We start from the raw sequence: 113,192 nt of genomic DNA on the forward strand, positions 1-113,192 counted from the left end.
ATTTTCCTGAAACATTTAATTAATTCAGTAAATATTTTTAAAGGATCAATTTTTGTGTACAGTAATATTACTTTCAATTTAATCCTTGTGGCATTAAAAATTTACAAATTACGGATAGTTCAGATTTTTTAATGCTAGCATAAAAGAATCAATAGGGGGAAAAAATTAGGGAGCTGAAATTTTCAGCAGATGATTAAAACATGTCAAATTCCAAAATACCACGATTCTGACATTTCTATGTGATGGCATCTGGACGTGCGCGATTTTGTGTACAAAAATAATCATTGTCCAAATTTTGGACCATATAAAACCATTCTTAAGACAATTTTTTGTATGCATTTTAATAGGATTTCTGACATTGATTTTCCTGCAAATTTTTGCAACATTCCGTCGAGTGGCTGTCAAACTATGTCAGCAAACAGAAAATTCTTTGTTGACTAGCGTTTCACCTCAAGACAGTAGGGGGCAGTAGAGACCAGTTAATAGCTATTTCTTAGCGTGTCATCATCGTGTCACAGGCTACAAAGACAGACCATACCATTTAAAAAATTTTTTTGTGGGTTTTAATAAATGTAACCTACATATGTATGGATAGTTTACATGTACTTGCTTGCTATCATATCGTCCCCGAAGGGAAGTTTTAGCTCCAAAATGGCCGGCGACAAAAAAGACTTTGACACCCCTGTGCTCGAAAACCTTGTCGTAGAAAAAGAAAAGAGTCTGAAGCTTCAGTTTAGTAGTGGACAAGTCAAAAACATGTGGGATGCAGATGTGGAGCAGAGGGGAGCACATCTGCTGAGAGATAGATCACTGCACACACACAAACGCACACACACGCACGCACACACACACACAACGAGCAAGTCTCTTGTCTTGCAAAACTCTCAATTTCCAAAGCCGTCTCATTCCTGCTTGTTGTCTTGCAGTTTTATTGCAATTGCTACATCGGCAAGTCATGAAAGAATTCCAAAGCTTCCTTTCCGCATTCTTTTCCCAAAGAACTTCCGCCCGGTGCCAAAATGTGAAGGCCGAGGGATATTTGTTTTGATGCTGTTCGTACCGTTACCAGAAAAAAAAAAAAAAAAAAATCACAAACGGCGAGAATTATGACGCATGAGACGGGACAGAAAAAAGCAGGTCAGATGATTATTAAATCTGTAATGATTTATTGTTGATGAATTAAAACAAGACTAAGGCGCACCTGATTATACAAGCACTAAAATAGAATTTCAAGCATTTGAACTCATTCGGTACCATGGATGAGAATTCTCCTCTATTAAAATAGTAATAACGATAATAAATCATACAATTCTGGTCCAAAACTCTTTTTATGGAGGGCAGCTGACACCCTTGCTTCCCTAATATAAACCAATTGAGCACTGTAGTGCAAACTGTGACCGTTTGATGGCAGTGTTTCCACACTGCTGTGACCTACATCAATTCTAACTGAAGAATGGAAGTCAATCTTTCATATGGCAGCACCCGCATTTACATAGACATAGCACACATTATTCTGGTGGCCTTAAAAGTTGAATGAAAATGCTAAATATACTAACACTCTGGAGGTTTCCTTTCCGATAAGGCTCGGCACTGAAAGAGTTACAGTAAGTGTGCCTTATAGTCCGAGAGATGCGGGAATTCGTAGGGTAGCTGACACCCTTGACTAATGCTTAACTCAAATAAGCCAATTGCGCACTGTAGTGCAAACTGTGACCGTTGGATGGCAGTGTTTCCACACTGCTCTTACCTCCATCAATTCTAACTGAAGAATGGAAGTCAATCTTTCATATGGCAGCACCCGCATTTACATAGACATAGCACACAATTTTCTGTTGGCCTTAAAAGTTGAATGAAAATGCTAAATATACTGACACTCTGGAGGTTTCCTTTTCCGATAAGGCTCGACACTGAAAGAGTTAAGCGCGCCTTATATTCCGAGACATACGGTAATTCGAACTTTTTCCGCAATCGTGACATCACGCGCGGCAAGCAGCATTGCGTTACGCTCGTACCTTGGCTTAAGTTTGTCCGTCGGCATCCGGTGCCATTAATAGCCTTTAATGAGCTCGGGCCATGTGTTTATGAACGCTTCGGGGGGGCTGACGCAAAACGGGATCCAGTAGCCCCCTTTTCCCACAGCTGTGTGAACAGTCGGGAATACAGCAGGACATTTAAACGCAGCGTCACGCGCGCTGAGTCAGTCCGGGCCGCCTGCCCGATGTCAACAGTCACTAAATCAGCCGCCGGACGCGCCGGACCACACCGGCTTCACCTTTGGATCCTTCCGCCGTACCACCCCGGAGTGTCCCGGGGCGCAGGGCGGGACTAAGCCCAGCCACCCAAGGACTGACTGCCTGGCGCGCTGGCATGAGCTGTTTGGGCCTCAGTACGTACGGCGCAAAGGCGGAAAACGGAGCTTCGGGGGTGGAGCGGGGAGGAGGGCGGCGGCGGCGGAGACCCCTGGGAAACGGCCGCCCGGCCAAGTTTCCGCCAAGCTTGGCTTGCCGTTCTACGGTGAGATCGGCCGTTGCGGCTGTGGCAGTTTTCCCAGTGGAAGGCTTCGACACGCACGCCGCCGTCGAGGCCAGGAGCGTGCTCAGTTCCTTCGGGTTATCCGGGCCAAAGGGTTAGGCGTCCGCACTTTTACCGGCGCACGTGTCCAAAACCCACGCCTCGTCTGGTCACTTCTTTAGTTGGCTCAAATATTTGTTCTTTAATCCAATTTAGTGAGTGCATTAGCTCGCGTCATTACTTTTACAGTTAAGATGTTTGTTTGGGATCTTAACATATTAGCGTGCCCCTTACTTAGCTCGTTAGTAGCGTGCCACTATGTTGCTTAGCTTGCTTTTTTCGTACGATTAATAGCTCCATTGTTAATTGATTGATTGATTGATTGATTCGTCCGTTCATTTGGTTAGTTAGTTGACACAATGGTTAGCTATTTTTATTCGTGTGATTACAATATTTCTGTTAGTTAGTTAGTTAGTTAGTTAGTTAGTTAGTTAGTTAGCTACTATACTACTAGTTAGTGTTCAGGTTTAAGAGTTAGTTAGTTAGTTAGTTAGTTAACTACAGACAATGAGCCCATCAGTCAGTAGCTAGATACAGTACTATGCTATTAGTTAGTGTTAGTTCTGGTTTAATTGTTAGTTTGATAGTTAGTTGACTGATTTGGTTAATGAGCTGACATGATGGTTAGCCATTTCTATTTGTGTTATTATAGAACATCTCTTAGTTAGTTAGTTAGTTAGTTAGTTAGTTAGTTAGTTAGTTAGTATGCCGTTTGTTTCGCGTTTGTTGGGAAGATTAACATCTTCCAATGTTCATTGATTGATTTGTTGATTGATTTGGTTAATTAGTTGACATGATGATCAGTTATTTCTATGCGTGTTATTATAGAACATCTCTTAGTTAGTGGCTAGCTATTATGCTTTTTAGCTTGTATTTTGTTATAATTGACATGTCCCTAATTGATTGACTGACTGACTGATTGAATTATTGACTTAGTTGACATGCAGGTTAAGTTGTTTTTTTTTAATTGATATTATAGCAAATCCCTTAGTTAGGTCGGATCTTTTGTCATTTTGTCCGTGTACTTTTATCATCATTTCATCATATTTTTTCATCTCGTTATTTCAAGAGTTGGTTATTGATTCATATGTGTTTTGTCTGCACGTTGGGCTATTTCGTGAGTGTATTTCTAGTCTATCCTGTCATATTGTACTAATTGTTTGGCGGCCTTAATCATTATATCCCCCGTTTTCCATCGCTGGTTATTATCCCATCGCACACGTCTTTCCGGCCCAAAGCAAGAAAAGACATCAAGCAGCGAGCGTCATTGACCACTTGGGCCCTGTCGCTTGTGGCTAAGGGCCTTAGTAGTGGGTTTGAAAAGAAGGAGATGGGTGGCCACTTCCTCCCCAGCCGCAACCTTATAATAGAATTTTTTTACTGGCACGTGAGAAGTTACTGCACAGCCCATTGGCGGCTCTCGCTGGCCACTTGACGGTAAACGCTTCTGTCGTGTTCTATCGGTCCAGAAGTAGCGCCATTCGGCCGCCGTGCTCAAATTTCCCACCCGTTTCTGAAAATCGATGGGGGTCGTGTCTCCGATTGTCCGAATGAAAAGTCCACCCAAGCGCCATAACTTCTTTGTTCAATCTGTTCCACCTTGTGCTCTCCGGGGCGAGCCATCATGTATCCTGACAGAGGAGGAGGAAGAGGAGGAAGAGGAGGAAGAGGAGGAGGCCGGATCAAATTCCAGGACATCTCGGATAGGTTGAGCTTTTTCCAACAGAGAGCGCCAACTCTGCGATTCCAATTCCGTTTGGGTTGTGTTGTTTTGTCAAATCTGAGAACATCGTGCTGATAAGCCTTGGTGCTTCTTTTACAAGAGAAAGCGGTGTTAGCTCAGGGATTCGTCCACTTACAAAATACAGGTCAACTGTTGTTTTCCTCTTTAAGACAGTAGCAAGACTTTAAAACGTTGTTTTGTGTCTACAGTGCTCAATTGTCTTATATCAGGTAAGCATTAGTCAAGTGTGACAGCTCCCATCCATAAAAAAGCGTATTTGACCAGAATTTTATGATTTATTATTAATATTGCCATTTTAGGAGACGGGAATTCTCGTCCATGGCACTGAATGAGTTAATTACGCCCATATTGTAGAATACAGGGCCTGTTGGCAGCGATTAGCAGTGGCTGCGATGTAAGCAGCTAGCAGACGCAAGTAGTGCTAAATGCTGGCAGAGTTAGCAGCTAGCAGCTCTCACCTGCTCTACATAGGCTGGCGAGAGGAATACTCTTCAAAGTCGTCAAAGATGTCACGACTCAATTGGAGGTCACTGTTCCTACTGATCACTTTTTAATGAACTGGGCTTTCTCAAATTTCTGTTTTAGGAAAATAAATCAATCTTTTCTTGAACCCAATGGAGGAGAAATCCATCGAGACATCCATCCAATTATTTTCTACAGCCGCTTCTACTCAGGCAGGTCGAAGGCTTGCTGGTGCCTATCCCAGTTGTCTACGGGCAGTAGGCGAGGGACACCCTGAACTGGTCGCAGTTGTTTTAAATCATAGGTGTGGAACTCCAGTCCTGGAGGGCCGGCATCCTGCATGTTTTCCGGTTTTCTTTCCCCAACACACCTGATTCAAATAATTAGCTCATTAGCAAGCTCTGCGGAAGCTTCTAAATGATCCCAATCATTTGAATCAGGTGTTTTTGAGGGAAAAGGTTTGAAAACATGTAGGATACCGGCCCTCCAGGACTGGAGTTCCACACCTGTGTTTTAAATGAACAATGCATTTTTCAATAACCGTCAAAAATATGTGGATTTTTGCTAATTGCGGGGCGTGCGGTAAGGCTAGAGGTGACTCTGGGTTTCCCAAACTTTGGTGTGTAAAGTTGGGGGGTGAAAAAAAATTCAGGAAAAGGACGCGTTCAGATGAATGAATCCCCTCGTATTTCTTTGAGGCCAAAGGAAAGCGATTTTCCTTCCCCGACTGGAAGACTCCAAGGTGGTCCCGGGATGGCGTTTGTCGGGGATGATTGGTCTGAAGCCTCGTCCCCGCACGACTCCCTTCCCTCATCGGACCCCGTCTGATTTTCCTGACTTTGCGGTCGCACGTCAAAAACCAGGTGACGCCGCCCCCGCACCGATATCGTCTTACCCCCCAAATTTTCATAGCGCGGCTTCGGGGGTCAGCGCGGAAAGTGGATTTGATGGAAGCTTTGACGCGACATCCGAACAACGTGCCAAATTCGCTACCGCCGCCCCCCACCCCCGACCGCCGCTTCTCGCTTCCTTTCTAGTCTGACGTCAACGCCGTTCATGATTTATGGTCAGCTCTCACCGTTATTGTTACGATTATTCACCGTGTATCCACTGACGCTCGACGGGCTTACGCATAATGCGCCTTAATGCCTCCTTCAGGAGGTAAGGTTCTCATTAGGACCAGGAGGACAGGAGGGAGGGGGGGGCCATTCTGAAGGTGGTCTCCCCGTTGAGGTCGGAGTTAGTTTTTGAGCATGTGCGCAGGTTACCGGGAGGTTATCGGTTCAAGCTGGAGTTCAATTGCGCACTAACCCACAATCGGTCGCCCCTTCAAACCGCACGTGTTGCGGCCGAAGGAAAGGAAATACGATGACTGTTTTTCGCAATTATTTTTGTTGCTTTGTTTTTAGGGGGAATTCCGTATCTTTCTGGAGAATTCTGTGGTCAAGCGGGTCATTTTCGGCATTTTTTAAAATGGCTTGTTTGTATTGTTCGGGAAAAAGTACAAGTAATACTGTAAAAAACTGAAAATGGGTTGGAGCTGTTTATATTTCTGTACGAAATAATGAATTTGAACTGAAAACAAGAAAATTGGTTAAAGACCTTATCCGCGATGTCTTTGGTAAAAGAAATGAACTGAAAAACGATGACACAAAAAGAGTAAAACGGGGGAGAATTTAAACAATTAAATACAATCATTATCAAAGGATTTATGTATTTTCTCTTGAGACATGCGCAAAAGGATTTTTGAATGTGTTGTTTTGCCTTGGCAAGACAATTCATTTTAAAAACAAAGCCCCCAAAATATATTAAAAATTATATAAGTAATATTTAAACATTTTTTGCTGTAATCATTTAAAAATAAAGTACAAAAAATATGCAAACATTACAAATGATTTGTTAACATTATTTGTAAATGGCATACTTTGTGTAATTAATTCAAACTAATCCGAATTCTAATTAATTCAGACAGAATATTCAAGTTTCCGTGATTTAAAAAAAAATAATGACTAGGTAACAACCGACCATTTTTTTCGACTCTAAGCCTCAAATTGTGACTTGAACATTTTGAAGTTAATTTCATGTTTTCCAGAGTTGGGTAGTTTATCGTTTACGTTGATGACGGACTGACGTTTTGCCGAAAGAGCGCCGAATAAGGAAAACAATTTAGTCTCGTTCGTATAAGAAAAAGAAAAATTAAAAGGTGAGTTACAAAAAATACGCTAAAGCTGAAGTGTCCCTTTTAAGAATCCGTGTGAAACGATCCAAAGTTTTGCTCCCTCGCTGATATGAATAGCATTTGACTTCATCAACTGGATTCCGGGGGACAAACCCCGCGGCCTTTAAACGGGTCACTGCACGATATGACAGCAAGTGTCGTCGCCCTCGCCGCAATCAAACAAAACAGTCACAGCAGCTGCGAAATCACCACTTATAAACGTGGGAAAATATCACGCCGATGGGAAACCATACACTGGGACAGGGCTTCTGGTTTATCGGAGCTAATTGTGAGCTTGCAGAACAGGACCTTCCTGTAGATGCGCTGCACTACATTCCACACGCTGATAGCAGAGTGGGACCACCAAGGATTGGAAAACCAAGCCTGTGCTGGATGTACAAAGACTCCGATAAAATGTTTCCCGCTGAGGATATTCCGTCCTATGTCAAAAAGGCCTTGATGTCAAGTTATCCGAATTTGATTTTTATAAAGAACCCAGTCAAGGTGCGCTCACTCTCACGCAAAGGCATCTCCCCGTCAAATAATGACAAAAAAATCACTGCTTTCTCGTCTATAGAGTTGAGCCGCATCATTACAAAACCAACCTACAGCTGTCGCCTTGTCTAGGTGTAAAAAGTAGGATTACACAAGGTGACATTCAATGCCATTTTTTTTTCAAACAAAAAACTACATAGAGCACTTTGTTTCCATGTTCCTACCCACCTACTGTATATCTATCTACCTACCTACGTACCTGCCCACCTATCTACCCAACTATCTATCTACCTACCTACGTACCTACCCACCTATCTATCCAACCATTTATCTGTCTATCTACGTACCTATAGTACCTACCTATCTATCCAACCATTTATCTATCTATCTACGTACCTACAGTACCTACCTAGCTACCTACGTACCTACCCACCTATTTACCCAACTGTCTGTCTGTCTATCTATCTATCTATCTATCTATCTATCTATCTATCTATCTATCTATCTATCTATCTATCTGTCTGTCTGTCTGTCTGTCTGTCTGTCTGTCTGTCTGTCTGTCTGTCTGTCTGTCTGTCTGTCTGTCTATCTATCTATCTATCTATCTATCTATCTATCTATCTATCTGTCTGTCTGTCTGTCTGTCTGTCTGTCTGTCTGTCTGTCTGTCTGTCTGTCTGTCTATCTATCTATCTATCTATCTATCTATCTATCTATTTACCTACCTACCTACCTACCTATCTATGTACCTACCTACCGACCTACCCAACCTATCTACGTACCCACCTACCTACCAACCTACCTATCTACCCATCTATGTACCTACCTATCGACCTACCCACCCACCCACCCGCCCACCTATCTACGTACCTACCTACCTACCTATCTACCTACCTACCTACCCACCCACCCAACTACTATCTACCTACCTACGTACCTACCCACCTATCTACCCAACTATTTATCGATCGATCTACGTACCTACCTACCTACCTACCTACGTACCTACCTACCCACCCACCCACCTTCCTACCTACCTACCTACCTACCTACCTACCTACCTATCTATCTATCTATCTATCTATCTATCTATCTATCTATCTATCTATCTATCTATCTATCTATCTATATCTACCTACCTACCTACCTACCTACCTACCTTCCCACCCACCGACCCACCTACCTACCTACCCACCCACCCACCCATCAATCCATCCATCCATCTATCATCTTTGCCATCCCACCATCCATTCTTGCATAATATATACTATACTATGGAAGGTGGCTGGATAATAGTAAACGGCATTTTTATCATTTGTTCATCTCAAGCACCCCGTCTATCCGATTGTTTTTATATGTTCATCTTTGTTGTTGACTAGATAAGCGTGTTTTTATAGAACTTGATAAGAATTGGAGAGCCAATGGGCCTTTCTGAATGTGCTCGCGAGCTTCAGTGGTGGTCCTCAGTGAAGAGGCGTGACACAGTTTGGACGTGCGGTCGGCTAATACGTTGTAAAACGCGCACGCTTGACTCAGACTTTTGGCAGACAAAGTAGAAAAAAAGGAAGCGGAGTGGAATCAATCAGTGTTGCTCGGACGCCGCGTCTTTGATGAATACGGCTTGTCAGGGCTTTAGAGGCCGAGGCGGCGTGTGTGTTATTGCAGCAAGACGCAATAAAGTCCTGACCACCAGCGGTGTCAACTTGACTACGAAAGCCCAGGAATGATTGGCAGGTCGCATTATTCATCCCTGCGTGTTGATTTAGCGTTTTCTTTGACTTATTTTGGTATTTGGTCAAAAAGAAAAGATGACAGCAGACTCCTTTATGTGTTGCTGGTTGAAAATTTTTGAAAAAAATGGCTAACCAATTGAAGTTTGAATTAAGCAGTAAAATGCACTGTAAATACGCTTTTGTAACCACTCGCGATAGAACAAAGCGTTACCATTCCGCCATTTTGAAACGAGTGAGGCCGACCAATAGCAAACCACCATCTCCGTCATGTGACGGCAACAGAAAATAAGTGCAATTACCTAAAAACGCCTGCAGATGGAGACAAAACAACACAAATACAGCCAACCCCCTAAGGTCATGACAGTTGTTTTTGTCGCAAAGCGGGGAAAATACCGCAAAGAGGAGACAAAAAAACTCCGTATTCCACTTCTTATCGTGAAAAAAACGTAAATTAGGGACGCCGTAACTCGGGGGTCCACTGTACTTGCCCATCCCTACGTGTCATCAAACCTAACAACGGAAAATAGAAAAAAGCTTTCGCAACAGATGCCAGTCTAAAATGAATCTGTAACTTGACTCTTATTATGAAGTGGCTAAGGTCGTTCTACACATGCATGAAAATGTTACATTTGTTGAATTTTGATTTTTAGTCTTTCACAACCTTGACTGCTTCAAGTGGTACGATTGCGCCAAGAAGTTTTACCCGCCAAATATTTGCTCGAGCGTGCGGACGGCCAGCGGCACGGAGTCGAGTCCGTTGCGGTTTTGCGTTCTGTCACGCCGCGACTTTGATTGTGCCAGCGCTCCCCACGTTCCCGACGCGGGACATTAATAATGAGGCGAAACACAAGGAATACGCTGCACCTGTCGGTTCGCGTAAGGTTGCGGAGATTATGACATTTCTTCAGCTACAACGTGAAAAATGAAAATTTTCAGACAAATCATAAAGGTGTTTGTGCCGGCAAACTTCCATTAGCAATAGTTTGTCCGCCATGTTTTCCGCTTGTAAAGAAATTCCGGAAGATACGCGTCGCGGAAAGTATGGACCGTGGAGGGGCGTGGTTGCCAAAATAACGTCATTTGATATTTAAAGCAGTAAAGTTGAGAGATGGATGAAGTGAAGCGAAATATATGATGCAAGAAATTGATGGAAGTATGAAAACGGACGTTTATTGTAGATTTGGCAATTTCTTTTTTTCAGTTTTGGACGTTTTTGTTTTTGCCACGTTTTTTATGTTTACGTCCGAGACATAGATTCGCTGTTGTGAAAAGTTCCTTGTTGTGAAAAATTTCTGGCTGCAAACACGATTTTGTTGTAGAGAATTTCTACTGTATTTCGAGCTTGGGACAAATTAGGCGATTTACCAGTAAAATTGAATTCACTAAAAGAATGATTCAGGATACAAACTGCAAAATTTGTAACTAGAGGTTCTAATGCGTATATATAAATAGATACCTGTCAGCGAATTTGTGAACTTAAAAAAAACGTTTTTGGGAACGAAGGAGTTAAAGGCAAATCCGATCAAGTTTCCGAAAGCCGATTCAGAACCGCGTGGACTTTGAGGCCAACATTCTACCTTGACAAGCGGCGACTACATCGTGTATACAGATTATGCCAATGTTTAGCAGGTTGTTTGGACTGGCTGGTAAATATTTATTGGGGGTAGCCATGTCGGGAGGCATGCCGGTGTCTCTGCTTCGGGCCCGACGAGGGGGCGGGAAAACCGGGTGAAGTCATTGCCACCGTCTATGACGCTCACTCCTGACCCTTTTACCATTTAGGGGGCCCTGGCCTGATACCAGTGTTATTGACCCAGAGGCCACGTGTGGCATGTTTGGGGTCTGCGGAATATATCCCCAGCTTGAACCTATACAAGGCAGGCAATTATAGCCTCCAAAGGCCAAACAATACAATCCATCAGCGGCCTTTCTCGGGTAAACAGGAACGGGCGGCCCATGTCGGGGTGTAAACTCGCCATCCCGGAGAAGCTAAGGGTCATCGGAGCTTGTTTGATTGTCTAATTGGGAAGATAGCAAGAAAAGCAGACGTGTGCGCCGGCGTGTTTGCGTGCGTGTGTTCATCGCGGCCTAACGGAGACACCTAATGAATGTGTGTTTGCGCCCGGGACCCCACACACCTCTGTTTATTTGAACGCCGTCTAGTGTTCCTGGGCCGCCCCCCCCCGACCCCACCCCGCCCAGAACCGCTAACTCGTTTTCATTTCTGCTACTTAACGCATTCACCGCCGGCGTCATTATACACGCACGCAAACAATAATGACGAGAAAACAAACGCTATGTTCTATCGCCGCCGCGATCCAAACAGGCGGTGGCAAAAAGAAGCCACGGGCCTGGCGGAAGATCGGTGGCGGGTTTAACGTCGTTTGGCGGCGCGGCGCTTCTCCGTCGTTTGGGTCACTGAGCGGTGGCTAAGAGCCCGGCCGGACCACCGGGAAGGAGGCCCTCGTCCCACCGCACCCCCACACCGACCCATCAATCACTCACATGCACATAAGCAAAGATGGATACAAGTAAACACAGCCTCATCCCGCCAACTTCATATTACTGTAGCGACGCCTCATAAAGCATCTAACGTTTTGTTTTTCCAGCCCTGACTCATTTTGATTCGCGCAAGAACATGAGCTGTTTGCAAAAGTCATAAATCACAGCCGAGATTTTAGGACACCCGATAATGCTAACGCCGAATAATTAGCCGAACTGAAATGAGGTTAGAGGACAGGAGTGACAAATTCATTCTAGCTCGGGGGGCACATGAAGATAAATCTATTCTCAGGTGGGCCGGAATGGTAAATTTATGACATATAACTACAAAACAATTATTAATTACAATTACAATTAGTATCAATAATCTCATGAAACATATATAAAGATAAAAACACACAAAAACCTTCCTTTTCAGGCCAATGTATATATTAATATAGCATTTCCTTAACCCTTGTGCACATACTTTGCAAACGATACACATGTGACATGATGACGCTTCAAGACATAGCCATTAATTGGTCTCTACCGCCACCTACTGTCTTGAGGTGAAATACAAGTCAACAAAGAATTTTCTGTTCACTGACATAGTTTGACCACCGCTCCAAAAAATGTTGCAAAAATCGCAGGAAAATCAATGTCAAAAATGCTATTAAAATGCATCTCAAAATTTGTAATCAAAATGGTTTTATATGGTCCAAAAGTTGGACAATGATTATTTGAGTACACAAAATCTCACATGTCCAGCTGCAGTCACATAGAAATGTCAGAAACACTGCATTTTGAAATTTTCCAAGTTTTAATCATCTGCTGGAAATTTCAGCTCCCTAGTGTTGTTTTCTAGTGATTCTTTTATTATATCATATAATATTCTTTTATTAAATAAAAGAACTTTCCATAATTTGCAACATAATGTCACAAGGGTTAAATTGCATGAAATGTATGGACATTTTCTTTCATCCCTTTTCTATAAACAATTAAATACATGAGTAAATAAATAAATGAATGAATTAATTAATAGAATGAAACAATGAAAACGCCCCAATCAAATTATGTTGTTGCACAACTACTTTTTCAAGGAGTAGGGCGAAGTGTCAGAAGAACTTCAAGTTAATACGACATCAAGTTTTCTTATCTGAATCAATCTGCAACGATTTTGTCCAAAACACCAAACGTAACCCACACCCCCGCGTCCCCGCAACGATATGACTCCTGACTTTTGATCCGGATCGAGTCCCCGCGACTCGAAAAGCGCCTCACAAAGAGCGTCAATCAAAAGTAGAGCATTTTTATTGTTACCGTTGATTTTATGTTATTGTTGATTTTATGGCGAAAACCAAATCTTTCCAGACAACATCCCCGCACACGTACACGCGCAAACACACACAGTGGCAGAAGGCTTTTGAATTCGTGGCAACACTTGCCAATTCTTCGCTGGTGGTGGTGCGATAGTGTTTGCTGAGAATCGTTCCTCCTGAGTCTTTCACTTGTCTCAAACGCTTCAATGCGAGGCCTTATTGCCCACCCAACGTGGTTATAGGGATTCTCTCTCTCCCCTAACTGGGTGGTCCTGCAGGGTATGGCTGAGGCACAGGTGGAGCATTGTAGGGGTGCTCACAAAAATACCCCCACCCCACTCCGACACCGCCGCACACTTTGTAACAAGCTTCTTCATCTTTGCGCTGCCGGGAAAGGTGGACTCGAGTTTTACAGAACGGTTACGCCTGGAAAACACCGAACATGTTGACGTACACAAACGGACTTCGTGCTCCCCCACTTCATTTCACAGTTCCACCCCCCCCCCCTCTCCCCACCCTTATTAAAAACACTCCTGCGCTCCGCTACAGTAAATAATTACAGTTCCGCTCCGTGTGTGTTTTCTAAAGTTTACACGGAAGGTTCAGTGCACCCTATCAGTTGTTTGGAGTCCTGCAAAACCACCACGTGGACATGTGCGCAGCACCAGGCGAGGCGAACTGGGGTGTGTGTGTGTGTGTGTGTGTGTGGGGGGGGGGGGGGGGGGGGGATCATAATAAACAGCAGCATAAAGAGGGATCTGTGGGGTGGACCCCCACCCAATAGTCCTATTATCTCTTGGCCTCCGGGTGAAGATGCTAAGCTCTGGTGCGAGGGTCTCCACCTGTTTAACAGAGTGATTTCTTGTAACAAGTCCTCATAACAACACAATGACCGGGCTGTGTTCTGCATACACCTGCGGGGGAGATGCCCCCAACATCTGATTGTGAACAAGGTGGCGCTCACTCACAGATACTTGAGGGCCGACAGTAGGACTCTTGTTTTTTTTTTTTTAACCGCATATGGCAGGGTGTCCCATGAACTGATTATTTTGAAGAGCTACACTCTTCTGAAATAAAGAAATTGTTCGGATTACAGTATTTTCCAAACCATAAGGTGCAAACAAGTCTGATTTCCTTCAAAATGACTTATTGCGACTTTGGTATAAGTCAGGGGCTCCAGATAAATAATGCTCGGTTCGGATCAACTACATGGACGGTGTAACGAAGAGTACACATTTTTTAAGTTAGGTGCTGTAGACCTAATCATTAAAATCCAAAGCACTTGAAGTAGTCTTAACATAAAAATAAATGTCATCTTAATGGCCCAGCGTGTGAACAAGGATGGAGTCAAACGTTCGGTCAGTCTGCTGGTTGAAATCAAAAAGGTAACAACCTTGGTAACCGCGAACGGCGCTCAAAGCAATATGACAAACGGACAATGTAAACAGGAAACGTAGAGCAGCCTTCCAGATTAAAAGGAGATATTTCAAAATACTACAACACAAGTAAGTCAACGATACAAACTGGAACGCTTGAAGAATTCTCAACACGGAAACAATCTCATCTTAATGCCCCTGTTTGTGATGGATTCAGACATTGGTTCGGTGCGCTTGCTTCTTTTCATGAAAATGCTTCTTTTCATGAAAATCTTATATAATATTTATAATGTTTAGGGTGAGAAATCAACATGGCAGTATGGTTAAAAACTTCCAAACGTCTTTTTTCACGATAGGATCCCCTTTAAATTTGCCGTCTCGAAAACAAACAAGAGCGGGCGCAAACCAAGAGGCCGGATCTCAGGGGAGGGTCGTTCGAAACGGTCCTCCTTGGGGTGCATTCATTCGGTAGTCCGCCCTTGAAAGCGCCGTACAGGTGGGGACGGTCATTTTGAGGGGAGGTAGAAAATAAACCCCAAGCAGCTGATGTAAAATAAAGCAAACATTTGCTAGTAACATCAGTTTCCTGAGCGTCGTCGGGGCGCGCTTCCCGCTCCGTCTGGACCGAGCTGGCCAGACTGATCCCTCAGACGAGCGGCGACTTACGCCAGGGAGGAAGCGCGCTGCCGTCTAAGGATTGCGCACTGTCTGGGGAACACTTAACCAGGACCGGCTGAGAATGTGCGCACGCGTGTACATGTGTGCGCGTTTGCTGGATACACCAATTAATGCGATAAATGACTCGAGCAGACCGGCGGTAAAAACGTCAGTCATGTTTTTTAAAGTAGCTCGTGAGCGTTGAGAGCAGTAACGGGATAAATGTTTAGACACACGTCGGGCATAACGTCAGGAACACCTGCTCCAACTGCGGTGTGATGTTTGTCCTGTAGTCACGGGGCGTCGGTCTACTTTTCATGCGGAAGTCGGAGTAAAATCAAAATAAAAACGGCAACAGAGGACTATGCTAATTGTTAGCGCATCCGCCAATGGTGTTTCTCATTGTATGTTAGCATGAAGCTAGCGAAGGCTATTTCCTGCAGAGTTGAGTCAAGTCTCAGGTTTTTACTCCAGTAGTCCAAGTCCAGTCAAACTTTTTAGGTTCCAAGTCTTTTTTTTCATTTCAAGGAATTCCCTTTCCGCATTTTCTTGTTTATACATAAATTCGATTTCAATTCAGTTATTTATGACTGATCGTACTCAATTTTCCCCTTTGTTTTGTCTAGTTTGGGTCAATACTTTTTCTAAATCAAATTTAGTAACGTTTTGATGTATATCATATTTTCCTGACTATAAGGCGCACTGGCGTAAAAGCCGCAGCGTCATTGTAATGTTAGCTTTCCTTCTTTTCTCCCCGTGGCTCCTGCGCTTGCTTTTCTCCTCATTTTGGTTTTTCTCCACATTCTGAGCCCCCATCCTCCGGTTTGAAAACCCTCATGTACAATAATAATGCTCGGTTTACATTTGAGCTGCACTGCGCCTGGATTCCAAATTAGCCACACTGTCAGCTGCATTTGTGTCCCTCAAGCTCCATTATCTACACTCATAGCGCTCATGATGGGATTCCTCGAGCTAACTGTACATTCTTCAGTCCCCCAAAAAAGTACAGCATGTTCTTAGGTCCAAAGAATTTAGTGTACACAAGCACATGCTTTGAGGATAGCCCGTAAGCCAACAAAAAGGTCATATAATGGAGGCTTTTTTTTTTTTTTTTTTTGCACGGTAGTACAGTGGGCCCCCGGTTTACGAGATTAATCTGTTCCGCGGTTGGGATCGTAACGAGAATTCGCCGTATGGCGGGCAACCCATATTTATTCGCTAATGCGTGTAAAACCCCAGGTAACAAGATGTAAATTGTATATACATATTAATAAATGGTATCAAAATAGTATAGTAAGTGCTACGTATATGTTATGTACATGTATACAATTAAAAAAACATCGTAAATGAAAAATATAGAAAGAATTTACTTACCTTTATGTGACAAGCTTGTTATGGCCATATTCCTAGTGAGGGTTTCTTTCGTGTTTCTTGATTATCTCCAGCTTCGTTTCCATAAAATCATTTTCTTACTTCTCTCTTTAGCAATCTTGGGACTCATGGATAACCAATAAAAGTTTGAATTAAGCACGAATATGCATAATGAATAAGAATTTGAAAGCACTCTCACGCGAGATCAAGTCTATAGGCAGCCATCTTTGGGACCCCATGCGCCGACCAGTAGCAGACAAGTATCTTAGCGAGTCGTGACGCAGACCAATAGCAGACCAGCATCTGAGTGACGCGTTGCGGCGCAGGCAGTTTGATGGGACCAGAAAATAAGAGCAATTCCCTAAAAACGCCTGAAGATGTAGACAAAACAACACAAATTCAGCCAACCCCTAGTATCATGACAGTTGTTTTTGTCGTAAAGCGGGAAAAATACCGTAAAGGGGGACGAAAAACGTCGCGCATCACGTCGTAAACTGAAAATGACGTAAGGCGGGGATGTCGTACCCCGGGGGTCCACTGTATTGATAACAAGACTGACCTACAGGTTTCCTATTAGCGATAGAGTATGATTATTGTACAGGTTATTTGAACTCTTGTGCAGTCTTTTGTCCAATCCTTTGATCATTGCATCCAAGGCATTTCACATCAAATGGAGCAGTGAAATAAGACACCGGGGAGCTGAAATTTTGCCCAGACGTTGATAAAATGTCAAAGTTCAAAATGGCACGACCGCTTAGTTTTAGTACGTTTTGCCCATTCATCGGATATTGGGTCGTTTCAGCAAGACTTCCCTCACCCCAACCACTTCAGCTTCTCCGGAGGAGATCCCCATGTGTCCCCAAGCTCGCCGAGAGACAAAATCTCTCCATTGTGTCCTAACTCCCTACTCGTTGGGACGTGCCCGGAACACCTCGCCAGAGAGGTGTCCAGCGGGCATCCTAACCAGATCCCCGAGCCACCTCAACTACGAGTCCCTCCTGAAAAAGCAAGCTTCTCACCCTGTTGAACAAGTCCCTACGTCCCAAAGTTATTCTCCATCTTACCTAAGAGCACCTTCATTTTTTTTCCCCGGCATGTTTCTGAGTACGAAATGGTTGCTTGACTCTGAAGTCGTATGTTCCAGGAGTTTTTGGTACGAGTCCGAACCGTAAGATTCCAGTGGCGTTTTAGCTACGCCGACCTACAGATCAGAAGTCTCCATCTCACGGAGGAAATATCACATCGATAGGAATGTGTCCAACATCCGGCCGACTTGATGTCTATTATCATCATCCCGATCGTCGTCTGATGTCTCGCATAACTTCCCGCTCTGATCTTAGCGAGGGCCAGATGCCTTCATTAGCCACTCAGGAATGGCGAGCGTCCCCGGAACGACACTTTTACAACGTGCAATGATGGTGGAGATAGAGCCAAATACTCCACAAAGCCAAGGGCCTTTCTTAGATAAGCGCTAAACGCCGTTCCTTGGCCAATTTGCTGTCATCAAAGTTTAGGCTAATGAACGCCATTTTGAAAACATTGCGGAACCTTAAAAGAGATTTCTTTTTTCCAAGGGGCGATCCAATCAGCATTTGTTTCACATTCGCATTTCACTGTGGGCTCATCATCGTCCCCAACTGGATGACTGATACCATCTCCAGGTAATGGCAACCCTTAGCGCCACCGGTGTGGTCACATGGGCAGGGGGACGGAGGCAAAGTTCACACGCCAATATGGGGCCGCCCGGGGGGGGGGGGGGGGGTCAATAGATGCCGCCGCCTCTGTTAAGGGGGTAGTGTGTAAGATTTGGACCATTTTTCACAACGGTGCTGCATTTACCATTGTTCGGAGCTATAACAAACATGGCCGCCTCCGGAGAAGTTCCAACCCCCCCATGTAATATAATTTCATGATAACGAGGCCTATGATTATATTTAAATCACACTGTTGGTCATTAAGAAGACGTTCATTTGCAACTTTTTGAAATTTACAATCATTTATTTCTTCCTTTATAAAGAAAATCGCTCTAAATCTTACACACTGTCCCTTTAACGGTAAGACGATGGTGTTTCGCCGAGAAGAGTAGATTTTCTAGGTCAACACTATCGATTATTTGGAGAGGAAGTGATTGGGTAGGTTCGATTACCCGATATCAAGTAGATCGATACTCATTTTCCGAATGCATTCAATTTTGAATCACGAGTTTAAATGGAATATTTTTCAATTCAATTCAGTCCAATATCAACTAGTACGCATTCATTTATGGAAGATTCGATTTTAAATATCGGGGATGATTAAAAACAAACATTGCATTTTAAATCAAACAATACTGCTTTCGATTCTAAAACACAGGTGTCAAATTTTGAAATATTATTATCGGCGAGGATCATTTAATTAATCCTGGCAGCCAATATCGCCATTAAAATTCGATGAATTGCGCTGCCCTAGTGATGAGTCTCGCATCATTTCACACTTTCTCTTCTGCTAGCGCCATCTGGTGGATCTGCACGTTTTTTTTTGTTTTTTTTTCTGGGAAGCGTCGGGCAACTTATAACGAGGGTCCGGGGCGGGGGCCGAGCGCGCGCGCGTGTGCGAGCGGGCTGCCATCGTCGTCTTCTTCTTGTGTGGTCCACCCGGCGAACTTTATGATTTATTCAGCTAAAGGCAGAGGAGCACGACCCCCAGTGACCACAGAGGGAGAGCTGCACGTGGGTTTAATGATTTCACCACAAAAATGTCTGCTATGGCTGCACACCTCCCCACCAATGCTAAGGAAGGGGCGGGAAAGGGGGGGGGGGGGGGGGGGGGGGATCACTATTACTTGGAAGCATTTTTCCTGTCCCCCTCTGAAATTTTGCGTCCTTTGTCACGCATTCTTGCGTCCGCTCCGTCTTTCTCCATCCTCGCAGGCGCTGGGAGATTTCAGAGGCGTTATTGAAACACGGAGGGATGATGTAACCGAGCTTTTAGGAACAGGCATAGGGGTTAGGAATAATAGAGGAGGGTGGGTGTGCAGGGGGTGTGAAATAGTAGGAGGGGGGCAGGAGGGGGATTTGGCATATTTGTCTCCTGCTTGTGTCCAGTTTTTCTGGCTCGAGTAGAGCGAGTGCCGCTGAGGGCTTGGATGGGCCGGCGGTGATGTCATTCGCGCCCATTTGCGAGCGTTCTTGACAAGGAGTCAAGATCGCGGCGTGGGCCTAATCACGTTGTGCAAGAGAGCGACACCCCCCCCCCCCATCCTACGCCACCCCCGCGCCTTACTCACGACCGGCGTAGCGCTTTTTTCGCTCGGCGCTTTTGATATCACGCATACATATAATAACCGAGCCCGGACGTAAGGAGCAAAAATCCGTCAGTACTTATTACCCCCCTAAAGTTAGAGTTAGGGCTTGACATGCTAGAGTAGAGGTTAACCCTAACCCACCTTGAGGGGTCCAGGGACCCCTTAAGGGAAAGAAATGTCTCCAAGAACTACAATTACGTATCCCGTAATCATCGCATACCCATAAGTGCCATAAGAATTCAAAAGTTGTCTATAAATATTCTGGAGTGATCATGAAGTTTGCAGTTTAGGCCTATCACACTTCATGACCCAGAAATTGCAAAGGAAAAGACCTGGACTGGTTGTTGGTTAACTTATTTATTCCCAAATACTTTTTTTTTTTAAAGAGTGCAGGCATGCAATTGCAGGTATATTTTTGTTTTTTTTTTTCTTTTTTCAAGTATTTGGCTCAAGGAGGGTTTATAAATAAATGGCTGGTCCTAAATCGTATAAGCACCAAAGTCATAAATTCCTTTTGGTAATAAAGTACAAATTAAACAAGCACTTCAGGTAAATACACTTGAAAATCGGTGGGGTTCAAAAGAAACCCAATGATGGGTTGGACCCAACTTTTTGGGTTTATTATGCACAAAAAAAGACAAAGTATTAGGATAGGATATAAAGGATTAGTTTTTGTCATATCAGGTCTAATTACAATGAAATAGGAATTTTCATCATTTATTTATTTTTTGTTTCAGGCACTTTAATGCACTTGGGTTATTTTTTTCAGTTTTAGACTAAGCTGTAACCCATAACATAAAAGGGATACAGGTTTGGGTATGTTTATACCATTTTTATTGATAAAAATCTTATTTTTAGTCAGCACCTTGTGTGTGTGTGTGTGTGTGTGTGTGTGTGTGTGTGTGTGGGGGGGGGGGGGGGGGGGGGGGCTTGAGAAGCACTGTTTTTAGCCAAGGGACGGCACACTCCTGGTAGTGTGATAACAAAGTCGTCGTGCCATCTTGAACTATGACTTTGCCCTCGCCTTGGTGAAATTTCAGCTCCCTAGTGTCTCCCTTCAAAGCTTTCGCTTTGATTGGACAAAGTCGCTACTTTTTGTGACTTGCCGAGACGGATTCACCAGACACCCGTTTATGTTTCAGATACGATTCTAGATATTCTTAGTGGACCTGGAGGTGGATTTGACTTGAATCCCTGGTCCGGTACTTATGCGTCACACTTGAGACTTGGCTTGGACCTGACCTTAAAGATCTGCGTCTTGAAAAGCACGCGTAGCATTTGGGAGCATTTTTTTCACGAAGCCACCTGGTAGAACCTCCAACCCAGAGGCTTAAGGAGAGATGCCTGTCTGGTATAAATCCCCCCCTTCCCGCCCCACCCCGCTTTGTACGGCTGACTCAAACTCATATATTCTGTTTGATCCCAGACAATCCCAGCAACCTCCGCCCAACCCTGCAAAGACATACATATGTTTCATGTCAGACTTACTCATGGCATCTTCCCGGTAGCGTCCCGCATACAAACAGGAATGTCGGCAGATTAATGGACGCTCAAGGCAACGGGGTAGGGGGCGGCGGCGGCGGCGCGAGAGGGACTGCGCTCGAGCTCCCGATTTGGCCCCCGCCTAGCCGACGCGGGTCAGAGGCGGAACGCGAAGAAAACCGGGACAATCTCCCATTTTCCTCCAGGAATAATTGGAAAATTGTGAGCCACGGCTCTCGGAGTTCTGACGCGTCCGTCCCCCTCGACCCGCCGCCCGCCCCAGCGTACGTCATGGGATTGGGTCATTCCCTCGAGGTCCAAGTGTGACCTATCCTGGCCCGTTTTTGTTTTGCCTCGTCTGCCAGCCGCGGCGAAAGCGTCTCTCGCTAATTACCCGTGAGTCACCGCCGCTGCCGCAGAGAGACACAGGGGCGTTCTCAGATATCTGACGTCGCCGTCTGATCCGCGGACCTCCTCTTGAGATGAAACAGGCACTTTTTCTTTACCTCTGTCAACGCTCGCGTTATTTGAGGGTCTCTCCGCAGGTCCTCCTGGAGAGTTAGGACAGAAGAAACTTCTGTAATGATTCCGATTTAGAGGGTAACCTAAGCGCAGTCAGCGCCAAAGTCCATTCACCGTGGTTACCGTGACGTTTCGAAGCTTGATTGAAAGCACGGCGACCCGATTCGGTTTTTTGTCACTCATGGCTGTACCCAGGTATTCTGGGAACGAGTCGGGATAGAAATGTGGAGATGGACTAATGCATTGGTGTCAAACTCATTTTTATTGAGGGCCACATTACAGTTACAGTTTCTGTCAGCGGGCCGGTATGACTTTGATCAAATAAATCTTACTAGCTAACTAGTTTTGAAATCAGAGAGCGATAGAGGGCAAACAAATGCTTGTTTTTTTCCCGTAATAATTTTAAAAGCTGCAGTCAACTGACAAATGTGCTATTTTAACCAGAAACTTGAATTCGAATCAGCATTTCGCGGGCCACATCAAATGATGTGGCGGGCCGGATCTGGCCCCCGGGCCTTGAGTTTGACACCTGTGGACTAATGGATGGAGCACCTGGAGCAAATTCAAACTCAAGCAAATACTAATCTCGTATTTTCATACATTTCGATTGCAATTTGGCTACTGGGAAATGAAAGTCAAGAACTTAAGGAGGTTCTCTTTGTAGAAACCCCAAAATCAACATCTGCATCAAAGATTTTTGTCAACAACTCTACACCGATCGCAATAGGACTTCGGTTTTGTGAAAACAATATTCCACATACAAGAACAATAGCAATAGTCCTCATAGTCTCTTGGTACGCGGTTGTCAATAGCGCGTTGCTAAACAACCCGTTTTATAACAAGTAGCTCGATCGGCTGCCACCGCCTGCAGCCACAAAAAAAGCGCCAGTACACCACGCTGACTATGACAACACACCCAAAAAGACCGCACGATGCATGTAGCAGCTAGTATTTACACCCGGGTGGCTCACAATATTTTTACTCTGCCCCCCCCACAAAAAAAAGAAAAAAGTAATTAGCACGCTGATCATCAGACCGTATTTATTCCTACGTGGTCAACCGCACGTAAAGTGTTTGCAGAGCCAAAACAAAACGCTAAACGCTTCCAGATATTTTCAGGGTGCTTTTAAAAAAAAAAGGAAAAATGAGTGCAAATTATGGCAAGCTGACATAGAGAGGCTGTACATAATTGTGCTATAAATAGGGTGCACAGTTGTTTTTGTGTGCATATTTTATATTGTGGAAGCAAGTGTGCTATATATATATATATATATATATATATATATATATATATATATATATATATATATATATATATATATGGATACAATGATAATATAGAGTAGTCAAGGAATTTTAGAAATGCATTTATATATATATATATATATATATATATATATATATATATATATATATATATATATATATATATATATATATATAATATACTGTATATAATAATGATAATATAGAGTAAATACATGTTTAGAAATGCATATATATATCTATATATATATATATATATATATATATATATATATATATATATATATATATATATATATCCATATAAATCCACTGTATACGTATAATAATGATATAATAATAATAAATTAATGTTTAGAAATGCATAAATTAATGTTTAGAAATATATATATATATATATATATATATATATATATATATATATATATACTGTATATATATATATATATATATATATATATCGTATTTTCATACATTTTGATATATATTTGTGTGTGTGGGGGTGTTCCAGGTGTTCCTAAAGTTGCGACCTAGCCAGCGAGTGCATCTTTCCTTTGTTTCGTAAAAGGCAAAGAGCATCGAAGCGGATTTAGTTGGTAGGTGTCAAACGGTATCCATTGTCGCGGCGCCGAAGTGTGACGCGGCCTGTTCAGCGGTGCGTAACGCGAGGCGTTGGAGAAGCGTTGCGGCCGCACCTTCCGTTCGGGGACACAGGTCAGCAGGTCAGCGGAGGGTGCTCGCAAACCCAGGTGGTCCCGAGCAAAACCGTGCGCCTACAGCTGTGCGCCCTCAGGAACATGAGGTCGTTTGATGTGTATAGTGTTCTTCATCATGCAGCCCCCTCTAGTGGAAGAATCTCTCAGTGGAGTTCAGTTGTGTTTCACATTAAAGGGACAGTGTGTAAGATTTAGATTTCATTACGGACAGCAGCAGGTGTTGCAGGTGCTGCATTTACCATGGTCCCTAGCTATAACAAACATGGCCGCCTCCGTAGAAGTCCCACCCACCATGTAATACCATTTAATGCTAACTAACCCTATGATTGTATTTAAAACCTACCGATGGTCGTTTACATTCATTTGCAACTTTTTGAAATGTCCGACCGTTTATTCCTTTTTCATGAAAAACGGTCTCAATCTTACACACTGCCCCTTTAATAAACAATGCATTTGTTTAATCCTTGTACATTGCAAAGTATACACATTGCATTTTCTTTCCTAATTTTGTACATGCTTTAAAGGCGTAATTCTTAAAGTTCTTTATGATTTTTTTTTTTCCAAATTGTTCAGTGGCCTCGGTTCAATCCATAGGTTAGATATATTAACACCCGCAAAAAATTGAAAAAACGCTATGGTCTGTCCGGAGCGAAATTGCAGCTGACAACATTATTTTGAGCAAATAGTAGCAAAAGTTTGGTACAAGCGGCTGGGTAGAGCGTCTCGGTAGTCAGCGTGTGTAATGATGGCTTGTCATTTTTCATTAGCGTTCCCCATCCAGCACGAGCCAGAGCCCACCGCGCCCAAATGCATCACTTGCCGCTCGCCGGAGATGACGGCCAAAACGCATGAGCAGAAGACTATGCGGGAGAAGGTGGCCGAGTCCACCCTCACAACCTCAACCCTAACCCCCCCACATATCAGCCCCCACTTAAATGAGACCTAAACAAAGGCAGCTTGGCATTTTGGACGGAAAGTAGCCACAAAGCTCATCTTCAGATGGCTTGACCAGTCTCCAGGAATCCGGGTCCACACAAAAATCCACGATTTCCAAACGACCGTCCGGTCCGAGACGGAAACGTCGCAAGTCTTCGATGCGAAGATCTCACAATCGGACCTTTCCTCACTTTGGCCACAAACAGAGAATCAATCAGGCTCCGAATCGTTCCAGCAGTTTGGATGCTTACATAGAAACTCACGTTGTAAACCGTCTCACTTCCTGACAGCAGCATGCCCCTTTCTTACCTCATAAAACCTGTTTATCTCAAATACACGCACCGAACACTAAAAATCGTTTTTTTTTTTTTACGGAAAGAATCCCAAGCCTTTTGATCCCCTTTCAACAAGTGCCATGCCGAGGGCAAAGTGTCAAGGCGTTACACTAAATCACCACCAACAATTTACAGAGCAATACCACTGGAGGGGGGTAGGGGGGGGTGAAAAAAGAGGAAAAAGGGGGTGTCCAGCAATGCGTCACTGATCCGGGAGCGCTTTCATCTCCGTCCGATAAGTGCCATACCTAATCAGGTTAAAGCAGCGCATGCCGTGGAAAAGGGGAGAGGAAATTCCGGCCAAAACGGTAACGTATCTGTTCCGCTCTCATGCGCCGCATTCCTCCGGCTAATTAGGAGTAAATATCTGACCCCGGAGAAAGAAAACGTCCACATTAGTCCAAAGTGAGGCAGTCGGTGTGGTCCATCTGCGCTCCCCCCTCCCGCCGGCGTCGCCCCCCCCCCCTCCCTCACGCTAATTTGGTGCGCAGATGACAAAAAACACTGCGCGGTTCTCATCGGGTTGTTCTCATTTTTTCCATTAGGCCTCATCATCACTGACAGAGCGTTCTCATGCCGGATTATCCGCAGCAGGTCACGGCGCCACTTTCATGCGTATCCGGGGGCTTTTTCCAGCTCTTTTGACCCTCAATCAGTGATACAATGGAGGGGCATTTGCCTTACAGCTGAGGCTGCATCCATTAACTCGTTCAATCCCAGAGACATATTTCCACATATTGGTTGGTCCCTGTATATAAACAGTGGAACCCCTGGTTACAGCGTCCGGAGTTTACGTTTTTTTCACGTTACCAAGTGGAATATTACGTTTTTTCGGCCCCTTTTACAGCATTTTTCCCGCCTTATGGCATCGACAAGAATTGCAAAATTCTAACTTGGCGCTCGATGTGCGTGCGAACGGCACCATGCTCATTTGTCAGACAAACAAGCATGCAAAAGTCCTTGGAATTCATGAATATTAATTTTTTTTCGGCCCCTTTTTACAGCATTTTTCCCGCCTTATGGCGTCAACAAGAATGACAAAATTCTAACTTGGCGCTCAATGTGCGTGCGTATGACTGTGCGAGCGGCGCCATGATCATTTGTCAGACAAGCATGCAAAAGTCCTTTGAATTCATGAATTGTTTCAGGAAAATATAAGTTCATTAAAGAAATTTTACGATCAGTCGGTTATTCAATTTCATTATTTTTAAAACCCAAATTCTCCCCATACTATAACGGTGGGACTCAACTTGTCACATGCCACCTCTCGTTACCTGTCAAGTTAATTATTTTTGTGAACAAATATTGACTGTAATCCCAAAACATGACGCTTTAAGTTGAATAATTTCCAGTAGACAAATATTTATTCATAATTATTTCTTTTTGAGAACATGTCTGACACTTTATGTCGATTATTTTTGGTGGACAAATATTTATTAATAATTAAGTTCATGATTTATTTTTGTGAACAGATCTCTACTGTAACAACAAAACAGGACACTTTATATCTGAAAATTTTCTGTGGAAAAAAACAGGACACTTTATATCTGAAAATTTTCTGTGGAAAAAATATGTCTTTGTTTTTTTTGTGGAAAAATAATGAGTAATAATTAAGTGATTTCTTCTATGATCCAAAAGCGGACACTTAAGGTTGATTTTTTTTTTTGTAGACCAGTACAAATTATGTTTGAAAAGGTCTAAAGTTTGAGACTGATGGGATGTTTTAAGACTTTTTTTTTTTTATACCCCAAAACACTGCACTGGTTTAGGGATACTTGGCTGAAAAGATATCTCATAGAGGGTACATCACTGAAAAAAGGTAGAGAACCACTGAACTAGAGGGTGGATGTTAGCAGCCAGTGCCTGTTGCAGATAACAGCAACCTGTGTTAGCTGAGATTCTTATGTCATTATTACCAATAAAAGAAGCGAGCAGACCGAACCACCGTCCGAGTCCGTCCTTGCTCTCACACACAGGAATATGAAAAAAAACGGAGAGGATGGTGTAAACACGATCATGTATTCCATTCGAATTTTGGTCAAGGTTATCATACCGTCAGAATCCGATACCGATCACGAGAGTTGAATGATTGATAGTTATTGATTTTTATGGAGTGTATGGAGTCCACAAAGTTTCAAAATATTCAACAAAACTGTGAAAAAAAACAAGGGTCACGAGACAAGCCGCATTTTTTAAGAAAGTTCAAGCATCTGCTCCTTGAAAGACCTTCGGCACGCATCGGCCGTTGGCCATTCAATTTAGAGCGGACATTCATGGTTGACTTTTACGGAGCCTCCAGCTTCACTTGACGTTTACGGTCCTCACTTCATTGTTCTGCCAGTATTTATGCTCCGTGACTTGTCTCTTCGAGCGCCTGGAGCCTTTAATTTTATCACCTAACTTGTTTGGTATTTTCAGCTCACAGATTTTCTGAGAATGCGTAAAACCTTCTTTATTGTATTCAGTTCGAGTTGAATTTGAAGAAGCTGTAAAACAAAAACTAGAGTAGTGCGACTCTCTCTTGGCTGAACCAATAGCAAACGTGATTGGTCTGCGATCAAATATATATATATATATATATATATATATATATATATATATATATATATATATATATATATATATATATATATATATATATGTATATATATATATATATATATATATATATATATATATATATATATATATATATATATATATATATATATAGCTTCGTTTCCATGCTAATCTTCTTCTTACTTCACCCTTTAACATCACTAGTAATCGTTGGACCAACTTAAGTTTGAATTAAGCACTAAAATGCACAAAAAACACAATATTGTAAGCGCTCACACAAGTCTTTAGCACGTCGGCATTTTAGTGATACCGTGACGCTGGCCAATAACAGACCAGCATCTTAGTGATGTGTTGCAGCGCAGGCAGTTTGACGCAAACAGAAAATAAGACAAATTCCCTAAATACGCCTGAAGAGGGAGGCAAAACAACATAAACACAGCCAACCCCACAGTTCATGACAGTTTTTGATTCCATAAAGCGGGAAAAATGCCATAAAGAGGGGATGAAAAAACTCAGTTTTCCACTTCGTAACGTGGAAAAAACGTAAACCAGGGACGCCGTAACCCGTGGGTTCACTGTACAGCAACACGCGCACATGTTATTGCTGCCGTAAAACTTGATATCCTTCTGGTGAAAAATGACAAAAATGATGCTAACCCACAGTTGTAATTTATGCTTCATTTGAGATTATGCTAATACATTTGCAGTCCCATAAAAAGAATATACACAAAGCTACAGTATGTTAATGGAGGGGCCTGCTATCAAGTTCCAGTGCTTGGCATTCACTGACTAAAGTATGCACGCGCAGGGAGGTCCGAAAACGTGTAAGGTAAGGTGGTCTTCTCATTGCGCTTCCCACTTTTGTCTCGCAACGCAAACAAAATCAATCACCAGCTGTCAAGTGGGACCCTAACGATTATCAACATCCATATCATGAATATTCCAATATACAATCTGTCCTACCCTCAGGATAATATCAGATTCCGCTGGTGGTGCTTTGTGCCATATGAGAGCTACACGTTTGAGTGTTGCACATCTGTGAACCTTCTGGGTTTTTTCAACGTGTGTGTGTGTGGATGCGCAGGACACACACAAGTGTGTACATCGACGTTCCTCTGGGGGTGCAAAATTAATCGAGTTTTATCGCGATCGCGATATTGGCTGCCACGATTAATTAAACTGATCCATGGCGATATTGACATTTAAAAAAATCAAGTTTTTTTTTTTATTACAAGGCAAATCGAGCACTACCACCAGAGGGCAATGTTTCCCACATATTTGCATGACAAAAGACTCAGCTTTTCTCACCCTGATATATTATTTACCAGTGTGAAATGGCATTGAGTTTCTCACCTGATATACCTAACCCTACTCACCTCATCTATATCGTTCTATCTGTCAAATGAGAACTAAAATTGGAATATGACAGGAAATGGCATTTGACTGCTAATTGATTCAAATTTGCTTAAACATAAACAATGGTTCAAATAGGTTGTTTTTTTTTTCCATCGGTTTGCACGCAACATGTAAGTTAGCTGTGCTGCCTAATGCCAAGTGCCAGGTTTTTGCCATTATTATTCACTTTATTTATTTCAGTTTATTATCAATATTTGTAAGTATCAAGCCTTGAAACCTTGTTTACACACTGCTCGTTTAAAAATAAAGTCAATAAATAGACGTTTGACCAAACATGATGAAAAATCGTGATTTCAATATTGATAAAAGAATCGTGATTATTATTTTGGCCATAATCGTGCAGCCATTCGGTCCTGGATAATACGTTGATACTGTGTGTGGTAATGTGTTTTACAGTAAATAAAAAATGAGGTAATTGCCTCTAATTTAGCAAGCTTCTGTTAGTGAAACCCACAAAAGTGGTCCACAAAAAAGTAATCAACATAAAGTGCCCTTTTTTGAACCATAGAGTAGATCTGTTATCAAAAAGAAACTTCATTATTAATAAATATTTGTCTGCAGAAAAATAATCAATTTAAAGTGTCAGACCTGTTTTCAAAAAGAAATAATTATAAATACATATTTGTCCAAAGAAAAATATTCAAGCGTTCTCTCTATTCAAGGGTTACAGTAGACATCTACACACGAAAATCATTAACTTAATTATTGATAAATATTTGCCCACAAAAAAGAATCAACATGAAATGCACGGAACTGTTCTCAAAAGAAATAATATCAATAAATATTTTTCCACAGAAAAAATTTTCAACTTAAAAGTGTCCTCTTTTGAGATCATTGTCGAGATGTGTTTGCAAAAAAAAAAAAAAAAAAAAAAAAATCATTAACTTGACAGGTAACGAGAGGTGACAAGTTGGGTCGAACCATTCTAGTATTTTACAGAAAATAAAAATTGTTCCATGAACTTATATTTCCCTTAAACAATGAACTTTTTTGCATGTTTGTTTTATTTAAAATCTCAAGTAGCACCTGGAGTTCTTACAAGTACCCCAGGGGTACCCGTACCCCCATTTAAGAACCGCAGCTCTAGAGTAAGTCCAAAAGGTCCCCACAAAGGCAGTACTACCCTGGATTCGATGAAGGGCACACAAACACATGCAGACGCATTCTTTTAAGGTCTGCATTTGCTCACTAGTTACAGAAACAGGCCTAGAGGTTTTTTAAAGCGAAAAAAAAAAAAAAAGTCTCCTGATTGACCCGATGAGGACCAAAGACTCCAATCACTGAATAGACGTCTGCGACCACACACATGCAACTTTTGACGTCTCTCTATCATTTGCACGTTAGGCTCTTGAAAGAAGTCCAGATATGATCGAAAGCCAAAAATAAAGTCTCGACCTTCGCTTCACCTTCTAGCACCTCCCCGCCCCCCCGCCCCCGCCCCCTTGCAACCGAGAAGACCTACATCAATAGTGTTTACGTGTATGCGGCTGTGTGTGTGTGTGTTGTGTCCATTTTGACTTACCAAATAAGGTCCATTGCCCCGCAAAGCGACAAACACTTCGGGTCGAGAGCTCACTGAAATGAAAAGAGTCCGCATTAAAGCATTAAAGTACTCGGTGATGCTCTTGTGTGGCTTTTATGACGGGCCCGTCAAATATTCTTATTTGAGAAAAGAAAAGTCGTATTTTCCACACTATAAGGCGCACCGGATTATAAGGCGCACCCCCAATTATTGACATATCCGAAAAACTTTTTCCATATATAAGGCGCACCGGATTATAAGGCGCACCCTCAATTATTGACATTTCCGAAAACCTTTTTCCATGTATAAGGCGCACCGGATTATAAGGCGCACCCTCAATTCATGATATATTTGAAAATGTTTTCAATCACAATATAATAATACTCAAAGTAAGAACAATAATAACTCAAATAACAATGCTAAACTTTCAATAGCATAATAAGTCAATGTCAATACGGCCAACCTTGTTCAATAATAATAGTAATACTCAAAATAATAACAATAATAACTCAATAACTTTCAGTAGCATGATAACTCAACGTTGTTCAAGTGTAAACACACAAAAGAAAGAGTAAAGCTTACTTTATCACTTCATTCCCCATCTTTGAATCCCAATCTCAATTTTGATCCATATATAAGGCGCACCTGATTATGAGGCGCACCATCAGCTTTTTAAAAAAATGAAGGTTTTTAGGTGCGCCTTATAGTGCGGAAAATACGGTAATCGAATTTGAATCGTGATCACGATATCGGCTGACACGAGGAATTAAGATGATCTTCGGCAAGATTGATGGATTTTCACTTTTTTTTTTCATAACACGAAGCTATTACTGTGTAAGGGTACAACTTTTTGATTTTTCAACAACATTACATATTTTTACCAGATATAAGGCGCACCTGATTATAAGGCGCACCATCAGCTTTTTAAAAAAATGAAGGTTTTTAGGTGCGCCTTATAGTGCGGAAAATACGGTAATCGAATTTGAATCGCGATCACGATGTCGGCTGACACGAGGAATTAAGATGATCTTCGGCAAGATTGATGGATTTTCACTTTTTTTTCACAACACGAAGCTATTACTGTGTAAGAGTACAACTTTTTGATTTTTCAACGACGACATTACATATTTTTTCTCTTCTAAACTCGCTTTGACTTTTTCGTAATTATTTGTAAGATTGTAACTGAATTAGGATTAGGATATTTTTTTCCCTTTAAAAAATAAAAAAATATTCTTATCAATTTTTTTTAACTCATAAATTTTAGTTACCTTGTTTACTTATTGTAAATGATGAATCAACATCATTTTTTTGTAGAATTCGTACTTTGTTCTCATTATTTTTTCTCTCCCAATTTTAATTTATTTTTCACCTTTTTCACAAAATATTCCATCTTTATTCTAAATGCTGTAAATAAAAAATAATGAAATTACCGTATGTTATGTGCTGTAAGACCAAACTAAAAGCCTTGGATTTTCTCAAAAATCTGACAGTGCGCCTTTTTCAGCCCGTAAACCGGAAATTTTCATTTTGTGGTGGGGATGAAAATAATTAATTTACTCGCCATGTAATTCTTCAATTTTTACCTCTGTATTTTTTCTAAGCAAAATCAGTTTTTGTAGAAGAAAACCCGGCTTTATAAATTAAATTCAGGAACTGTTTTTAAACCAACAAAACAATCCATTTGAAGCTTTTTTGATGCAACTCGATGCGAAAATGACTTTTTTTTTTTTTTCAAATCATTCACAAACTTTTGACCATCATTTTAGTTTTTGCGGATCTTCGCGTTGCCTTCGGGTATCTTTCTCCAAACGAGCGTCCGCCTTTGCAGCCTCTTTTTTCCCACGGCTACATTTGGCAAGGTCTCACTTGCCCATCAAAGACGCACAATACCAGCAAGCGCTCCGTCCGCCAAGTACGCCGGTGATAAATCTCGCCGATAGTGCGTGCGTGCGTGCGTGCGTGGGTGGTTCGTATCCTGCCATTTCCTTGGGTGGTCAATTTTGGAGAGGGTCCAAAGGTGTGTAATTTAAGAGGGCATTTTCATCCAGCCTATAAAATGTACTCATAGAGGGAACGCTGCCAGATATATTACAAGATTTTATATAGCAACCACCTGGAAGGTGAGCCCAAAAAAGTTGGAAATTATACGATGGTAAAGAACATTTCCAGCTTGGATTGTTGGATTGTGGATAGCAGGTACGGTGTAGTACTGTGATCCCTCCTACTTTGCGGTCTCGGATATCGCGGTCTCAGTACTTTTCCAGGAAAAATTAAAAATATTTCAAAATTTAAAAATTATTTAAAAAATGTGCAAAAATTAAAAAAAAAAGAAAAAAAGTACATTATACAGTACTGTATTATTCAAATAACTAAGTAATATTGGTTAATAACTATGTTAAAAATTATTCAAGCGTTAGAGTTCGTGACGTTTGTTATCTTATTTTGAAATGCATGCTTTTAATTTGTCGGGTCGCGTTGCATTTCCGTTTCCTGTTTTACGTTCTCTGTGCGTCATTCGGTGACGTAGTGAATGACAACGTAAGCTCATATTTATAGTTTATTATCATTTATGTTGATAACGCACGCTACTGCCTATGTTTAGTAAGCGATGAGTGGTTATTCGGTTTATGCGTTCGTTTGTGTAGAGCTTGCACTTTATAGTTAGTAGTTGTTGCTAACCCGCTAATGTCGGCTAAAAATACAGTCAATTCATAGATTACGTTTTTATATGTTCGTTGACTGACTTTAAGATTGTTGTTGATTTATTATTCAACAGATACTACACGATACACCATACATGAGCCAAAATAAACGTGAAGTTCAACGTGATGACTTGCGTAATCTTTCACCGGAGTCTTGATGCAGATAAGCAGTCCTGAGAACAAACTCTCAACAAACTAAGTCATATTAGTTATTTCATGAATATACAATAATGTTAATAAGGATAGTGTAATGTTAAATAATAGGAGAAAGGAAATAAAATACGCAAAAAATACAAAAAAATAATTGTTTATGGTTACTGCGGCTATATTGGGGCGTACATAGAAATCTAGGAACTGATACCCTAATTCGCGCATTTCAGACTTGACACCCCCCATTAACGGCGAAGTAGGGGGGATCACTGCATATTTAAAGGTTACTGAATAGAAATAATGAGTAAATTGGAAGTACTGTAGGTTTCAGACTAAAAGACACAATTTTTTTTCTCATGATTTGAGCCCTGATGCTTATAGTCTAGTGAGGTGTATCTGCATTTTTTTAATTTATTTTTTTTTTATGGTGAAACACAAGCCAACAAAGAATTTTCTGCTGGCTGACACAGTTTGACCGCCGCTCAGCTGAATGTTGCAAAAATCACAGGAAAATCAATGTAGTAATCCTATTAAAACACATTTCAAAAATTGTAATTATAATGGTTTTATATGGTCCAAAGGACAGTGATTATTTTTTGTCCACAAAATCTGGCACGTCCAGCTGCAATCACATAAAAATGTCAGAATCATTGCATTTTGAAATTTGTTTCACATATTTTAATCATTTCCTTGAAATTTCAGCTCCTTGGTGTTTTTTCCGTATTGATTCTTTTATGACGTCATAAAAAAAAAGAATTTCCATCATTTGCAGCATAATGCCACAAGGGTTAAACACGCAAGTGTGCGTGCATGCTACCACATGTTTTAGGCTAGCGTCTAATTGTACGGCGCATGTTATGTGTGTAATAAATACTGAAAAATCCATAACTGAGACAGCATCTGAAAATACATGAAAATACAGTACATAAAAATCATTTTAAGCTGGTCAGACAATTGATTATTTTGTATAGTTATTAATTACTGAATTAACTGATTATTTAGGTACTGAAGTACCAAACTATTCGATTACTGTAGATACTAAAGTCACCGATTAGGTCATTTCCTAAGGTACTCCATTACTTGAGTACTCGATTCTTTTAATACAAGCAATTTTAGACCTTCCTTTGGCCAAACGCTTGAAAATTTGGGGGAAAAAGCATGAGCACATGGGACTGAATACCTTAAAAAAAATCAAAATACACCTTTGGGATTGAATGAGTAAAGTACGACAGAATCGTTGCATTAGGCGTATTCTTGACGCAATTTCCCTCCAACTGGCAACTTCTAAAATTTGGTCCAAGTTAATTACAAGAGATGGTCGGAAAATAGCGAGGTATGCAAGTAATGTAAAACTATGTGAGTGGAGGGTGGAGGGGGGGCGCTTGAGGGTGTAGGGGGGCGCTTGCCAGTGGAGTAAGTGGGCAAGGGGTCAGGGATGGCCTGGTGGGGTTCTGGAGCCGGTGGGCCCTCCACATTGTCCACACTATTGATGCCTGAGGTGTTGCCTTCACTTATACTAAGTAGGGGGTTAGCAATACGTGTGTGTGTGTGGGGGGGGGGGGGACCCCACAGGGGGCGGGTGAGGAAATGTCATTCGAAATGATCTAAAGCCAAAAGGGAGGAAATTGATTAAAGGGAATGAGTGACCAGGAAGTATGTCAAGGGTCTTTGTTTCGCCTTCGATTAAAATGAAATGTCTCAGTGGTATCGCAGCAAATAGTGCAAATATGTGTGTGGGGGAGGGGGGGTGCGCTCACCATAGTGGAACATATTCGTCATAGGCCGACATTATGTCATTGCAGAATGCAGGAAGTTCCTTCGAAAAAATCAAATCAAATAAAAATGTAAGCCTTAAAAAGTGTTGCGGTCAACATGAAGAATTCTTAACATAAAATAAACGTCATCGACTCAAACGTCTGCTAGTTCGACAAAAATAAACTGGAAATACGGCGTGGCCTTCCAGATTAAAAGCCGCTATTTCAAAATAATATAACACAGGAAAGTAAACCATACAGACTGGAACGCATGAAGAATTCTTAACGGAATAAATCCCATCATAATGCCGCTGTTTGTGAACATGAATGGATTCAGACGTTGGTTCGGTATGCTTGCTTCTTATAATGAAAATAACGTGGTGCAACTGCTAACACCCAACTGGCTCCATTCGCTTCTACTCAAGAGTCGAGTACTATCGAACATCTCTATTGTTCCCAATATTTGTTTTAGACAAATTGTGTTGTAATGAGTCCTTTTTTGTTTGTTTTTAAGCGTTATTTGAAGCTGTCCTGCATATGAGATGGAAATCAAATGTATCTACTTCTCAGTCGATGGTTCTTGAACTACCTTTGGCCAAGTGTCGGCATTGGTACGGTATCTCCTTTTACGGTATCGGCACTGTCGATACGTTGCGCCACTTATCAGAAGACTATCCACTCAAATCAACCGTCATTTATCCGCGGTATAAAACGTGAGAATTTAGTCGGGAAAGAGGGGTACAGTAAGAGGTTGAAGAGCAAACCGGGACCTCTCTCCACAAGTGCTCGGCGAGCGACGCGATTCAGACGTCTTTTGTGCGCCCGAGGAGGAGAAACGCGGCCCGCTGTTTGGCGCGCCTCCTCCTCCCGCGCGGAAACAATCGGGGAGGCTCTCGCCCGGAGCCGGGTCAACAGAATGGGCTATGAATCCTGTGCCTCTCAATCTGCCGGGTGGGTGGTCCGCCTCGCTGGCTCACACACATAGAAACGCTCTACTCCTCCTCTCTCCGCGATAAGCTCGTCCGCTGGGCTACGGCTCAGCGTGCCAGATCTGGGTGCCCGAGCCCGCCTGCCTGCCTGCCTGCCCGCCCGTGGATGGAAACCTTTCCCCGCCTTACCTTACGTATAATATATATACATATAATATATATACACATATATATACACATATATCTATATCTATCTATCTATCTACATATATATATATATATATATATATATATATATATATATATATATATATATATATATATATATATATATAGACACACAAATATATATATATATATATATATTTTATATATTTATATATATATACATATATATAAATATATATATATTTGTGTGTCTATATATATATATATATATATATATATATATATATATATATATATATATATATAGACACACAAATATATATATATTTATATATATATGTATATATATATAAATATATAAAATATATATATATATATATATATATATATATATATATATATTTATATATATATAGATAGATATATAATAGATATATAATAGATAAATATATATAATAGTGTGTATACACAAGTGTTTCTTTTTGTTAAATGTTGCATATTTAAATGAATCTTGGCACATAATAAATATAAAAAATAATATCTCAATTGAAATAATGATAAAGCAATCAGATAAAATAAAAAAAATATATACAATAAAACTCTTTTAATGATTTTCAAATGTTACCTGATTATTTTGAGGTAAATGTGTTGATAAAAGTCGAGATGTAAGTATAGCAAGTAGCAAGATGGAGTATTATTTAAATTATTTTTGAAAAATGTATGTTCAAAAAATTGCTTACAAAAAGTCTACTTGGTATGTTGAAAATGTATGCGTGCAAAAATAACTTCATCTGGAAAAAGAAACCAAAGAAAATTGAACAACATACAGTCCGAATGTATGTATATTATATATATTTTTCATTTTGTATCGTTGAAAACATGCATTATTACATAAAGATCATCAAAATCACCAATAAAACTGAACTATATACCGGTTTGAAAATACCTACTGCTATTGTTTGTCAAATTTGAAATGTTTTAGGAAAACAAAAGACCTGATGAATAACGTTTGGGAAATGGTTCAAATGCATACAATTCTGAAATACTTTGACTAGAATGAAAACGTGGGTGCACACTTTTTTTTTGTGTGTGTCCAACATCAGCGGGTTGTCCTTACCTTAAACTATAGTGACACCTAGTGAGCAATCGAGCAATGTCTCTTCAGAGCCGCAAATACATCCGCTAATTTGACCTTAGAATCTCACCCTGTGCTCAAATGAAAACGGCGAGTCCCGAATTGGACACTTGCGAGTTTGAGGTTGTCAAAAGACGCAATGTGCAAAGTCATACCGGAAATACCGTAAGCGTCACACGCGTTCGTGAAAAAGTGAGGAAATAAACGCGGAGTCGCGTATTAGCTCAACGCTTCCTGTGGCTTGCAGCATTTCAAGTAAGCATCCTGCCGCGGTCTGCGGCCTTCATCCTCTTTTTGACTTCCGTCTGCTCCGCACTTGCAGATCCAAACTCAACCGTACACTTGCTCTAGATGTTTGTTTTTTTTTAAATCCTTCAAACTGTTTATCCCGGGTACCATGATATTGTTTGCGGCGTTCGTGCTCACGTTGGGTAAGTTTATATGCGTTTGAAACTGGCTTGGAATTTTTGAACAGTAATGATTTGTGATGTTCTACAGGTTGCTTGTAGTACTAATGCGACTAGTAAAGTACTTTTACTACGGTGGAACCCCGCCATAGGAAATTAATCCGTTGGGGAGTTGGGATCGTAAAGGGGACAATAGAAACCTATGAAACCTAATTAGCTAATGCGTATTAAATCCCAGGTGAAAACATCAAAATTATATATATATATATATATATATATATATATATATATATATATATATATATATATATATATACTTTCTTAAAAGGATAATCCACTTATTTAGCCATTTTAAGCAGTAACTCTATAACTAAGTTATTTTTCGTGTACACGTACGGTAATTTCCGCACTAAAGGCGCACCGAAAAGCTTTAATTTTTTTTTAAAAACTGATAGGTGCGCCTTATAATCAGTCGCGCCTTATATATGGATCAATATTGAGATTGGATTTGTAGATGTGATAAAGTAAGCTTGACCTGTTTCTTTTGTGTGTTTACAGTTGAACAAGGTTGCTAATATTGACATTGACGACTTATGCTATTGAAAGTTTAGCGTTGTTATTTGAGTTATTATTGTTCTTACTTTGAGTATTATTGTATTGTGATTGAAAAAGTTTTAAAATATGTCATTAATTGAGGGTGCGCCTTATAATCCGGTGCGCCTTATAGTGCGGAAAATACGGAAACTGATTAAATCCCAAAGACGTTTTTACAGAGTGCAGACATTCAATCCCAGGTACTTATTTAGAATATTTATTTATTTTATCACCTGTGCTCAATGACTCAACGACCAATCATGGAATTAGTATTAAAATCCCTAGTAGTTGTAAGAAGTAAATAGCTGCAGTGGTAGCAGTAAATACTCTTATTTTATTTTTTTTGTAGTTATTGATTTGCCTTAACTATGAATGTCGACTGCCTTCCTGCAGGCGTGGCGTTGGCCTCGTCGGCGGAGTCACAAACATTTCCCATTTCGACAACGGAATGGGAACTTTTAAACTTCCCTATGGCTGAAAATGGTACCGACACCGAAACGATGGAAAACAGCAACAGCACCATCGCGGCTAGCACCATGAGCTACGCTAACGCCAGTGTTGCTGTTACGCCTTGGTCGGATCAAAAAGGTATGTGAAAATATTCATTGTCGCCACGAAAATGACACGAAAACACAGGGGACGACAAAGCTTGGGGACTCCGCCCCCTGAGGCCCCGCCCCCCTGAAGCACCCGCTTTGCATGCCGCTGTAAAAATACCAAATGCGATTTGGCAAGCATACAGTTGTATCATTAAAAAACAAACCAAATAAAGATTAAAAGTCACATTCTTCTATCCTACTTGACCCAGGTAACAAAACCGAAGGCACTTCCGATGAAAACACGCCTTCGCCCATGCCCACTTCCTCCATCTTCCCCACCAAAATGACGGAAAATCCGAAGAAGCAAAGTAAGTGACTTTCCTTGCTAATGGGCCAGAACTCAAGTGGGCGTATATGCGTGATGACAAAGAATTTTATATATATATATATATATATATATATATATATATATATATATATATATATATATATATATATATATATATATATATATAAAATATTTTCAGTGATGTAACGTTAAAAAAACGTAAGCTAGGGACGTCGTAAACCAGGGGTCCTCTGTGCTTATCACTTAAATCTGAGTTTTGAGATAAAATGTTGTAATAGTTGATCTCTTCTGGGACAAAAAAAAAATCGATTTAAATTAATAAACAACTTTAAAAAAGTTTCATCTTTCTTCTTCCCTTGTATGATTTTTCTCAAACAGTTATCACCACAGCGAAGCCATACGTGAGGAAAGGCTATGACACGACTGGTGAGTGGTTGTCCAGCATACTTTTGTATAAAATATATCAATTTTGAGTGTCGTCGTTATTGTTTATGCACCATTCTGTCCCTCCAAGGTATCATCATCCTCATTTTGATCATTGTGGTAGCCATTGGATTCCTGATTGCTTGCTACATCTCCAAGAGGCGAGGAAAGGTACACACCCCTTGAAAAATGGATCATGAAAAATCATACAAGGAAAGAAGAAAGATGAAACTTTTTTAAAGTTGTTTATTAATTTAAATCGATTTTTTTTTTGTCCCAGAAGAGATCAACTATTACAACATTTTATCTCAAAACTCAGATTTAAGTGATAAGCACAGAGGACCCCTGGTTTACGACGTCCCTAGCTTACGTTTTTTTAACGTTACAAAGTACATTTTTCCCACCTTACGGCATCAACGCCAATTACAAGTTAGAAGTAAGAAGATGAAGATGCGCTGGACTATAAGTCACAGGGCTCAAATCATGAAAAAAAAGTTACGGCTTATAGTCCAAAAACTACAATACTTTTATTCTATTTTTTTTTTTAAGAAAAATCTTGTTTAATACAACTTAGCATATGTTTTTCAGCGCTACAACGTCGACCTCTCGAGAGCAGATGAGGCTGCGGTCCCTCTGAGCCCCGTGGAGCCCATGTTAGCCAATGACAGCGCACCACACAACGGTCAGCGTAAAACTAGGAGTATACGCAGTCAGCGAGATTATATATATATATATATATATATAGGGTTAGGGTCATATTTTAGGCCTGCACAAGCGGATTTTAATCGTGGTCACGATATTGGCTGCCACGAATAAATGAGCTGATGGCAACATTAACATTTAAAAATTCAGACTTTTTAGTTTTTTTTTTTATTACAAGTCAAAGCAAGTATTACCACCAGGGTGCGATATTTCCCACATGTTTGCGTGATAAAAGCCTCTTATTTTCTCACCCCATTATTGATCAGTGTGAAATGGCGTTGAGTTTGAAATTTCACCTGATTCCTAATATTTACTTTGAAATGATTGAAAGGGACATTTTGAATGCTAACTGATTAAAAATTAACTTAAAAGTAAATAATGTGCTCGATTCGAAGCAGGCTTATTTTTTTCATTGGTTTGCACTCAGCAAGTAAGTTGAGTTCTGTGTTGCCCTGTGTGCCAAGTTTTGCCATTAATTATTATTTTAGATTATTATTATTATTTGTAAGTATCAAGCCTTCGAGCCTTGTTTATATACTGCTTGTTTAAAAAGGGCAATAAATAGACATATGTGAGCAAACGTGATGAATAATCGTGATTTCAATTTTGACCAAAATAATTGTTTTTACTTCTATAAATTATATCATATTTGGCCATAATCCATCATCCATCATCCATCATCATGTAAAATCACGCAGGTTTCCAGACATTTGAAAGTGGTGAAAAGAGGTCAACAGATGAAGAAAACGAGGCGACCAAAAATAAGAAGGAAGATGAACTAAAAGGTAAGAGAGTTATGTTTTGATGATTTAACTTCCTCTTTCTTAAGATAGACACGCAATGAAAAGGGAAGTGCGTGTTACTGTATCACAGTTCACACCACCTTCTCACATATCAACTTGAAAATACTTGATACTGATTTGTAAAAAACGTCTTACTCTTTTTAATGAGTAAGCTGTAAAGCAGGGGTGTCAAACATAGGGCCCGCGGCCCGGTTCTGGCCCGCAAATGAGTTGAATCCGGCCCGTATAAGTATAAACATGAGCAGATTTTTTGTCATTTTTTAATCAATAAAAAAACTTGAAATGTTTGATGTTAATAGTAATGATGAAATGTTAATAGTAATGTTTATGTTTTATGATTAATAGTGATGTTGCATATGTACTATTTTGGACAGTGTTAACAAAAAACAATTTGAAGTTGCTGTTTAAAGTTATAAATGATGATAAATGATTTTATTGGTCCGGCCCACTTGGGAATAGACTGTTTGTGTAATTTTTTTAATTTCACTATGTTGACTTTAGTAATTATGACTTTAGTAATTATGACAATCGTGCCAAAATATTTGATGAAATTTCACATAATTCCTGACTATTTCCTTCCACATATTTCAACTTCATTATCGTTATTTCTATTTATAGTAATTACTATATAAATCAAGTTGGAAAACAATTATTTTTAACTTTTTGAAAATCTGAAAAAATGCTAAATTCCAACTCTATTCTTATATCTTCGTTTTACTGTCTAAATCCCACTATAAAAACTGTTTCATGCAAAACCATGTGAAAATATCAGTTGAAATTTCTCATTAAATTTACGTTATATGAATGATACTCCATTTTTATTCTCCTGTTTCCTCTTGATTTTCCTCATACTTCAACTTTTCTCTGGACATTTCTTTTTCCACAATAATAATACTCAAAAAATTTGTTTTTGTTTTAAAAAAAAAACGAATTATTTTTCGCAATCCTCACTTTTTTCCTTGTAAACTTTTATTATTGAACGACTGGAGGTGCCAATTGCGGCTGCAGTAATATTTTTCCCCACACGAGGGAGCTATTTTTCAACAGTGGCCAGTTGGCGTGACCAAATGGCCAGCAAAATACAGTATTTACTCATTATAGTCTATGCTATGTTAAACACTAGATGATTTTACCAAAGGCTATCCCACTGAGTCCCAGTGTCCTCATTAGAGGACATCCTGTACTTTGCAAAGATATCCCGTGTTTGGGTGGGTCGCAATTCACTTTGCTGTCTTGAAGAGACGAAATGGACACAAGAGTGGAGACAAATGAATGGGCCGGGTCTCGGGAGGATATCGGCTCTTTTTTTTTTTTTTTTCTTCGCGTTTGAGCTTGTCTAACTTCCTCAGGCAAGACTCCGTCTGAGCGGAAGGCGATGATGGCCGCTTTGGAACGAGAAGGCGGGAATAGTTCTTTCTCTGACGGGAAACGAGTCATTAAAGTATGAGGGTTTGAAAAAAATGATTGGGGTGCCGTCAAAATTGGGTTCAGACATTAAGTTGGAGAACCGGACCCTTAACTCATTCAGTACCCTCAACATTCTAGTACGGGGGAGAATCTGGTCTTGCAGTTCCTTCGTGGACCCCCTAGGGTACCCGTACCCCCATTTGAGAACCACTGATCCATAATCCCATCGGCGTGTTTCGGACTTCCCCGACTCAATCCAAAACTACTCCTGCGATCGTCCAGAAGTCCACAAAAGTCAATCAAGATGATGATTTTTTTTGGAGCTACCTCATAATGATGCTGGCCCGCCTCTTTAAGCCCCGCCCCAAATATCCTACAGCACCCGGTCTTCTAATTACACGTCTGCCTTACTTTCCCAGCGCGTCCAACAGCTGCAGCGTGTCTGAACTAATTACATCTCGTTAGCTGCATAATAGTGCAATGTCTTAAACGTGCATCGCGATATATTGCGATACCGCAAAGGCGTATTGCGATACGTATTGCGATATATTGGGCAATGTTTATCAAGAAAAAAATCCATGGCATATGTATTGACAATGACTGAAAAAAAAAAAGGAAGTTATTACAATAGATACATTCTATTTACAGTGAATCCCCGAGTTTCGGGTCCCTAGCTTATCTTCACGTTACGTTTTGTTTGTTGTACATAGAGAAAAATGTGCCGAAAACCCGAGGTGGAAATCTTGTTCCGTTTTTTTTTGTTTTTTTTTCCCCCTTACACATTTTTTAACTCCATAGGTCCGGGAAACCCCATTTTGAGGAAAATGCCGCATAACATTCAGTTATATCATTTATTTAATTCGAGAAATTCATTGTATGACAAAACTATACGTATGACAATAAATCTCGAATCTTGAATCTGAATGAAAAACCCTTATCAGTCAATCTTTAGTAAATAGTACGAAAAATTAACCGCCACCCCTTCGCTCTCTTTGACATCGCGTTTTCAACCTTTTCTCGCCATCCTCGAAAATATGAATTTTCATCAAGCGGTCCCCTCCGATTGGTCCAATTTCTGTTTTTTTCATCCCCTTACAGCCGAAGCCGAGTCCGCATCGCCACCTGCAGACGAGCCGCGGAGCGAACCTCCGGATGCCGAGCCAGCGAAAACCAACGAAGCCGACCCGCGAATCTCCGAGGCGTCTGCGGACGAGATTCCGAAGAATGAGAACAACAGCAACAATTTTGATGTGACGCCGAGGAAAGGTCGCATGAGAATCGCAAACCACAGCTGACAAATCATTTGAAGGGCAAAAATAGAATACCAGAAGTGGTACAACAGTTGACTACCTCTTTAAAGCGTTTAAACAGGTTACAGTTAGTCTAAATCAGAAAAAAAAACAATGAATGCAAGTGCAGCTGAATATAAAAAAAAAAAAATACATTTCACGTAGAAAAAAAACAAAGCCTTTTTCCCTGGGCCCATGCACCCCCCCCCCCCCCCGTATCACCTTGCGCCCCCCCCAGGTGATGGGGGGGGGGGCAAGGTGATGTTAGAGAAGAACTGCATTAAGTTATCTGAAAGCCACTTTACGTAAAAGACTAAAAGTCAGTGTTTAGCATCTGCTAATAATTTACGCATCGTGGATTCACCTGTTTGATTTGTTTGTCATCAAAGCAGATTTCAAATCAGACATCGTCTTTTGGGAGATATCCCTCGACGACCTGGTGTGAGAATTGACCTCTAACTTCAAAAAACACGGTAAGTCACGCCACGGCTAAAGGTGGCGAAAAGGCTAAAGGGTGAGAAAAGCGGTGACGCTGACCAATAGCTTACCGGCGTCTTCGGGACGCCGACCAATAGCGGAGCGGCGTCTTAGTGTCGTATGCAGTGACGCGTTTAGTGACGTAAGAGCAGGGTGCAACTCGCAAGAACGTTGGCCGCCAAGTTTGAATTTTTGGTTAATTGTCAATGCCGTAAAGTGAGAAAAATGTTGTAAAAAGGGGACGAAACAAACTTAAAATTCCGCAAACGTGAAAAAACGTAAGCTAACGATGCTATCACCCCGGCTTCACTAATATATCCAATATTTTGTTTTCGCTTTACCTAAAAGTCACAAAATTCAGACAGCGAGTGGGCCCAAAAACTGCTTTTGCAGCACAAAACAAACGACGGGAGCGAAGCGAATAGCTCCCTTCACTTTTAACGATTCCGCACTTTGTCAAATGGAGTTTTTCCTTCCCACGATTGAACAATTTGCGGTCGGAAAGGGGAGACGACGAGCAGCTGTTCCCTTGTAAGGGGAGGGCACTTCCCGACCGTTCTTCCCAGCTGTGCTCCGTTATTACCGAGGCGACGATCGCGTCGCTAGCCTGTTACAGTTTTATACGCTACCATAACATTTGAGCGCCATAAAGCGAGCAATAAAAACAAAGGTCCCTGACCTGTCTGTGAACCGAACCATCCCAAAATAATTAAGAGAGCGTTTTGCCGGTGGAGGTCCAGCGGTAGCTTCCCCGCAAATCGGGCAATCCGTCAAACATGAAAGCCGGCGGCGCTGACGGGAAAATAACACGCTGCTGAGCTTCCCCGCTTCCATAATTATGCTGCTTGGAGTTTATGACTCGTCAGCCGTCGAGTATTACTCAACAGCGCCACGGTGACCAGCGGTCTTTTACTTTGTTTATTTGTTGTTTTTTTTTGGATCCGCCTTCCAAAACCAGGTGGGAATACGTGAAGAGGTGATTTTTCTTTTTTTACTCCACAAATGTTCTCTCACGGACGCATTATGCCGACTTTGGAGTTCATTTCGTCATTTCTACTTCTCGATTACCGGATTTTTCCGAAAATTGGCCACACCGGCATACAAGCTGCAGATTACGATTAAAATTCGATTAATTGTACAGCCCATATATATATATATATATATATATATATATATATATATATATATATATATATATATATATATATATATATATGTGCTTGTCTTTTTGCTACGATTAAAATTCGATTAATTGTACAGCCCTATATATATATATATATATATATATATATATATATATATATATATATATATATATATATATATATATATATATATATATATATATATATATATATATATATATATATATATATATATATATATTTATATATATATATATGTGCTTGTCTTTTTGCTACGATTAAAATTTGATTAATTGTACAGCCCTATGTATACATATATATATATATATATATATATATATATATATATATATATATATATATATATATATATATATATATATATATATATATATATATATATATATGTTGTTTTTTTTTCAAATATTTCTGAAAATAAAATAACTAGAAGAAGGATTTTTATATTTAGACTAAACGTTGATTGAAGTGGCCATAGTTTAAATCCCCAATCAAACTATTGTGAAGCAGCTTTGATTTTTTTTGAAAGTGAGACGAACTGCAAATTAACGGCGCTTGGGAGATCGTTCCAATTTGCGGGCTTTTCTCGCTAAGACGCGTAAATCACATCAATGGCAGCGTGGTAGGATTATGTCAGCTAGCCTCTTGCTCAAACAGCTGTTTCTGCATTGGGGGTCAAAGTTCACGGTAGAGGCCACGTAAACTTGCCCAAAACAGCCAAATGGACAAAAAAAAAACAAAAAAACAGATGATGGATGTGGGACAGAGCGCATGGTTGCTTTGTTTTGACTCTTCACTCACTCACAAACTTTCTTTCTTTATTTTTGCAGGTTAAGAGATTAACAACTGCGAAAATGAAGCAACTTGTGGTAATAATTCATCTAAATGAGCTAAAAGGTGAAATATCTGAAAATTTGTTGCAACACTGAAAACTCATGTGTTTTACGCTGTTCCCTGAATGCATCATATGTAATAGCTTGACACATTCAAAACATTGAATTTATGTCGTCATTTTTTCTAATTGTAACGTATATTTCGGTTATTTTGTTGTCAGCTATTTCAATGAGAAAGAGGTAGAACCTCACAACTTCTTGAATTTCTTCCTACTCCTTTTAAACATGTAAACTGAATGCCTATATCCATTGTTGATACCCCCCTTCATTTTAGTTTTTAATTTCTTATCTTATTCTCTCCATTTCCATTTGTATTCCATTTACTATATATGTTCAATAAATTAAAAAAAAATCAATAAAGTTAGTACGTTTCTTTTGCATATATATATATATATATATATATATATATATATATATATATATATATATATATATATATATATATTTTTTTTATATGTTTCCAGAAAATCTGGGTCACGTCTATGAAAATCGCATTTAAAAAAAATGCTCCATTCCATTCCCGCATTTAATTTCATGAGTTTAGTTCGCCGTCTTTTCGCTTGTCGCTGGTAGAAAGGTCAACATTTCAATTTGAATGTGTTGTTGTGTCATTTATTTAATTTGACGTTGAAAAATCCCCGGGGGTGCTCAACGGACCTTCCGGCGGGATTACGTATCACCTTTCCCGTCGGGTGTTCCGTTTCCCGCCATTTGATTGCTAGCCAATGGTTAAAAGCAGCTTGTTTCCATGGGCCGGGATCTTGATTCGACCGTGGAGCGGGTGAAAATTTGGAGGTGCGCTCGTGACGGAAGAAGGCGACCGCAGTCACGGCTGGCCCGCATGGAAGCGGAACCCAAACCTCTTCTTCCTCCCCAACCAAACGTCTCCGGTCTCAGTAGCCGTCGCTATTTATACGCCGTGCGTATTTGCGGGACGAATGTTTAGCATGTGGTAGCTCACAGTAAAAGCCATCTCTCAAAGAGAGGACTGATTCATTTAGGGCATTTTATAAATGTTATCATATTCGCCGTTTTGGGTTTCTTTTTTTTTTTCTCAAGATGTGTATAGGGTGCGTCGGGGTGCGCGTCGTCCACACTTGGATCTATCGTATTCAATTTTTATTTATTCAAGTTAATTTGTATATCCCTGTATCACGAAAAAGAAGTCCTACAGAACAACATAACTACACAACAGCAAGGGAATGGGAAAAAAAAAAATCTCCATCAGGGTAAATAAGAAACCTTCAAAAGGGACCGCAAGTGGGAGGAGCCCCCTTCCGGGCTCAACGGGTTGCACTAGATGCCGAGCGCTAAAAATAACATATTCTGCCATGTTACGAACGAAGTGCCCAGTGCAAAGATTCTCTATTTGTTGTAATCGCAACTAAAATTTGTTGGTCAACTATCACTGTGCTCTAGAAAATTGTTGTTTTATTTCAATTACGTATCAAAATATGAGTCCTGTTTCTATTGTTTTGTGTGCCTCATATATATAGCGGTGATTCTACTTACGAATGTCTGCTCGCCCAAAGTCAGCTGGGATAGGCACCAGCAAACCTGCCGCCTCAGTGAGGATTAGCGGCTATTTCATGTGATGAAATAACTTTCGGAACTAATCAATTTCCTAAGTAGGAGTACTACTATAATGTGACGTATCAAATATGCGCTTTAGTATCATAGTATCATTGATAATAAAAAACAAACAAACAAAAACATAACTCAAATTATTTGACTGTGTATAGTTTTTTGTTGTTGTACTTTTTTTTTAGTGCTAACCGTTTCATATCATAACTGACAGAATAACTACAGGCGGGGCCGCTGCGATCCAGCCGCTAAAACCGTCTTTGCCGCGCAGAATCATCAAGCTCAGAATTATCGAGCGCAGTGAATGACGGCCGAACGGATGTGCTCATAAGGCGAAAACTGCAATTTAAGCCTCCGTCAAGGAGCTCAGCCTGTGGAATGCAGTCCATTGATTTAAGGTCACTGTTGAACTGTTGAGCTTAAAAGAAGCTATTAATACCGCAGAAACCTTAATGTGTACGGTTTGTAAGATAAGTTTAAAGCAAGCTAGTTTTAGTCATGTCATGATAATGTGCGCTAATGCTAAAAGCAGTAAAAATCTAAAATAATGTTGAGTATTTAACAATAAACACACAATAACACAAACTTCAACTTGTGTTGCTGTTGTTGAATGTTTACTAATTAGCACGTTAGCAAGCATGCTAACACTTGGGTAACGTACGTGCTAAACTCAGATTCTTATTTTATTTTTTATTTTTTTGCATTTAATAAGTGCCTAAGACTCAGTGATGAAAATAAAAGGGTCCTAAAATTTGACAAATGAACCAGGAGCAGATGGAAGGAATGTTTTGATAATCCACCTCATAAGAATAAAAAATTGTGGGATATCTAGAAAACTCCTTCTTTAATTTCAATCGAAAATCAACTGTGTTATTCAAGTCCTATGAATTTAACTATTTATTGAAGTGACTCTTCCAATAACTGATTTTTTTTTCACATTACGAAAGGGGAATACTATTTTTTTTCGTCCTCTCTTTACGGCATTTTCCCCACTTTATGGCATCAACAACTGTCATGACCTGTGAGGTTGGCTGTGGTTATATTGTTTTGCCTCCCTCTTCAGGCGTTTTAGGTAATTGCTCTTATTTTCTGTTTGCTGCTATTGGTTGGCCTCACGGTGTCACTAAGATGCTTTAGTGCTTAGCAATATATAAAACAGATACACGAAACAGATTTCATAATGTCAACATTTAGGACCAAAATGTCCACAAATGTAAAAAAAAACACAAAAAATATTATAATTTTAACAATGACAGTTGGTCAGAACGCTTTAAAATATGAGTTACCGGGATCTTTTCGAAGAGTGCAAAATAAACTTCCGCCCCAATCAGAATGTGAGCAAAATCCAGGAGTGAGTGAGTATAAATAAAACGCTTGGTGTGTTTGTTTCTATAGTTACACCCCCCACCCTACCAAGCTTTTATTTCCGTCCGGTCAAGTGAGGAGGCCGAGAGATTTATTTTAGAAAAGCGTGATACAGAATGCGCGTGGTATTTCGGTTATTTGGCTTGTGTTTTAGGCCACATTTTCCACGGCATTCCCCCCGGTAGCATGCATATTACAACCGTATATTTATTACGTGTTTATAACTTTTAGCTCATATTCCATTGTAAAATCACGTGAGCTATAACGAATACCGATGAAAGTCAAATAGTGTGAATCTCATCACAAGTCCGAAAGATTTATCTGGACAAGGTGACCCGGTATTTTTATCTGAACACGACCTTGTGAATCATATTGAGTTCACACATACGAAGGGATGCGGAGGCTAAGGCTAATCCGTGTGTTTTGCTTGCCGGCAAATTACGACGAGAATTTAACTCAACGTTTTTGCCACTTTGAGAGCAGTTACTTAGTTCTGCCCGCCCACCTGTTCTACCAGCTCATGCCTGATTATTACCCCTTTGGTAAACTGCAACCAGTAGACACTGTGGTGCCGGGACGTCCCAATGACATGACCCCACTACACCCTCCTACCAAGGGTTAGCATAACTTTTCAAGGTGGTACCAACTCATTTTGACAGAACTGGGCATTCGGTTTGCATTGGAGATTTTTTAGCATATTTAAATGATTAAACATGAAGGATTGATTGTCCATATATGGGCATTATTGCCAAAAAGTGTTTGGGCGGGGGTGTATAGGGGATGTTGGAAAAAAACTGCGTTATATACATGAAAAGTATCAGATCAGATTTTTGTATAGCTGCTGTTTATAAATGTTGCGATAATATTTCTGTGGATTTTTAATTTACCTGTGCAAGTTATTTTTAATGACTTTTTTTAATCACATTTTAACCAATACAGACTCATTTCTTCAAGTGTTTGACTAAAGGAAGGCCCCCAAAAATAGGTGGTACCAAATGAAATACTTTTTAGGACTATTTTAGGCAACTGAATACCAGAACCCTTCAGTGAAGGTGCACAATATCACCCGAATGCACGTGGGCAATTTCAATGATTAGTTTGCGATTCATTCCCCCAAGCTGCACCAGAGTTCACGCCTCCCCCACCACTTTTTTTTTTTTTGTTTTGGTTTGTTTAGGAAGTTTGCCTCTCTTGGTTGGAGGAGCCCTTTCACAACCTCCTCCAATGGTATTCTTAATTTAGCTGGGGGGGCAGGAGGCTCTCCCACCCGGCCCCCTCCCTTCCCTTGTGCTGACAGGAAGGAGGGTTCATCGACGGTCCCTGTCTACAGTTTCATTATTACCTGCACAGCTCCAGCAGCGCTCAGCACACTTGTGCGTCTGTGTGAGGAAGGGACAGCGAAAGGCGAGAGGACCAGAAGGTTTTATGTTTTCTTTTGTTTTTCTTTGTTTAGATTGTAAGCTGATTTTTTTTCTACTAAGTGAAATTCAAGACAAAAAAAAAAGCTGTGGACATGGCAGCTAGTCTGCAAAGTTCACAATGGAGGTGCCTCCTGCTTGTGCTTGGTGTGTGTCTCTCCTCGGCTGAGCCTTTTAACCAAGCGCACCTGTACCATTACAAAACCGGACCTAATGAAGACAACATCATCGTCGCCAACAATGGGATAAGGGTTCCCTTGGGGAAATCCGTCTTTTTGGATCCCCTGAATGACTTGGTGACAGAAGTTCAGCCCGGGGATCGCTGCCACATAACGGTTTTGGACAATGATCCGCTGGCTCAGAGACCGGGGACGCTGAGCCCAAAGAAGTTCCCTTGTTCCTTTGCGCCCGAGGAAGTGAAATACACCCATTACGGATCGCGGAGCCCCAGCACGGACCGGGTGAAGCTACAGCTGCGCTACGACTCCCAGACGGACACGGTGGTGATCCCGTTCATGCTGGAGGTGGAGGTCGTTTTCCAGCAGCTGGAGATCCTCACCAGGAATATGCCCATCAATGTGGACAAGCTCAATGGCGACAGCGGTCCCATTGACAAGAAGGCGTTGGAATTTTCTTACGAGGACGGTGTCACGCAGTGCAAGATCGCCACGCTGGTCGGCGCCGGTGGTCTCCCCAGGTACGGAACGCTTATTAATAACCCCACAAACGGGAATATGGTTGACTGCGATGAATTTGTGAAGATGGGAATTCGTTACAAGCACACGGCTAAGACCGATTCACCAAACAGAGACTACATTCCCATGGTGGTAGAACTGCAGGATAATGACGGTAACACGATAATACAAGAGCATTTCCAAATGATGGTTCGGATCAGGGAGGGCGCAGAAAACACCGGGCCGAAACCTAGCTTTGTGTCCATGATGATGATGGAGGTGGATCAGTTTGTGATGACCGCCATCACCGGCGATATGCTGGCTGCCGAAGACGTGGAGTCGGACCCGGACGACTTGATCTTTAATGTCACGTCGCCGCTGGGCCCCGACCACGGCTACATCATCAGTACGGATGACCAGAATATGCCCATCACCTCCTTTTACCAGCGGGACATAAAAGACCTAAAAATAGCTTACAAGCCGCCTTCGGATGACTCCCAAGTGGAGAGGATCTTCCAGCTGGAATTTGAAATTGTTGACACGGATGGTGCCACATCTGACACTTTTGCTTTTATGATTGTGGTGAAGCCCATGAACACCATGGCCCCGGTGGCCACCAAAAACACAGGGCAGCTCTTGTTCGAGGGGCAATCGAGAGCGCTTTCCAGCTCGCAGAATTTAGAGATCAGTGACGAAGACAACCTGGAAGATGTGAGGATCACGGTAATTGACGGCCTGAAGCACGGAGAGCTGAGCGTGCTTGGGACTCGGAGGAAATTCTTCACGCCGTCTGATTTAGACGCCGGAATAGTCGTGTATCAGCATGACGGAAGTGACACTTACAGCGACAACATAATTTTCCGCATGACGGACGGCCGGAACGAAGTCGAGTTTTTGTTTCCCATCACGATCGTCCCTACAGATGATGAGCCACCAATCATTAATGCGAACACCGGGCTGGTACTGTTCAAGAACGAAGTCATGCAGATTTCCCCGTTCATCCTGAGCGCCACGGACATCGACTCTGAAGACTCTACTATTAAGTTTATCCTGGAGCCGCCTTACTCTGCTGTAGGGGAGTTCCTGCTCCGGCAAGTAGAGCCCCCCTCCGACCCCGCCCTGTGGAAGTTCAGCGCAACGGATGAGATGTTTGAGCAGGTGGTGACCGAATGGTTCCAGCAGGACATCATGGATGGGAAACTATTCTACCGCCACGCGGGAAGCCACAGCACCACCACCGTCATCGACCCGTATGTTTTCCGTGTCCAGGATGATAACGACCCACCCAATCAATCCGGCGAGCAGTCGTTCACAGTTAAAATTCACCCCGTCGACGACCTGGCTCCGGAACTCTGCCCCGGCACCAGCCTTCACATGACGGTCAAGGAGTATGAACTTACATACTTCAAGAAGTTATTCTTATGTTACAGCGACTTAGACTCCGAGGACCGAGACCTGAAGTACACCATCGCCAAGCCTCCGACTGACACGGATGAAAACAACCCGGTAGCTCTGGGTGACATTGTGCTAACAGACAACCCAGATGTTGTAATCACGGAGTTCACGCAGGCCCAGGTCAACCATCACAAGGTGGCGTACAAGCCTCCCGACCAGGAGCTCGGCATCACTCCCAAAGTGGCTCAGTTCACGTTCATTGTGGAAGACACTTCCGGAAACACCGCGGACGGTCTCTTCACCATTTTCCTGCAGCCGGTCGACAATAAACCCCCCTTTATTACAAACCCGGGGTTCAGTATCATGGAAAGAGGGACGTACGTCATCACCAATAAAGAACTGCATGCCACAGACACTGATACAGATGATGACGATATCATCTTCACGGTGAGCCAGGTTCCCAAACATGGGCTGCTGCAGTATTTGGGCATCGACATGTCAAACGGCGAAACGTTTGTGCTCCAAGACATCGCAAACGGCCGCATAGCTTACATCCATAGCGGCGAGGAATCCCTCAACGACGTCATCAAGCTGGATGTAAGTGACGGTTTCCACGAGGTGCCAATCAACATCAAGATCACCGTGGACCCGGTGGACGACGAGATCCCGAAGATCATGCTTCCCGCCGGCGTGGTGGGCGCGTCTATTGACGTGCTGGAAAACGGGGCCACGGAAATTACCAGCAATGTGATACAGGGCCGTGACGAAGACACAGATGACCTCATGTTGATGTTCATTGTGGAGGAGCCGCCCAGGTTGGGTGAAATTCTGGTCGATGGCGCCCCCGCTGAGAGGTTCACGCAAGCCGACATCATCAACGGCGCGGTGGTGTATGTGCACACTTCGGGGGAAATCGGACCGGTGAAAGCACACGACTCGTTCAACCTCACGCTGTCCGACTTGTCTGAGCAGTGGGTGGTCGGCGGCAACAAGATCCAAGGAGTGACGGTGCATGTCACCATCCTGCCTGTCGACAGCATCCCACCAATTGTTAGCGTCGGGGGGCAGTTTGTCGTGCTGGAAGGCGAAAAGAACGTCATCACTCTCGACCAAATCCAAGCTGAGGACATTGACACAAACAGCGACGACATCCTGTGCACGATCATCGTCCAGCCCTCATCGGGCTACGTGGAGAATATCTCCCCAGCTCCTGGCTCGGAGAAATCCCGGACGGGGACGGCCATCACTTCCTTTAGCATTAAGGATGTTGCCATTGGGCATATTTACTATGTCCAAAGCATCCATCAAGGCGTGGAACCGGTGGAGGATCGTTTCACCTTCCGCTGCTCAGACGGCATTAACTTCTCTGAACGACACTTCTTCCCGATCGTCATCATTCCGGCCAATGACGAGAAGCCAGAAATCTTCATCCGAGAGTTTATTGTGATGGAGGGCATGAGTTTGGTCATCGACACACCCATCCTAAACGCGGCCGACGCAGACGTCCCCGATGACGACTTGTACTTTGAGATTGTCGAAAACCCCAAACATGGCACCATAGTCCAACAACTCAGCACCGGCACCGTACCGGTGGACAGATTTGACCTGGAACAGATAAAGGAAGCCTCGAACATCGTTTATGAGCACGACGACTCGGAAACCAAAGAGGACGGTTTCGTGATAAGGCTCTCGGATGGGAAACACGCGGTGGAGAAGAAAGTGCTCATCATGGTCATTCCGGTCGATGACGAGACACCCAGGATGGCGATTAATGACGGACTCGAGGTCGAGATCGGCGAGACTAAAGTCATCAGCAACCGGATTCTTAAGGCCACCGATCTGGACTCCGAAGACAGCGCGCTGGTGTACATCGTACGCTACGGTCCGGGCCAAGGCTACCTTCAGCGCATCAGCAAGTTTGGCAATGTTCTTGGTAATATCACTTTCGGCATGAACTTTACGCAGGACGAGGTTGACAAGCAGCTCATCCAGTATGTGCACACCGGACAGGAAGGAATCAGAGACCTGCTCAAGTTTGACGTCACAGACGGCATCAATGCCCTCATTGATCGCTACTTCTACATCAATATCGGAGGCATCGATATGGTCTTCCCTGATGTCATCAACAAGGGCGTGACGCTCAAGGAAGGCGGCAAAGTCACGCTGACCACCGACCTCCTCAGCACGAGCGATATCAACAGCCCCGATGAGTTTCTCAGCTTTAGCATCACGCGGGCCCCGAGCCGAGGTCACCTGGAGTGCACGGACTACCCCGGCGTTCCCATTTCTACTTTCACCCAACTGCAACTCGCCGGCAACAAGATCTACTACATCCACACATCCGACGATGAGATGAAGATGGACAGCTTTGAGTTTGAGGTGACGGACGGCTTCAACCCGGTTTTTCGCACCTTCCGGGTCTCCATCACCGACGTGGACAACAAGAAGCCCGTTTTGACGATCAGCAAACTTTTTGTGGAGGAGGGTGAAGCCAGGCTCATCACGCCGTTTGAGCTGACGGTGGAGGATCGCGACACCCCGGACCACCTTCTACGTTTTGTTGTGACGCAGGTCCCGGTGCACGGGCAGCTGCTTTTCAACAACTCCCGGCCCATCACGGCTTTCACCAAGCAGGACCTGAACGAGAACCTGATCAGCTACAAGCACGACGGCACCGAGACCGGCGAGGACAGCTTCTCCTTCACCGTCACCGATGGCACCCACACCGACTTCTACGTGTTCCCTGACACCATATACGAGACACGCAAACCGCAGATGATGACCATTCGCATTAACACGGTGGACAACGGCGTGCCGCAGATCGTGGTCAACAAGGCGGCGGGCTCGCTAAGGCTACTAGCTTCGGGCCACATCGGCTTCCTGATTACCAGCAAATCCTTGCGATCGGAGGACCGCGACAGCCAGCAGGACGTCCTGAAGTACACCGTGTCCGAGGCGCCGCGGCACGGCTTCATCATGAACTCCGCAAAGGGCAACGACAGCATCAGGACTTTCACGCAAGGTATGACCATTAAAAGTTCCGAAAAATGTTGGCCTAAGACTCTCAGATGTTTATTCCAAAGATATACTTTAAGTTTGTTGAAGACTCGATCACGTTCAACGTTTGCAAATAATGTAAATTCTTTTTTTTTTAAGATTTTCAAAAATATAGAGAGCTGGACTGAAGTAATCTATTGCAAAGGTGTCCAAACTACGACGGCCATTTGCTTTCCACCATCCATATTTGGCGGCATGCGGCGTGAACAAAAATGCATTTTGACATGGCCCTCAATGCTAATTAAAAAAAGTAATATTCGTCTTTTTTAGAAGCATTAGAAGTGAGGAAACAATTTTAATTTTCCTCATCACCTTTAACACATAGCCTTGGCATAGCAGTTTTTTTTACTTTAGATAACCGGTGTCAAACTCAAGGCCCGGGGGCCAAATCCGGCCCGCCACATCATTTTATGCGGCCCCGTAAAATGCTAATTATGACTTCAAGTTTCTGACTAAAATATCAAATTTGCAAGTTGCCTTCAACTTTAAAAAAGTATTTGGGGAAACAACAAGCATTTTTTTGTTATTAATCCCTCTACAATTTGAAACAGTTTTGACTCGTCTCTAGTCGTAATGGCAAGTGTCAAAAGGTACAATTTGGTCCACGATTAAACTGGTTTTGAAACCCCTGCTTTATACAGACAACGTTTAATTGTCTACTTGACTGATTTTTATTGTGGAATAAGTTAATGTCAACAAAAATAATAATAAATTGGCCATTACGTCTTTATAAGCGTAAGCAAACACAGTCAGTGGAGCTACGTAAATGCTTTATGCTACTTGGTTAAATGACTGCTTTACAAGCCATATGAATGGCTAAATAATCTTTAATATTTACAACAACAAAAAAAAGATGAAGTCCTAATCAAGGAGATGGTCATTAGACCCAGTGAAGCAACTCCAAATTACACATCTTTTCTCAAATGAGCGAGATGAAGTATTTGCTCCGAGGCTCACCTTGTGATATTATAAATTTCCGCTCGGGGGTACGTAACCCAAAACCCGGTAATATGGCCTACTTCTCTAATATTGTGTATTTCTAGTGACACGCTAACCTCTGTGTGCCGCCAACAGCCGACATCAACGACATGAAGATCAATTACGTCTTGTTGGACGGGAGCAACGCCACAAGCGACATCTTCTACTTCACCATTGAGGACAACGGTGAGGAACATTTCAATCATTACCTCCAAAATGGAATTTCTTGGGGGGGTAAAAGTTGAGTCTGGACCAAAGCGTTTGCATCACAAAGACTTAGGGCAGTTGGCCGAGACTGACACCCGATATAGAACCGCCGTCTTACTTTCAGGTCCACTGGTGGCCGGTTTAAAGCATGTAGGGTTGGGGGTTGGGTCAAGGGGGACACCCGAGCCAAAAAGGTGACAACAACTCAGAAGCTCGACTCTACGATTTATATGTTTTATACGGGTTATAACTCATACGGTTTTACCATCTTGAATTTAAAGGCGTAAACAAGCATACAATGAATATAACGTGTTTTGCGTGCGCGATTCAAATTTGGCGCAGTGACTTTACGAGCAACAGTATCCTCTCTATATGTTGTAATTCAATCCTTTAAAATGGCATTAATATCCATACATAAATTATATGGATTACATATATATAGCACAGGCTGAGCATTAAAAAGTGACAGGTGGCCCTCGCTATTTTAGCCGCGCCTTCAAAACAATTTAGGCCGGCGCTGTACTGAAAGTGGAATTTGTCAGTTACAAGCAAATTGATTTGTTTACGTTTTTGTAGCGCCGACGCTAATTGTTGCTAACCCTCATTCATAGTACCCACTGTAAGAAGGAATCTATTAACTACTACGACATAAAAAATACAGCGAATATAAAACTTCTCCCTTTCTGGACCTCCCCAAAGAGTTTTGAACCTTTTTTTTACACTTTGAACACAAATGGTGCAGCAACACATGATGACTGCCAGTAAATTAGTCACGTGTTCTTTAGCCTCTACAAAATAACGGCGCATATTAGCGCAGTACTGACTAGCTCATGGCTGGAACAGATTTTTTTTTTCCTCACGGCTGCCATGGGAGAAAAAAGATGGGTGGGGGCAGGTAGCAAGAACCAGGTGTAGCATTGCACATTCAAGGGACGCGCGTAGAAGAAAAAGACCTAGATAATTGGACGCCTTGACGCAAATAAACACACACGTCCGGCAGATGGGAGATAAAAAGGCAAAGAGTGGAGCAGGTGAAGGTATTTCGGACATGAACGGACACGTTCCAGGTCATCTTGTCTCGCCAGCAAGCTTAAAAGACCCGAGACATGGATCAAGTCTCAAACCAGTTCAGGCGACATCAGTCAAGATTTAAAATAAATCTCAGATTTTTAAGCGCGAAATTTAAGCGATAATATAATGTTACCTTAATACTTCGGAATATAAACAGGGGGTCCTGGACTTACGACGTGGATCGGTTCTTAAGGAGCGATGTAACCCGAATTTCAGTGTAAGTCTGAACACCTTACAAATAATAACTAAAAAATAATCAATATCCATCCATCTTCTACCGCAGTGGGTCAGGTTATTTATTTAATGATAAATAAATGAATAATAATTAAAAAAAATAGATTACTTTATGTACCGTACTGCAAAGTATTGTATTAATTTTTTGCCCCCGTTTCGTCGGATAAACTTTGCTCTTGCACGGCATTTTATTTTCTAGGTGAACGCTTGTTTTGAAGGGCCGCGCCACAGGAAACAACGCGGCGGCCATTTTCTCTAACAAGCTTATTTTTCAGCAGATACACGCAATTCCCTTTAAAATGATATAGAATACACGGAGGTAGCTCAAAATTTTGAATGTTGCCATGTTGATATGACTAGTTTGGAGAAAAACTCGTAATCTTGTGCACTGCTAAAAAAAAATAAAATAAAATGGATGGATGTTCTCCACTTCATATGCTCGATTAAATTAAAAAAAAAATTGAAAAAAGGCCTACAACTTGAAATTTCAAATACTTAAATATTGAATTTCGTTACACTTTAGGCATAAAAATAAACCTAAACCGATAAACACATTTCCTCTTTAATCATTTCGGTATCTTCCGACTATTAAGTGTGGCATTTTCATTAGCGCAGGTGTGCGTAATGGCCCTTGAGCAATTTGTACCGCGAAAGTCGTAAATAGTTGCGAATACGCGCCACGGGCTAAAGGTCTTCCTTACGGACATGTTGAGGCAATTTGGTGTTCTTCCACTTCAAAACTTCAAGATCCAAAGTGTGTCACGTCTTTAGGCCACTGACCTACACGCATTTGGATCTGTGCTGCTACACGATAGTAACAAATCCAGACGCAGATTTATGAGCCGCTACATCAGCAAGCGAGCCAGCGTTTGTTTGATTTTAATTCATTTTTAATTTTGGATTAGTCTTTTACAACGTCGAACATCTTATGTATTTCTTTACATTGTTTTTAATTGAATTGAATTGGTTTTCTTGAATTAACCCTTGTAGTTTTATGTGACAAATTATGGAAATTCTTTGGATATTTTATGACATCATAAAAAATTCAATGGGGAAAAAGAAGCTAGGGAGATGAAATTTCCAGCAGATGATTAAAACGGACAGTTTTAAAATGCAACGATTCGGACATTTCTGTCATTGCAGCTGGATGAGCGAGTTTACGTATGCAAATTTTGGACCATATCAAACTATTACAATTATAATTTTTGACGTGCGTTTCAATAGGATTTATGACATCGATTTTGCTACGATTTTCGCAGCGGTCAAACTATGTCAGCAAACAGAAAATTCTTTGTTGACTCCTGTTTCACCTCAAGACAGTAGGTGGCGGTAGAGACCAGTTAAAGTGTCATCGTCACTTTACAGGCTGCAAAGACAGAACATACCATTTCAAAAAAAAAAATTGTAGGTTTTAAATTGAACCTTCATATGTATCGATAGAACTAATGCCACTGAACAATTTGAGTTCTCGAAGTTATAATAATATTGACGAATAAGTAATTATTACGCCTTTAAAAGTATTTACAAAATTTGTACAGTAAATTTGTTCAACGCGGGTCTTTGGACACTGTATGAGATTTCCTTGTGAAGTTGTCACTGAAGTTCTGGTCTAGCTGGGGTCTTGTTCTGCAGAAGGTTCAGGTGGGTTCAGAGGGGTTGGCGTAGGGGTGTCATGTGATCACGGAAAACCAGTATAGGAATGCACTTCCTTCCAGACTTCAGACTCCAGGGCCGCAGACGGAGCAGGGCCTGGAAGTTGAGCACTATCCGTGGGGATCCCCTTTCAAAGAGCCCCCCCACACCCTCCATCGGGTCGTCCCCCTCCCCAAAGCCGATCGCTCCTAAGACCACCTCGGGGCCGTCATTCTTCTTCATCTTCTACTTCATCATCATTTCTTCACCTTTTCTTCCCTCTTGCCACGCTCAACTTTCATCCCTACTTTCTGCGGGTGTGATTTATTGAGGGTGAGGCGTCGTGATGAATGCCCCCCGGGTTATTCTTATCTGCTCTCATGTGGCACGTGGCCCCCGCCAGCCTGTCACTGAGAAGCCCTGCCTGAACCGCATTAGTTACATTTCTTTAATGATTATCTTGTTATTTATAAGAAAATGTATGTACGATTCTGTACAGTTGAAAAAAAAAATCTCATGCTCTGCTTGTTGCTAGGCAGAGTTCGTAGGTCAATTAAAATGGCGGACGAGGCGGTCAAAAATGAACGTAAGTCTTCAAAGAATAGATGGACGATGATGTCGAGAATGAGTCCTTTACTTCTATTAAACTGCCTTTGCAAAGTAATACGGCGAATCTCTCCAGCCTATATGGAGCAGTTAAGAGCGACTAGCCTATAACGCCGCGAGCTTCTAGTGATGCTTGCCACTGCTAGCATTTCTAGCTGCTAACATTGTCAATGCATCCTTAATTTGCGTAATTAGGAATTGAACTTGATTTCAGGACGACATAGTCTTCCTGCGATAAGTGATGAGATTTTTCGCCATGACATGTTGCTGGGGTTTACTTGAAATGAAAATTGTACCAAGGCAATTCATGTCCATGTTATTTGAGATAATGTACTGTATTACATTAATCGAGTGGAAAGGGGAACACATTGAAGGATGTTGGCTTATTTTGAGCCATATTCCTGTAATACATAAGTTAGCATTTTAGCATATACAGCTAGCAAGCTTAATAGGAAATTCTGGTGGGAATTCTATCACCGGAACGATCAACTTCGACTTGAACACCACAAAAGAAGTCACGGGAAAAAAGGGGGGGTCCCCCTAAAAAGAAGTGGCCCACCCACGCTGCATGGGGTCTTTGGGTACAGCTGTCACTCCACATTGTAGTTTGGCTGGGACCGGACCAAAGTTTTGGTGATGTGACAAAGTGATGGCCACCTGTTGCTAGGCAGAGTTGGTGGGGCTCAATCAAAGGTGCCCCTTGGGGCCATGTGGGAATGCCACCCGAGAAACGCGGCCTTTGATGAACCGGTCCCACTTTCCAGACGTTCCCGCCCCGCCCCTTCAGCGTTTTCGTCCTGCTCGGTCGCGTAGCAGAATGGCCGCGGCCTTCCGCAATGCCCACGCGGGTACACGCTTGACATCACTTGGCACAATGAAGGCCAAAGCCATCTTATTTGGGGGGAAAAACTCCAAAAAGTTTCTGCTTTTTGCTTGTAAAATGACATCCTTTTGGGGATTTTATTTTGGAAAGTTCAAGCTTTTTAACTATGGCAAAACTACAATTTTCTTCTTGTAAAATTACTTTACAAAATATGTTCCTCTTTAAAAAAAAAAAAACACTATCCAGTTTTTGTTGATTTTTTTTTTTTTTTATTACGTTGGCTTATTACGACATGAAAAAAAAATCGCTCGTAAAATGACACCTAAGTCTCTTTCTATTTCATATTTCTTCATAATACAAAATTGTGGGGATTTCTTTAAATGAATGTTGCAATTTACGGTAATTATGACCAAATGTCCCACATTTTTTGTTTTTATTGATGTCATGTTGCATTTTCACAGCGTTATTGACGTTAACTGTCTCAATAGTGACTAGCTTTATTCATGTAATGGTTTGTTATTTTTCTTCTCAGGATATGAGAATTGTTTTCTTTAATAATTTACTACGTTACGCTGGTAAAGTTTTTGTCGCACTTGGTCTCGAAAGTTTTCAAAACATTTCTTAAAACAAGATTTGTATGTGCAAAGACTATGTATATATTTAACCAAAAGCACTACAGCGTGTTCGCTCTTCATAATCCAAAACTCATGAAGGAGCCTCAGCGGCGGTCATCAGTCGTCCGCTGGTTCAAACGGTCCATTGTCAGCTTGAGCAGCCATGCGCAACTAAAGCGAGACGACCCCCACCTAACCTCGCGGAGGCAAAGACGCCACTGACCGTGACCCATTTCACATCAAAAGTAAAAGCTTGCTCACCTAGTCATCCCACCGAGTTTTTTTTTTTGTTCCTGCAGATAGGGCAGATAATCTGAAATATTTTCTTCCGAGGATTACTCTGTGAGTCATGACAGTTTCAGGTGTTTCCTCTCAAAAGGGAAAGCCCTGTAGCTAAAAAAAAAAAAAAAGTCAGAAATTGGCATTAAATTGCAAGAATTTGGTAAGACTGTCCAAATAATACTGTCATTATTTCTCTCCAATTTAACAACACACTGCAGTTAACCTTGATGCTGCATTTCATCCAATACTTTGACTTTTTCTATCAAAGGCATTTCACAGCAAAGAAAAAGTGTTGAAAGAAGACACGAGGGAGCTGAAATTTCACCCAGATGGTGACAACATGTCAAAGTTCAACATGGCATGACCGCTTAATTATCACAATGGCAGGAGTGTGCGATCCCTTGGCTAAAATACGGGGGAATAATATGGAAGAAAACCGAAATGGTCAAAAAATTATACTTTACTGCTGTTTTTTGGGATCTCTTTACTCAAGCCCAAGTATCTCAAGTGTCATGACATGGCATTAGTCGATATGCTATAACAATGCTTCCCACGACCATATAAGGAAAAATAATAGTGATTACATTCGATCAAAAACTGCCCTAATTCAGTGTAATTCCAAGTACAGTGGACCCCCGGGTTACTGCGTCCCTGGTTTAGGTTTTTTTTTTCCCACGAAGATTTTCGTCCCCTCTTTATGGCTTTTTTCCGACTTTACGGTATCAAAAACTTTCATTACCCACTGGGTTGGCTGTTTTTATGTTGTTTTGCCTCCCTCTTCAGGCGTTTCAGGTCCCTATTGCTCTTATTTTCTGTTGGTGTCAAAACTCCCTGGCCTGCAACAAGTCACTAAGATGCTGGTCTGCTATTGGTCGGCGTCACGGTGTCACTAAGATGCTGACTTGCTAAAGACTTGATCTCGTCTGAGTGCTTACAATATCATATTTGTTGTGCTTAGTGCTTAATTCAAACTTGAATAGCTTAGCCATGGCTCCCAAGATTGCTAGTGATGTTAAAGGTAGAAGAGAGAAGATGATTAGCATGGAAACTAACCTTGAGATAATTCAGAAATATGCAGAAGGCTAGGCTAGGCTAGGCTACCCTTGCTAGGGATTTTGGCTGGTATCTTAAGTAGATTAAGTAAACATCACTCAAAGGTCAATAAAATGTCATTTCTCCTTTATATATTTTTTTATTTATGGTGTTATTTAATTGTATACATGTATATTATATATATGTAGCACTTTATTACTAATTTTAATACGTACATACAATTTTGATGTTTTTACTTGGGGTTTTACATGCATTAGCTAATTTCTTTAGGTTTCTATTGGCCGCCATCCGAAGAGTTCGCCTTACAATCCCTGGAACGGATTAATTTCGTATGGGGGAGATCCACTGTAGCCTCATAGGGTGGCTTTTATGAGTTTTTTATTCTACAGGCGGAAACAAACTGAAGCCTCAGCCGTTCCGTCTCAACTGGGCCTGGATCTCGCTGGAGAGGGAGTACTACCTTGTTGATGAAGACGCCAAATTCCTGGAGGTGACACTCAAACGCAGAGGATACTTGGGGGAAACGTCGTTTGTCAGTAAGTATCACGAATCGGAAACCCAGTCTTTAACTAGAGCTGACCATACCCGAGCGAAACCTGAATATGAACTCACTCCCAAATGCGTTTCTCATAGGCATTGCCACTAAGGACGGCACGGCCGAGAAGGACAAAGACTTCCGCGGAAAATCCCAGAAGCAGGTCCAATTCAACCCGGGTCAGACCTTGGCTTCCTGGAAGGTGAAGATCTTCACCGACCAGGAGTTTGAAACATCGGAAAACTTCCAGATACAACTCTCCGACCCGGTTATGGCCGTGCTGGAGTTCCCAGATGTCGCAACTGTGGAAATTGTGGACCCGGGAGACGGTAATGTTGCAGGAATACATGGAATTCGGAAATGTCCGATTACGAAATTCCATGAGAGAGTAGTATTCCATAAGCGTTCATTCTCTCTCGCTGTCCAGAAATGGGAGACTTCATACAACATCAGCGAGGAACCGAACAAACATTGTACAGTATATTTTAAAACGGTAAAATGTCAACAAACCGTAAAATTTTGCTAGCTTAATGCTAACATACCGTATAATGTGAGCAATCGTAAATTAGTATGGATGTTACGGTAATTTATAAACTTGACCGGGGTTCATAAACCTTTGTGAAAGCGAGAGATTTTGAACTTTGGAAAGAAATTACTAAAAGGATATTGTATGCGCTTTGGAGAGACATGGGACAACCATCGACTTGTCCTTCTCAAAACAGAGTCGACTGTGTTCATCTCTCAAGCTGAGTTCAAAATTGAGGAGGATATTGGAGAACTGCTGGTGCCAGTCCGACGTTCCGGAGACGCCAGCCAAGAACTCATGGTCGTCTGCTCCACTCACCAAAGTAAAATTCCCGCCCACAACTTTACTCTTCGAATATGGCAGTAGAGCTTTATGGGAATTCTGTGAATGAAATTTGTATGCCTCGATACTTTTGAATTTATGACAGAAAATGACAAGTTCTAATTGTACAATATGTTACGTACTTTAGACTGAACTTCAGTTCAACTCCCGACAATGACAACCTTACTTTCTTTGAAATACTGTGACTTCCTGTTTCCTTTTCCTGTTTTGAAAAAATTCAAATTTAAACAAAACAATACTTTGTTGTTGTTTTTCTGGGATTTCTTTACCTAAGCCCAAGTATATCAAGCGTAGTAGCATGGACAGGAGCCTTTGTGCTTTCCAGATGCTTCCAGAGACAATATAAAGAAAGATGATTCAATGAAAACATTTATAAATAGTGTTGCCTTTATGTAATCATATGAGCATGTATGTGTTAATAATTCATCTCCTTCTTTAAGGTACGGCCACGGGCACCATCCCCACCTCGGTGTTGTCCTACTCGGACTACATCACGCGGGCCGAGGACCACACAAGTGTGCTACGTTTTGACAAGGACGAGCGTGAGAAGCTATGCAGCATCATCATCATCGACGACTCCCTGTATGAAGATGAGGAGAGCTTCAACGTCACCCTCAGCATGCCCGTTGGGGGTCGGGTGGGTGCTTCCTTCCCCTCCGCCAAGGTCACTATCTTGGCTGACAGCGATGACGGTGAGTGTTCAGGACTGTACAGTTTTACATATCCAGACGCGGTACGGTTTGACTCAGTTTGCTATGGCACGGTAAACGGTAGCTCCAACTCTAAGGGCAAACATTTCTAGATACCGTATGCTCTTTGTTCTCAAAACTTGACACTGCGCCCTACAACCTGATGCGCCTTTGTGTGCGCTGAGTCCCCAAATTTGTAACGACGTTATTGTGCGACTTTGGTAAAACCTCTGCTTGACTGACTGAAAAAGAGACGTAAGGGAAGGAAGACACACGGTAAGCTAGCAGCGATAAACTAATCAGAGAACATTATGTGATAGGTGCAGTCGAGAGAACATTACGTATTACGTACAGTACGGATTCGGGTCGCGATAAACCAGAGAACATTACATCATTTGTACAGTGCGAATTCTCGGAGATATAAAACCAATCTGAGAACATTACGCACAGTGCGTCCGCTGGAATGGGTAAACAATTCAGAGAACATTACGTCCGTTCCATTTGGTGGCCGACCCTGCTTGAGCGTGCACCTTTCAATAAAGTATGGGTTAAGTACAGACCCATAATCAAGACTGCGCCTACGGTGTAGGACATATACAACTTTATGTAATGATACAATTTCAATCTCAAATTCAGTGTGGCGACTGCCTGTGATCCCATAAAGCTCCCATTTTGCTATTTTGAGATCCAGACGCAATTAATGAACTTGAAAGGTGCTCAGGCGGCATCCCAACCGCAATCCCTGGATTATTTTCATTCCCAGCTACCGCTTTGACGTATGCACGTTCAGCGTGTCGGAACAAGATAAGAATAGACAGGTGCTTATGTTGGCTTTCAGGAACGCCGCTTCCTCCTCGTGTGAACTCATCGGCACTGTGTATTCTACGAATACAGATCGCATCCTTTTGCCTGCACCAAGGAAGGAGTTATGGTGCTTTGTCATAATCAGCGCAATATTCTGACTTAATCAGAATATTAGATTTGTTTTATACGCAACTGTGCAGATGCCAATATGCACATTTTGTAGTTTTGTCGTATTTTCCGCACTATAAGGAAAAAGCCCTAATTTTTTTAAAAAGCTGATGCTGCGCCTTATAATCAGGTGCGCCTTATATATGGATCAATATTGAGATTGGGATTGGTAGATGGGGAATGACCTGATGAAGTAAGCTTTACCTGTTTCTTTTGTGTGTTTACAGTTGAACAGGTTGAAAGGTTGCTCATATTGACATTGAGTTATTACCAGATATACAGTAGTTGTTACCAAACTATAATCGTTCTATTTTACCGATGCTTCCATTGTCACTTCGCCACCACGGCGTAGCGATACCGCTACAAATGTTGTTTGTTAGATCCCATATGGATGGCACCACATTCTTGTACACAAAAAAAAAGGGGGCTATATCGTTAAAAAAAAGTTGAGAAGTACTGCAAACAGTCAGGGCGAAGGGTTATCAGTTTATCAACAGATCTTCTGAGAAAATTGTTAGTGTGAAGACCATTTGCCTTATACACAAGTGAAGAGAGATGAATTGCTGTTCCCGGAGTTGGAATTCCATGGCTCCCTCCCCTTCCTCGCTAATTAGTTCCTCCATCATCGAACAGCGAGATGAACGGCGTTTGCTCACGTGTGAAATACCCTCACGATCTTCTCACAGGTGCATTGAAAATCTACTGAAGTAAGCAAAGACCCGACTTCCCGTGTGAAATGCAAACACCTCGTTTGCCGAAAACTGTTATTTTTACGGCTAGCATGTGACAGCTGGAAAAGGATTCTTATGATGATAAATATGTTTCAAATATTCCCTGCGGTTCTGCAGAGCCGTCACTGTACTTTGGCGAGCTGGACTACATGGTGGATGAGAGTTCGGGTTACGTTGAGGTGAAGGTGTGGAGGACGGGGACCGATCTCTCAAAGACGGCCACCGTGACCGTTCGCTCCAGGAAAAGCGAGCCCGTCTCGGCTGAAGGTAGGACACTTTATAATGTTGCGTTACTATGACGACACCTCACGGGTTTCTGATTTACGCAGCCGGACTGGACTACGTGGGCATCAGCCGTAACCTGGACTTTGCCCCTGGAGTAACCATGCAGACGTTCAGGGTGACTATCTTGGACGACCTGGGTCAGCCTGAGCTGGAGGGACTGGAGACTTTTGACCTGGTGTTAATGATGCCCATGAATGCTGTACTTGGAGAACCTAGCAAGACCACCATCACCATCAATGATACAACCACCGACGGTAGGTGGTCTTGGGAACTTTAACCCAGATTGGTCACCTCCTTGTAACCGATGAGATGTAAAACCTTAGCTAATCTTTAAACAACTATATCTGTGAGCTAAACTGACGCTAAATTAGAAAACCAGTTCTTGAGGGTTTATTTTATGATCGATGAAAAATGATGCTGTGGTTATTGTGTCTTATCATCACAGATTTAAAAGAAATGAGGCTGTTTAAAACAAAAAAAAAATATCGAATGAATTAGGTGATTTTGTCATTTTAAAAATGGATGATTTTCAAATCAGCTAAAAGGTTTTGAACAAATGGCAAAATTCTGGATTGGTGATTTACAAGACATAAGTACAACACTTACTATTTACTGGTGACATTTAAGCTAGTTATGGTAATTACATTAAACTTGAAAAAAGGTGTTCGACACTAATAATCTAATCGGTTATTTAATTATTTTATTTCAGGCAAGCATTTAGTCATTTATAGACCTAAAATTGTCCAAATGCTCAGAATTTCAGCCGCTTGAGTGAAAATATTGTCTGATGTCTCTAGAACTAGACAAAAGCGGACTGATTATCATAGCAGGACTTCCCTCTTCCCCGCCCAGCTTTTGTTTCGTCCGATTCAAAGTAAATTCTACTTTACATCCAAGAGGTTCTAAACCTGGCAAGGTCTGACTTACATCAGACCATGTGAATGGTGATATCCTGCTCTGACTCTTTGTTGCTGTGGTAACAGTGCCAAAAGTCCAATTCAAGGAGGGTCGCTACACGGTGGACGAGGCCGACGGGGAAGTCACGGCGATCGTGTACCGCAGCGGAGACATCGGCCTCAGATCCACGGTGCGCTGCTATACCCGACAGAGCACCGCTCAGGTGATGATGGACTACAGCGAGAGACCCAACATCGACGCATCCGTCATCACCTTTCTACCAGGTACCATCAACCTTGTACCGTGCTTGAATATATATTGAGTACTGATTACTATGACGTTGATTTTGGAAATAAAATACACACACACAAAGGGTATATCATAATGAGATAATATTTGAATGCATCATTGCATCATATGACAGCTATCATATCATAATGTATCCATACCACACTGTGTTTTTTAGAATCTTCAATACCGTATACTGTACGGAGTACAGCATAAGTACTCAACTTCTGAGTAGTCATCGTGGTACTACCACTCATACTTGATACTCAAAACTTCCCTTCCCCCAAAAATAGACAGATCACTTTAAAAAAATACCTATCTATTCGATTATAGCATTTTCTTTAAAAAATCATGAAATCAACAGCAATTAATTTTTTTTCGGATGTATAAATTCTGATGATCGTTGAGATCCTCGATCGTTATCAGCCCGATACCGTTTTTTGATATCGGTACTCGCAATTTCGCACAGTTGTATGGTCATAATTTGTACATCACGATGGATTACTTCAACGTCAAATCGGTTAGTATCATAATGTAATATTTTATCGTAAATCTTTTTATAATATTATATTTTTATAGTATCATACTGCATCACATTGTATTATATTGAAGTATTAAATCATAGAGTACTGCATTCCAGCATTTCGTATTGTATCGTGTAATATTTTACGGTACCCTGATGCAAAATTGTCTCGTCAAAGCACAGTCGCAACATATATTGCTCAGCATAATGTTCCCATACCTCCACAAAGGCGAGACGGAGAAGCCTTGCACGGTGAAGCTGGAGGACGACTCAGTTCACGAGGAGGACGAAGAGTTCCGGCTGGTCCTGGGAACGCCCAAGAGCACGTCGCCGTACGGGGCCTCGATCGGCGAACAGAAAGAGGCCCTGATCAAAATCACGGACAACAAAGATAGTACGTCACCGAAAACCGCGTGAACCGGACCCTCGATCTGTGGGCTCGCTTGCGGATCTCCCTATTTTCTGTTTCAGAGCCCATCATTCGTTTCTCTGAGATCAAGTATAGTGTGCGAGAGCCGCAGGTGAAAGGTGACATTGCCCTCGTTAAGATCCCCATCCTGCGATCGGGCGACACATCCAAACTGTCAGTGGTCAGGGTGCACACCAAGGACGGCTCGGCAACCTCCGGGGAGGACTACAATCCACTGTCGGAAGGTGAGACCCCCCCAAATTTCCACATTTGCCAGTATTGGGAGTAATGCATTACATAAGTAATGTAATTACTATAATGCATTGCTTTTTGCTGTAACGCGGTAGTGTAATATATTACACACAAAAAATAGTAATTTTCACTCATTACAAATGAGAGTAATGCAATGCATTACAATGCATTTTTAGCCTGAAATTATGCAAGAAATTGATGTAAATATGAAAATGAATGCTTCCTTAGATTTGGCAATTTTCTTTTTTATATTGGATGGTATTGTTTTTAACTTCAGTATCAGATTGTAGATTCCACAACATGTTTTTTTATGGTTACATCATAGCTATAGTGAAAAGTCCCCTGTTGTGAAAAATCTCAGATTTTTCTCATATGATTTTGTTGTTGAGGAGTTCTACTGTACGTTCCTTTTTATTTCCAAACGTATGTTTGAGCATGTCCCTTTTAATACGGTGTATCCTATGTTTGGGTTAAGTATAGAAATAAATCCCATAATCGAGACTGCGCCTAATGATACGATGTGCCGTGCGGAAAATACGATCATTCGTGCGTCTGTGTGAATGAATCATGGGAAATGTAGTCCATCGTGAGTTGAGCTTTCTAGCAGCACTTTCGGAATATGGGACAACGCAGTAAATTGTGACAATTGAATTGCAAATATATGAATAAGGTATTGCAAAAACAAAACGAAAAGCGCACAAAAAAAGATGGATTTTGCAGTTTAAAACAAAAACGCAAGCATAATGGCGGAGAGCCGTGGAACACCGCATAATTGCGCATGTCCAAAACGTTTGACACGACATCATTTTTCGTAGACGTGGAGTTCAAAGAGGGCGACACGGAGCATTTGGTGGAGATCGAGATCCTTTACGACGGCGAGCGAGAGATGAGGGAAGCCTTCACTGTGCACATGAAGCCAGATGACAACATGGTGGCAGAGATACAGGTGATGGCGCTTAGCTACAAATGTGCGAAAATAGCCCAGCAACAGCTGGCATTGCTGTCAGCGGGCCTGTACCACTATACCTTATAAAAAGCTTTGGAATGAGACAGAAGGTGGGGTAGGGTGCTTAACATTAGATGGAGCTAAAAACAGAATGTAAGCCACTGCGCAGAAATAGAGCAGCTAAATTCTGACCCAAGTTCCATTCAAGGCTGCAAAGTCTTTGTAAAAAAAAAAAAAAAAAAAATCTAATAAAAATAGACACCTGGTGCTACATTAAATATGGAACAATTAGAATACGCAGACATATTACACTGTAATTATAATGTTGTATCGTATTGTTTTGTCTTACCAGATTATGTTTTGTATGTATTTTATTTATTCATTAAAAAAAAAATTCAGTTAAACTATCGAAATGTCGTTGAGCACACGTTCATTCACTAACTAAATTTGAACAAAAAATTCAGGGAATTCCCCAAAGTAAAAAATACTGAAAAATGTAAAAGAAAAAAAAACACTTATTCTTTCATTCTAAAAAAGCGCATTCTTCCCAAGGTCAGTAAAATGTCATGTCATCTGAAAATTTTACTTAAAGTTCACAGACTTTTAAAATAATTTATTATCGACCAGCTTATTTTTTTTAAAATGCCGATATTCTTGAATTGATATTGCATTTCATCGCCATTTCATTGAGTTGAAGTTACTGTATGCTCCCTCCAGATGAACAAAGCCATCGTGTACATCGAGGAGATGGACAGCGTTGCGGACGTCACTTTCCCGGCGGTGCCCCACGTCGTTTCACTGCTCATGTACGACGACACGTCCAAAACCAAAGACAGCCCCAACCCGATCAATGGCTACCCAGTGGTGTGCGTGACGGTAAGTGTGACACCCCCTTTTTTTTGAGTATTACCAAATCAAGACATTGCTAGCCGGTTTGTTGTTGTTTCTGAACGACCCAATGAGAATGCTCAAAGACGTAGGTTTCAGACTCCAGTCCTTGAGGTCCGATACTCCGCATGTTTTCAATGCTTCTCTCACAAACACACCTGAGTCCATGTTTTCGGATCGTTAAGCTACTGCAGAGCTCGCAGATGAGCTGATCATTTAAATTAGGTGCGTTGGGCTGAGAAATGTGGAAAACATGCAGGGTACAATTCCTAGAGGACTAGAGTTTGAGACCAATGCCTACAGATCAATAGAGCAAGGTTTACTACTCCAGGTTTACTTTCCAACCCTACTCAATAATTAAGATACTGCTAAGATACCTGCTAAATTGCTAGTATGACTAGCTCACGAGCCTGATGGTCTGGTGAACACACATGCTACTGATCAATACCGCTAAGACAGAACAGGCATGCAATTTCCCTCAATATTTCCAAAATTCCTCCCGGTTAACTATCCAAACCTACGCAACAATCAAGAAACCACTGTCTTCTTATCTTGTAGGCCTGCAACCCTAAATACAACGACTTTGACAAAACCGGTTCCATTTGCTCGGCGGAGAGCATCAACGACACGCTCACCCAGTACCGCTGGCTGGTCAGCGCCCCCACAGGGTCCGATGGTGTGACCAGTCCTATGAGGGAGGTGGACACCAACACTTTCTTTACCAACACTAAATCCATCACCTTGGATTCCATCTATTTCCAAGCCGGCTCCAGAATCCAGTGCGCTGCCAGGGCCTTCAATGCCAACGGGGACGCTGGTCTGGAGCTTTCCAGTCCTATCGTTGTGATCAGTACGGAGGAAGGTACGTAAACAGCATGACGAACGTAGCCCTGGTTCGGAGGGCATCTCCTTCATCAACCTTAACTTCTTTGCAGGCATGTGTCAACCGCGGATTCAGGGTACCGTCGGAGCTGAACCCTTCTCAGCAAAGATCCGCTACACGGGCCCGGATGACCCGGACTTCCCCAACCTCATTAAGCTCACTATAAACATGCCCCATATGGATGGTGAGCCAATAAATTCTTGGACGGTGCATCAAAAAAATAAATAAATAACCAGTGACCGTAATCAGGGGGATAATGACAAATATCGAACTGCACCAAACTGCACAACTCTGAATGCTTTGCATGACATTAAAACATGTCGGAAATGCTATGACAACATAAAAATAAAACTTGTCCTGATATATACTTTTATTTTGAAGTTGTTATAGCAAATCGCAGCATAACAGCTTGACTAGTCTTTCGACTGCAACCGTTGCTTCCCGCTCCCGATACAAACAACACTACGTTTTTCTGAAACTGCAAACAATTGCCGGTTCTAACAATGACTTAAGTACACAATCATTGACAAATGGCACCTGTTGCCAATGTTTGACTGAAATGCTCCACATAGGCTGGCGCGTTGACGTAACATAAATGACTGCGCACATAAATGCCAACAGCATGATGCATTTGCTGTTCCTACTGATCGCTTTTTGACAAATCATCCTGACTCGAATGTGTTGTATCATACACCTTCTGTGTTTATAATTGTTCTCACCAAGCAAAAAATCTATATTTTAATCTGAAAAGCCGATATTGGGTTTTTCTATAGTACATCCGGATGCCAAAAATACTCGAGTCGCAAGACGACGTCACAACGTAAATAAATAAATCTTCTTTTACCAATCTTTTTTCACCAAAGTATTTGTACTTCTAACAGGCATGTTGCCAGTGATTTCCACCAGACCGATGTCCAACTTTGAGCTCACCCTAAGTCCCGACGGCACCCGTGTGGGAAACCATCGCTGCTCCAACTTGCTGGATTTCAACGAAATTCAGACGGGCCACGGCTTTATCACCGACGCCACCAAAAACCCAGAAATCATCGGCGAAACATCACCTTATCAGTACAGCAGCGCAATGCGCTCCTCCAACTCTCTTCGCTTCTACCGGAACCTCAACCTGGAGGCCTGCCTCTGGGAGTTCACCAGCTTCTACGACATGTCGGAGTTGCTGAATGACTGCGGTGGCTCCATTGGCACCGACGGACAGGTATGACAAAAATATTGGCAGGATGTTAGGGAGTAGAAAAAGTCATTCCCACCAATCTGGGACCGTGCAAAAACCAAAGAAGTGAAGCCGGAAAAATGTTCCCAGCCAATCTTTTAGGTACCCGTAAGACATTTGGTTGTAGTTCATTCTGAGTCTGACTTGAGCCCCCTACTATGTTTTCCCAGGTGCTCAACTTGGTTCAGTCCTACCTCACCCTGCGCGTGCCCCTTTTTGTATCTTACGTCTTCCACTCCCCCGTGGCTGTGGGCGGCTGGCAGCACTTTGACCTCCAGTCGGAGCTCAAGCTCACCTTCGTGTACGATACCGCCATCCTCTGGCAGGAGGGCATCGGGAGCCCGCCTGAATCAGAGCTGCAAGGTAATGAGACCAGACGATGCCCCGAGCCCCTATCACCGCTGAGGTGCGAACGGTGGCGAGTAGGTTTGTTCAAGGCCCCCAGAGGTCACTACAAGGTCACCAAAGGTCGATGCAAGGTTGCCAGATTGCTAGTGGTCTTGATTTTTGAACATGTTCAAAATTTCCTTGCGACAAGATCTTGTCCCTAGGGAATTTTGAATATGTTTGCAAGAGGTCACCTGTCATTTCTCTTGGTGCAACATGTTCAACAAATGTTCTTTAATTTCAAAATTTCCTTGCAACTTCTCACAACCTCTAACAGGGTTTTGTTCAAGGTCAGCAGAGATGCCGAGATCGACATCTGGCTAACATGTGGCAACCTTCGAGACCTCTGATGACCTTATACGAACTCTAAAGGAACTCAAAGGACCTTTTATCCTCACGGGTTGTCGCAAGGAAATTGTTCAAAATTTCAAATTGTTCAAAATCAACATCGACCGACCTCTGGCAACCTTGTAGCGACCTTGAACGAACCCCGTAGAAGATCGAAAGTGACGCTACCTTCGTAGACTCTCGCCAGTGTTCGCCCCTTAGAGGAAGACTAGCTTTAAGGCATTCCAGCTTTTTGTTTAATTGCTTTAACGTTATTTAAAACCTGCGCAGGAGCCATGTATCCCACCAGCATGCGCATAAACGAGGAGGGCCGTCTGGTGGTCAACTTCAAGACGGAGGCTCGCTTCAGGGGACAGTTTGTTATGAGTCACCCAGGTAAGACATGGAGCGCGGTCGCTCTATAAATGCAGTCTCCTATTGGGTTACCCCACATCCTCTCTTGGGTTATTTCTGGAGTTCCACACTTGTGGGGTGGAGAGTAGAGGGGGTTTCCGGCGTCAACGTACCAGGTGTCATTCGAGCAAATGTCACCAAGCGTTTACAGTCCAAGAGGTCAAAATCATATAAAAGGTCAAGTCTATAAATATGTGCGTTTTAATGCTATACGACGGATTTTTAGGGACCGGCGTGTCTTCCATGGTGATATGCGCTGACCACCCCGGCTTGACGTTCACCTTGGCCCTGGTCAGAACCGAGCCCACCCACAACCAGCCCATGCAACAGTGGAGTTTTGTCTCTGACTTTGCTGTAAGTTGTAAATCAGAATTATTTAAAATGTTCTAGAAGCAGTTGTGGTCTGCATGTGGTTTTTATGAAAAAAAAAGTAAAGTAAAAGTAAGTAAGTAAAGTAAGTAAGTAAAAGTAAAAAAAATGATTCTGCATACCGTTTAGGTGCGTGATTACTCTGGGACGTACACGGTGAAACTGGTTCCCTGTATCGCTTCACCCAACGGAGAATTCAGCATCCCACCAGTGTGTCATCCGAGGGAGCCTCTGACTTTCGATATAGACATTCGATTCCAGCAGGTGACTTGTCGTTTAACCCAATTCCCTTTGACCTTTGCGGAGACTGTAAAAATTTGATTTCCGATGGGGGTCGTTCCGTTCAGGTGAGCGACCCAGTAGCGGCCGAGTTCAGCCTCAACACGCAGATGTTCCTCCTGTCCAAGAAGGAGCTGTGGTTGTCTGATGGCTCGATGGGCTTTGGGGAAGGCACCGATACCGCCTTTTCAGAAGGTACAACACTGCCACCGAGAGGATGCCACTCAGCTTGCAGCTACGAGTCTCAGAATGAACACGTCGGGTCTTTTTAGGCTCGTCGATTTATGGCCGCGTCATGGTGGATCCGGTCCAGAACTTGGGCGACTCTTTCTCCTGCAGTATTGAGAAGGTGTTCCTTTGCACTGGAGCCGACGGTTATGTTCCCAAATACAGCCCCACCGATAGGGAGTACGGCTGCCTGGCCGATTCCCCATCTCTGCTGTACAGATTCAAGATCCTGGTAAGACTCTTTCAAAATTTCAGCCCAATTTCAGCCCAATTGTTTGCAATGCTGCTAATAATAAAAATTAATTTGATTGTGTTACTTTGCAGGACAAGGCCCAGCCAGAGACTCAGGCGACGGCATTCGGCGACATTGAATTCAAGGCTACACTGGCCTACGACACGGCTGGAGCGCTGCCTTTGGTCAAACAACCAGGATCTGATGGTTTCACACTCTCCTCCTCGCCACTCTTTCAGGTTCACATGAATCTCTCTTAATCGGTTATTTCTTACCATCGTGTCGCAAAAATTGACTCTAAAAATATGCAATCTTATTTATTCATTCAGAATGCTCAAATTTGGGTATTTTCTATGCTACCGTGTAGACGACAAACCAACACTGTGGAAACAATGTAAGATTTATAGCAAAATGGAAAAAAATCTTCTCTTCCTAAATTCTTCATATTTTCTTGGGTTCATATTCGTAAATTATACATTTGTTATACAAGTTAAGTGTGTTACAGATTTCCCACATTGTGAGCAGTCAGCGAACGTAGCACTAGTGTAACCTGCTCCAAGCAGTTGTTTTTCCTTTTCCTTGCGAGTCGACTTGAATTCCCTTTAACCTAAATACCCAAAGTTGCGCAGCATCCGTGTTTCACCAAGTTTATGATAGTATTTGCCAAAAGACCGGAATTAAGAAACGAGTCAAACGTAATTCATTTTTGTGTTCTCTAACCGAGCACTCGATTTCTTACCTTGCCACTCTTATTGAATTGGCTGAAGACATCATAACTTTTACATGATCCTCTCCGTTTTAGTAGAATTCCTGTGTGTGAACAAGGATGGACTCGGTCAGTGGGTCAGTCTGCTCGCTTCTTTTAATGATAATAATGCCGTAACAACCTCAGCTAACACGAGCAAAAAGAAATAACCTACTGTAATATTCATAAATATTTTCCACAAGAAAATAAGCAATATAAAGATGTTTGCGTGACTTGCAGGTGGCTGCAGGCCGAGAATGGTACATCCACACCATTTACACCGTGCGCTCCCGAGAAAACGCCAACCGCGGCAAACGCAGCGTGGAATACCTCCACCACAGCCTGTCCTCTGCCCCACGACGTCAACGGCGCGCCGCCCCCGTCGCGTCCGGCCCCGCCGTCGCTCAGGAAATCGGCGCGGAAAACAACCGCGGCACAAACATTCAGCACATCGCTCTGGACCGGGCCGACCGCACGGTGGTGAGCCAGCGCCAGCCCTGGTCCCCGAGCTTAGAGCGCGAGTCTGCCCTAGAGCGGCCCCTGGTGGGGAGCTCCGGCGGAGCGGCGCAGGACAGCTACACTCTTTCCATGATTGTGGGCCTGGTGGGTCTTATCGTCCTGGCCTGTCTGATCGCCGCCGCCGTGGTACTCCTATTGCGGCGCAAAAAGAAGGAAAAGAACCAGTTCCCCCCCTACGCCAGCTCGTCTTCCTCCGCCTACAACCGAAGCTCCACCAGGATGTGGGGCAGCTCGGATAGTTCCGAAGTCTAAATGGTGGAGTGGGGGGGGCCCCCATCCGACGCTCGCCCGCATCGACTGACTATAATAGTCGCCTTCATTTCCCAATTTGGGTAGCGCTGAAAACAGAACCACTAGACAGGGCACCGCCACCGCCCTTGGCAAGTTTTCTGAGGCCCTGATTTTTTTTTTTATCTAAACTGCTGAAAAATATGAAAATACAAGCTATGGAAAAATATAAGAGACCACTGGCAAAGAAAGCATCTTCACTGAGATAAAATGAAACTAAAGGATTTGTCTTCTTATATTGATTACAATTATCAGTAGGATTTAAATATTTGATAACTGTATACCTATTTCTAATACCGCATTTTCCGCACTATAAGGCGCACTGGATTATAAGGCGCACCTTCAATGAACGGCCTATTTTAATAATGTTGTCACATAGAAGGCGCACCGCATTATAAGGCGCATAGAATAGAAACTACAGTAGTGGCTGGGGTTGCATTATGCATCCACTAGATGGAGCTACGCTAAAGGGAATGACAACAAAACAAGTCAGATAAGTCAAACTTTAGTAATAGACATTCATAAACCAGGAATAAACAGTTTCTGGATTTATTTGATAAAATGCCACTTTTACAAAAACTGCTGGGTTTTATGCCTTTTTATGCTTTCGCATGTCAAAATTTCAAACAGGGTATTAAAAATATTAACTGTAAAATCTACATATTTTTAACTGATATGCAGACGTAAACATTGAAGAATTTCCATGGCGTTATTTCATTTTTTTCGTCCCCCAAAAAGGAAAAATTGCAGTTTATGCGCCGTATAAGGCGCACCGGATTATAAGGCCCACTGTCAGCTTTTGAGAAAAATCAAGGCTTTTATGAGCGCCTCATAGTGCAGAAAATATGATAATCTACTAGTAATCTCTCAGTTCTGTCCAGAGTTGTCCATTTGATCAGATAAATACTATTCACAGCGAAGGGAGAGAGCCGAAACAAAATGGCAAAAAAAAAACCAGCTTAAACAACATCCATCATTCATTGTATGTGTTGTTGCTGCGTATTATAAAAGTTTGAATTGTAAACATATCACAAACTCCCTTACCAAATCAAGCATTTTAAACATTTTTAGCATGACTGTTAAAAAACAATGACCTGACAGATGTGACCAGCAAAAAGCATCCTCGTGTGGTGAAGTTTGCAACTTCCGCTCTCAACCCAGGCTAAACTTTAACTTGAGCTACTAAATCGCCAACAGAAAATAAGAGCAATGACCTAAAAACGCCTGAAGAGGGAGGCAAAACAACATAAACAAAGCCATGGCGTAAAACAGGAAAAATGTCGTAAAGAGAGGACAAAAAAAACTTAGAATCCCACTTCGTAACGTAAAAAAGAAAGGTAAACCAGGCGCGCCGTAAAACGGGGGTCCACTATCCAATCTTCGTCAGTTAAGATGCATCACTTCTGTATTACTTTCCAGTGAGCCAGGGAGGGCCTTGTTTTTCAGCAAATTGGTGACTTGGTAAAAAGCGAAATACAACTGGGAGGGGGTTCACTGTACATAATGCTGGGATTTTTTTTTTTTTTTGGGGGGGGGGGTAACATTTGCTGAGGTTGCTTATAGACTTCCAAGGGGGCATCACGTTACCCATAAAATGGATGTCTGCAGTTGCCAACGTACGAATTTACTTTATATGTCCGCTCTCCTTTTTATCTTGTGTTGTTTGCGAATGCATGTAAGGCAAAAAAAAAAAAGCTAAACTATGTAATCAGCTCAGGCAGCCTTTAATGACATGACAGAATTTTAAAGTTTACCTTTTCTTTTTCATGACCTCATTGAATGCTCATGTGATGAATTGTTTTATGTCCCCACACATACACACAGTCAATATATAAGTTTGTAGATAGATTTTTTTTGTTTTGTTTTGAAAAAGGAGAAATTCATATTTTTGAATAAAACTGTTGAGATCATGGTTAAAACCCGATGCTCGACGATCTCATTGTGTTGTGCTGAAATTGCTTTGTATCATATTGCGGTTTCACAATTACACTTTTGGGGATTTGAACACACTACCAGGAATTGATGAGAGAATTAAAAAAAATAAAACATTTGAAATCACATTAGTGCTTATTTTAAATTAATACAATTGCAGGAAGCAAAAATGTGCGTTGCATAAGAATGTGACAAAAAAATGAAAACATTTGTTTTTATAAGACCAACGTCATTAAAAACGAGCTTAAACTGGACTATAACTCGTTTGTATGTTGTCAATATTTGAAGATTTTAGAAAGGAATGGACTTAAAAAAAAAAAACTTTACCAACCAAAAATTAAGCGAACATGGTGGTTCGCTATATTACAAATCGCAGTTTAAAAGAACATCATTTGATGTATTTACCATTAGTTAAATATGAACGAAATAAAATGGCAAAAACGTATGAAAAATATACAGAAAAAATGCTCACTCACCAAAACGCTTTTCCCAAAACGCTTAATTCAACACAAAATCCATTTTCTTTCCTCAAGACTTATATAGGAAGAGGAGAGCAACGACGAGTTACCCTTCCGTGCCTACGATACGTATACTGAAATTCCAAAATCTGAAAATAAAAAAAGCGACAAATTGGACTGTGAATCTTAAAATTCGTGTCAGAAGTCTTTCGAGCAGATCGGCGTGACGTAATCATACAAAATGGCGTCACGAGTCACCTGCCACTCAGTTACGTTAACGTTACTCAAAATGTGTTAAGTACCTAACAGATTCGTCTGATTTTAAAGCGCTTCGATAGCCCTCATTGCACATAATACTTCGTTGATAAAAATATAAATTTATTTCTCAAAATATAAACAAGTCAAGATGAAATGTAAATAAATAAATAAACGACTAACCTTAGTGTGAGCATGTCCTTTCTGCAAAGTTTGATGATTCGCCATGAAAACGGCTACCACAGCCAGCTGTTTTGATTTGAAGATTTTGCATTGATTTGGCCTGTGGGACAGCTACTTTGGGCTCCCTCTAGTGGAGCAGCCTAGGAATCGCAATGCAACGTTCCGCTATTTAGAGAAATTTTTCAAACTTTTCAGTTGGATTGGGAAAAAAAATGCACTCATTTTTATTAAAAAAAAACATGAATTTTAATTGAGAAAAAAGATATCTACTTCACAAGGAGATAAAGAAGGTACACTGGAATGTCATAAATACGAGAAAATCAAAACCAGCACAGCTGCAGTGTTTCAATAGATGACGACAAGGCAGATAAATTGCTAGAACCTAATAGTCTATTAGGAGCTTAGACATCATTAGCAAGCGCACACCAACGCTACTGTTGTAGTTATGCTTGCGGCTAGGCTAACGACGATGCGCTGTACAGACGAATAAGGCATTGCCTTCACAACTTCAACTTTTTCCGACGCCCACGACCGTCCGCCGTTCCTTCTGGCTTCCGTTTCTGGGCCTGCGTGGGAAAAGGATGATCGAGTTTAAAAAAAAAAAAAAAAAAAAAAAATCTACATTTGTATTTCATTTTACAGGCTTACAAAACTGCAACAGAGATGCTAATCGATGTTAGCACAAAGCAAGCCGCTTTATGGGCGCAAACATCATTTTCTTTTACAACACACTACACACAGTGCATCAGAGCGTAGTGAGTGCCGCTAACTCTCCCTGCAGTCCCGAGCACAACCCCCCCACCCCCACCTCATTCCTCGAACGCAACTTTTCGTAAAGGGCCAGCAGCCTCAGCCTGTGTTGTCATTCATGCATCCGCTCACAGCCCACCCCCTTCTCCCACAAAAGCGCCCCGCCTGTAGTCGCGTTGTTGACAAATCATAAAATGCTATGGCTCCCATCAACGTAGCATGACGGTTGACGGGTTTAGTTCTAAGCTGAAGTAACTTCATTTGCGGCCAAGACCGAGTATTAACAGGATGTTAGACTGCTTCAGACTCCACGTTAGGAGAGTGGGAGTGTTACTGCAGCACATCGGGTAGGTGCTGCTGTAAAGTGACAATGCCTATACTCTCCATTTTTTTCCCCAATAATAATACCAACGATTACATTACATCCAATCTTAAAGAAATATCTCTGTTGAGCACATGCACTTACTGAGCCGGTCTTGGGTCCCCTCTTCTTCTTCTCTGCCTTCTCCCGCTCCTCCAGTTCCATGTTTTCCCTCTCAATGAGCGTGATGAGCGTGTTGCATCGCCTCTGCAGCTCCTGCAGCCGCACGCAAACGCCTACCTCAGCAAAGCCGGCGGGAGAGAAGACCCAGAAGTTTTTACTCACCATGGCCGTCCTGGACTTGAGGAACCAGTCGAAGCGGAACTGCGGCGAGTTGCGAATGCACTGGCGCAGCTCGTCGTAAACGCTCTCCTTGTCGAAGCCTAGCTTGTGCAGCATGCAGATGAGAAAGCGGTCCTCCTCCTCCGTGTAGTTCTTGCCCTTGTTGGTGCCGTAGGAGATGCGGAGCTGGTGGAAGGGCGCCTTGTAGCGGCCGATCTGAAAGGGGACAAGACGACGAATGTTGCGGGTGAGGATGTTTTGACCAGTCATAAACGGGCCGAGTTACTTGTACGAGTAGTTAATTTGTTCTTAATTTGAAAAGAAAAACGACTGTCCTACCTTGGAATCCAATGCCTTTTTGATACTGATCCTCCTCTGGATCCTGGCCTCTCCTCGCTCAATCTGAGCCATGATCTTCTCGATGTCCTGCAGCTCGTTGCAGCGTTCCCAGAACACAGCTGAGGGAACACAAGACCGTAAGGACTTTGCGTATGAGGAAGAGGAAAGGGCACGATTATGAGTCCGAATGACATTACCCGAATACTCCATGACTTCCTCCGGAGTTTTCCCCTCAACCTCCCTGGCGATGTTCTCGATGTCGTCGCGTCCCCACTTCTCGTTGGCTTTGATAAACTGGTTGAAGTCGCGCTTGTTCCAAATGGTGAATCCCTATCAATATATACGTAAAAATAAATTTAGAAAAAACAGCAAGGGATCCAGCATGGCAGTAGCGTACCTGCTGCAAAAGATTCTCCTTCTCCTCCAGCTCCTCCTCTGTCAGGGCTTCGGCCTCGTCGATCTTGCTTTGCTCCTCCTTCTGGACCTGAGCAGAGTTGGGCATCTCCGGATTGCGTGGCACCTAAATGGACACACGTGGGTCATTAAAAAAAAAAAAAAAAAAGTCGAATTGCACAGTGTGTGTGCGGAATGTAAGATGAGTGACCTTGTAGCCAATGGTCTTTCTATAGAAGAGGATTTCCTTTTCGAGGAGCTCAAATAGACGGGGAGGGAAGAACTGGAAGTCTTGGACGTTGGGTTGCTTGGGCGGACGGGGAGCCTAAAGTAGAAAAACATTATTTTTTAGGGGTGAGAGACATGGCCCAAAAAATTATAATCTTGACATTCTTTAGTCATTCTGCTGAGGCTTTTGTCTTGCAAACATGTGGGAAACATTGCCCCCTGGTGGTAGGATGACAAAGTGCTTGATTTGACTTGTGATCAAAAAATAGTGCTTGACTTTTTAAATGTTAATATCACAGAGGATCATCTTAATTCATCATGGCAGCCAATACCGCGATTGAAACGATTAATTGTGCCGCTATAACATAAACATTCAAATTATTATTTAAGTTTCACACCAGTTTTAAAGGAATCTTCTTTCTCAAGTGAGTGTCTGTGACAAATCTTGCTTAGGTGACAATAAAACATATGGAATTAAATGAAAACAAAATAAAACGATGCATGAATGCAAGTAATGTGTGGTAAAACACCCATCCAGCGTTATGCCACTTTTGCAAAATCTCAAGTTCACCATTTAACCCGTTTACACATTTTTGATTGACAAAGTATTGCCGAGCCAAGTCTGCTACCCACTTGCCCTTACACATTCACCTTTATTTATGTGGAAAAAAGGAAAAGCATATATTTCCTTGACACATTTTGTCAAAACGGTGTTCCGTATTGTTCCTACCTTGGGTGCTTTGGGCTCACTGACTCGAAGCGCTTCTCTGAAGTAGGCGTCCACGGCATAATTGGCTTTCCTCTCTCTCTTGGGGGGTTCGATCCAGTTGGTGATGACCTGATAGAAGAGAGGTAAAACGTGGAAATGAACACCAAGGCTTTCAATTGTGAAAACAAGCCTTATTTCCGTGGCTCTTTTCGACCTTTTTCTTCTCTCTGTAGTCTTCTCCCTCAAACGTGTACACGCTGCTGTTCTCCGTGTCCATGGTGAAGTTCCTCAACGAGCTCTCACCCAAGGAAGAGAGCTTCTCCTTCATCTCCATGGTCTGGTGGCCGGGGAGGGATCAAATACCAATTGAAACATTGGCCGGTAACCCGCCTGACTGTGCTTGGGCGAAAACTCACCTTCCTCTCGCCTCTCTCCAAGATAGCGTCAATATCGTCGTCCGTGATCTCGCTCTCCTTGGAGGCAAAAACGTGCGTGGCGCCGTGCCGGATGATGGACAGCATCTCGTCTTTGCCCAGCTTGTTGGCACTGGGATCCACAAGTCGCCCTGTTGACAAGTAGAAACAGCGTTTTGATTTGATTTATTGAACACATGCCTTTTGCTGGTCCATCTTAGATTTTTTTCCTTTTTTTTTATATATAACTTGTGCCCCGCAAACGATAACAATGGTCACTTTACAGAACAACCAAGCAGAGGAGAAATATGTTTATTTATATGACATTTATTTGTAGTCGCTCCCTTTTTTAGTTTTACTGGTTTTAAAAACCAAATCTCATACTGTACACAATCCCACCGACCAAAAGATAAAAGTAATGTTTAGAATAGAAGTCTTAAGAGATGTTTTGTGTTTCTTTTTTACTTTTTAAATATGTTTTACATAAAGAAATTGATTGCTAATAGAGCATTTGGCTATGTGTTTCCGCTGCAGGCGGTCACCCTTTCAAGTAACCAATGGCCTGCACCCAATTTGCAGATTTTCTGTCTCTTGGCTAGACCCTCAGTTGTGGTATAATATATATGGCTTTGTTTTTCGTCTTACACTTAAAGTACCACAGGCATGGTGTTAATTTTACTGTAAGTATCAAAACAGAAACCAGAAATAGTATGAGTGCAGGCTAGCGCCTACTGAACGTTAAAAAAAAAGAAAAAAAAGAAAAGAAAACTGTCAAATTTCGCCCTCTACTGGTGGGGGAAAGGTGGGCAAAAATACACAGCCGGACCAACGATTACAATTTCGGCTGGCATGACTCACACAGGTGACCAATCACATCTCATCTGCGTTCTGAGCGTGATCATGTGATATTCACACACTCAACAATTAGCCATTACTTGAGAAAATAAAAACATCCGTTGCGTCCTACCTTGCTGGATGACGATAGAGTCCAACCGCAGCTTCATCTCCGCCCGCTCGACGATTCTCTCTTCTACCGTGTTTTCTGTGATGAAGCGGAAGACGCGCACCTGCTTCAGCTGCCCGATCCGGTGAGCTCGATCCTGGGTTGCGGGACATGGGGTCGAGTGTTAAAGCCACTTCTAATTTATGACGAAAAAGCTCAGCGGGCACTCACCATGGCCTGGAGGTCCACCTGAGGGTTCCAGTCCGAGTCGTAGAGGATGACGACGTCGGCGGTCGCCAGGTTGATACCCAGGCCGCCGGCTCTGGTGCTCAGCATGAAGATGAACTTGCTGCTGTTGGGCTCGTTGTAGGCATTGATGGAGATCTGAAACGCGCATCAGCTTTTTCTTTTAACATCACGTCCCCCTCAACGCCAAAAAACAGCGCGGCCCACTCGTGACGCACCTGTCTCTCCTCATGCGGCGTCTGACCGTCCAGGCGACAGTAGCCGTAGTTCCTCCACATGCAGTAGTCCTCCAAGATGTCCAGCACCCTGGTCATCTGGCTGAAGATGAGCACGCGTGAACCTGGGGCCAAACATAAACAAGAATTTCATACAATGGCAATCTTTTGGTCTTAATGGTGGTAACGGTGGGTTTTAAAGGTGTAAAAATCATAATAAGAGTATTTCTAATGGCCTTATTCAAATAGTTAATATCTCCTGTCACCCTGCTCTTTCATCTTTGGCAGCAGCTTGTCCAGGACCACCATCTTTCCACTGTTGACCACGAGGTGAAGGTCGGTGGTGTAAGGGGGCCCGGGCTCCGCGCCGTCAAACAGATACGGGTGGTTGCAGCACTTGCGCAGCTGCATGAGCACGTTGAGCAGACGCATCTTGTCCATCTTGCCGGCGGAGTTCAGGATGTCGATGTCCTTCATCAGAATTTTGGTGTACCTTAAGGAGACATTGGCAAGTGAACTTTATTTCTGATATCTTTTTAGCCCCAAATGTAATTTGAAGTGCGTCTCTACTAAATGTGCAATTGATGCGAATGTAAACCGGCTAGCGGAATTGCCCAAATTAAAAACCGTCCAGCACTAACACCTTACTGAAGGGTACTTACCATTCTCGCTGCATTTTACTGAGTCCCACGTACATCTTTATCTCCTTTTTGGGAAGCAGAGTTTTCTCCACATCGGCTTTTATTCGACGAAGCAGGAAAGGGCGCAGCACCTACGCAACAATACAATCAAAATATTGAGAAGATGCTTCACAAATGAACAAACAGCGTGTATGTTTTTAACATACCGTGTGAAGACGCTCCACCAGTTTCTGATCGCCCAAGCAATTGTTTGTGTCGAACCAAGAATCAAAGTCCTTCAAAAGCCAAGTGCAATTCATGTAATGAATTATCGTATACAATATGAAGAAAAGAACTGGGTCACACGCGTACCTCTGATGAATTGAAGACGTCGGGGAGCAGGAAGTTGAGAAGGGCCCACAGCTCGTGCAGGTTGTTCTGGAGTGGCGTGCCGGTCAGAAGCAGACGATTGGTGGTCTTGAATTCTCGTACAATCTCTGACAACTACCAGGAAGAAAAAAAAAACTCATTGTTTAAGGAGACATACACAAAGAAAGTGGGTAGATTTGGGGCATAGGTACCTTGGATTTCTCATTTTTGATCCTGTGGGCTTCGTCGATGACCAGGTAGCGCCAGTTGAATTTCTTGAACACGGCCTTTTCTATAATGAGCATCTCGTACGATGTAACACACACGTCCCATTCGCCGGGAAGCAACACGTCGCGGATGAGAGCCGTCTGGAGAGGGGATGGAAAATGTCAACGCTTGTTTGTGCGTATTCAAATGACGACTTTGACGTTTTGATTTTAATGTGCAGCGTGATTCTGGGACAGCATAACTCGTGGCTTCAGATAAAAGTTGCAAAATCCATTTTACAAGAGCGGGAAAATAAATGAATTGAATTAATGTCATTTTAAAAATGAGCTAAATTGTGAAACTGAAGTTAGGCACAAAAAGCTACTACTAAGCTAAGTGGCTTTTAAGCAAGCTATGGCTGTTAAGTTTGTTAAAACATTTCTTGATAAATCAGCGTGAATATATGTTTTCTGACCATTTTGCTTTGGTTTTATGCTATGAAATGACTATTGAAATATCATATTGACAAAATATTGGGATAAATTTGGCTTAAAAAAACATTTTGGCTGCTAATTTATTCATTCAGCAAGTAAGTTAGCGGTGTTGCCATCTCTTTTTACTTTATTTATTTTAATATATCATTATTTTTATACGTTTGTCATCGTCTCATTTTCGTCACGGAGAAAAAGAGGACAACAATGGTATTGTCTCTCTGTGACGGCGAAGTGTGCGTGCTGCATTCGCGTAACACCAGTAAACGGTGACTTTAAATAATCCATGGTGCCACTTTGAGGGGCAGTAATAAATTAATGTATTTTACAATGAGGTTAGTCAAAATTAAAACGAGATTCGGGAAAAGGTCATCATTTTTAGGAGATTAGTGTTCAACAACAAAAAGTTCCCTCCGTTGAAACTATTTTTTTCCCCAGAGTTGTTTTTTTTCTTTTTTAACGACTAACCCTCTCATCTCTGCCTCCAATGAGGCAGACGGCTCGCAGAGATGGCACCCATCGCTTGAACTCGTTCATCCAGTTGTACAGGGTGGACTTGGGCACCAGCACCATGTGAGGTCCGGGGATGTTCCTGTAGTGCTTCATGTAACCCAGCAGGGAAATTGTCTGGAGCGTCTTCCCCAAACCCTAAACAGCAAACAAATCTGTGTCAGTTCAGTAAAGACCAAATGATAGTTAACATTTTGCAAAAAAAAAAAAAAATTCACCATTTCATCGGCAAGGATGCCATTGATTCCATTCTCATACAGAGAAATAAGCCAGTTCAGACCCCGGACCTGATAGTCCCGCATCTTTCCAGTTTTGACATCTGCGCGAGAAGACAAAGAAAATTGATGGAAAACACAGACCCAACTGTCTCCCTTTTCGTTTCTTTCAATGTGTTCTCTTACAAGATGGCGATTCGTCAAAGCGGGTGCAGACGTTTGTGGTCTTGGTGCTCTCGCTCAGCAGTTCTTCGTCTTCCTCTTGCTCGGTGCGGCGATGGCGATTGCTGTCGTCGACGAAGGGAGGGAAGAGGAAACGAAGCGGGAATAGAATTTATAGCGACGCAGAGCTAACACAAGAATGCGCTCATTATTATTTATTGTCGTTCATGATTATTATTTGTAAGTAGCAAGCCTTGAAGCCTTGTTTGTAGACCGTTTGTTTTAAAAAAAAAGGCCAATAAATAGACATGTTTGACCAAACTTGATGGATAACCGTGATATCAATATTGACCAAAATAATTATGATTATTTTGGTCATAATTGTGCAGCCCTTGTCTTTCGTGGAAAAAAGACCTATTATCTGATGTTTAATCAAAATAAGACATTTGCAAATCCCAGCATTTACTTTTTAAAATAATGAGTGGCATAGCAATTCAGTTCCCTCTCGTGTTAAATTATTTAGTTTTTCATTAAATTAAATTAATTAGATTTTCATTAAATACTACTAAATAAACAGCAATATTTAAAAACAGTAAAGGAGAACAAAAATGATTTGTAATTCAAGCAAAACAAAATGATTACCTGCCTATTCCATGAAATATTCCATACACTAATTGATATTAAAAAAAAATACACAAAAAAAATACCGACTGCCTTAGTTGAAACGTTGATAAAAAACTTACAATGATTTTTGAATTGAGGCGTGTAATGTATCAAGACACAGATTATTGGCTACTCACTCTCCAGCAGACAACAAGTTCTGCTTCTCGTCTTTCTTGATGCGAGGACGCCCAGGTTTCATCTTGAGGGGGGACGTTGGAGTCTTTTGTGCGGCTGGCTGAATGAAATGAGCAAACAGCTCGGTTTGCTTCAACAGGTAGTCGAATCTGTTGGTGCGGTCCGTTTTCTAAACGGACGCAAAGACAACATTCATGGATTATTCACACACAAAAAAAAAAACAACAGCTTTATTTTGGCAATGAGAAATATGACAAAACATTCTCACCACTTTCTCTTCATAACCTGGAGCAGATTCTTTGGTTTTGCTGGAGGGGGAAGATGACGCATCTTGTCCATCAGGTCCTGCATCTGAGGACGACTCTTTGCCGGCATCAGAGTCGGACTTTTCCTGTTATTAAAAAAATATAAAAAACAAAACAATGAGCATCAGTTGCTCAGTTAACCAACAACCAATGATGGCTCAGATTTAAACATCACAAGAAAAGTAGAGCTGCACGATTGTGGCCAAAGTAATAATCACGATTATTTTGGTCAATATTAAAATCATGATTATTCATCACGACTATTCATCATGTTTGGTCAAACATGTCTATTTATTGCCCCCTTTTTTTTTTAAAACAAGCAGGATGAAAAAAAGTCTCCCAAGGCTTTATACCTATAAATAATAATAAAACTAATAAACTAAATTAAGTAAATAATAATTCATGGAAAAAAAAACTTGCCAAACAGGGCAACAGAGCCAACTTACTTGCCGAGTACAAACCAATGAAAAATATAAGCCTACTTAGAAATAAGCACATTATTTACGTTTAAGCTCATTTTAATCAATTTGCTGTCAAAATGTCATTTCAAACCGAATTTATTCCAATCGGATTTTTCAAAATGGGTCTCAATTGACAGCTTGCACTGTAAATATTACGAATCAGGTTAGACACCCGATGCCATTTCGCACTGGTAAATAATATATTAAGCTTATAATATTCATCGAACGTAATATGAAACAGAATGCTGCTTTTAGACCAATGGTTGAGGAGGGCATGGAAAATATTAATATTTTCCGGATTTAGCTTTCCCTTTAAATGCAAAAATGCATGTTGGTAAAAAAAAAATGGCGATGACGGTTTTTATTAAATCAACAAAGATCATGTAGCGCAAAAAAACTTCGAACGCATTCCCACGTTTGATTACGTCAATACAAAACGGAAGAGATAAATATGCCCGAGGCACGGTGAAAATGGCATCACCGTGGGCTTTATTTGGTAACGATACAAAAACCGATATTCTGTTCGGAGTCAAAAGCCCAAATCGTGACAATGCGAACAGCTTCTGTCTTCTTCGACGAGGAAAAAGTCACAACAACTGTGCGATTCTATTCACAATGCCTGCTGCTCCGTCCTACATTTACGCAACAAACAATGGCTTCGGCGGCGCGATGCTAGCTAGTTAGCCTAGTTAGTTAGCAGCAAGCTAACTGGCGCTAACGGTTAAGAGACTAAAAATCGGAGGTGGGAGACGTTCGAGTCAATGAAGATTTATCACAATCATATGTATCGATATATCGGTTGAAACCGGAAGGCGACAAAGGGAAAAATATGTCCCGATTTCCAAGCGTCTTACCTCGGCTCCGCCGGCTTCTTCAACTTCGGTCTGCTCTTCCCGCTCCGGTTCTACGCAGCTTAAGATTTCCGACATCTTTTTTTTAACGGTGTTCCTTCCTCGATTGGTCGATATATCCTCCGTTAGTATGTCCCGTAAAAGATGAATGTACCGTGGATTTTTTTGGGGTGGAGGACAACTGTCTCGCTGTTGTCCGGGAATGAAAGACACACCGCTAAGTGCTAGCGGTATTAGCTCTGTCCGAACACCCGCGTTCTCATAGCGTGACTTTGCCAAGCTATCGCGAGAATATGTTATGTGGCATTCAAAGGGATGGGAAAAAAAACCGCTATCGTTTTAAAGAGCAGTTTTACTGTACAAAAATGATACTTTTATGAAAGGAATGTCAAAAATAAGATAAAGAAAATAAATTTAGCCGTGGTATGACTATGCTATTTGACAAAAAATAAAATGGTTAATCAATGCTGTTTATTATTCAGTAGAAGAAACGAATACTGTACTGTACTCATTTTTTTTTTTACTGCAGATAAAATCATATGGTAACTTCAGGTGCAATTCGAGCCTTATTATTAAAGCATTAAAAGTAGTTTGTTAACCCTTGTGCACACACTTTCCAAACTATACACCTTGCATTTTTTCCCGAATTTTGTAAAGCGTAATCATGAAAGTTATTTTTGAATATTTTTTTCCTTCAACCACACAAATAGTTCAGTAGCATCAGTTCTATCCATACATATGCAGGTTAAATTTATTAATACCCACAAAAAATGTCTTGTCTGTCTTTGCAGTCTGTGTGATGATGACACTTTACAACATAGCCATTAACTGGTCTCTACCGCCACCTACTGTCTTGAGGTGAAACACAAGTCAACAAAGGATTTAATGTTTGCTGCCATAGTTTTGATTGCCGCTTAACGAAACATTGCACACATTTCAGCAAAATCAATGTCAGAAAACCTATTAAAATGCATCTTAAAAAATAATTATAATGGTATATACAAGGGATTCTACATTAACTGTATTACATTGCATAGTGGTGCCCTGGCATCTGAGTTGCTCAGTTCATTTGATGATTTTTTTTCAATCTAGATTATGTTTGCAACATTTTTTAATGAAACCTTTGGAAAATACATTCATATTCAAAAATATGAAAACTTCCAATGGCAATTCATTTGTATGCAAAAAGAAAATGCTGTGAAAGTCACACAATGATGTCAAAGCTGAGCCTCTGATCGAAAAAAATTGCCCGGGGTTAAATAGACCACTGTTGATGATAAGGTCGTGCGTAATGACACGCCCCCCCGTACGCCCAGAAACTCTACGTCACAAAGATGTGCAGGCTTGGAACATCAAATATGACAAAGCCTTTATGCATCATACAAACACGTCTTTGCAAAGGCAACGTCATCAAATCGTCCTCTCACTTTGATAACATTGTGTCCGCCATCACATCCATTAAAGCCCAAGCAAATGTTTAATTTTACAGTTTAAATGAGGTTGGGAATCTTTTACAGCGGAACCGCAAAATAGCATTCTATGTGCGTTACAATTAGGAGGACACATTTAAGATAAAGTAATGAAGTCCTCTTCTCATCTTCATTGAACCCCATCTTGCTCCTCCTCGTCTCCTTGTTTCCTTTTTTTAAATTTCACGTGCAGCGCGTTCCCGCCTCACTCAGACATGCTGTCGCCAGCCGCGTGACGTCATCTGCAGCAGGAGCCTCCGCGTCCCCGACAGAAAAACTAGTTCCTTCCCACCTCCGAGCAGTGAAATCCCAAGAAGCACTGCGACATTTTCTTTTAATGTTAGACATCATTTACAACAGTAATAACTTTGCTTTTTATATGTACTGTATATATATTTTTACTTAAAGATGCCGTTGTTAATCTGTCTGGTCATTTCATTGAGTACACCTCTACGTGTATTTCCACTAAGAAAATAAAACAATTTTGACGCACGCTGCAAATGATTTTAATGTACAAAGTCTGTTGTTGCAAAAATGTACATATCAGTCTCAGTTTAACAAATTTCCAAGGCAAGAGTGACACATCTAGGCAGCGCTATCGTTTTTCTTGCATTGGCCTGCATTATTAATGAGATGCTTTGAAGAATCGTTTCACTCTTGATATCAGAACATTTGGCCTGCCTTTATCCACCTCGAGGACTTTGCATGAATCGGGGGTTGCCAAATTATGTCCGTGAGCCACAAAAATAGGAAATCAAAGCACTTGCATGGAGAAGACGATTAAAACCCTGCACATCCGTCCATCGAAATTTGTCTTATGTGGCTGGCACATCAATCTTCCTTGATTGGTGTTGAGTTAAAAAAAAAAAAAAAAAATTCTCATCTTTATGTTATCTTTCATGGGCTGCACCCATAATTTGGCCTTCATTTTTGAGAAAATAAAAGTGCATCGTATACAGTGAACTCTTTACTGTGTCCCTGGCTTACGAAGTGGACCACTAAGTTTTTTCGTCCCCTCTTTACGGCATTTTTCCCGCTTTACGACATCAACAATTGCAAAAATTCAAACTTGGCGGTCACTGTGCGTGCATAAGACTTGTCACTTAGATGCTGGTCTGCTATTGGTTAGTGTTACCACGCCTCTAAGATGCTGGTCTGCTATTGGTCAGTGTCACTAAGATATGCCGATTTGCTAAAGACTCGATCTTGTGTGAGTGCTTACAATATTGTTTTTAATGTGCATTTTAGTGATTAATTCAAACTTTAATTGGGTAGCCAGGTGTCCCAAGATTGTTAGTGATGTTAAAGGGAGAAGTAAGAATGGAAACAAAGCTGGAGATAATCAAGAAATACGAAGAAGGCTAGGCTAGGTTAGGCTAGGCTAACCTCGCAAAGAAATATGGCTGGAACTAGCTCAATTCACGTTACTCTAAAAGTAAATCAAATTTCATTTTTCCTTTATACATTTTTAATAATGATGTTATTTAATTATAAATAGGTATTTTATATAAAAATAGCACTTCCTATACTATTTTGTAACTATTTTTTAAAATGTATATACAGTTTTGAAGGAAACGAAGCTGGAGATAATCAAGAAATATGAAGGAGGCATGCGCATAGTTAGCCTCGCTAACACATACTATAACTATTTTATGACTAATTTTTAATATGTGGATAAAACTTTGATGTTTTTCCCTGGGATTTTATATGCATTAGCTAATTAGCATAGGTTTCTATTCTCCGCCATACGACGATTTCACCTTACGATCCCAACTCCGGATAAATTAGCCGCTAGCTAGCAACGTTCAATTGCTGGCGAGAACAGTCGAATTACCTGCATTTTAATAAACGCATATTACTGATTTTAGTGCCGACAACCAGACAGTTGCAGTTCGTACTGATCACTTTTGAACAAACCAAGCAGACCCAAATGTGTTCTGCGGTCGTCACGTTGAGTCGTGTTTGTGTTTATATTTGATTTTCACCAAGAAAAAATAAAAACAGACAAAAAACAAATGTATTTTTGTTTTATTCTAATCTGAATATCCTAAATATTCAATAGCTGCAACTCTGCAGGACATATGAAGGATTCTCTGATTACTTTTAAATCACCTTTCTGATAATATTTTGGTTTTGCATTTGATGAAAAAAAACATGGTAAAATAAAGACAATTGCGATTTGTTTCCTTATATTTGGACGTTTGACCGCAAGATTATGTTTACATTTACATTGTCTGATCAATAAAATGAAAACATTTTGGAAATGTTTATTTTTTCTAATTAGGGATTACTTTGCAGTATATAACAAACTTTGAAAACATCTCGTGAAGTCCCATTGTGATTGACTTAATCCAAATATGTGTCTCGTTTTCCTAGTAAGTAGCAAAATTTCAAACCCGTTGTAATTCACATTGGACGTTTAAAAAAATAACCAAGTACTCCATTTCTATTTCTGGGTTGTCTGAAATGTTCTGTGCATTTTTTAAAATCACCAATAACAATTATAAAGTGAGCTTGAAAAAAAGGGAAAACAAGAAAAAAAAAAGAAGACAGAAGACTGCACATCCCACATTTAAATTTATGTTTTTAAAACGGTGACTAACCACGAAAGAAACAGGGAGGAGTAAAAAAAACAAAACAAAACAAAACAAAAAAAGTCTTCCAAAACAGGGCCAACCACTTAAAACTTGGCCAAGTGGAAAAGCCACAGTTGCATAATGTTCACGATGTGAATGAGGCGAAAAAGATGCGTCTGGAAAAAAAGTAGGTCTTGTTATTGTCGAAGACGGCCACGCGGAGTGATACTGGCGTCGTAGCGGAGGGTGCCGTGGCCCCGCGACTCACTGACGCCAGGCCGCATCACGACGCCGCGAGGAGCTCGGGAGAGTTGACGAAAGAAGCAGCGCGCAGCTTCCACGTTCACACAAGGTAACGTCAATTTTCTTTAAAATGCTTTTTCTCTTCACTTGACACTTTTTACACGTCTTTTCTCTTCTTTGTCTGTTGTGTTGAATTTGTATCCGAGTCGAGCTTTAACAGTTAATTTCCAGCTGCGGCACTCGACCCCCCCCCCCCCCCCCCCCCCCCTTCCCAGTTCCACATTTATCCCCGTTTAAAATTAAATTAAAATGACATTTTTATTGAATAACATATATGAAACGGAGTCATTCTGGTTTTCTTTGCGTGTGTGAAGTCATTTGAACCTCATTTGTACCTGCCAGGTACACTTCCTATCAAAACACCTTTAACGATTCTTAAAGTAGCCCACTAGCGTTTAAGTTTGATTTTAAGTGAATGTCATGTCATAATAAACATAATACGTAGAAATCTAAAATGACAGAACCATAGCAAACCTTTTCATCTTGAACAAAATGAATGCTCGCGTGGAAAGTAATCAATCAGAATGATTGATATACAAAATGGATACTAACATAGTAAGTGGACTGTCCAAACTTTGAAAACACATTGAAATTCAAAATTGCACGGTTAGCAAATTCAAAATATTAAATTCTTGAAAATGATGTGAACGAAGTCATTTTGTTTCATGAAGCATCATCCGCTTTATAAGAAAAATCTGAAAAAAGGTGCCTACTGTCAAACATTTTAGTGATTACAGGCATTTGTTTGTTTACCAAATTATTTCATCAATATTTCATCTATCTATCTATCTATCTATCTATCTATCTATCTATCTATCTATCTATCTATCTATCTATCTATCTATCTATCTATCTATCTATCTATCTATCTATCTATCTATCTGTCTATCTATCTTCATACACTAAACATTTTAGACCCTTCATTAACGCAAATAATGCTAAGAATGTGTATTTGGGTCTATCGTATCAGCTAGGATTAAATGGCATTTTTTTTATCTTTCACTTTTGACGATTGTGTCTTTTTTTAAAGCATCCTTGTGGGTGTGTGTGTTCATTTTGCGTGTGTGAGTTGTGTGAGCACTGACATCATTGAAGGTGACATATCAGATTACTCAAAGGACCCTCATTTTGACCTTTGTTTCCTGAATTATCATCCCATGTGCTCAAAATCCCCTTCAGTTGTCTTAAATACCTGAAATAAAATGTTTAAAAATGTGCCCCGGTGTAAATATAGGTTAGTGGCATTCCAGCATGCAGCAAGGCAGTCAGAACATTTGCCAGATGACAACATACGTCGCCATGTGTCGTGTTGAGGTGGGCCTCTTAACACATCGCCAACTCCCACATAGACTGACAAAAACATGAGAACATTAAACAACACCCCTAAACCACCATTGCTGATTCAAAAAAAAAAAAAAAACAAGTGACAATGCCATTTTATAAACAAACATATTTTGGCCTTCCTTTCGAGGCTTTGATTTATTTCCTCACTATGTATATATATATATATATATATATATATATATATATACATTAAGTATTCTCGAGTAAGGAATCAAACAACGGTAAATGTCCTGCGTTCAAGTATGTTAACAAAATACATTACGCGTGTAAAAATGTACTGTCCAAAACCTGTTTATTAATCAAAATCTTCTGTATTTAGAACATGTACTGGATATGAACTGGAAAATACAAAAACATGGTCCAAAAGATGTTCTGTTTATAAAATAAATCCAATACAGTCCAGTACTGTACTTAACTTCAGTGTTGTACACTTTCCTTTATGAGTCTATTTTGAATTGTTGTGTTGTGTTCATTTCTTGCTTTATAAAAATGTTTGTCTGTATATCATACAATTGTGTTGCTAATTGCAAGTAATTGTCCCGTTGATCATCGCCGACAATGCAAAGAATCGATCGTTAATGTAATTTAATCGCAGGAAATTTAACGCATACGTTGTTTTTCCAGGTTCGTAAATTTCCGTTAGACAGAGATCCGTAATTGGGAATACTTACTGTACATATTAACATTTCAGATTCCACTGTATCTAAGATGTGTGTCCTTACTGTCACTTTCCCTTTCATCTGCTTTCCCTCGGTATGAAAGCTTTTCTGCCGCCATCACTCTCTTCCTGCACTCCAGTGACCCCATTGAGTGGGGGGGCTAATGGACACCCAATCCTGGCCCCTGCTGATAAATAATGTAGCTTTCTTTATAATGTGATGGGGAGGGGGATCTGCAGAGCATCATTAGTGCCTCATCTTCCCGTGCAGGACTGGACCTAAATTGATTAGCAGACACTGGAGTGGCGTCAAACTATCCACGGAGCTCACGCGCTGCTCCGAGCACGCCGCCCGCCCGCGTTGCTCCGCGCGCACATTAGCCGCGATTGCTGAGCATTAGATAATAACAAAGCTACCACTAACAAAAGACAGTGGACCCCCGGTTTACGACGTTCCTGCCTTACGTTTGTTTCACCTCACGACATGGACCGTGACGTTTTTTTGTCCCCTCTTTACGACATTTTTTTCGTCTTACAACATAAAAAAACAACAGCTTTTCTTTCAAACATGGCGGTCAGTGTGCGTGCGGGCTATTTAGCCCGCTAATGGGCTAAATAATTAGCTGTTTAACATAGATTTGGATTGGCCATCATCCGGCAAATTCGCGTTACTATCCCAACCGCGGAACAGATTAATCTTGTAAACCGGAGGCCCACTGTAAAGTAAAAGGCAAGGAGCAAATTTTTTTTTTGTTTAAATGAGACCGTTTAGTCAATTTGGCAGTTTGTGGTTTGTTTTTATAAGGAAGGCCGCAGCCGCCGTTGACATCTGTGCAATGTTTACTCAAATGCGGCATGCAGGCAAACCTGGGTTATTTAATTGACAACATGCTAATTGTTGTGGTTGTGGTATTGCGAGCTGCACAATTGCAATGTGTCAGTCGGAGAGAAACTTATTAGCGTTTTGCCAAACAGCTTCACGTTTGAATGTGGACAGAAGTAAGGTTGCAAAATCGGATATTTTTCACTCCGAAACTTTCTATGGGAATAAATGAGGAATTTCCTAAACGGAATGTCTGCTCACGTTTGGGAATTTACGAAGGGACGCTCAAATTTTTGCTTTGAGGTACGGGAAAGCTTTGGATACACTGCTTATGGTAAAACACAATGTTTTGTTTGTTGAATATGAAACTCTTCCCATGTATTACCCTCAGTTCTCCGTTAATTTGGACAATGATTATTTTATACACAAAATCTCGCAGGTCCAGCTGCAATCACACGGAAATGTCAGAATCGTTGCATTTTAAAATATTACATATTTTAATCATCTGCTGCAATTTTCAGCTCCCTAGCGGTTTTTTCCTCATTGATTCGTTTGTGATATCATAAAAACATCAAAGGAACTTCCATAATTTGTAACATAATGCCACAAGGGTTAAGATCCTCATCTCAGTTTAGATTTTGCCGATGTACCTTTTGCAAGATGCTCGCAGCCAAATGACCAAAGCCACTTGTCTAAATATAGAAAAGGAGGAAAATATTTACATTTCAAATGCCTGTCAGATAAGACTAGTGAATGCATATCAGGAAGGGCCTTCATATTACCGTTTAGTCACATGTGTGGAGATGTCCCTGGAGCATGGCTGCCAGCTTTTCTAGCAGCAAGACAATAGCGGACACCGAAGCGTGTTCCTGATGTCGCACCGCGGCCCTTTGTTGAAAAATATATTTGAGGCTATACAAAAAATGCAAATAATGATTTCTAGTGCGGCCCGGTACCAGTTGATCCACGGACCGCTTCCTTGTGTTAGATCTGAGTCATTTTGGGGGCCCGGCTAAGTATAGCTCTAATATTCCTGTCAGGATGCTTGTTTTTTAGCAAGCGATCACCACACCCCGTAAAAAGCACCTGCTCCCGCCATATTTAACCCCTTGTTCGTCGCAACCATGTTGTCTACGCGAGGGCTGTCCGACAAAGATAGCAATTGAAATTTAATCCCATAATCTGAGGGTACCAAGAATAACTAACGGGCATTCTTAATGATCTATTTGTTCCTGCTAGTGGGAAATACAATATACTGTAGGCTTTACCGGCAGAACCGTGAGTCACTCTTTGAGAACTTCTCAACGTGGTTGCAGAAAACAAAAAGATGACGATGATCTTTGTACCGTATTCTCTTTTAAAAGGCATTTACTGTACCCCCGCCTCTCCACTGGTGAATGGCTCCTCTGGAAGCTAAACGAATGGACAGATTTATCCGCGTACTTCCTTCTTATTGTCCTACTCAGGCTGAACGTTTGCTTGTTGGCGAGGGTTAGGGTTAAATTCACAATTTATACAGAAATAAAATTCACAATTTATACAGAAATAAACTTTGAAAGTGGATTTTTGGATGTGGTGGGAAGCAGTAGTAAACAAATGGTAGCACAAAGATCACATCCAAATAAAGTACAGCACAGCTAATTTACTTACAAGCCAATAACAAAAATAAATATACTTCGAACTAAATGCAAAATTTACTTTCAAACAAATTTTAAAATGTAATTTTTGGTCAATTCAAATAGAATTTATTCCAATTTTTTGCTCATTGGATTTTCCAAAATGGGCCTCAGTTGACAATTGGAAAACAATGTCCCCTGGTGGTAGGATGGCAAAATGCTTGATTTGACTTGTAATCAAAAAAGTGCTTGACTTTTTAAATGTTAATATCGCAGAGAATCTGCTTCATCAACTGCGACAGCCGACGTCGTGATCGCGATCCAAAATCAACTAATTGTGCAGCCCGAGCGCAATATCAGAATGTGCATCAACCTCAAAAACCCTTTAATAAAAACAACTGAGCAATCTCTCATATATTTTTACTTGCAGGAATCTTTCGGAATCCCCCTCAAAAGTCAGCAGTGATTCTCTCCTGAAGCTGGACCTCTCCCTGTCATTCCAGCCTTCTTTGGGCCCGGCGGAGAAGGCGTGCGTGAGGGCTGCCCCGTCCATCATGAACGTCACTTCGCTTTTCTCCTTCACCAGCCCGGCCGTCAAGCGCCTGCTTGGCTGGAAGCAGGGCGACGAGGAGGAGAAATGGGCCGAGAAGGCGGTGGACGCCCTGGTGAAGAAGCTGAAGAAGAAAAAGGGCGCCATGGAGGAGCTGGAACGGGCGCTCAGCTGCCCCGGTCAGCCCAGCAGCTGCGTCACCATCCCCCGCTCGCTGGACGGCCGGCTGCAGGTGTCCCACAGGAAAGGGCTGCCTCACGTCATCTATTGTCGCGTGTGGCGCTGGCCCGACCTGCAGTCGCACCACGAGCTCAAGGCGCTGGAATGCTGCGAGTATCCCTTCGGCTCCAAGCAGAAGGACGTGTGCATCAACCCTTACCACTACAAACGTGTGGACAGCCCGGGTCAGTATGCTCTTTCGTCAATAACTCCACCCACTGGCAGTAGAACTACAGTGCATTTACAGTGCTGCTTTCAAGGTGGACCACGGTCATGTTCGTGGTATTGAATGACCTCAAATTTCTTATATGTACAACACGCAACCTTTTTAGCTCCTATGTGTCAATTTTGACCTCATTTGGGCCATTGATACAGACGCATCTTAAAAATGACTATAGACTGTCAAAACAGGTAGAGGTTCAAAACAGACAACACAAGCTCACACGTCCATGTTTGCTTCAAGACCGTCAAAGCTCCGCTGTCCACGCTTGCGTCTTCATTCCATTCAGCAAAGCATTACACAAGACATAACAAAAATGTTGTGAAATTATGTTCAATTGTCAATCCAGGGCACTATCAAACCAGTTAACTACACTGAGATTGACAATTATATATAGCAAGTGTTGCTAGTGTTTACCTGTGGCTTTGGTGCAGTCATAGCGGCACTTAGCACAAATTAGCGGCTAGCTACCAGTACTGCAGGGCTCCTATAGGTAGACATGATTAGCATAAATGACTAGTCTGCACATTTTGATTATGACAGCCTAGCGCGTTTGCTGTTCCTACTGATCACTTTGTATCAAACCACGCAGACTCAAAAATGCTTTTTCAGACAGCAAATTTGTCTCGTAGACCAACATTTATGGGGACCGATTGGGAGGAGGAGGAAGAGGATGTTGAATGTCAAAACACTCTAAAAGTAGAATGTTCATTAGGGGTCTTCATGTAGATAGAGTATCTTCAATAGATGAGGGACTAAAAAGTGTGAAATAAGAGATGAAAGAAGTCTTTCGGTAAATCCAGCGTTTCATTCACTTTAATAGCTTTAGCACGTGTTTAGTTCATCACTTTGGCGAGCAAAGCCACATGTTACTAACATTGCCTGCATTTCATTTAACATCTGCAGGACAATGCGATATTATGTTTGATCTTGAGACACAATCACAAGGGTCAGTGTTTTTTTTCTTTCTCCTTCTTTTGGAGGACTCCTGGAACAGGAAGTCCGCCACCATCCACATACAATAGGAGGAAAATGTTGCTGCCTGCCTTGCACACTTTTTGTTTTCACAGCGCAGGGTTGGAGGTTGTTCAACCGCAGAGCACCTGTCTGTCCACCCCCCTCATAAAACATGTCTCCACACACACACTTCCAGTCACTCTCCAGCTGTCGTTGCACTCTGTAGGGTTTGAATTAAAAAGTGGGCTTATTATTTTGTGCATATTACACCTGAATGGGCCTCATGCTGCACATTTGGGATATTTTACCTCAGGTGATAAATTCCTCAGGCACTGTATGCCTCAGAATGCCTTTTCTATACTGTATGTGGAACTTCTCCGAATCAAATTAGATGACATTCTCTTCAAAAGATTATTTAGGTTATTTCCAAGCAGATAAGATTTTGCATGAGAAATTGCATATGAAGGCTAAAAGTTTAATTGCACAATGATGTGGACTGATGTGGAATGACAAGGATATGACCTGAAATGATATAAAAGATGGACAAATAAATTATTTCCAGTGTTTATTTTGGAAATTGTAGTGCTATGTAAAGCTAAGGTTGTCCCAGTCCAACATTTTCACTTTCAATGCAAGACTGATACTGCTGCTGCATGGGCCGCACCCAAAATAATGAACTATTTCCATTCAAAGTATTATCTGAGGCTCTTTTGTTTTAAAAAAAACTTCTATTTTGAAAACTCCAGATTCTCTTAGATTCGTTTAAGTCACTTGAGCGGCAAAATTTCACTCACAATAAATGAGTATGAATTATAAGTCTTTGAGAGGAGGGAAAGGCCCAGTCAAGAGACAAGTGACGAGCCTACAACTTTGAAGAAAAAGAAAGCTTTGAACAGGCAATACCAGGAGTCATACTTCAATACATTCTTTTATTATTATTAAAAAAGATACCGTTTTAAATATACTTTTACAATTTTGATAGACAATAATCTTATTTATAGTCAGTGTGTCGAGTGGGGGGCGTGAAAAATTTTCTTTTTTCTAGTGGGGCTTAGAAAGATATAATTGAGAAGCACTGGCCTAGAGTATTGTCCGATCTCGAGCCAATATGATCTCTGCAGGAACGATACATGCTTTGATTCTTTTTTTGTATGTAATGTTAGAGGAGACTCGACTCAGGCGATACCATTTTAACAAAGACCACTGGGTCGAAACAGTCGTTCTGACAAAAATATGACCGTATGGGTAATATAAATTCAACCTCCAACATGAAAATGGAACTTCTATGAAATCCAATACTCATTTTTTTTTTATCTGATATTGGACCAATCAGACGCTAATATCGGATTGGGAGAACCCCAGAACCAAAAAGTACAACCAAGAAGTAAAAATACGAAAAAAATATGAAAAAAAAGGAAAAAAATTGAAAGCTAGGAAACGAGGAAGCATCAAAAAAGGAAATCTCCGCATGATCTACCTCCTGTTTCAACCTGGGTGGACTTGTTTGCTTACAGTGCTGCCCCCGGTGTTGGTACCACGCAACAGCGAGTTCAACGCCAAGCACACGATGCTCCCTCGTTTCCGCAACCCGCTGCAGCAAAACGAGCCGCACATGCCTCAAAACGCCACCTTCCCCGAGTCCTTCGTTCAGGCCAACCCCGTGCCCTTCCCTCACTCGCCTGGAAACAGCAGCACCGCCACCTTCCCGCATTCGCCATCCAGCTCCGACCCCGGCAGTCCATTCCAGATGCCGGGTGAGTCCTTTGCGTGTGGCCAATTTACATCCTCTTCCTCCGCATGACATTGAATTTTTGGGTGGGGTATTACGCAGAGACACCCCCTCCTGCCTACATGCCCCCAGAGGAGCAGATGACTCAAGACTGCCCCCTGCCAATGGACACCAACCTCATGGCGCCGCCTTTGCCTATTGAGAGTAACAACCGGGCAGGTGACTTTGCTTACAAAACTTAGGGTGCTCTGACCATATTTGAAACTAGATTGGTATTATTCTCTAAATCCTTCTGCAGCTTGTTTTCATCTTCTCATCGGGACCTCCAAGATTCAGATCCACCATTAAGCTCTTAGTGGGACTTAGCAATCAAACAAAATTCAATCATAATTTCAAGTTTGGCTTCTGACAATCATAGAAACTCTGTTTAGTTTTGCGCAGTATGTAAATTTTTACCTAATTCTTCGATTACTTGTAATACTTAAGTATTGAAGTAATTGATTACTTTAGGTAGTAAATTACTAAGTAATTAATGACTTTATGAAATAAAGTACTAAAGGCTTCCATTATTTTAACATTTAAAGTAATCAATGACTCCAGGACTTAACCTTTTACTGGGTAAACAAGCAAAACGGCCTTTATTAGGCACACCGTTTTCCCAGTGCCAGTGAAGGGTTAATTACCTTATTTTCCGCACTTTAAGGTACACCTAAAAGCCTTCAATTTTCTCAGAAGCTGACAGTGCGCCTTATAATCAGGTGCGCCTTATAAACCCTGCGTTTTCATTTTTGGAGGCCGAAAAAATAAAAAACTTAATCACCATGTAAATTTTTACGCTTGTGTTTCAGTTATGAATCTATTTACAATAAAAATTTGTACAATTGTATTTGATTACTAATGGGAGTTAAGTACTAAAGTACTTGATTACCTTAGTACTAAGTAATTAAAGACTTTAGGAACCAAAGTACTAAAGTCCTTGATTAGTTTAACATTTAAAGTAATAACTTCAGTATTTAAATACCTAAACTTTCTTACTTTTAACGATTTGATTATTGATTTGATTCATTTAGTGTCGCCACTTTTGTACAAACATTAAAAAAAAAACGAAAAAAAAACAACTACACAGAGATTAGATGAATTAGTTGTGATTGAAATATCAATGAAAATAAGGTACAACAGGGATCCTATTTAGATCCTTATCCTTTCCATAAGGATGTCTGGATGCTCCGCAAGTCATGTTTATTTTAGATCAACTTCCCAAAACTAGAATATTGCCTCGTTGGTTCACGCTCCGGACTCATGACCTCTAAACGTGTCCCCCGCAGCAGATGTGCAGCCGGTAGCCTACGAGGAGCCCAAGCACTGGTGCTCCATCGTTTACTACGAGCTCAACAACCGAGTGGGCGAGGCCTTCCAGGCGTCGTCCACCAGCGTGCTCGTGGACGGCTTCACCGATCCCTCCAACAACCGCAACCGCTTCTGCCTGGGCCTGCTGTCCAACGTCAACCGCAATTCCACCATCGAGAACACCCGGCGGCACATTGGCAAAGGTGAGGAGCGCCAAAGCCGCTCAAACGGCCGCGATGAGAAAAATAAAAATCGGTTGTCCCTCGACTGCTTAATTACGACGATATCAGCCAATGGGGCTTTGTTGTCCCACTCCTCTGATTCCTCCGCACCTCTCAGGCGTCCACTTGTATTACGTCGGCGGCGAGGTGTACGCCGAGTGCCTGAGCGACAGCAGCATCTTCGTCCAGAGTCGCAACTGCAACTACCACCACGGCTTCCATCCCACCACCGTTTGCAAGATCCCCAGCGGCTGCAGCCTGAAAATCTTCAACAACCAGGAGTTCGCCGAGCTGCTGGCCCAGTCCGTCAACCACGGCTTCGAGGCCGTCTACGAGCTCACCAAGATGTGCACCATCCGCATGAGCTTTGTCAAGGTCGGTACGAGGCCTAAAATGATCTCGCTGAGAGTTAGCAAGCGGCCCGGGTTGTACTCTGCCTCTAACGCAGTGTTTCTCAACTATATTTTGCCAGGCCCCCCCTAGAAAAGAGAAAACTTTTCGCGCCCCCCCCTCAGTCGATGCACTGAATATAAATAAGATTATTATTGATGAGAATTGTTTAAGTATAACTACACACGTATCCTTTTTAACATTAACAACAGAAAAACGCAATATAAATCAACTTTCAACAACTGTTTATTATTTTTATCGCCTTTATACGGGTTATAGCTTAGTCTAAAATGGAAAAAAAAGAAGCAAGTGCACCAAAGTGCCTGAAACTAAAAGAAAATGATGAAAATTATTACTTTATTGCGATTACATTCCACATGACAAAAACAAAGCCTTTTTCCTGGGATCACCCCCCCCCCCCCCCCCACCCCTCCCATCTCCCGCCCCCCTCTAACCCGAAGTTAGCTCAAGCTCACCTTAACTCTTTCACTCCCAGGCCCGTATAAAAACCTGGTTTGATAAATTTACACAAGATTTTTTTTTTTTTTTTGCACCATAATCATCTTTATCTTCTGATTCCTCTACCCACCAAAGCTTTAGACTCAAATGCTTATTTAAAGCTATAAAAACGGCCACTAGATGGCAGAAGTGGTAAGAGAACAGCAGAGCTCATGACAGCAAATACGGAGAAAAGAATTAACAGGACGTGCCTGGCAAGCTTTGAAGAATGACGAGATAAAACATACGCTGTAAAGTTGAACGCGTGTGGCACGGGGAAAAGTCACACTGTAGCAACTATAACAATATTTTGTGGCGATCGTGCATGTTTCCATCATTTACAAGCTCATACGGGGCAAGAAGAAGACGCAGCAAAGATCACAAGCAAAGTGACGTCGCTTGATCAGGCTGGTCGTCTATTTTTACAATTATTCTGACAGAAAGACGCTTCTTGAATTTAAATACACTTACAATTCGGCAATCATAATTACCACGGCGAGCGGCACAAACTCAAATCCTTCACCATAAAAAAGTTATGCTTTGAATTCAGTCAATTCCGATATTTTTCAGGGCTGGGGAGCCGAGTACCACCGTCAGGATGTGACCAGCACCCCCTGCTGGATCGAGATCCACCTCCACGGCCCACTGCAATGGTTGGACAAGGTTCTAACGCAGATGGGCTCCCCCCACAACCCCATATCGTCCGTGTCCTAGACTTCCCTCAGGGTCAGTCTTCGGCCCGAGTAGAGTCAGCAGATCCCGGACCGGTCCGTCCCTTCTTGTTGTCTCATTTAGAACTGATTGAAGCATTTGGGCTGATCTGAGATCTGTCAAAGGAGACCGGGTTGTTTCCATTGAGTCTTCTACTTGAGGGACTTGTGAAGACGGCACCTACACAGACTGGGGAGAGGAACGAGCAAAGACAGCTTGATGCAACTGGAAGAAACTTGATTTTGGTGACCAACACTAATAATCCAACCGTCACAGTCTTTCTTGGTGAGCGCAGGCGTCCTCCCAAAACCCGCGTCCTTTTTTGTCCCTTTCTTGTCATCGTCGCTCGCATGCCTGCATCCTACGTATTCCCGTAGACGTTTTTAAAAGCGGTTACTTCCCATGGCAAGACACCTTGACTTCTTCTTTCGCCGAGACAAAAATGCTGGATTCCCTCCACAGCTGCCGTTTTTGTGGTTCTTTTTTGAAGACGAGTTAGGCTGTACCGTATCGTTTATAGAGCGCGTGTTTAGCAAGGCTGGCTTGCGCGCCGGGTGGCAGAATCCGTAAGCTGTTTATCTACAGGTACATATGGAATGATAAATATGGTTAAGTATTGTTGTAAAACAAGATATGTGTATCATTATCCCAGTTGTGCGTTTCCAAAGGTGATGATTGTTGGAACAATTTAAGGAGGGTGTTTCCTCAGAATTCTGACGCATTTTTTGCCCTCGTTCAAAGAAAAACACATTTTTTACAGAGGCATTCACCCTCCTTTGCCTTTCACACAGAACCCAGCCAAGCAGAATATACAGTACATCCGCCGCGCGCCAACTGGACAATGACAACAATCCAATGCGACCTATAAAATTCGGACAGTTGCTTCGACACACACACGCACAAAAAACAGCTCAGGGTTCACAGTCTGCCCCAAACCGTCCCGCTTGGTGGAACTGTTTCCACACATGCGCTGTTACCTTGTTGCTTTTTTTTTTTATGTGTGTGTGTGACATTCCAGGTCACTGGAAGCGCGGTTGGATTTTACACAACAAAGATATTAGCGTACAATTTCCTCCTGCCATGTAAAGTAAAACTCCAAGGACGAGCAGTGTAAAATGTCAATCGTCATTTAAGAGGCGGGCCTTATAGCCCGAAAAAGGCATTTCCGATAGTAAGTAAATGTTGCGTGTCATGTTTTATTCTCGTGTTTTCCCCATTAACTTAGGTTGAAATAGTGCTTTTAGATATATTCAACTTTAGACGATGGTGCTGTGTTGTCTGGTTTGGCCACGAGTAGTTTGGATAGTGTAGTGCTACACGTGGCATTGACATGGCCCAGCATATACAGTATTCAGTAATAGGAAAAGAGGCGTCATGGACTAACTGATATTTGAAACGACTGTTACATGAAAATATTCAATTTTGATTCATTTCACTAAAGTGCCCACCCATATCATTTTTTTACAAATAAAATATCCTTACATTCTCTGATAGAGTTTATACTCCTTACATTCTTTTTGTATTTTTGCCTGCACTTTCACATATTGCCTCTTTTCTGCGTATGTTTTTGTCATCTGTTTTTTTTTCCTTTTTTTTTTTTTATTTTGTTTGGTCAGACTCCCAGAAAAGTAGGTTTATTCCATGAATATCAAGACTCTACTGGAGAACTAAAATAAATTTGTTTCAGTACTTCGTATCGTTGTCTTTATTTATGTGTGCTTGTTTTTAATTGCAGGACAAAGACACACAAGCTAAGTACTGTATAAGATGTGCCCACTGCACAAAACGTTTTTAAACCAGTTACCACCACACATATAGGCTACCCCTATTGATGATTGACCACTAAACACTTTTCTTTTTAATCTTTAAGGAAAGTCTAAAGTTACACTTTTAATAATTAAAATAATCTTTCAGATAATACTAGACTTATGATTTCCGTACTTTTATGTATTCAAAGGTTTCTGAATAAAGAGCACTGCTTTGAATTTGACAAAAAATGACCTATTACAAGTGAGCGATTTAACGTTGCCCCCACTAAGATGGCCGCCAAATTGGGTCGTCACTTGCTCATATATGCTACCAATTTGGACTCAAATATCGATACACTCATAAATTTTAAGATCTGCACCAAATTTGATATAATAAATATAAATCGGGCATGTAAATATATTTAAATACATAAAATGATTATAAAAAAAAGTTCGTCAAATGTGTTGCGTCACTGAAAACCGGAACGTCATCGGCGGAAGCAGGAAGTACAAGTGCCAAACGCTCCCATGGAGCTCATCTCGAGGTCAGTGTTTTATTTAGTTTTTACTCCACTTACCGAACATATAAATATTTCTTAGGTGCCGACAAAGCCCATACCATTCTGATATATACACTTATGGAAGTCAAGCAACTAATGTATTATTACGTTACTTGTGTCGTTTTTAAAGCACACAACATGCCACGGCTTGTGATGGTTTCTCCAATTACTATAGTGACGTCATAAAGTGGCCCGATTTTCCACCTAATTTAGGTTGTACTTTGTCTTTTGTCTTCAATGTTCTAGCTTCCCTTTTTTTTGATAAAACTGTAGGATAGACTAACATAGCCTCAACATCCTCGTAATGGTTTCTCCAATTAACACGGTGACGTCATAGCATGGCCGCTCCCCCCCATTCAATTACTTACGCTTTATTTTCTGTTTTGCTTTTAACTTTACTAACTTACCTCTCTTTTAGATAAAATGAGGCTCCTCCGTCACATCACCTCCCCCAGGACTTGTCTTTGTCACCCCAAGACAGCGGCCAGCCACATTTTCAAACAATGGCGGGCCGCGAGCACGGTCTTCAAGCCGCACATTCAAGACCTGAGCGGGCCCGAGCAGCGGCTGCTGAACAAACTCTACACGGGATTGGTCGGAGGTCAGCGGGCTGCTCTGGCTGAGTCCATCACCTTGGTGGAGACACAGCATCCGCGGAAGAAGGAGCTGGCTCAGGTGCTGCTTCAAAGGGTGCTGGCCTACAGGAGTGAGCAGGAGAGCCGCAACGGAGGCAAGCCGCTGGCCTTCAGAGTAGGTGTGTGGCTGCTTGCCTTTTGGACAGAATTGTCCACATTTTGTCTTTTGGGCGACAGTCATGCGACACGCACGGTAATACAGTATTGCATCCATCCATAAATTAAAAGCGACTCACCTTCTAACTTTTTAAACAATAGAGCCGTTGATAGGTGATTGCTATTTATTCATTCTCCCATTAGAAGTTTGAGTGCAAACAATATTGTATACTCAATAGGCCTGTATGGTTTATCATTCGGCAAAATATTTACAGCAGCTTAGTTGCAATGCTTATAGCCTTGTGAAGAAAATGAGAACTTTTGCTTCGATTGTTCTGTTTATTTATGACTTACAATACTTTTTATTTGATTGTTTAAAGGGCTGGTATGAATTTGTTATCATTTGATGGGAAATTGGGCTCGATCATGCGATTCTTGATGACATTTGGTTTTTAAAGGAACAGTGTGTACGATTTAGAGCGTTTTTCATTAAAAGGAGAAAAATAAATGATTGTAAATTACAAATACTTGCAAATGAATGTGTTCTTAATGACCAACAGTATGTTTAAATTTACTCATAGGTGTAGTTACCATTAAATTATATTACATGAGGTGTGGCACTTCTCCGGAGGCGGCCATATTTGTTATAGCTAAGGACAATGGTAAATGCAGCACCTGCAGCACCTCCTGCTGGCCATCATGAAAAACGCTCTGAATCTTGATGAAAAGTTGTGATTATTATTTGGGCCATAATGGTGCAGCCCTACTTGTAAGTCAAGGAACTGTTGTACTAATACGATGGAGATCCAGTGGAACCTTGAATCTTGACAGGTCTTTCGGGTCCTCCTGGGGCTGGAAAGTCTTCGTTCATCGAAGTGGTGGGCAAGATGCTGACGGGCCTCGGACATAAAGTGTCAGTGCTGGCGGTGGACCCGTCCTCCTGCACGACGGGGGGTGAGTTGTCCTCATGTTTGTCCACGTGACCTTCTGATGATGTATACAATTCTAAAGTAAACAAAGGTCTCTAAACGATTACCGTCTTCAAAAAACGTTGGGATTGAATGGGTCCAAAATGGGCGGCCTGCCACAAATGGCCCCAGGGCCGTAGTTTGGACACTGCTGCTGTATCCACTATGTTCCCGTCCTGCTCGCAGGTTCCCTGATGGGTGACAAGACGCGCATGACGGAGCTCTCTCGTGACATGAACGCCTTCATCCGGCCGTCGCCCACCTCGGGTACGCTCGGCGGCGTCACCAGGACGACCAACGAAGCCGTCGTCCTCTGCGAGGGGGCGGGTTACGACGTGGTCCTCGTGGAGACAGTGGGTAGGCCCACTTTGCTATTTGTGTCTGGTAACTATGTTATTTCACATCATAGAAAAGCGGGAAAGCCATCGTGAGCAGGTATACGATTACTGTGGCCCAAATTTCACTCTTAACTCTTTTCCGAGACATTGATGTCTATAGACTTGACGGATTCATTCACCACCCCAACTTAAACACATCTTTCGGTACCTTCATTCCGATCCACCCGCTCACCTCATGTAGGATTTGTTATGTTTATGTGGAATGCGCATGGCTGTTTGCGTAGTTGGGCAACTTACAGAGCCCGCCCCCTTTTTGTCATCGTCGTACCGTAATTTTTTTTCAAGCCAGACAAATATGTAATCATCAGTCGTCTGTGTATTTTTGCCCAACTTTCCGCCACCGCTAGAGGGCGCAGGCACACTGAAAGTTAATAACATGTCTGTGGTTCTCCAGTTGCACTGCAATTGAAACACAGTAATATAAGTGTAACACGAAAATAAAACCAGCTAAGGAGTTTAACTCTAGGCTATAACGCACCATCATGTCTACTATCCCACATGTGAGAAATGCAGGGGACAAGAGTGCAATTAACAATCGTGTCCACTGGATGGCATTAACATGCTTTACATGACACTTAATTGGTCAATGTCAGTCCTCATTCATAACCGCCTGGCCTACAACTATAGAAGACGCTTTCGATTAACGTTTGTCCACAGTTGTGATCGACCGGTTGATCGTGATCGACGTATCAAGCGCTCCTGTTTTAAAGACAATCGAGCCTTTACTGACTTCGATCGAGAAAGCTCAAATTCAGCCTCGTTATCGACATGTGTTTACGCAGATTTATGCGCATTCAAAGTGTACATCATCAAATGTGTTTCGATTGTTGTCAGGTGTCGGCCAGTCAGAGTTTGCAGTGGCGGACATGGTTGACATGTTTGTGTTGCTGATTCCGCCAGCAGGGGGCGACGAACTACAGGTATTGTCCTCGCGTTGTCTTGATCTTGCTTTTACTGAACGACGGTTTGATGCGAAGGGCATCAAGAGGGGCATCATCGAGAGGGCCGACCTGGTTGTGGTGACCAAATCGGACGGAGACTTGCTGGTGCCAGCCAGGAGGATCCAGGCGGAATACACAAGCGCTATGAAGTTGCTCCGGAGGCAGTCCAAGTCCTGGAACCCCAAAGTGAGTCATACATTTATTCTGGTCAGTTTCAATCACAAACATGTTAAATTAGACAAATGATTGTTGACTGTGCAGCACGGCCTCTGAGTTTTGGGACCTGTTGTGGGTTATAAAACATCAAGGGAAAAAAAAACGCAAACCTATTTTAGGTGAAAGACGACGCTTTCTTTCAGTGAGTTCAGTGCTTCTCCAAAATGCTCTAAAATAGCTCATAGTGTGGGGAACTGCTTACTCTTTCAGTGCCATGAATGTGTAAAATATGTAAAATACTTGGCTTGTGTGCCAGTTAGGGCTGAACAATTAATCGAATTTTAACATCCATCACAATATTGGCCGCTATGATTAGTTAAGCCGATCCTCGGCTATAGTAACATTTAAAAAGCCGGCTACTTACATGTCAAAACCTGCACTTTTCCGTCCTACCAGCAGGGGGCAATGTTTCCCACATGTTTGCATGACAAAAGCCCCAAGATATTATTTACCATTGTGAAATGGCGTTGAGTTTCTCACCTAATTCCTAATGTATAAAGTGCCAGCCGTCATTGAGCGCTGTGGTGATAACTGTGACCAGTGGATGGCAGTGTTTCCACGCTTACAACACAACTATTACCTACACCAATTCTAACTGAAGAATGGAAGTCAATTTTTCACGCGGCAGCTCCCATATTTACATAGGCATAGCACGCAGTATTCCGTTGGCCTTGAAAGGTGAGCGAAAATGCGAAAAATACCGGCCCTCTCCACGTTTCCTTTTCCAATAACGCTTGGAATGAGCTTGGATTTGACGCTGGCACCCCCCCCCGACCCTTCAGGTGGTCCGCGCTTCCTCGCACAGCGTGGAGGGCATCTCGCAGGCGTGGGCCGAAATGCAATCGTTTCACCGGGCCATGTTGGCCAGCGGCGAGCTGCAGGCCCGCCGGCGGGCCCAGCAGAAGGTTTGGATGTGGACCTTGATCCAGGAGAACGTCCTGGCCCATTTTCGCCATCACCCCGCCGTCCGGACGGCCCTGCCCGGCCTGGAGGAGAGGGTCACCCGGGGGGACGTCTCCCCCGGCCTGGCGTCCGACCTGCTCCTCAAAGCCTTTCAATCCTCCTAGTCAGTGGCGCGCTTCGTCCAGCGGGAGGAGTTTGTGCGTGGGAATTGAAATGGACCGTCATTTTTGGAGACTGAAACTTGGGACAATCAGTTCTTTTCATGGGACACAATACACTACTCACAGAAGGTTAGAACTTGCCGGATTTTGGATGACATTTCAGGATAAACCCGCACAGGTTTGATCCAGCCCGCGAGATGATTTTATAATGTAAAGTATAGCATTTTTTTTAATCAATGAAAAACTAGAAGTGTTTTGTGATTAATAATAATGTTTTATGATTACAATAGTGATGTTGTGCTTGTACTATTTCGGACAGCATTAAAAAGTAATACAGCTCAAGTTGGGGTTTTTAAGTTATTTGCTATAAATTTAAAGGGAAATGCTCTAGTGGAATAGCGGCCGTAGATTTCTTTCAAAGATCGGCACTGCAATGAGAATATCGATCTGAAAAATTATCTTTATAATATTGATCATCTTTTTGATAATTTTTTGATTTGATATTTTTTAATTATAATTATTTCCTTTTGAGAACAGGTATGACACTATGTGTTGATTATTTTTTTGTGAGGCACATATTTAACAATTTGTGAACAAACTGCTACTGTAATCCCAAAACAGGATGCCTTATGTTGAATATTTTTTTGTCGACAAATATTTGTTTATTTCCCTTTGAGAACCGGTGGGTTAGGGTTATTGTTTTAGAACAGGTCTGA

General features: G+C 41.8%; 5 protein-coding genes across 9 annotated transcripts; 4 read left to right on the forward strand and 1 right to left on the reverse strand.

The window, feature by feature from the left end:
• Positions 1-37,571: 37,571 nt before the first annotated feature.
• LOC148421602 (uncharacterized) lies at positions 37,572-46,651 on the forward strand. The gene is made up of 10 exons (XM_088419767.1): positions 37,572-37,733; positions 38,697-38,891; positions 39,112-39,210; positions 39,570-39,617; positions 39,706-39,785; positions 40,203-40,296; positions 41,015-41,101; positions 43,625-43,792; positions 44,208-44,288; positions 46,286-46,651. Exons 1-9 carry the CDS (start codon positions 37,700-37,702, stop codon positions 44,258-44,260), a joined length of 858 nt encoding a protein of 285 aa, XP_088275893.1. The 5' UTR covers positions 37,572-37,699; the 3' UTR covers positions 44,261-44,288; positions 46,286-46,651.
• Positions 46,652-50,810: 4,159 nt separating this feature from the next.
• Positions 50,811-77,487, forward strand: frem3 (Fras1 related extracellular matrix 3). The gene is made up of 24 exons (XM_088419590.1): positions 50,811-55,806; positions 56,916-57,005; positions 63,731-63,877; positions 63,975-64,205; positions 64,599-64,724; positions 65,185-65,436; positions 67,254-67,403; positions 67,466-67,675; positions 68,405-68,602; positions 69,359-69,523; positions 69,601-69,783; positions 70,606-70,736; positions 71,454-71,612; positions 72,183-72,486; positions 72,560-72,691; positions 73,389-73,720; positions 73,906-74,098; positions 74,741-74,845; positions 75,090-75,217; positions 75,362-75,496; positions 75,580-75,706; positions 75,784-75,971; positions 76,064-76,210; positions 76,957-77,487. The coding sequence occupies exons 1-24, from the start codon at positions 50,811-50,813 to the stop codon at positions 77,485-77,487; spliced, it is 9,360 nt and encodes a 3,119-aa protein (XP_088275716.1).
• Positions 77,488-80,572: 3,085 nt separating this feature from the next.
• smarca5 (SNF2 related chromatin remodeling ATPase 5) lies at positions 80,573-90,476 on the reverse strand. The gene is made up of 24 exons (XM_088420414.1): positions 90,223-90,476; positions 88,871-88,993; positions 88,605-88,771; positions 87,829-87,929; positions 87,646-87,746; positions 87,386-87,565; positions 86,432-86,587; positions 86,223-86,354; positions 86,078-86,146; positions 85,893-86,002; positions 85,497-85,723; positions 85,234-85,355; positions 85,001-85,153; positions 84,794-84,926; positions 83,830-83,978; positions 83,628-83,750; positions 83,435-83,542; positions 82,688-82,801; positions 82,481-82,603; positions 82,281-82,413; positions 82,084-82,202; positions 81,748-81,960; positions 81,568-81,678; positions 80,573-80,917 (listed from the first exon to the last, which is right to left on the reverse strand). The coding sequence occupies exons 1-24, from the start codon at positions 90,295-90,297 to the stop codon at positions 80,852-80,854; spliced, it is 3,108 nt and encodes a 1,035-aa protein (XP_088276540.1). The 5' UTR covers positions 90,298-90,476; the 3' UTR covers positions 80,573-80,851.
• Positions 90,477-94,546: 4,070 nt separating this feature from the next.
• smad1 (SMAD family member 1) lies at positions 94,547-107,539 on the forward strand. 5 transcript variants are annotated; one of them, XM_088419752.1, is made up of 8 exons: positions 94,562-94,616; positions 95,802-95,881; positions 99,439-99,962; positions 102,469-102,708; positions 102,786-102,902; positions 104,009-104,233; positions 104,370-104,626; positions 105,710-107,539. In XM_088419752.1, exons 3-8 carry the CDS (start codon positions 99,563-99,565, stop codon positions 105,851-105,853), a joined length of 1,383 nt encoding a protein of 460 aa, XP_088275878.1. In that variant the 5' UTR covers positions 94,562-94,616; positions 95,802-95,881; positions 99,439-99,562; the 3' UTR covers positions 105,854-107,539. The 5 variants fall into 5 exon arrangements, with proteins under 5 accessions (XP_088275877.1, XP_088275879.1, XP_088275878.1 ...); XM_088419749.1 differs by having other exon boundaries at positions 94,596-94,616; positions 99,512-99,962; XM_088419750.1 differs by having other exon boundaries at positions 94,596-94,616; positions 99,512-99,962; positions 104,012-104,233.
• Positions 107,540-108,096: 557 nt separating this feature from the next.
• mmaa (metabolism of cobalamin associated A) lies at positions 108,097-112,818 on the forward strand. The gene is made up of 7 exons (XM_088418850.1): positions 108,097-108,143; positions 108,577-108,912; positions 109,721-109,843; positions 110,044-110,214; positions 111,090-111,175; positions 111,233-111,382; positions 112,195-112,818. The coding sequence occupies exons 2-7, from the start codon at positions 108,582-108,584 to the stop codon at positions 112,477-112,479; spliced, it is 1,146 nt and encodes a 381-aa protein (XP_088274976.1). The 5' UTR covers positions 108,097-108,143; positions 108,577-108,581; the 3' UTR covers positions 112,480-112,818.
• Positions 112,819-113,192: the final 374 nt, after the last annotated feature.

This window comes from Hippichthys cyanospilos, chromosome 7 (genome assembly GCF_059441005.1).
Source record: "Hippichthys cyanospilos isolate Australia breed blue-spotted pipefish chromosome 7, RoL_Hcya_1.0, whole genome shotgun sequence".
NCBI classification, from domain to species: Eukaryota; Metazoa; Chordata; class Actinopteri; order Syngnathiformes; family Syngnathidae; genus Hippichthys; species Hippichthys cyanospilos.

Excerpts from the sequence above, each read along its gene's own strand:
- LOC148421602 (XM_088419767.1), top strand. The coding sequence starts at position 37,700 with ATGATATTGTTTGCGGCGTTCGTGCTCACGTTGG. Across the intron at positions 38,892-39,111 it reads GCCTTGGTCGGATCAAAAAG|GTAACAAAACCGAAGGCACT; the intron begins GTATGTGAAAAT and ends TACTTGACCCAG. Across the intron at positions 41,102-43,624 it reads GAAGGAAGATGAACTAAAAG|CCGAAGCCGAGTCCGCATCG; the intron begins GTAAGAGAGTTA and ends ATCCCCTTACAG.
- frem3 (XM_088419590.1), top strand. The coding sequence starts at position 50,811 with ATGGCAGCTAGTCTGCAAAGTTCACAATGGAGGTGCCTCCTGCTTGTG. Across the intron at positions 68,603-69,358 it reads CGTCATCACCTTTCTACCAG|GCGAGACGGAGAAGCCTTGC; the intron begins GTACCATCAACC and ends ACCTCCACAAAG. Across the intron at positions 74,099-74,740 it reads GCCTGAATCAGAGCTGCAAG|GAGCCATGTATCCCACCAGC; the intron begins GTAATGAGACCA and ends AAACCTGCGCAG.
- smarca5 (XM_088420414.1), bottom strand. The coding sequence starts at position 90,297 with ATGTCGGAAATCTTAAGCTGCGTAGAACCGGAGCGGGAAGAGCAGACC. Across the intron at positions 84,927-85,000 it reads AGGTGGACCTCCAGGCCATG|GATCGAGCTCACCGGATCGG; the intron begins GTGAGTGCCCGC and ends CCCGCAACCCAG. Across the intron at positions 83,751-83,829 it reads TGGAGAGAGGCGAGAGGAAG|ACCATGGAGATGAAGGAGAA; the intron begins GTGAGTTTTCGC and ends CCCGGCCACCAG.
- smad1 (XM_088419749.1), top strand. The coding sequence starts at position 95,819 with ATGCAGCAAGGCAGTCAGAACATTTGCCAGATGACAACATACGTCGCC. Across the intron at positions 102,709-102,785 it reads CAGTCCATTCCAGATGCCGG|AGACACCCCCTCCTGCCTAC; the intron begins GTGAGTCCTTTG and ends GGTATTACGCAG. Across the intron at positions 104,627-105,709 it reads TCCGCATGAGCTTTGTCAAG|GGCTGGGGAGCCGAGTACCA; the intron begins GTCGGTACGAGG and ends GATATTTTTCAG.
- mmaa (XM_088418850.1), top strand. The coding sequence starts at position 108,582 with ATGAGGCTCCTCCGTCACATCACCTCCCCCAGGACTTGTCTTTGTCAC. Across the intron at positions 110,215-111,089 it reads GGTCCTCGTGGAGACAGTGG|GTGTCGGCCAGTCAGAGTTT; the intron begins GTAGGCCCACTT and ends GATTGTTGTCAG. Across the intron at positions 111,176-111,232 it reads CAGGGGGCGACGAACTACAG|GGCATCAAGAGGGGCATCAT; the intron begins GTATTGTCCTCG and ends TTTGATGCGAAG.